General features: G+C 46.3%; 2 protein-coding genes across 6 annotated transcripts in view; one reads left to right on the top strand and one right to left on the bottom strand.

Annotated features, from left to right (window-relative positions):
- The first annotated feature begins 10369 nt into the window (after positions 1-10369).
- On the top strand, positions 10370-88924 carry VSTM4 (V-set and transmembrane domain containing 4). 2 transcript variants are annotated; one of them, XM_043925586.1, is made up of 8 exons: positions 10370-10495; positions 18409-18807; positions 35671-35739; positions 44495-44602; positions 50149-50182; positions 63525-63631; positions 64973-65034; positions 87537-88924. In XM_043925586.1, exons 1-8 carry the CDS (start codon positions 10441-10443, stop codon positions 87660-87662), a joined length of 960 nt encoding a protein of 319 aa, XP_043781521.1. In that variant the 5' UTR covers positions 10370-10440; the 3' UTR covers positions 87663-88924. The 2 variants fall into 2 exon arrangements, with proteins under 2 accessions (XP_043781521.1, XP_043781520.1); XM_043925585.1 differs by having other exon boundaries at positions 63507-63631.
- An 18826-nt stretch (positions 88925-107750) lies between these two features.
- WDFY4 (WDFY family member 4) overlaps positions 107751-125574 on the bottom strand; it is a 255952-nt gene continuing 238128 nt past the window's right edge. For 3 of the 4 annotated variants that reach the window (XM_043926457.1, XM_043926459.1, XM_043926458.1), the window contains exons 55-62: positions 123381-123528; positions 122045-122229; positions 120969-121127; positions 116881-117060; positions 114907-115089; positions 112808-112895; positions 109231-109342; positions 107751-108220 (exon numbers count right to left, since the gene is read on the bottom strand). In XM_043926457.1, coding sequence (XP_043782392.1) covers positions 108154-108220; positions 109231-109342; positions 112808-112895; positions 114907-115089; positions 116881-117060; positions 120969-121127; positions 122045-122229; positions 123381-123528 — 1122 coding nt within the window. In that variant the 3' untranslated portion in view covers positions 107751-108153. The remainder of the gene's footprint in view (positions 108221-109230; positions 109343-112807; positions 112896-114906; positions 115090-116880; positions 117061-120968; positions 121128-122044; positions 122230-123380; positions 123529-125574) is intronic. The other variant, XM_043926460.1, reaches the window with a different exon arrangement.

The following is a 125574-nucleotide window of genomic DNA, read 5'->3' as shown; positions in this document are numbered from 1 at the left end:
ATTGTTCTGAAAGTTACAATCAATTCAATAAAACATGAAACAAAAATGTTATATATAATAGAAAATTCTGTTCTTTTTTTAGAAAAAGAATATATTTACCTTGGAAGCTCAAATAAATTTTAAAAAAGAGGTAATTGAAAGATTGAGACAAAATGGATATCAAAAATTTTGTTTGTATTAAATGCAACTAATTAGGAAATAACATGGAAAATTGTCCATTTACTAGATAAATAGAAATTCATGGAAATACTGCAGGTGCAATGAAATATCAGTGATTATTTCCAGTTGATTATTGTCGGTAAGTTTTAGTTTTCCTGTAACATGCATTATTCTTTGTTTTCTATTTGAGGAAGTATGGATTTTATAATAAAAAGGCAATAAAACATTTAATCAAACATTACCTGAGGTTAGAAGTGACACAAGGGTCCTTCAGCCTCCACATTTGTGGTCTACAGACCACACTTTCAAAAGCCCAGCTCTTGACATCTTAAACTTTGGCTCTTCTGAATTAAATTAGCTTTGATTTTAAGAGCACATTATAATGAACGAGGAGAACGCAGCCAACTCACAAGAGTTAAACTGCAAAGTTCGTTTTGTGGTGTGTCGTCATTTCTGATCAAGGTTGACAGCTGTGAGTGAGAGACGGAGATCTTGCGAGAAAACTGGTGGGAGGTCAACGGAGAGAAAGGTTGAAAGAAAGTGAAACTGGGAAGAGAAGAAGATCATCAAAGTGGGGCTCTGCAGGGAAAGAAGGGGAAGGCATTGCAGCAGGAAGAAGGAAAAATGAGGAAGCTGGAGAATGGGGAGAGAAGGAGGAAGAGAGAGATGGCAGATGCTAAGAAGGATGCATTGACAGGGGAATGTGACATCACCAAGGTGGTCCAGGTATGAGGCTGGTGGGAGAGGATGACGGTCCATTGCAGATGGTGGAATCCTGACTGACCTTTCCATGGGAGTCTCTGAGGTGTTCAGTTATGGATGCTGTCATGGGTTGAATTGTGTCCTTTGCTCCCAAATTTCAACGTCAAAGTCCTAACCTCTAGAACCTCAGAATGTGATCTTACTTGGAGATAAGACCTTTAAAGGAGTAAGTAAAATGAGGTCATTATTAGCACCTAATGGACCTAATCCATTGTGACCTATGTCTTTATAAAAGATTAGGACACAGGTATTCCAGAAGAAAGACCACATGAAGACACAGAGAGAAGACAACCATCTGCAAGCCAATGAGGCAGGCTTCAGAAGACATAACCCTGCAAATGCCTTGATCTTGAACTTGTCCTCCAAAACTGGGAGATGATACATGTCTGCTGTCCAGACCCCCCGGTCTGACTGTCTTGTCAAGGCAGCCCTGACAAATGACTACAGATGCTGAAGAACAAGGGCCAGAGCCCGTCATATAGGTCCGTGTTTCTGGTGGGGAGTCTTCTGGGTCCCAGGTCCTCAGGAGAGTGAGCACACAGTGAGCACTCAATCAGTACTTGTTGATTTATATACCCAGAATGGCATAAAGGCATTTGAAATCAAGAGGTTGACTTTTGGCAAATACAGAGTGGCTTACTGGTCCTGAGCATGCAGAGTGCTTTGGGCTGGGGTTGGAGGGATTCTGGCATGTGAGTATGTGGTGGCCTGGAGTTGGTTAAGAGAATACAGTATGTTCCCTTCCTTTCTATTCTAAGCCTCTACTACTCCCCCTTTCAGGGAGACAGACTGGAAAGCCCCACCTAGAAATGAGCTGGGTCAGGGCTGATGAGGACCAGGACATGCTGAGCTGTTGGGAAGATGGAACAAGCAGTTCATGAAAATGCCATGGTGAAAAGAGCATGTGTGTGTACACACATGTGTGTGCGCGTGGGTATGGATGAGTGTGACGGGGTGTGTATGTATGTGTGCACACGATATGTGCCTCTCTGCCCTGGCTGGGGTGGAGCACAAGGACCTAGAAAGAAGGTCCATGAATGATGCTCTAATGGGTTTGTCGGGGCTTACTGATGCTTTGTTGCTGGACTTCCTGCAGCCCCTCCCAGAGCACACCCAGGAACTGCTGTGCCAGTTACCATCATCTGAGGAGGAGAGAGAGAAAATTATTGACAGCACTATTTTTGCAAACTTGAATACTATTCTTTCAAAGACCAAGAACATTCTTACCGGGCCCACATTGACGTATTTTTTTGCTGCTTACACGACGACTTAAATAACAAATATTCTAGTTTATGGTTCCTTGATACTCTAAAATAAAAACAAATTTATACATTAAATACAAAGCAATAACATCAGCAATGAAACTCAAATTGACAACATTAGTTTTATGTCACTGTTGAGCTTGGTGCTTGCAAAACCAAGTTGCCTCCTAAGTGAGTATGGGATTGAATGCAAGGCAGATTCTTCTGGGGCTGATGGGTCCTAACTGCAGCATAGTAAGATGACACAATCTCCCAGTGTGGACAGTATGTAAAGCTGTATCATCTAAGGTCACACCGGTTGCCAACCTACATGCAAACAAGGGCACAGAAATCACGTGCCACAAAATGTTTATAAAGTGTATAAGCAGAAAACCCATGTGCTTTGAATTTTTGTCCTAATGTTCTAAGAATTCCATTAGGGAGCAGGAGGAGCCCTGGAACCCTGATTGAGAAATGAAACCAAGGAGCACTCATGTGGAATACTCCTCATTTATTCCACAGACACTCACCCACTGCTTCCTCCACAGCCAGGGCCTGGGCTCAAGCAGGAAGGACACAGAGATGATTGATGGCCAGTGTCTGGTCTTGGGGATCAGAGAGTCCAGTAGGCACATGTACGATGCTGTGTGTCGAGGTTTGTATAGCAAAGTGTGGGAGCTCTGAAGAGGGGAACTAACTCAGTCTTCGGGGCTTGGAAGGCTTCCTGGAAGAGGTAGTTACCTCTTCAAGCAGAGTATTAAGAGGATAGAAACCCAGCACCTCCCTGACGAGGCAATTAGTCCAGATATCCCAAACTGAGATAAGACTGGGACTCTGAACTTCTAGAACAAAGGCTATCGTTATAAAGAGGTAAAAGGTTTGTTTTGTCCTCTAGAGCACTGGCTCCTTTCTCCCCACAATCTTCTCTTCAGGCAATTAATGGTTCAGCAATTTCATCATCAGATTCACTGATTAAGACTTGTCTTTCTCTATTTTAATAATAATATCCTTGGAAAGCTCACATACTAATTTAAATCTCTTACATGAATTAATTCATCAGTTAGCTATAGAGGAAGCCCCTGAGGGAATGGAAATGGAGTTAGGGCGTGACCACGGAGAAGAGTTAGGACCAGATCTCAAAACTCACCTGTGGAGGGGTGGGTGGGTACTGGGAAGAGGGAAACATACCCTGAAGATGTCTCATCTCTCATCCATCCGTGTGTGGAGTGTGGTACATGTGTGTGTGCCCTTGGGGGAGTAAGTGGGACGTTTTCTCACTCAAAAAGAGGTTACTCTGGATACTGCACAAAGCACTAGCTTCCTACATCTTGTTCTCATCTGGAAAGGAAGGCTGGGAGGAGCAACCCGGCCTGGCTGTGATGGAGGCTGAGCTATCAGCCAGGCTTCCCTTTTGACCAGCCCTGGCTCTATTTGGGCCAGTGTTCAGGAGGCAGCTGAGCAGTCCTGTCTCTGAATTTCCTGGGCCAGTGGTGCTGAGAGCTGGACTCAGCACTCCTCTGCAGAAGCAGAGAAAAGCCAGACTGGCAGTGAGAGACTCGGCTTGGAGATGCCTAGTCCGAGAGCAGCATACTGACCTGTAGCTGATGGAAGACAATCAACAGCCAGTTTGAACTTGGACATGACTCTGAATCCTGTGCACACTCTTCCTACAAACTCCAGAAGCCTGCGCTTGCCTGAGTCAGTGACCTCCCATCACTCTCTCTTGTTTCTAACGTGGGCATGATTGGCATTTTGTGTGCACTGTTATTTCCCTTGCAGGACTGCCCACTGCAATCTAGGGCATTCACATCAGGGTCTCTGCATGTTAGTTGCTCATCCACCCCTCAAATCATTGTGACAATCAAAACTGTTCCACACATTTCTAAAAATCCCTAGGGGGGTCCACGCTGCCCATTGAAGGCTGTTTCTCTAAGGACAGGCTCTGCCAGCCTTGAGCACTGATCCTCAGTGTTTGATTAAACACAAAGTAAAAAGTACCCACAGCACACAGTGAAGGTGGAGCAAGGGGACCAGGATGGGTTCATCAGGGGGAGCTGATGGAGCACTGAAGCGGGTGGGTGCCGGTATGAAAGCGGCTCCTAGCTCTGGATTGCTGTGGTCCAAGAATGGCTGCTATTTAGAACAAATGTCTGGACACCAACTGGGGAAAAGTAAAGTGAGATGAACTGGCAGATTAGGAATGACATATATACAGCATTTCCTCCTCCAGGGGATCTTCCCAAACCAAGGATTGAACCCAGGCCTCCTGCATTGGCAGGCAGATTCTTTTACCATCTGGGCCACCAGGGAAGCCCATATATATAGATTTCCCTGGTGGCTCAGATGGTAAAGCGTCTGCCTACAACGCAGGAGACCGGGGTTCGATCCCTGGGTCAGGAAGATTCCCTGGAGAAGGAGATGGCAACCCACTCCAGTACCCTTGCCTGGAAAATCCCAGGGACAGAGGAGCCTGGTAGGCTCCAGTCCATGGGGTCGCAAAGAGTCAGACATGACTGAGCAACTTCACACACATACACATGTATAAAACAGAAAATTAATGAAAGCCTACTCTTTAGCACAGAGAATTCCACTCTATGCTCTGTGGTGACAAAGAGGGGATATATGTATACATGTTGCTGACTCACTTTGCTGGACAGTAGAAACTAACATAGTATTGTAAAGCGATTGAACACCAATAAAAAAGGCTGCTATTCACGGACATCTGAGTGTGTGAGAGGAAAGAAGTATCTTCTGCTAGACTCTTCGTTTTTCAATCCCAGGTTAGGGTGAGGGATTTTCTTGGTTCTTTTGTTACTTTTGTTTTGGGATTAGCCATCCTTCTCCTTGCTAGCTGACCTTGGTGACTGAGTCTCCAGTCTCCTGGCTCCCTACCCCCATCTCTATTTCTTAGCTTCCTTTATCTGCTCCCTCATTGTCTGCCTTCTTCTTCCCTCCTCCTCCCTTCTTTCCTACTATTATGGGTTGAACTGAATCTTTCCCAGAATTCACCTGCTGAAGTCCTAAACCTTGGCATCACAGAAAGTGACTGTTTTGGAAATGGGCCCTTTAAGGAAGTAGTTAAATTAAAATAAGGTCATTAGGCTGAGCCCTAATCCCACATAACTGGTGCCCTTATAAGAAGAGAAGATTAGGACCCAGACACACAGGGGAGAAAGAGCAGGTGAAGACACAGGGGGAACATGCCCACACACAAGCCGAAGAGAGAAGCTCCAGAAGAAACCAAACATGCTGAGACCTTGATCTCAGGTTTTTAGCTTCCAGAACGGTTAGAACAATTTATTTCTGTGCTTTAGGTCCCTCAGCTTGTGGCATTTTGTTATGGGAGCCCGAGAAACAGCTTCCTTTCTCCATTTACTAATGCACCCACGCACCCCTGAGATGTTTACTGATGGCCCACCATGCACTGGGCACCATGCAAGACTGTGCTTTCTAGAGCTCAGCACTCAGTCCTTCTCTTGTCTCAGATCCTGTACAATGACATTGGTTTCCAAGGCATCTCGTATTGGCTTGAGGTTGAGTCAATTGTCTTTCCTTTTTCTGTACCCTTGTTGTGAGTCACAGACTCTAAAATTCCACATTTCCCTTGGATTACTGTCAGTAATACTGAGGATATTAGACTCAATGAAGTCTCTGCTTCCAAACCTAGTGGAGCCCTCTCTGTGATGCCTGGAGGACCCTTGTGACAACTCCCCTCCTTCACTGACGTCACCCACCATCGTTGGGATGAAGTACAAACTCCTGGATCTGGCATTCAGTGGCCTCTAGGGCTTTGTTCCTGCCTGTACCTCCGTCCACATCTCACTCCCCAGGTGCAACTGGTCTATTAAGCTCTCAGGAGCCACCTGCAAGACTTGAAATGTCTGTGTCTTTTAATCTGTTATTATTACTTTTAATATCTTTGGCCGGTAACATGTGGGATCTCAGTTCCTTGACCACAGATTGAACCCATGTCCCTTGCAGCAGAAGTGCTGATGTCCCTCCTGTGACCTTCAGTCACTGTGCTTTGGCAATCTGTTCCCTCCTCTGGAACAGTCCCTTACCCTCTGCTGGTGGAACTCTCCCAGGATACTAGAAGGTTCAGTTCAAGGGCTGCTTTCACTGTCGAGGTTTCCAGCAAGACGAGAAAGAGGACGCAGGCATGGCCTCTGTTGTGATCAGTGATACAGATGACCTGTCCAGTTCCTAAACCTGCCTTCATTCCAATTCCTTCTATCTGAAGCCTTCTAGAATCTGCTGCTTCTGCTGCTAAGTTGCTTCAGTTGTGTCCGACTCTGTGTGACCCCATAGACGACAGCCCAGCAGGCTCCTCTGTCCCTGGGATTCTCCAGGCAAGAATACTGGAGTGGGTTGCCATTTCCTTCTCCAGTGCATGCATGCATGCTAAGTCGCTTCAGTCATGTCCGACTCTGTGTGACCCTGTGGACAGCAGCCCACCAGGTTCCTCTGTCCACAGGATACTCTAGGCAAGAAGACTGGAGTGGGTTGCCATTTCCTTCTCCAGTTCTAGAACCTAGGGGTCATTTTTTTTTTTTTTTTCTTCCTGCATCCAACCAGACTGCAGAGCCTGACAATCAAACTAATAATCACTGCTAAGGTCAAGGAATGACCTGAATTTATATTTTACAGCTTGGTTTGGAGAAGCTCTTTCTATCTAGATGTACTGTCAGCCTTATAGCTTCACATCTCCTTACCTTTAGGGAAAAACCAGTGCATTTCCCACCCCTTCTCTGTTTGTGCAGGGGAAAGCTGCTGTAATTTCTGTCCAAATTCCACCATTGCTGGCTCATGACTTCTTCTTCTGATTGGACAGATGCATCCTCTGTAACCACGATCTCTTCTTTCCTATCCTCTCTCTCATCAGTCACAGCTGAAACCTCTTTTGTCCAAAGTCTACTCTTTGTTCACTCCCTATTGGTGATTATTCAAGCATGCAACTAAGTGCTTTTGGCTCCAAAATGCCTGTGAACAGCAAGAAGGAGGAGATCTTAAAAATTACTTGTGTAAATCCAGAGTGAAAAAGCAACACAGAAATCCGCTGAGCATCTTAGATGGGGGTGTTTACTTTCTCTTGATGCTTTTAGTTTAAGAATATACTTGCTATACACAAAGTCAAACTGATTATAAAACCATGCCATCCTCCTTCATCTCAGACCAGGTTTTAGCAGACAACTGAATAATGGAAGAAGAAAAGGAGACCTCCACTTCGTAGCCTGCCACGTAATTTATTTTAAGGGCACTTGGATTTCTAAGATTCTTTCAGTAGTGACTGGTATAGATTCAGGATTAGTTGAGTAGGGCCTCTGTATAGCTTAGAGTCCACTGGGACCTGGATCAACTTCAGAACAGTGTATACTCATCCAGAAACCCCAGACAGAGGGATTTTTAGAAGAGATAACTTCTAAAAATAATTGGATTGCATTATTCTTCTAATTCAGAACACAGTCAGACCTGATGGAGCCAGGAGTTGGACAAGTAAGTTGGTGGAGGGTTTTCAAATTGTCTTAAGGTTGTGAGTGAGTTAGCAGGCAGCATGGCACCCCACTCCAGTACTCTTGCCTGGAAAATCCCATGGACGGAGGAGCCTGGTAGGCTGCAGTCCATGTGGTCGCTAAGAGTCGGACAAGACTGAGCGACTTCACTTTCATTTTTCACTTTCATGCATTGGAGAAGGAAATGGCAACCCACTCCAGTATTCTTGCCTGGAGAGTCCCAGGGACAGGGGAGCCTGGTGGGCTGCTGTCTATGGGGTCACACAGAGTCGGACACGACTGAAGTGACTTAGCAGCAGCAAAGTGAAGGGAAGTATTGGGAAGGCCTTTGCTATTGTATCCAGAATAACTGAAATCCTGAATCTCATCTGGGTCATTGATGGTGTCTGCCCTGGAGACTGGGTGTGTTTCCCTGTTCCTATGTCATGCAGCAAAGGTCGAGATAGTCTGGTAGATTATTTCAGAAGCTGAAAAGGACTGGGAGAGCACATAGCTGAAAAGAGAATATTGTTAGGTGTCACAGAACTATAAGAAAAGCACTTTTCAGCCCCTAAATGTCCAGCACAACATCAATTTTGGCAAAGAGAAAGCGAGGCAAAGGGTGGGCCCTTAAGTCTGATTCTGGATTGAATATCTGCTCACTTCTGCAGGGAAAGATATTTAGAAATGATACTAAAGCAATAATTGGCTCCCCTGAGTGTGTCCCACCTGTGTGAAGGGCTCCTTCTACTTTCCACCCACGGGGAGTGAATCGCAAGCACAAAGGTTGAGGTGGGAGGTCACACAGTCCTGCCGCTTCCTTAGCTTCCTGCCCACGTGTACTCATGCCGACATGCCATTTTACATATGTCACTATCATCCGGACAATGAAGTTCAGAGAGGTTATGTTGCCCAAGGACCCACAAGTGGTACGCAGGGTGGGATGCTGGTCAGCGTTCAGAATCAGCATTCCTCCTCTGGCTTCCTTTCCCCTGTCTCACCAAGCACTGTCCTCCACAGTCAGAATCCAAGTTCTCCATCCAGACACTGTGGCCCAAGAGCCTTGGATAGGAGACCTCTTTGAGCCTAAGCTTACTAACCTATAAAATGGAGCCTGGAACCTCACAGGGGTGGGGTGTGAGGTTTAGTTGCTCTTACATGCAAAGTGGTTTCCAAGCTCTGATCTGGAAGTCTCCCAGAAATGTCTGTATTCCTGGGTTGTAGGGTCCCGTTTGACACTAGTTCTTGCCCTCACTTCCTGTCCTTGGCATCAGACTCAGCAACCTTGCAGCCAGTTCCCCATGGACTCCTCAGTTCTGTCACCTCCTGGTGAGAAGAGGTGGGGCTGCTCCCTCCAGTCAGGCTGCCTGGATGGTCAGCCCAGTCCCTGCAGAACCCTGCTCCTTGTGAGGGTCCTCAGCTACAAGAGTCCTGTGGATTCTTGGCCCTAGGACCCTAGGGAATACCTGGCGTTTGGAGACATCACAAGTACTGTGCCCCTACTGGCCGGGGCTGCAGGGTGGACTTGTCCTCTGGGACATGACATGGGCTAAAAACAGCCAGTGGGCACTGCCACCTCTGTCCCATGCCTCCCCCACCCTCATTCGCTGCTCTTAGAGGGAAGGAGACGGGGGCCATGTTCTCTTCTTCCTTCAGGGACCCCACTCCAAATTAGGGTCTACCTTTTCTGGAACCTCACAAAGCCCTCCTTTGACAGACACATGCAAAACATATCTAACACACATTTTCTTTGCTCCAGAAGTGCTGGACTAACACATCAGTCAGGCTCTGGCCCCAAATTTAGAAGCATGGGGAAGAGATCAGGCACTGACTCAGGGTGAGATGGGCTGAATGGCCTTCTCACCACATCCTGGCTGTGTGACCAGTAACAGCCCTTTCATCTCCCTGCCTCTGCTTCCTTATCTGCAGCAATAATAGTAAAGACAGGTGACATTCACAGGTCCGGGGCCAGGTACACATACAACGCCTTAACTGGAACTGTCTTACTTGATCTTCTTAAGCACCCAGTGGGGGACATGCCCATTTTCTCATTGTACAGATGGAGGAAACTCAGGCACATGGAGGTTGAAGAGCTGTCCCAGGGTCTCACAGTGGCAGGATTTAGTGACATGCTGCAGAGTATCTAGCCAATGTCTGTGGCTGGGGGCACCCTAAGTGGTCATCACAGTTTATAGTGCCCGCACACTCTGAACTTATGTGTATGAACCTTCTCAATTTTCCAAGCATCCCCATGCATGACATCCCCCCACCCTCATTCGAATTCAGCTGCTCCTTGGCTCCCAAAGGTCTCTGTGTAGAGACTGCAGGAGGTTCGTTGGGCAACAGGTTAGCCTTAGGTCCAAGAAATTCCCGCATTTGGTAGTTGCCCCCCATCTTTCACCCAAGCTCCCAGACACCGTCCCCGTAGCAATAACTGGCCTGTGATGCAAACTGACCTCCAATATCATTGCAGCTACGTGTGCCCCGTGCCCGACTCATTGCCTCCCAGAACCTCACTGTTCACATCTGTGAAATGGGAGTGGTGAAATGAGCCGCCTGCAGGCTTTGTTAGAGGATCGCTGGCGGCGGCCTCGCCCTTGCCCTCAGCCCAGAAGCCCTGGCCGGGCGTGGGGGCAGGCGGCCGGAGGGGCGGGGGCGGGAGCCGGAGCCAGGTGGGGGGCGGGCGCGGGGCGGGCTGCGCGGCGGCGGGGTCGAGGGAGGAGTGGGGGGCGGGTGGCGGGCAGGCGGTGGCGCTGCTCCCGCGTCACAGCGCCGGGCGCGGCGGGGAGATGCGGCTCCTGGCGCTGGCGGTGGCCGTGCTGCTGGCGCGGGCTCCGGCCCCGGGTAAGCGCGGCGGGACCGGGTGGCTCGGGGACCCTGGGGTGGGGCTCGGGTGGTGGGTCCCGGGGAGGCCGGGGCTGGGGACTTGGGACTCGGGCCTGGCCGGGAGGCCCTGACGCCTCCGGGCCGCCCCCTCCCGGTCTCCGTCGGCGCCCGCGAGCGGGGGTCTGTCGGTCCAGGCGGCGGAGCCCAGCGGAGCCTCTCGAGGGTCGGGGATGCGGCATCCCTTCCTCCCTTCCCGCTCGGCTGGGACCCCAGCGCTCCGCCGGACCTTCCGCAGCCCAGTTCTCTTCCAGGGGCCAGGCCTCCAAGTGGAAGATGCGAGCAGGACTTTGCGAGTCCTAGTTTTGGTTTGTTTTCTGTTTTCTTCGCAACAGTCAGCGCCAACAGCTGTTGGCAGGTTAGTGTGGGCAGCAACTTCCCTTTAACTCTCTTCGGAGAGTTCTTTGGAGGACCGGTCCGAAGGAGCCGCATCTGCCGCCGGCGGTGGGGTCTGGGGACTTGATCGCGGGCATTTTGCGATGACCCGGCCTGGGGAGCTAGGGGATCCTCGGCTGGATGAAGCCGGGCCGTTTACCCTTTTCCTGAGCACCCGACTTTCGGGGCAGCCTCTACCGGCTCTACTGGCTTTCATTTGGGGTTTCTGCTCCCACTTCTAAGGCGCTGAAGACTTTTCTTTATTGCCCAAGCCTGAAAGGGCAGTGTTGGCTAGAATAATACTAATAATAAATATATTGATGGCACTCACATTTCCTGGGTGCCCGTTGGGTGTTACAGGTATCTCCTTTAATCACACAGTGCTTCAAAGTAATAATGATAAGAGTAAATATATATCCAAGTGCTTTGCAAACATTAATTCAGTTAAACTTGTCTCTGAGGGAAATGCTATTATTATTATCCCTTATTTTATAGATGAGGAAACCGGCCAGTTCCATGAGTTGGCCTGCTTTAAGACACAAGGTTTATACCTGGTTTAGCTGGGATTTGAACGCAAGAATCCTGGGTCTAGACCGCTGTTACTGGCTAGGCTGTGTTGCCAGTGTTTTTTAAGTAAGGGGGCTGATGAACAGAGTTAAGTAATTTCCCAGCATTTGGGTGGGTGGCCCAGCATTTGAGCCAGCATAGATCGATTCTGCTGGGGGAGGGACTTGGTTCCCAGTGGGAAGAAATTTACCCCTTGTCCCCTGGCTACCAGTGCAGTGGGGTTTCCAGTGAACTTGAAATTGGCCCTGTGGGAAATGTTCTTCACAGTTGTTGCTGTCTTGGCTCACAGTTACTGGAGGTTCGACTGAGATAGTTGGGCCAGGGCAGTTCTAGTGGCCAGCAGCCAGAAAGATGCAAGAGGGGGGCACAAGGGTATTTGTTCCCTGGGCTCCACGACCGATTTCCTAGTCTCAGGTGCTGTCAGCAATGGTGTCCCCAGAGAGGGGCTTTTTCCAGAAAACCTCAGGAGCTTTGAGAACTGGAATTAGGGAACCTTTATTTATTTGGCCATGTTGTGCGGCATGTGGGATTTTAGTTCCCCGACCAGGGATCAAACCCACGCCCTCTACATTGGAAGTGCAGAATCTTTTAACTGCCAGACTGCCAAGGAAGTCCTCTGGAATCCGAGAACCTTTAGTCAGCCCTGGCTGTGCCCAAGGCTGTGTGATGATGGCAGCTTCTGCTTGTGCTGCACTCAGGATGCCAGTCCTTCTTTTAAGCTTTTCATCCACAGCCCCTGGTTGCGACACCTCAAGAGAAGGCCTGGCAGATCCACTTTATACCCAAGTCTGGGCTCTTAACTGCTGTACTTTTCTACATCTCCCTTTTGGGGAAAAGTGGGGCCTTAGGGGTTACCTGGTCCAACCTGTCATTTTATAGCAAACTGAAGGGGCAGAATATTTACTCAGAGCTATCCTGTAGTCCAGATTGGTGGTTGAGAACTGTCTCTGATGCCAGATGGCCTTGTTGCTAATTCCAGCTCTGTCATGTTCTGTGTGAGCTTGAACAAGTGGCTTAGCTTCTCTGGGCCTTAATCCTCTTGTCTGTAAAATGGGGGTAAACATACTATGAGGATAAATTAAAAAAACACAACTAAAGTGCTTAGAACAGTACTTGATCTAAAGTTCACATCCAGTAAATGTTAGTGTTCATCATTGGTCAGGGCCTTGTGTTCATCCTGGATGAGAGCTATTTTAAGGTGACCACCTTAATATGAAGGCATTACCCTGTAGGCTGGATCTCTGCTTGGTACTCGGTAAACACTGGCTTCTAGTGCTATGAGTTTTAAAGTAATACAGTTATATTTCTTTCAGAGATTTATTTGTCACAAATTCAGACTATCCTTTTGGTAAGAGTGAGATGACTGCCAACTGGTACACATAATTTGCATTCCTTATCAATGCAGAGGCTCCTGGCTTCCTGAAAGGAGAGAGGAAGTTTCTTCTAGACAGAGAAGTGTGGGGCACAGAGCCATTAGCACTTAGCTAGCCAAGTTGGAACAGAGGGACCCTGGCCTTGCCACGTCTGTGTCCCAGGCGAGGCAGGTACTCTGTTTCTGTTAGAAGTTCTGTACTCCCCCGTACCTGGAAGCTGCTATTTCTCACTTCATATTAAGTGTGGGGAGGAGGTAAGTGGGGTAAAGGAGAGAAGATGGTTGAGTACTAAATGAATAGGTTGTGTACTATTTGGCTATACTGAAGTCCTTTTAGGCTGTTTTCTGAGCTTTAGTTCTTTTCATAACATTATCCAAATGGGAACAAGAGGATTAGACCCCATAAATCTTATCCACAGGAACTTAACATTTATTTACAGGGGGAACCAGCTATGTAATTTGTGGGATTCAGTGCAAAACGGAAATGCAGGGTCCTTCATTTTAAACTTTTTAGGCTTTTAAAAGCAGAGATTAGATAAAAAAAGCAGAGATTAAATCAAATGGAGACCCTCCAAGCTTAAGGCCCTGCATGACTGCTGATCATGCCTGCGAGAAGCCCAGCCTTCTTCTTATAGATCGCTGTGTGTGTCACTTTCTGTTATTTCCACCTGCTCTGTTCTCAGAGCATGCAAACATTTATCAGTATTTTAAAGGTGCTTTTTTCAAGTAGCATTTTTATCTATTTTAAAAAAATATTTGTTTGTGCCAGGTCTTAGTTGTGGCATATGAACTCTTAGTTGCTGCGTGTGGGATCTGATTCCCTGACCAGGGATTGAACCCAGTCCCCCTGCATCGGGAGTGCAGAGTCTTAGCCACTGGGCCACCAGGGAAGTCCCTAAAGGTGCTTTCTTGTTGGAGCCTTATACTCACCATGCAAGGCATCATCTTCCTGCTTTTGAGATGAGGAAACTGAGGCCCTGAGGACCTCACTCCTAGTAGAACCAGGTTTCCAGCCCGGCTTTGTTGGATCCCAACCCCTGGCTCTTTGCCCAGTCCTGCCACACCACGGGCAAGGCCCTGGGCCTTGAGCATCCTGTCACCCAGCCCATGAGTGGAGGGCATACCTGCCTACCAGGTCATGGCACATGTGCTTGTTGAAGAAGTAAGGTTCTCTGCAACAGGAAGCCCGACCGTCTGTTTTGGGTCAGTCTGTTTCTTGCCCATGTTGTCATATTCCTCCTTTAAGAACTGGTCTTGGGGGCCCTGGCTGGGGTGCAGTGGCCCCTCCTGAGGTCTGTCTGCAGACCTAGGTGGCTGCCTGGGCAATGGTGTGGTGCAGTTCACTGGAGGATACTCATCTTCCCATTTCCAGCCTGCACCAGGTTCCTCCTGTCTCAGGGCCTTTGCACAGGTAGAACCATCTTCCACGAAGATCATTGCCTCGCTGCTGCCCTGAATTTGTGTCATGAGCTCCCCCTCAGCCTTCAACTCACCCTCACCTCTCCAGGGTTTCTTTCCTCCCTGACACACGGAGATCAGAATCTCACTCTCAGTTTTGTAAGCCCTGCATCTTTTCTCTGAAGTTCTCCTGTGTCTTTTTACCTGATGACCAGTGCCTTGTCCACTGGACTCTCAGCTCCTTGAGGTTAGGGATGCCTCTTCTCACAGTGCTCGGCACATGGCTGTTCTCAGCAACTATTTGTCAAGTGATTAAGGGAACAAAGCATAAGCTGCAGTGTAAGCTGGAGGAAGCGGAGCACTGAATGTGGAGGTGGCCGGGGTGGGGGTGGGGCTGGGGGGCCAACTCCCAGCTCACGTCCCTGCAGTGCACCCAGAAAGCAAGAAATTTAGTTCTCCAGCACAGAGTGACTTCAGTACTTCCTCCTCTGCCCGGAGAGGGGAAACTCTGCCCGGCCAGGGGCTACTCCCTTACCTTGTGTGGTGTCAGAGGGTCTAGTGACACCTGCCTCTCCTGTCTGCTAGCTGGCTTGGTCCATGTTGCCTGCTTTGCCCCTCTGCCCTGCAGGGTGTGGATGCTCTGTTCAGACTGAGACCCAGAGGGGAAAGGCTTGGACCCCTCCCTAGCACCACACTCTGGTCAGCCTGTCTCTACTGCATAACTCTTGGCCACTCTGCAGTTTCTCTGTTGAGCCATATGGGGCCTGATAATTGCCATGGGCAGAAGCTGGGTGATGCTCTCCTCTAGTATTTAAACATCCAGCTAAGCAACCGTCTGCAAGGCACTGGGTCCTCTACCTGCGTTTTCTCCCTCCCTCAAGCAATGCCACTTCTCACAACTGCCTTTGGGCTGAGTTGGGTTCCTTGGGTTTGAGGTAGTCATTTCCAGTGTAGAGGGGAGGGCATTACCTGGGGCAGTGGCTTTCTGAGAAAGGTCACTGCATGTGTGGGGAGCCACACAGCCTGAGAGCCTGTGTGTTTTAACAAAGCTCAATGCCCCGAGGAGCCTGTGGGCATGATCGTTTCAGTCACACCCCTATACTCTTGTGTTGAAAGTAGGGGTAAATATCTGGGCTGGTGATAAGACTAGGGCTGAAGTGAGCCTTCCTGAGAGGAAGGTTGTATTGCTTCCCTGGGGCCGCCATCACAAAGTGCCACAGACTGGGGGCTTCAACAACAAGAGTTTAGTTTCTCATAGCTCCGGAGGCCAGAAGTCTGCAGCGCTGCTGCCTTCTGAGGCCTCTCTCCTTGGCCTGTAGTCGGCCTCTTCTCCTTGTGTGTTTACATGATCTTTCCTCTGTGTCTGCTCCCTAATCTCTTCTTATAAGGACACCAGTCATGTTGGACTGGAAAAGGAAATGGCAACCCACTCCAGTATTCTTGCCTGGGAAATCCCATGGACAGAGGAACCTGGTGGGTTACAGTCCATGGGCTCGCAAAAGAGTTAGACACGACTTAGTGACTAAACAATGACAACATGTTGGATCGGGGTCCTCCCTAAGGGCCTCATTTTAACTTAGTCATCTCACTAAAGGTTCTCTCTCCAATACAGTCCCATTCGGAGTTCCTGGGGATTAGGTCTCATTTTAACTTAGTCATCTCCCTAAAGATTCTCTCCCCAATACAGTCCCATTTGGAGTTCCTGGGGATTAGGGCTTCAATATAGGAATTTGTGGGGGACACTGTTCAGCCCATAGCAGGGGTCTTTGCACTTCAGTGGGAGTGACATGTTTGGGCCATTTGTAAGAGAGGGGCTAACTGAAGGCAGAGAGGCATTTCCATCTTTAACTGGGAAAGATGGTGCAGTTTGCTCCCTTTCCTGGGAGCCGCTGACTCGGCCTGAGCTGCAGAAGTGGAAGAGTTACTAGTTTGCCTCCGGGATGGAATCTGGCCTCCCATGAGGACCAGAGCCCTTGGCGTGTTCTCCTGGTTTCAGTCACTATAAATAATCCCGCCTTCATGCAGCGTTAATAGGAGGAGACGAGGGTGTGGGGTCCCGGCTGTGCTCTCATCCCATCCACGTTGTTTCAATTTCCTGCTTTCCCCAGCTCTCTTTGCCTCCAGTGGGGAGACCATGGGGGCGGGCAGAGCGGGACTTCAGTTCTGGAAGCCAGCTGCTTCATCTCTGCTGCTCTCCGCTTGGGCAGCTGTTGAAGTGGGGTCAGCCTGGCATTTCTGTTCTCTTCAGGGAGCTCCCAGCATGGGGCCTGAGTGGACTTTGGGGAAAATGCTTTTGGTCTAATATAACGTGGTGTGTGGGCTGGTGGGTGAGCTGCAGGGAAACGGTGAGGGCAGTCCCTCTTTTGTCCTGTGTGAGTGACTTGTGTAGATAGTGAGATTGTTACTAGGGGGCGTGTGCCTTCCTTGGGTACCTGTTGATCTGCATTCCCGAGTGTCTCCCTGGGTGGCTTTGGCTTTGCCACTGTAAACATAGAAGACCTCATTCTTGTTCACAATGAGCTGAGTCCAGCCAAGCATCCATCTTTTCCTTCTGAATTCACTTTCATCTATTTTTTTTTAATGGTAACAAAAGACTATTACAGTGCTGCTAGCCGAATAATGACCCCCAAAGATGTCTGCATCCTGATCCCTGGAACTGTGAATGCAGCTTAAAAGGCACTTTATGGATAGGATTAAGTTAAGGATCTTGGAATATCCTGGAGTGTCCTGGTGGCCTGGCTTTTAAGAGCTGAGAAACAAAAGAAAATTGACTCTCAAGTGATATCTCTTGAGATGTTCAGTTTATTAAATGAATAGTGGAAACTATGTGGAAACCATATGTAAGGAGGAGCCTATTGCCTGAATTTTTACAATGAAGGATACTGTTTGTGTTAAACTCTCCCTGTCACCCCCAGCACACACAGGGCCTCACCTTGTTGACTCACAGCCTCTTCACAGTGGAAGGTCCAAATCTTTACTCTCTTTTTCATCCTTCCTCCTTGCTTACCTATAGCACTGACCAGGGTTCAAAGTCTTGGGCGACTCTGCCATCAAGGCCCTCAAGTCCCCTCATGTGACCAGGAGGTGGTATTTGGGGACCATTCGTAGTTTGGGATGACCTTGGGGACACCTGCTTGTGCAGTAGGGCATAATGCTTCCTGGAGTTACCTGCTGGGCAGCGCAGGGATGATGATGTGGGGCCTGCTGAGAAGACAACCCAGCTTGGACAGTAGGAGGCTCTGGGCATCCTGTCCTTCCTGGACTCTGCCTGCCAGGGGGAGGCTGCACTCGTGAGCTCCTGGGCTGCACGGCTGCAATATGTAATCCCTGCAGACACTGTGTGGTGTATCTACTGGGAGAAGACCTTGGCAAGGGTGGCTGGGTTGGCTGATCTTGAGTGGACAGGGGGTGGCACCCTCAAATGTCAGCTTGGAGTTGAACTGTGGCTGGTGAGACCAAAGGACAAGAATTCGACCTGGGCCTGGTTTCCTGGAGCATATTTCGGGTTGTTGGGTGAATCTGGTAGCCCTCTCTGCTCCTGGGCTCATTGGGTCTTTATTCTTGCAGTTCAGCTGTTAGATCGTGGATCATGGTCCTAAGAGACATGGAGTAAGAAACCGAGGCATCTCTGTCACTCCAGCTCCCTGGTACTAGTTTAACACTCGCCTGACCAGAACTGAAAATCTGCCTTGGTTACACCTGAAATAGCTGAGACAGGGAAGGGGGCCACAGCATTGCCTGCTCAGGGAGGTGATGAAACTGATTGAAGCAGGCCTTGGGGAAGCAGGTAGGAAAGGTGGATTTGATGTAAGCTGGATATTTTTAAGAGCTTCCCCAAATTTAAATCTTTATGTGAAATCTCCTGAATTTTAAATATCAGCAACTAACTAAAAATAAGAAAAGCATCTAGGCCAGGTGATCAGTGACATCCCGCTTGCAGGGGATCATCTCATAGGTTGAGGACGTGGGGGCCCACAGAGACTCACTCCATGCCCCAAGGAGGGCTCCTTCTTAAAGGCAGAGTGAGCATAGAAGGGGTGGAGGTGGCCCGCCTCTCTGGCGGTGCACATCACTCTGACTCCTTGAGAAAAGATGCTGTGTGTGCTCACCTGGGGAATGGCGGTGGCCTTCCTCATTTTCTTCCTTCCTTTTTTCTCTGCAGAGGTCTGTGGAGCCCTCAATGTCACCGTGTCCCCGGGGCCCGTGGTTGACTACCTGGAGGGGGAAAATGCCACTCTTCTCTGCCACGTCTCCCAGAAGAGGCGAAAGGACAGCTTGCTGGCTGTGCGCTGGTTCTTCGCGCGACCAGACTCCCAGGAAGCCCTGATGGTTAAGATGACCAAGCTCCGGGTGGTGCAGTACTACGGGAATTTCAGCCGCAGTGCCTACCGGCAGAGGCTGCGCCTCCTTGAGGAGCGGCGTGGGACACTCTACACGCTCTCTGTCTTGACCCTCCAGCCAGCAGATCAAGGGCATTATGTCTGCAAAGTCCAGGAAATCAGCAAGCACAGGAATAAGTGGACAGCTTGGTCCAATGGTTCCTCAGGGACAGAAATGAGAGGTAAGAATACTTCTTCTCTCTGGGGAGAGGGGAAGGGGGCAAGTCAGAGGGTCTCCCTCCAGCTGGCCAAGCAGTGGCCTCCAGGACTGTCCTACTGAGCTAGAATACATCTTTCTGGACTCTAAGGGCCATGCCTGTATGAACCAGGCCATGAGAATGAGGATAGATCTTTACGTGGATGCTGGGACTGACTTGTGCTATAGAAGTAAAGTCAGGACAGAAGGTGTCTGGCCCCATGCCAGCCAACCTGCCCCTGGGCAAACTTGTTTTGTACCTGAAAGATGGGACTGGCTGTGTACTTCATTTGCCTCTAGCTCAGATCTGCACTGCCTTGATTGCTTTGCCTGGGGATGGGAGTGCCGGATGCCTTTGAGAGGAGGCACGCATTGGGAGGTCTTGATGTGAATTGCCAGGCCTCAGAGCAGGGCAGCCTGGTGGCTCTGATCCATCGCCCAGAGGAACTGATTCAAGCCTCAGGGAACAGCTCACTCAGAAATTCATCCAAAAGTGGGCAAGGGACCAGAGGTGGCCCTCCCTTTCTGGAAACAGATAAGAGGCATGGGCCATGTTCTGGAACATCTTAGCTACCAAATGCTATATTTGAGGTTAGCTTTTTTTTTTTTTTTTGGTGGAGTTCCCATGTGTGGCTTGTAGGATCCTAGTTCCCTGACCAAGGATTGAACCTGGACCCAGGCAGTGAAAGCATCGAGTCCTTACCACTGGATCACCAGGGAGTTCCCCAATGGTTATCATTTTTTACCACTGATGTTCCATTCAAGAGGCCACCTATCGAAATTGTAATAACTTGTTACTGTGTGCTAAAATTACATCTTTGATTACTTTGCACATGAATTTGGCCTGGTAGAAAATCAAGAGAACCACAAAATAAACCTGATGACCCAAAGTGTGGAAAAGAATCTAATTTTATTTTATACATGTCATTTAATATTAAAAGCAATAGTGATGCTGTTAAAGGGATAGAACTCAGTTGTGAGCAGGCATTTTTAATATCCTGTGTCATCCAATGGCTTCCCTGATGACTCAGTGGTGAAGAATCTGCCTGCCAAGCAGGAGACACAGGAGATGCAGGTTCGATCCCTGGGTTGGGAAGATCCCCTGAAGGAGGAAATGGCAACCCACTCCAGTATTCTTGCCTGAAAAATCCCACGGAGAGAGGAGCCTGGTGGGCTACAGTCCATGGGTCGCAAGAGTCAGAACACAACTAAGCATGCATATGTTAAAGTAAATAATTTACATGGATAGTCCAACTTCATCTGTCTTTAGAGTTTGCTTATTTTCACGTTCTTAAGCATGGAATGATGTATTATCTGAAATGTCATGCACTTTTTCTCTTTAAGCAAATTAATTCAAGAAAACAAATGACTATTAATATAAATATGTATTTTGGCACAGAAAATAGAAAAATCAGATGACCACAGGCTGAGGAGAGAATCCACTCTGGATTTCACTTGGCTCTGAAACATGTGATCTTACGTATACCCTTTTAATTTTTATGTCCTGGTGTATTCTTGGAGCCCTGTAGTAAATCTCTGGGCAGTAACGACTCTCTGCCAATTAGAATAGATAAAAAGGTTCCTTGCATTCAAGTGAGTGCTGTCGGCATGTCCACTATTTCATGTGTGTCCCTTCAGTGAATGACGTTGGTTTCCTTCTAGAACATTTATTTGGTTACATGTTACAGAAACTTAAGGTGGTTTGCGCAACTACACTGAAACTAATCTCTTTCCCCCACTTCTCAGTACTTTGATCTGCCCTTCTGAGTGTGAGAGGAGGGGTGGAGTTACAAGGGGGTGTCCAGGGAATTGTCTATAAACTGCAACCGGTCACATTCCTGCTGTGTCCCTAAGATGGTGTCTCTTGACACAGTCCAGCTCCTTAGCAATGTGCCTGCAGAGTACTTTCCCAGTGTCATGCAAGACGAGAAGTCTGAACAAAAATTTAAAACCAGACCAAATAACCAATCTACTCCAACAATTGCAGTTTTATTTGCTTTATTTTGTCTGTGTGTGTTTTTGAGTTTCTCCAAAATCGGATTAAGTCCTTGAGCATGTGTGTTGAGGTGACTAAAAAAATAAGTATCAAATTATTGGAGAAAAAAATCTACGTTAATAAGTAAATTTGTCCTGGAGTTTTTCCTGAGGACATCTCTGAAAGGGTGTAGCTAAAAAATATAGGTTGAATTAATTGGGGGCAAAACATAAGTTGTCATTTTATGTTTTAACTGAACAAGTTATTGAAATATGATGGAGAATTGGGGATTTTGAAGAATGGGAAAGATTATTGGGTTTTGTGTGAAAACCACATATGTATGAGACCATGGACGGGGAGAGCTCCTGATTCTAGAAGATGATAGTTATCATCTTCCAAAGAAGATGATAAATAATGAAGAATGAACACGTGTGACCCTCTAGGTGACTGGAGTCATGCTTGTCTTATTTTAGAGAATCTGTCACATCCCATGAACTTGTCAGTGTCAGTTTACTATGCGGAGGTAGGAGGAAAGGCCAAGAATGTCATGCAGTTTCTTCAGTTGCTTGTTCCATGTGACCATTTCGGTGAGCCAGAAGCCCTGCCTGCAAAAAACCTGGATCCAAGAGCCCTAAGTGACACATGGTGTTGGAACCCTCTGGAGAGGTTTCCAGGAGGGAGGATGTTAGGTTTGATTTCATTTAATTGTTTCATCAATGATTTGGAAAGGGTAGACACATCACCTTAATGAACTTTACATAAAATACAAAACTGGGAACTGTTCTTAACATCAACAAGGAATAAAACATAACAAATGGGAATCCAAAGAGGTGAGTAATACAAGCAGGATGTAACAGAATGAGATTCAGTTTGGCAAATGGCAGAGTGATACACATCTAGGGGAAACAACTCACAGGCAGTGGTGGAGAGTCAATAGGAGGCTCTCCATGCAGGGACTTTGGTGGCATCAGTGGCAAATTAGATGCTCATCTGTAGGGTGACAGGGGGCTTCCCTGGTGGCTCAGTAGATAAAGAATCCACCTCTAATGCAGGAGACCTGAGTTTGATCCCTGGGTTGGGAAGATTCCCTGGAGAAGGAAATGGCTACCCACTCCAGTATTCTTGCCTGGAAAGTCCCATGGATAGAGGAGCCTGATGGGCTACAGTCCTTGGGATCACAAGAGTTGGATACAACTTAGCAACTAAACCACCACTTCAGGGTGATACGGCAAAGCGGACAGCCCATGTTATTTCCATCCATGTATAAACTGGCCTGGTGTCCCTAAGAAGGAAGTTGGTTGTGTTATGTATACTCTTCTGGGGAGACACTAATGTGGACTACACAGTCTATTTGGGGACCCTCACTTGTAGAAAGATAGATTCGATCTAGAAGAGAGTAGCAAACATGATAATAAAATGAGTGGCAGCCTTCCGAGAAGTGAACAGTTTAGCTGAGGAAGCTTTGCTGTACTCAGAGAATTGCACATGGACTAGAGTGCTTGGTGGGTTCATTTATTCCTCTCTCAGTGGGGATTTATTTTATGGAGCATCTGCTCTGTACCTCACTGTGCTGGAAACTTGGGGACACAGGGTGGATCTGTCTATAGGGTGGCAGATACAGAAGCAGATATGATGTCATGGTGTCAGGTGCAGTGATAAAGTGTGCATGGAGCATTGTGTGAAAGCGTAGGAGGCCCCTAAGGATGAGGAGTGGGCAGTGCTTGAGCTGACATTGGCTGTTTATGTGGGTCAGGGAATGAGATGAGGCGGCATCTTGGTGGGTAGGGCATCCCACAGCAGTGAATCAGGACTGCTGGAGTCTGAACTGGGAGGTGGAGGTGGCAGTACCCACTGCCACCATAGGGGAAGCAGGCTGGGCTGGGCGGATGAGACTGTACTGAATGTCAAAGAATTTACACTTGATTTTGTAAGCTAGTGTTCTCAACACCAAAGCCAGATTCTGAAGTATCTACCCTAGAGATTCTAGTCTATTCAGCCTGGGTTGGAATTTGAATATTTAACACCCAGTCTAGGTAATTTTCGGGGCTTGTTAGGTGGCGCTAGTGATAAAGAACCCACCTGTCAATGCAGGAGATGTAAGAGATGCAGGTTTGGTCCCTGGGTCGAGAAGATCCCCTGCAGGAGGGCATGGCATGGAGAATTCCATGGAGGTCTACAGTCCATAGAGTCGCAAAGAGTAGGACACAAATGAATTGACTTAGCAAACTAGGTGATTTTATCATTAGGCATTTTTTGGAGAATCTTTTCTTTAGTCCTTGGCAAGTCCATGAAGCATATAAAGTCTTTTGACAGACCCCTCTAGGGGGACCAGGCTACAGAGTGAAGAGGCCATCTTTTGGGGTTGCATGGGCTTTGTGAAAGTGTTAGTGGCTCAGTCATGTCCAACTCTTTTAGACCCTATGTATTGTAGCCTGCCAGGCTCCTCTGTCCATGGAATTCTCCAGGCAAAATACTGGAATGGGTTGCCATTCCTTTATCCGGGGAATCTTCCTAACCCAGGGATGGAACCCTCGTCTCCTGCATTGCAGGCAGATTCTTTACCATCTGAGCCACCAGGGAAGCCCATTGCACAGGCTTTAAATGATGCCAGATTTGGTAGTAGGAATGGAGAGACATTAGAGGTCAAATAAGATGTCTTTAATAACTGGATGCAGCACGGGAGAAAACTTTGGGATGATACCCAGGAGAGTAACTCAGTGTGCCCAGGGTGGTGCCCATGACTGACAAAGGGAGCTTAAGAGATGGAGCTCATCCGCAGGGAAATTGAGAGTGAGCTGGGTGCAGGCCGTCCCACACTGATGGCCTGTAAGTACGCAGAAATGTGGAGCTGGAGGGCCCATCTGATCTGGCTTGTGAGAACTGAATCTGAGTCAGGCAGGTGAACTCACCAGGGGGTGAGTTGATTTCCAAGGGGCAGGGGCCAAGGTGAGGAGCCCCGGGAAAAACCAGTATTTGGGGCAGCAGATGGAGCTAGCTTGGCTTGGTGTCTGGAATGGGCTCCTCTGGGCCAACCCCATGGCTATCTGGAAAGGGCAAAGTATTTTCAGTAGGAGAGCAGCAGCTTCTTCACAGAGCCCAGACAGTCCCACCGACTGGGAAATTCAGAGATGTTCCAGGCAGGAAGGAGGTGCATTGGCTTGATTCTGGCTGCCAGGTAAGCCCTGTGTCCTCTTTATTGGGAAAATGAGGAAGGGAGACAGACTGACTGATAGCCGTGGGTGGATCGAAGGGGTGGTCCCTCCCTATGGGGTCACTGCAGGGCCCCAGCTGCCCCCCAGGATGGATATGAGATGGGAGAGGTGAGTGGGGGATCTTCACTGCCAGGGTGGGGTGAAGGGCCTCTCTCCAGCCCAGACCACAGGGACCCCTCTTGTGGCATTTGAAGTGCCCCCTCCACCCCACATCTTGCTCTACCCCACCTTCCAATCTGCACTTTGATTTGCCTTCCTAACATCTCTGTTCTCTATGCTTTGGTTCCAATAAATATTTTGATGGTGGGGGAAAAAAAAAAGATCTCTAGGAAACAGCTTCGGACTCATTCATCATGAGCAGGTCAGATGCAGGGGCAGGTCTTATTGCAGGTGAGACAGGAGGACGTGAACTACACAGTCCTGCCCTGGCCGACACCAAGGATGTGGGGAGGTCCAGTCTGGAGTGCCGTGTGCCCAGCACTGAACAGGCAGAGAGAGGCTGGAGTTGATGGAACAGGGAAGTCAGGATGGGAACAGAGGGGGCATGGGCAGTGGTTTGGGGTAATTTCCAACAGGGAGATGAAGCTTTTCAGCAGGGTCTTTTAAGGGGAGCCTTATTGATGGTTGGGAGGTTCAGGGTTTTCTGAGTTGGAGGCTTCATAGATTGATGAATGCAGAGTTTTCCAAATGCTCTTGGTTCCTTTAGGCCAAAAGAAATAAATAATAATTTTGCTTTTTAAGTAGTTGGGGTCCAACAGCCTAAAAAAGGATTTCTGTTCTAAACACAGAGCATAACATATCCCTAGGCATGGAGACAAGCTGTTCTCTTTGGGGTAGATTCCAAGATCACTTACAAGTCGAGGTGAAGATTTGCTATTTTAAGGGGCCACCGTCTGTCCTCTAGGTGCAAAACAATGAATTTTAACTACATGTAATCAATTTTTTCACAAATCGTGATACTTTCTGAAGTTTACTTTACAGTGTCCCTGTGCACACAAATGTATTACAGCATCTGACGCTGCGTTTGTCCTGCGCACTCAGCGCTGACTGGTACTCGTAGTGCCTGAGGCGTGCAGTTTATAAAGGAAGCTCCCTGCCTTCCTTAAGCCTCTCCGCACACCCTTCACCCTGTCTGCCCCGCGTCCCTGCATCCGGGTGCTTGCTGGTTGTACGTTGTGCCTGCTTTCTCTAATCATCCCTTGACTTCCTTTTGCTGCCTATGCTCCCCAAGCTTTGGGGGTGTCTCTGCCTTTGTGCCTTTGCCCTTTGCCATCCTGTTTGATGTCCCAACGACCTTCCACATTTGTCCTCCTTTGTGCACCGATCAGCCTGCTCCCTCTCAGGACATGCAGACCCTGGATAGTTCTAATCACAAGGACAGCCCTGAGTGGGTAGACCAGCTCCCAAGCCTGGAATTTCTTAGGAGAGTTTCCAAGATGAAGCCTGAAGGTCCCTGGGGCTCCTGGTCAACGACGGGCTCTGGCAGAGTCCTGGGTACCACATGTGCCTAATAGTTGTTGACAGGCCAGTCAGGGGCTCTGCGTGAGGGTCCCACATGGGCCCTTCCCACCGGGGAGTGTGGGCCCCAGGGTTCTCCAGAGTGATGCTCTCATTCATTTAGGCCTCTGTTCTTAGGGGTAGAACAGCATCCGTTCCTGTTCTCCAGGCTTTGTACAAGTTATCGTCAATGGCTTTTCAGCCTGGTTCTGCCACCCACAGACTCAGAAGCAGTCTGATATTCTAAGCAGAATTGAATCTCCTTCCTTTCAGATGGAGATGTTTTCATTAACGGTGAAAATGCTAATAATGGAAGCAATTTGCAAGAGCTGTCTCCTGCAATTTAAACAGTATTTCAGTCTAACCCCAAATAACATGTTTTAACAAACCATATTGTTATATGACTTCAGATTATATACGTGAGCTTTAAATGTTACAAGTGGACAAAGAAAATGGAAAACTGTGTTTACCCTAAATGTATTTAGGGGAAAAGATGAAATTATAATTTCTTATCTATTTAACCCTGAAAAATGAGAGAAAATTTAATAATTGGATCTGAAAGTACCACCACAGGGAACCGATATTTCAAGTTTCAGTGGAAGAAATTAAATAATTCCTTTTTCCCCAGAGACACGGAGCAGATAATTAGGAATGAGATTAACTAAACATTTAGTGCTACTGCTTAATTAAGCAAGCTCACATCATGATGTTTAAAGTGTCAACAGGTCCAGATACTCAAAGGGAACAAATTGACAACCAGAGTGTAATTTAAACACAACTTCAAACAGTCCTTCATTGTGTCTATCCTCATTCTAACTGCCATGGTCTTGGAAGAATTCAAGAGATTGGAACAAACTCAGTAGCATGTGTGAAGCCCCAGTTTATGAGCCTGTGATCTCTGTGATTTACCCAAAGAGAGGTACCTGTGGGGAGGTTTGATCCCCACTGTCCTGGGACCCAACCTCACAATCTGGAGGAGAAGAGGTATGTCGATATGGGTATATATTTGATAGACTTTATTGAAATAGCTAATAAAAAGTCTGAAAAGGCCAAAGAGGAGGCTGACACTTGCATGAGAGTAAGGAAAAGACAAGGTTATATACTTGGGGGAACAGGAGAGATTCACCTGGAGGATGTGACATTCCGCTGGGGCCACAGGGTGAGGAGGGTCTGTGACTACGGGCCATGCCACGTCAAGAGATGAAACAGCCAGAGCAAAGGCATGGATGAGGGAGAAGAGGGATTTGCAAATAACAGAATGGAGTTGGATGCATGTTTGTGGTTGGTGAGGGCTGAGGTGGACAGTGATAAGAGGAAAGGTTGCCACAATGGCCCTGGTCAGGGACCTTATCTCAAGGTACCTTGTGAAATTCTTAGATGCACCCACATGCCTGCCACAGTGCATAATATAATGAATTTTGTAGATGAAGGACTGAATGAGTGATCCAAGTCACTTATGGTTTTGAATAAAATGCCATTTTAATTAATACTAACAAGGAGTGGAAGGTGGTAGCAAGAAGATAAGATACAGGGACTTCCTGGTGGTCCAGTGGTTAAGAATCTGCCTGCCAGTTCAGGCGACATGGGTTTAGTCCCTCCTCCGGGAAGATCCACATGCTGAGTGAGGGGGAAACTAAGCCCCTGCACCACAACTAATAATATGAGCCTATGTGCCTTAGGCCTGTGCCCTACAACCAGAGAAGCCACTGCAGTGAGAAGCCCAGACTCCACCACTAGAGAAAGCCCCCACACAGCAACAAAGATCCACCACGGTCAAAAATGAATACTTTTTTTTAAAAAAGAAGATAATATATAGATCTATCCCAGGGTTGTGTCTGGAGAGGGCTGGGTAAAACTTACCAACCTTAAGTTTTAATATTTTCTAAATACACATGCCTTTGTATTCTGTAGCTGATTCCATCTCAGAATGCATAGTTCTTATCCCACTGCCTTGTCACAATAGGAAGTCTATTTAATACAAGTTTTTGTTTGCTCTTTTGCTGTATTTTCTAGAATTTATCTTAGAGAGAATGCAAAGGAAAGAGTGGCTTAAAATAGACAAAGTTGGAGCTTTTCTGTTTCTCATCAGCTGCTCCATCGGCGCAGGTCACCCAAAGGTCCTATGCACATATATGGCTTTGTCCAAGCCCCAAGAGAGACCGCCTTCAGCCTGAGGCTTGGAGGGTCAAGGGAGGAAGGAAGCAATAGGCAAACTTCAGAGAGCAGAAACAGAGGTGGTCTCTGTGTCTCTTTGGGTTTTAGTTGCCTTTCTTGAGAACACCGAGTCAGTTATAAATAGTGAGGACACAGCTACATTTACTTTTTTCCTTGGGAAACCATCTCATCATTGAATAAGAAAGGTCAGTGAAATGACTATATTAATTTTTGAATTTGAGCAAAAGTGTTGACTCCTCTTTATTTTATTTAAGAGTCTTGTGCATATTTCGTATCACTGGAACTCAGAACTCAACCTATGCTCTTCAGTTTAATCCAGGGAAAACAAAAGTAACAGCAAGACCTAAAGAATAAACATATCACACAAGTGTTGTTTACAAAGAACTCCAAAAGAGCCCCTTAATAACATGTCTCAAAAAAAAGAAAAAAAATAACATGTCTCTGTGTGCAGAAATACAAGGGGAAGAATACAGCTATCTCTGGTCCTTGCAGATTTTTCTCTCCTGTTACTTTATGCAGAATGTTGCCTGCTTAAGGTCTGCGGGCTTCCTGCCTCCATCCTATAAGAAACTAAGAACTTTCTGGCCATAAAGTGATCGAGACAGACCCAGAACCAGCAGCTCCAAGGTTAGAGCCCTCCAGAGAAGTCAGCTCCAAAGGCCTGGTGAGCTGGTGCTATCCCCTTGCTTCTGATGTGGATCTTCCATGGGAAGCAAGGTGCTGGGTAGGCCTGGGCTCCCTGCCCTGGGCTCTCTTCTCAGCCTTCTACAATGTAAGTTGGTCCCAGGACCAAGCTTTCTCTGGGATACTTTGACCCCCCAATACAGCATCATAGTCATCCCATTCTTTCATTTGTTCAAAGTAACTGTGACTTGTTATGGACTAAGAAGGATTCTGGGACGTGAAAACAGATGCAGTTCGAGCCTGCACAGAACTTTTCTTCAGCTGGAGGAGGGGATAATGAACCAGACCAATGAGAAAAGTGTAGTGATGCATTATATGGCAATGCATTCAGCAGGGAGAGAGGGTATGAAATATTAGGTAATCACTAGAGGAAGGCCTCTCTGACTCAAATTCTCTCCAGCTTCCAAGTTTGAGTCTGCCTTTTGGGGAGACACATCATCCTTTATAGATGGTCTGCTCTTTTGAAAATAACTTCCTTGAAAGCTGTGTTCTTCACCTTATATTTCCCTGCACTGAGACATGTTATTAAAGGGCTCTTTTGGAGTCCTTTGTAAACAACACTTGTGTGATAGTCTTATTCTTTAGATCGTGCTGTTACTCTTGTTTTCCCTGGATTAAATTAAAGAGCATTGGTTGAGTTTTGAATTTTGGACCTTAACCTGGACTAGGCGGGAGACTGAGGCCTAGGGTCTGGCTCCTCATGACCTGGATCGCCTCTCCCATGTCTCTGGGAACTCATCTCTCTCTGTCCTAGGAGTATGTGAGGCAGGGCTTCTCCATGAGGCTTCCTGGGACCTCGAGCCTCAGAATTTCCACAACTTTGTGCTCCTTAATCATACAGATTCCCAGGTCCTCCCCCCAAATTACTTGAACCAGAAGTTCAGGGGTCATGCCTGGGAATCCTCAAGAGGCCCCAAGAAGCCTAGTTAATTCTCCTGTACACTAACATTTTAAAAACCTTGATTTTCGGGCGCTCAGTGAAGGCAGTAGAAACAGGAAGGTAAAGGCATGTCTCACAAATTTGGGGCCAGTCCTTCCTGCATCTGGGCTGCTGCTCCCCGGCCCCCTCACTGCCCTGTGTGTGCCCTCCCCTCACTTCTCTCTACCAACTCCTGCCTCCCAGAAGGTGTTCTGGGTCAGAAATGTGCTCCTCACTTTGGATGTAGCCCCTGGTTGTTATTTAAGCTCCTTTAATCATAGGATTCTTTGTGAAAGGAGTTGGAGGCACAGGTAAGCAGGTGGGAAAGAATGTTGGGAGAAAGGGGGCTTTCCCAGGGCCTCTAACGATCCTGAGTCATCTGCTCCATGAATGACGGGGTTGGGGGTGGGAGCGTGGGTCAGTCCTTCAAAGCAGGCTCAGATAAAGGTGTGTGTATCCTCGGTGAACGGGAGACCAGGAAGGGGCCAGGAAGTCCCTCAGTTGAAGGCCTTTGTCACCAGGTCTTGGCGTGAACTCAGGGGGACACACTCTGCCACAGCCTGTGAAATCCGCCCCCCCCACCCAAGGGAGTCTGCAGGATGTTCTGTCCGAGTCAGAAATCAAGGGGCTCAGATTTCACACCTCTCTGCGTGGCGGTCTCCCCGCAGGGCCCAGCACAGGATACTTGACTAAGATTCTTTCTCTCCAGTCTGCTTCCTCCAGACACGCGGCTGATAGGATCATCTTGTCTTGGTGCCTCTGGGCTGTGTTCTTCCAGACAGTGTGATCCTGTGACCACTTTCAACCAGAGGGCCAAGGTGTGGTGGCTCTCACAACCCACCCCTCTTAAATTTCATCTGATTCTGCTGTCTCGGGGAGGAGCCCAGAATGGCCTGTCCCTGTTATCAGGCCACCACCTCACCAGAAGGGCAGCCCAGCAAGTGCTGGAGTCCCCAGAAAGTTACAGAGCCATCAAGAGGTCAGCTGATGACTTAGCTTTTGAGTGCTCGTTGCTTTCTCTTTATACTGTGGCCCAGACCCACTGATAAATGGGCACAGGAGTCAGAACTGAAAATGCCCACTTTGTTTCTGATAAAGCTGTATTGAGAAGAGTAGGTTGGTGCTGAGGCCAAACTGGGCTTCCTTTTGCTTCCCTGACCAGTTTTACTATCCTCTTTCCAGGCCCCATACCCTGTGGGAGGAGGTGGTCCTTGTACCACCCTCCCTCACAAGACTTCGGGATGCAGGAAGGATAGAAGAGGCAAGGCTCCCTGGGAGGCAGGGCTGGCATCATTCCCAGCATCTAGAGTAATGAACCTTCTCTAGGAGGGCACGCTGCCCAGCCCCACATTAGCTCTTGGCTGAGAGGCTGAGCTCCGAGCATGGGGCAAGACGGAGGCCACCTCGAGCAGGGCATTGGCCTGAATCTCTGGACTCAGATATGTGTGGCTGGACAATGTATCACATTCACTTTGAGATAGCACAGGATTAGCAGCTGAAATAAGATAGCTACGCTGGACCTTGGGAAGATTTCAAAAGCTCTGGCAGAATTCATGTAAAAATTTTCTTTTTTGTAGGAACAGATAAGATTATGACCAGTGTTGCTGATCTTCATATGCCAAACAAGGTTGCTGTACTTTCCCATAAAATAGCCGCACTGGAGAGAGAAATGAGGAACCTCCACACACTCCTTGCTTAGAGCCCTTTAGCTTTGAATCCCAGCTTGTTGGTTCTTTCAATACCCATCTCTACAGGTCCACTGGGGAGACCTTATTTATTACCTTTGATTCCAAATAAGGCAAAGGGACTGCAGACATTAAGCCACAAGGGCAAGGAACTCTTTCTTATGGACCATTTGGACAACTGAAGAGTCACACTCTGAGGCACAGGGCTGACTGTAAAGGACCATGCTAGAATTAGGTGTGGGAATTAGAGCAGGAAATAAAAGAGACCAAGTTGCTGTCTTGTGGAGCTAGGGAGCTAAGCTCTTATGGAGCTGTCTTATGAATAAAAATGGCTTATTAGATCTCAGGCACTGTTCTGAGTACTTTCCATATATTAACCCTTCTGGCTTCACACTCATCCTCAACTTATCATCCCTGTATAACAAATGGGGAAACTCAGGCATAACAACTGGGGAAGCTAAGTGATTTGCCCAAGGTCACATAACTAGCAAATGGCAACTTAGTATTTCAACCCAGTGCACATCAGTGCATCTCACACTTCAAAGTGCATATGATTCACTCGAGAAATTTGGGTTTAAAAGCAGATTCTGATCCAGTAGATCTGGGTTGGGGCCCCTGCAATCCTGTAGTTCTGACAAGTTATCAGGTAACATTGATGCTGGTGGTCAGTGGACCACACATAGAGTAGTAAGGCTCTGGACCATGATGGGCATCACTAATCTCCTGAAATCTAAGGTCCTCAGAGGTCCATTTTCCTTTTGGTATTGTCTTTATTAAGACTCTGTGGTTATCCTAGCCTAGGCTCAATTGGTTAAAGATGAAAACTCCTTCAAGCTAATTCAGGAGAGAGGTGGGGATGGTTTAAGGATATAGAGCTGATTGAATGCAAGGTTAGAAAATGACACATCAGCCTCTTGGTACCCAGAATGCCATCAAGTTCAAGTTCTCTATCCTCTACCTTCCTTCTGTAGGTTCTGCCCTTGCTCCATTTGCTTTCCTGTTTTCCAAAACGGCTGCCCACCCCAGAGTCCATAGACTTTTTCAAGCCCAGGATCTACAACAACCATATGTACTCTGTTTAAATTCTTGAAGGGGCAATCTGATCAGTTGCTCTGGCAGTGAGTAGATTATACAGCCTGTGGGTGGGGCAAATTAAGCAGGAAGGATGTTAGACGAATTGTCTGACATATCTAGTAATGCATGAAAGACCAAATGTCCACTAAGAGTTCATTCCTGGATGTCCAGGTTGCTTTCTTTCAGGGGCCATCAGAAAGACGTAAATCATTTATTTACTGGACGCCTACCAGCTGCCAGGCAGTGTGCCCCAAGATGGTGGTATGGAGGTATCACCTTTTTGGTTTTCGTTTTTGAGGAATTTAGGATCTACAGGGAGGGGAGTTGTTTCCCATAGGACAAAACCTTCCTTCTGAGAACAATTAGAAAAGATGAAAAAGTAGTCTGCATTTCAGTTTTCTAAATTTATTAGGATTTTTTTCCTAAATTTATTTTTATTTATATTTCATAGCTATATTTGCGTGACATAATTACACAATTACATATGTGCCTGTGTATTTCAGCTTTCCTAATTGTTCTCTGAAGGACACATAGATTGACTGCAGAGAAGAGCAGTGAAGGAGCCTAATTGTGTCAGAGTCATTTATAAGAAATTCAACCGTCCTTATGCAGTGCTTGACTGCAAGGGGGTCCAACCAGTCCATCCTCAAGGAAATCAGTCCTGAATATTCATTGGAAGAACTGATTCTGAAGCTGAAGCTCCAATACTTTGGCCACCTGACGCAAAGAACTGATTCATTGGAAAAGACCCCGATGCTGGGAAAGATTGAAGGCAGGAGGAGATGGGGACAACAGAGATGAGATAGTTGGTTGGCATCACCGACTTGATGGACATGAGTTTGAGTAAGCTCCGGGAGTTCGTGATGGACAGGGAGGCCTGGCGGGCAGCAGTCCATGGGGTTCCAAAGAGTCGGACATGACTGAGCGACTGAACGGAACTATGCAGTGCTTGTTTAGAAAAGTTATTCTGAAATTGACGATCAGGTTGTTTATGAGGCAAACAGCTTTTGGCAGTTTTAACTGTGAGATGAAAATTGGAAGGTCTATGATAATTACTTGAGGCTTTCTATTGGGGATCCTTGAAGTAAGGCAAACCAGAAATAGACCATATCCTATAAAAACTGAAACTCAGCTTCTCTACAGTTCATACTCTCACTGGATTAGGTGAGCATCCTCCTACTCTTAATTTCCTATGAGGAAAATAAAGTTTCATCTAGAGTCTCCATGACTTTCCATATACAATATCTAGCTTTTGAGTTAAAAAATTATCAGTCACATCAAGGGACAAGATCAAAATCAAAAACAGATAATAGGGAACACTCTTGCATTGCTGGTGGGAATGTAAACTAATACAGTCACTATGGAAGATGGTATGGAGATTCCTTAAAAAGCTAGGAATAAAACTACCATATGACCCAGTAATCCCACTCCTAGGCATATACCCTGAGAAAACCAAAATTGAAAAAGACACATGTACCCTGATGCTCATTGCAGTGCTGTTTACAATAGCTAGAACATGGAAGCAACCTAGATGTCCATTGACAGATGAATGGGTAAAGAAACTGTGGTACATATATACAATGAAATACTACTCAGGCATAAAAAGGAACACATTTAAATCAGTTCTAATGAAGTGGATGAACCTAGAGCCTATAATAGAGAGTGAAGTACGTCAGAAAGAGAAATAATAAATATGGTGTACTGACACATATATATATGAAATCTAAAAAGATGGCTCTGATGAATTTATTTTCAGGGCAGCAATGGAGAAACAGACATAGAGAACAGACCTATGGACATGGAGGGGTTATGGAGAGAGTAATGTGGAAATTTACAATGTAAAATAGATAGCCAATGGGAATTTGCTATATGACTCAGGGAACTCAAACAGGGGCTCTGTGATAGGCTGAAGGGTGGGAGGGGGAGGGAGATGCTAGGGAAATTCGAGAGGGAGGGGACATGAGTGTACCTATGGCTGATTCTTGTTGATGTATGACAGAAGACAACAAAACTCTGTAAAGCAATTATCCTTCAGTTAAAAAATTAAAAAAATAAATATGTAAATAAGTAAAAATTTAAACAATCTTAAAGAAAAACAGACAATAGGAATAAGCTTACAGGTGATGCAGATGTGAAAGCTATCAGGCATGAACGTAAAATAATATGATTAATATGGTTGAAAAATTATGTGACATGCTGGAGAAATTCATCAAAGAGCATAGGCTTTATCAAAAAAAGAATTAAGTGAATGACCTATAAATGAAAAAAAAAAATAAATGAAATGTTAAGCTTAGTAGATGGGTTTAAGAGCAGCTTAGACACAGGTGAAGAGAAGATTAGTGATCTGTGTGGTAGATCAATAGGAAGTACCAAGACCTGGAGAAAAATAAAGATGGAAAATTCAGATTTGGAACCCACGGCAATAATAATATAAAAGTTTGAGGGAGGAGCAATAAATAGAGTTAAAATTTTAGACTATCCTTGCCATATTCCTTTCCTTTCATATTAATTCAATTTTTATTCCAACCACCTTTGTCTTTTTATTTGGGTCCTAGATTCTCTTCTCTAGAACTCTTCAATGCAGTAACCAATGACCACATGTAACCGTTTAAACTTAAGTTAATTAAATTGAGGTACAGTTACAAATTCAGCTCCTTAGTCCCATGCAGACACCTCACGCGTTTCACATGGTCAACGAACGTGCAGTGGCAGCTGTGGGTGTGGTGCAGGCACTGAACATTTCCCTCGTCTCAGAAAGTCCTAACACAGTGCTCTCATCCCCTGACATTTACATTTTTCCATTAGGTTAATTTTTAGATTACCCCTCTACATGGAAACGTTCCATGGTTCTAGACTCTTTAGTATTACATTCAAGGTTTGAAAAAGTATTGAAAGTGTTAGTTGCCCAGTCATGTCCAATTCTTTGCAACCACATGGACTATAGCTTGCCAGGCTCCTCTGTCCGTGGAATTCTCCAGGCAAGAATACTGGAGTGGGTAGCCATTCCCTTCTCCAGGGCATCTCCTCGACACAGGGATCCAACCCGGTCTCCTACATTGCAGGCAGATTCTTTACTGTCTGAGCCACCAGGGAAGCCCTGTAACTCCATTGTGTTTCCTGATGATTGAAAGCAGGCACAGTGAATTCAGTGCTTAACTGCTGCTGACTGAAAGCAGACAAAATAATCTCAAAATCAGACGCATGCTGCTGTGTGACTGTCTTACATGGAGAACGGTGCTCAGAGTGCCGACCTGAGTCATCAGAAGACCTCAGGCTTCTCTAGAGATACTCAGCAAGTGCACTACATTTTGGGAAGATGTAGTAAGTATTAATATATGGGGTGAAAAAAAAATATACATGGGGTGAGTAGGTCTTCTACCGAACTGAGTACCAAAAACTTAATTCCCTTCTCTGGTCTCTTACTTATTATATGTAAGTCATTGCACCTTCCCCTGGCATGTGAGTTGTGACAATTAAATGTGGTTTTTGCAAATGTGAAAATTACTTTATAAATGTAAGTGCCATGTACCCCATATGATATAATCTTTTGGACTGAGATGGGCCAGGTTCATAAACTACTTCACTTCATGCTATGCAATTTCGTTTTTTTTTTTTTTTTGTCTTACAGTGATTTCCCTCAAATCTTCTGAAGATTCATCCTTTGAGAAAAAGAAAGAGACCTGGGCATTTTTTGAAGGTAATTCTTACTTATTTCTTTATTATAAGATGCAGCCTCACTTTTAGATGATAGGAAATGAATAGAATAAGAAGAAAGGACCCTGACTTCTTAGTTTTTTCCTAACATCAAATGGTTTTCTTGCTTTAAACATAGTCAGGAGTAGGATGGGAATCCCTGGAGGTGTCAGTCCACAGATTTTGAAAGAACAGAGTTGAAAGCTCCAATCTGCATAATTTGGTGGTGGTTGTTTTTCTTCAAGATTCCTACTCCTAAGTGATATTAAGGAGGGACCTGTAAGTGATATAAAAAGGCAAATTACATCTACTGTGACTAATTTTATCTCAGGTTTCTTAAGAGTTTGGGATTCTGGAAACATTTGTAAACCTTAAGCCAGTGATTTTCAACCCATGTTAGAGTCACCTGGGAGCTTTAAAAACACCGTTGCCTGAACCACATCTCTAAAGATTCTGATTAAGTTGGAACTTGTTAGAAGTTCTTTGTAAGATGCCAGTCTGCAGCCATGGCCCTAGAGAGATGTCTCCCAAAACTGGTTCCAGACCAGCAGCATCAACATCACATCAGCATCAGCACACCTGGGAGGGAGGCTGTTACAAATGCACTGTGTTCTGTGCCACCCATGCTTATGGAATCAGAGTCTCTGGGGGCGTTACCCCCAGAAACCTAGGTTTTCTATACTCAGACTGGAGCTTTAGAGCAGTGTTTCTCAACAGGAGGTAATTTTGTCCCTCTAGGGGACATTTTCCAATGTCTGGGTACAGTTTTGGTTGCCACAATAACATTTTGGTGCTACTGGAATCTATTGGGTCTTACAATGCACAGGTCAGCCCTGACAGCAAAGAATTATCTGGCCCCAAAATTCAAGAGTGCCAAGGTTGAGAAAGTATATGGCCTTAGAGTATGGACAACTCACAGAAATTATTGTATAGTGGTTGAAGAGTATGACCATAAGCATTGAAAGAATGTACTTTGTGAGTTCTCAGGCAGAACCTTTGATGAGTTAAAAAAAAAAAAACACACAGATTAATGTTAAGGTGTGATCAGGAAATTGTGAAGGATTACATCTTGTGAAGGCATTGCATTTTTTGATGATGTATGAACCTTGCGAAAAGGATCTAAGGAGACCTGTGTTCCTTGGGGCTTCACCATCACCTTTTGTTAATTCAGTGGATATGAGAACAAGCTTATGGGAGAGTGCATTTGGATTCAAACCTACCTCTTCCAATAGCTAGTTAATAACAGTGACTTGAGGAACTGTCTCCCTAAGAAAAATGTAACCATAATTATGAACCTGGTTTGCAAGTCATAAAGTGTCACTCAGGTAGGCCATTAGGATTGTTTCATTTTGAAGTCATAAATATTGCATTTCTCAGGTTGCACTTTACTGTAACAGTGATTCTTTGTATTCCCTGCCTTTTCTTCTGCACATTTTGTAGATGGCTTTTTCTGTATTTAATGATCTTCTCCAAGTAAAATAATCCGCAGTTCCCTCCTTTAGCCTTTCATTCAGTGAATGCCTATTTGTTAGCAAAGAGCTGTGTGACTTTCATCCTCACAGAGTGAAGCAGTAGAAAAAGGAATTGATGTGCCCATATTCTGAGGCTGCCTGTAACCCAGGCACTGGGAAGGGGGGACGTCTGGAGTTACCCTGGGGGCTCTCTAAGATAGGTCACTGGCAGAGGTGACAGTAGGAGCCCTGTGTATCATCAGATGCATAAGGATATCTTGGGGGGTGTTGTTAGTAACCCAGACTTTGGGTTGCCCCCCACTCCCACCCCTGCCAAGAATCTGATTATCACATTTAGGAAGAGATCAAAGAATTTGCACTTCATCAGGGCTTGAGGTGTTTTTGGTGCAAGTGATCTGAGGACTGTGAAAATACTATGGCCCCAAACCCAAGACTTTATATATTTGGAGAGACTGTAGCATTTAAAAGTCTGTACACACACACACCTTGCTGCACAATCCGAATCTCTAAAACATTTTGTATAATTAATGATTACTTTTTAGTTCATGTGTAGCTACGGAATACCAGGGTTACTCTCAGTCTAACTCTAACAAAATCTATAACCCATGGTGCACTGTCTTCTCCACACAGAGAACTCGGTTTCTATAGAAAAGCAGGACTGGAATTCTCAGTGTATATCCTGCCTCAGAGCAGCTGTGTCCAAGGCGCTCTTTCCCTGTGATTTCGGCGGCAGCAGCATCTGTGGGTTTTGCTTTTTCAGTCCAGCCACAGTGTTGACGAGGTCAGCGGTACAGTTGAAACTTGCTGGCGTCTGATCCCAGGCCTTTGCCCTTTTGTTTCTGCATGGGAGAGCAGCGGCAGCGCTTGAGGACGGATATCTGTCCTCCTGGGACTCAGCTCAGCCAGGCTGCATGCCTGCACCACAAAAAAAGCATTGTCAGGCCTCTTGGTGAGATGCTGGAGTAAGTTAAAATCCCTCCGGGCTATAGCTCAGGTATTTCTCCCCAAGCAAGATATTATTACTGGCTGGATAAAAACATGAGTAGAAGTACCTGGTTTTCTCCCCAGAACTGTAAAATAGGGATTTGTAGTTGCCCTGGAAATATAGAGGATGAACATTAATTTTCTGGATTCAGTGGCCCGGGGGGAGTTGAGCTTCTTCCCTGTGCTGAGGAATGCTGGGGTCACTGGGTTTCAAAGCAGTGCTGAATACTCCAGCCAGGCTCATGGTTGCCTGGCAACAGGTGCGCAGGTTGCCTTTCATGGGGACTGCTCTGCCTGGCCTGGCCTGGTGTGGCCTGGCTTTCTAAACGGATGGGAGCTGGCATGCAGACACACTTTGCACCACATCTTGGCTTCCCTGCCGCGTGCACATCACTCCCGCCTGCCGGCCCCACCATCTGCTTCAGGGAGGCCTGGGCTAGGGGCAGTGGGGAGACAACTTTCTGCATGGCGGCTTGCAGTTGAATCTAACAAAGACGTTGGTGTCTTTGAAAGTCCAGCAGCAGAAGATGAAACTGCAAGTGATTTCGGAGAACATAGCAAGATTTTTAGAATTATTTTGAGTGTTCAGGTGTATGTGGTATTTGAAAAGCTAAGCCTGGATTTCGTTAAGTGTAGATGTTTTGTTTAGCTTGAACCTGAACGTGAGGATTCAGCCTCCGGACAAGCATTGTTTGGCCTGGCCCGAGTTTTACAACCTCTGAGCTAACATTTATAATGAGAGAGGTGTTTATATAAAAGGAAAAGGTGAAAGACCAGGCAACTTTGGGCCAGTATCCAGCCTGAGAACGGCATCTGGAGCCCTACTGTGGCGCCCGGGGAACACTTTGGCTCTAGCTTGCTGGCAAAAACTATCCTGGAGTCTTAGCCACTTGTGCTGGCATTTCAGATGGCTCAGGGTTTAACCTTTGTTTTCCGAGAAAGACAGGGGAGGTGGTTCTAGTGTTCTGAGTAGTTCCAGCAGGGAGATTGCCTTTATGCAGCAAAGGAAGGCTTGAAAACAGAGGGAAAAACCAGCAACCTGGGGTGCTACCCAATCCAGGGAAACCTCAGGTGTTCTTGAGCTTCTTGTCCTCCTACAAGGTGATATTGTTTAATGTTCCTGTGGCTTTGAGAATACAATAGAGCAGGCATGATCCGTGCTAAGCCTGTGGGGACCCACGTGAGGGTGGCTGGTGCCTGCTGGCCAGTGTCCACAGCCCGGAGGGCCTGTGTGCTTGGCGGTGCAGCTGAGCCTTCCGGACTGGCCAGATGTTTTATGACTCTGTAGCCGTGGCTGCCTGTGGAGAGCCCCTCTGTGCACGTTGAGGAGGCTGTGATCTGAAACTGTCATGTGGGCCTCCTGGAGCCCTTTGCCTCCTGCCTGAGAGTGGGCCACAGATGTCTGCAGTAGGTTTTGGGGGACACTGGTGGGAGAGTCTCCCTGCGACCTCATCCCTCTTTGATTCCTGCAGTCCTGAAACCAGAGATGCCATCTGATAAAGAGGGGAACTCGTGACTCAGGTCGCTCTGCTCCATCGACACAGAAACATAAGGAAGAGAGTTCTTCTCTCCATCCCAATCCTGAAGCCCAATTGCCATTGCCTTTTGCTCCCGGGGCCCGAGTCTCCGGAATCCTTTTGAGACAGATGCTGCACCCACCTGCCCGCGTTCTGTCTGCCTGGCACTTTGACTGCATTTGTTTCCTAGCCTCTAGAGCCAGAAATGGCTCTGTAGTCCTGTTCCCGGAATAGTTTGCTCAACAGTGTGTGAATCCAGGACTGGCCATATGTTATTCGTGTTCTGGCCTGTCCTGTATCCTGTCATGAGTCCCAGGCTGTGACCTCTGCTCTCTCCCTTGGAATTTCATGTTAAATGGAAGCCCAAGCTTGTCCCCCTAACTGCCCACTTGCAGAGTTCTCTACTGAATTAAGCTGCAAAGCCCACACATCTGAGACACAGGCATCTCTTTAGAAAGGCAGTTTTGATCTCACTTACAGGAGACAGTTTTCTCTGTGTCTGTCTCAGTCTCCTCATACCCCACTAGCTCTTTGACTCCAGTTATCTGGCTCTGTCCCCACCATCCTACTAGAGGGGCTTTCCTCCAGGACTTCTCCAATAACTTCCTAGTGGGAAAACCCAAGGGTGGTTTCCAGGAGCACTGGATGCTATTGGGGAAGCTTTCGTACGACATTCCACTCTCTTGGCTTCTACACCTCTCGCTTGCTCCTCCTCCACTCCTGCGCCTGGCTCCCGCTCCATTTGTAGGATACTCTCTCTCTCGCACTCACCTGCCCTTCTTCCTAAATATTAGTGTAAGTGCTCCCTTCCCCAGCAACCTTGTCCTACTGTTCTTTCTGTTGATCGAACCCAGGTCTCCTGTATTGCCAGCAGATTCTTTACCCTCTGAGCCACCAGGAAAGCCCCTTTCTATTGACACTAGCTTATTTTTTAGTCTAGGCTTCGAAGTTGCCTTCTAAGAAGCTAATTCAAGCTAGCTTAGGTGAATATTCTGGCTGAGCCTGAGACCAAGGGAGGCTCTCCAGGGATGGGACTACCTAGGGCCTCCTGGGGACCCTGAGATGTGTGATTCTGTCCCATTTCCCCTTCTTTCTCCTGACCATAACCTTATCTGCTTCTCCAGACTTCCCTGCAAGCCAGCCACTCCAGGAGGCTTACTGCTTGCTCTTTCAGCTTCAGCACTTAACCAGCTGCTTCTCCATGTCCTAATAGCTTTATAAATATGCATTCTTGCCAACTCAGCAATTCCACGTCCAGGAACTTAAATCTTGAGAACACAATGTGAGCGTCATTAAGGTTTAAGGTTATGAATACTCATCTTAGAATCATTTCTTGTAAGGAAGTTAGGAACACTTTGAGTAGCCAATGACAAGATACTAAGTCACTCATGATGATGTATAAACGGCAGAAACTTTTATCATCTTTTTCAAAATTAAAATAACTTTTTGAAGAGACCCTAATGAGAAAATGAGATAAAATAAAAAGCAAGGTATAAAACAGTTATGATCTTAAAACTATATGCATATACATCATAAAGTGTAGCACCTCAGAGTGATGGATGGCTGATGATTTGTTTCTTTCTTTCTTTTTCTGCTTTTATTCTCTCTCTGCATTTTTGCATTTTCTATGTTATTTTAACTACAGCTTACCACAGCGGTCCAGTCTTCTGGAAAGCCCCTCCAAACCTCCCCAAGCTGGATGGGTCCTTCCTCTGTGTGTTTCTGGTACTGGGCACATATTTCTGTGGTTCGGGTACCATGTAGCCCTCTGATTTCTCGACGAGAAGACATTTGGATATTCATGATTATATCTCTTGTACTTAGGAGCAGGCTGAATATCAGTTCAGTTCAGTCACTCAGTCGTATCGACTCTTTGCAACCCCATGGACTGCAGCACACCAGGTCTCCCTGTCCATCACCAATTCCTGGAACTTTCTCAGACCCATGCCATCTAACCATCTCATCCTCTGTTGTCCCCTTCTCCTCCTGCCTTCAATCTTTCCCAGCATCAGGTCTTTCCCAATGAGTCAGTTCTTTGCATCAGGTGGCCAAATTATTGGAGCTTTGGCATCAGTCCTTCCAATGAACATTCAGGACTGATTTCCTTTAGAATTGACTGGTTTGATCTCCTTGCTGTCCAAGGAACTCTCAAGAGTCTTCTCCAATACCACAGTTCAAAAGCATCAATTCTTCAGCACTCAGGTTTCTTTATGGTCCAACTCTCACATCCATACGTGACTACTGGAAAAGCCATAGCTTTGACTATATGGACCTTTTTTGGTAAAGTAATGTCATTGCTTTTTAATATGCTGTCTAGGTTTGTCATGGCTTTTCTTCCAAGGAGCAAGCATCTTTTAATTTCATGGCTACAGTCACCATCTGCCCATCTGCAGTGATTTTGGAACCCAAGAAAGTAAAGTCTATCACCGTTTCCATTGTTTCCCATCTATTTGCCATGAAGTGATGGGACCAGATGCCATGATCTTAGGTTTTTGAATGTTGAGTTTTAAGCCAGCTTTTTCATTCTCCTTTTTTACTTTCATCAAGAGGCTCTTTCTTTCCTCTTCACTTTCTGCCATAAGGGTGGTGTCATTTGCATATCTGAGGTTATTGATATTTCTCCCTGCAATCTTGATTCCAGCTTAATTCTGATCTTGATTCCAGGCTGAATATGTCTGTTGGCTAAAAACATTCAAGTCAGCAGAGAAGCATTTTTAATAAGTTCAAACAGTTACCAAATTCAAATATCTGCAGCTTTTTGCTTTGTGAGCTTTCCTGGTAGTTCAGATGGTAAAGAAGCTGCCTGCAGTGTGGAAGACTGGGGTTCGATCCCTGAGTTGGGAAGATCTCCTGGAGAAGGAAAAGGCAATCTGTTCCAGTATTCTTGCCTGGGAAATCCCATGAACAGGGGAGCCTGGTGGGCTGCACTCCATGGGGTTGCAAAAGTTGGACATGATTTAGCAACTAAACCACCACCACCACCAAACTTACTGGTTGGTTTGGAAAAATTGACATCACAAAATGTGGAGACATGTAATTCATAAACGTGTTATATCTTGCCATTTATTTAGGTCTTCTTTAATTTCTTTCAGCAACTCACTCCAGTATTCCTGCCTGGGAAATCCCATGGACAGAGGGGTCTGTAGAAAAGACCGGACATGAGTCGGACATGACTGAGCGACTAACACTTTCATTTTCACTTTATTTTTGCTTCGTACAAGCTTTAGATAATGCTTCTGGTTTCCCTTTCAATTTCTGGGCAGTTTGGGCATTTTATCAATCAGATTGATGAATAAGTTGATCACTGGAGTTTAAGAAATGACTGTATATACTGTTATGGGCTGAATGTTTGTGTCCCTAAAATCTGTATATTGAAATCCTAACCGTTATGTGATGGTATCAGGAGGTAGGGATTTCGGGGAGAGGGGGCCGCTGGGGGGTGTTGAGGTCGTGAGCATTGAGCCCTCGTGAATGGGATTAGTGTCTTTATTCGAAGGGACCTGTGAGAGCTTACTTGCTCTCTCTCTGTTCTCTTCCACGTGAGGATACCAGGAGAAGACATCTCCAAACCAGGAAGAGAGTCCTTATCAGACGCTGGACCTGCCAGTGCCTTGATCTGGGCTTTCTAGTCGCTGGAACAGTGAGAAATAAATTTTTGTCATCCAATTCACCTGGTCTTTGGTATTTTGTTATAGCAGCCTGGTTTAAGATAGATATGAACATGATTTAATCTTTGGACTGTAAAGCAAACTTATTTTGAGATATTTGTAGATTGACGTATATTTCTAATAAGTGATACAGAAAGATTCCTTGTACCAGTTTCACCCTTTTATCCAGTTTCTCTCAAGGCATCATCTGGAAAAACTGCAGTATAACATTGCAACCAGATATTGACACTGGTACAGCTGAGATACAGAATATTCGCTACGAGTCTCCCTGAGAGCAAGACCCATTTTTTCCCCCACCCGTTCCCTCCTCAACCCCTGGCCAACACTAATCTGTTCTCCACTGCTACCATTTTTGTCACTCCAAAAAAGTTTGTGTAAGTAAAATCACACAGTATGTAATTTGAGGGGATTTTTTTCTCACTTAGTATAGCTCTGTGCTAAGAATTGTTCCCTTTTATCACTGAGAAGAGTTTCATGGTACGGATGGAGCACTGTTTAACCGTTCACCCATAGAAGAACACCTGGGCTGTTTCCAATTTGGGGCTATTATGAATAAAACTGCTACAAACATACACAGCCAGGTTTTTGTGTGAACTTAAGTTTTCATTGCTCTGAACAAGTGCCCCCAGAAAGCGATTGCTGAGTTGCATAGTACTTGTTGGTGTGTCCTTTTAGAAACACCAAACTGTTTTCAGAAGTGGCTGTACCATTTTACATTCTCAACAGCAAGGTCTGAGTGACCCAGTTTATTCATATCCTTGTCCGCGTCTATTATCATCCTAGTTTTATTTTGGTTATTCTGATAGGTATATGGGTTATCTCATTCTTCATATGGATACTTATAGAACACAAGTTTTAAATTTTGATGAAATCCAATTTAATAAGTGTTCCTTGTTTGAGTAATGCTTTGGTGTTAAGTCTAAAAATTCTCTGCTTAGTTCTTGATCTCAAAGATTTTTCTTCTCTTTTTCCAGAAGTTTTCTTGTGTCTACTTTACATTTATGCATGTAGAGTTCATTTTGAGTTGAATTTTGATAATGTGTGAAGTTCTTTTTATTTGGAGCATCTGCTCTGGTGTGGCCTGTCCTGGCAGTGACCCTCGTGTTCCTGCTTTTCAGATCTCTACGTGTATGCTGTGCTAGTGTGCTGTGTGGGGATTCTCAGCGTTCTGCTCTTCACCCTAACCATCATCTGGCAGTCTGTCTTTAGCAAGAGGAAATCCAGAGGTAAGAGAATGGATAAAGTCATGTCTGGAGTGTGAGCAGAAGCAAACCACAGACAGACAGAAGATGGCTGGGCAAAGTATCACTTTGGTTGAAAAACGCATCCTGAGTCAGGGGGTTATTTACCTGTGACTGGCAAGCAAAGTAAGTGGGGGAGGTATGTCTCCCTTAGACTCTGCTAAAATCAACCGTAACCACTGTTGACATCATTGCAGTTCCCCCCTTCTCTTAAAGCCCTTCCTTCTGCGGTTTCTGAGCGCCCTGACCTCTCTCTTCCTCCCAGAAGAGGCTGTGGGGTCAGATGACCCTGGGTTTGATTCTGGTTCTGCTACTTAAGACTGGGTTTTGAGACACATTTCTAATGCACTCTGAACTTCGGCTTTCTTATTTGTTAAATGACATGGGATGGACACCACCTTCTTTAGACTGAATATTGCTGTGTGTTCTTAATTTAATTACAGCATCTGGCACTGTGCCTGGCAGGGATTAGAAAGGCTTCCCTTCCCTTCTCCTGTCCCGTCTGAGTGTTCACTTCCTTCTGCCTCCTTCCTTGTTGATGTCCATGTCCCCTGGATTCTGTCTTCAGCCCCTTCCTGCTTTAATCTTTCTTCCTTAGTGATTGCAGTAATTGCGACTCTGACTCTAAATCTCCCTATGAATACTGCCTGCTTTCTCTCCCTAGCCTCCTCCTCTCACCAAGCCTCCATGACATGTTTCCACCAGCTCCTGTGTGTTTCCTCTGAAATACCCTTCCTGTGCCCTCCCACTTAGGAATTTCTGAAATAGATGGGGACACTGCAGCTCCCAGAGATGACCTGGGTAACAGCGGGACTTTGGAATTAAAATAACTCCAGTTCAGTGACAACTCTTCACTTCCTATCTGATGTCTTACCTACCATGCCTCACCTTCTCCATCTAAATAGTGAGGAGTACAGCAGTATATCAGTCTCATAGCATTGTTGTGAGGATTAAGTTAAAAAAACCACAAATGAAACCCTTAACACATTCTGATTCCCTGTAAGTATCCTGTATTTATGATGACATGTGGGTATAGTTATTAATATATATAATAATGATTACTGTTAGCCTAAGTTCATAAAGCTGGCAAGTATTACATTTGGTGCTCATGGCTTAAGGGGAAAATAAAGGGACACCGAGCAGCATTTCTAGAGGGGATTCTCTGCAGAGGTGTAGGCAGGGCTAAGGGAACCAGGGAGAGACAGAGAGGGAGGCCCTCAGGGACCAACACCCATGGAATGCTGTTTCTACCCTAGACCTTAGGGGACAAGAGAAGGAGAGGTTCTGGAATTTGTGAGAGCTGCAGCTTTCAGAGAGTTGTCACTACTAGGAACCTTAGAAGAAGGATTCAGCCAGGCCAAACCAGGCGGGAGCAGAGAGTGAGCCAGGAGCCTGTACTCCTCAGGCCCTCCCTGCCCTCCTCCTTCACACGTCCCAGGGATGCTTTCCTTTGGTCCTGCCACCCAGACCTGAAGCCAGAGGGAAGTGCCTAGAGGTCAGCCTCCAGGGCCTGAGTAGAGTGGAGAAGAGTGATGATGGCCCGGACGGGAGCACAGAGCCCCGAAGCACCCGAGACAGAGCTAGACGTCTTCCACAGCCCGCGCCCTGCCCACCGTGCTTGGTCTGTCAGTTCTGCGCCCCAGGTGCCCCCCTCCATGGCTGCGCCCACCTTCTCCACGGTGTCCAAGCTTTTCTCCTGTTGCAAACCCTTGATGACTTTGATGAGCTCGTAGCACATGTGCACATGTGCAAATGTATTTGCCTCCCTCCAGGCCGATAGCGTGCAAGGCAGGGACCATTCCTCTGACCCATTCTCCTTGGAATTTGGCAGATGACAGCTGTTCACCAAATGGTGGGCAAGTGGCTTTGTCTCCCAGCTGCTTTGCTCCCAGCTGCTGGAGTTCGGATGCCACATGGGCAGTCCCCAAGCCTGTTTTGCTGTAAAGGCATCTGTTCCTGCGCTCAGGGGCATAATGGAGAAATCTGCCTGGAGCTGCAAGTCCTGGTAGGCTGTGGGCAGGAGCAGGGAAACAGAGCCACATAGGCAGTTCAGTAGAAGTCCTTCTTTTCCAGAGTCAACAAGCCAGACCAGGACACATACTCCAGGCCTCTCAAAGAGCCACTGGGCACCCAGGTCTTTGCTGCCCTCAATCCCCTGGGAGTGGGCCCAGATGGCCTCGTGTGTACCTGCACACAGCGTCTGAAACCCTGTGAGCTGTCAAGGTCTTGGCCTGAGTACCCACTGCAGGCTAGACCCCTTGTTGGTCCCTCCACATTCTCACGAATCCTTACTGCCAGCCCGAACAACAGCCTTTGTTGCTCCCTTTTGACCAAGGACACAGCTGGGGAGCTTGTCCAAGTCCCCAAAGAAGGGAGTGGTAGAACCCAAGCCCAGTCCCATCCTCAGCCTTCGTGTTTCTGTTCAAGAAAACCTCAGCCATCTGGGGACTGACCTTGCCAAGGAATTTTCCTTCAGCCTTCCATGCGGTTGTTGCTGAGGTCCTTCCTAGACAGCAACTCATAGCTCCCGCAGCAACTTGGAGCTTGGCATCGGTCTGGTACGACTGCCACCTGCAGGCTGGCATCCTGTAGCCCAGGCAAGACCATGTCCAGGCTGGGGTTAGCCCTCACCTGGACATGGTAGCCTTAGAGCAGATTGGCCAAACCTTCAGGAACAGACCTCAGAGGCCCTAACACTGCTACAGGGACTGGCAGGATGGGGGCATGGCTACCTCCATCCCTAATTACCCGTGACAGGGACAGGCCCGGAGGGATGATGGCCTTCAGCCTGGATGTGTCATTTGGGAGCCTTAGCCATGCAGTGGGTATTGTGTGGCCTGAGCTGAGGAGGCAGAGGAAGGTGGCCAGAACCTCGGGCTCCCAGGTATCTTCCTGTTAGAAGAGGTAAGAGAAACAGCCCTTCCTTTTAGAGTCCTTAGAGTCCGGAAGATCACAAGTTCCTATTTAAAAGCACCACATCCTGAATTTCTGCTTCTATGCATAGGGGTTGCCTTGTGTGGCACCGAGAGCCTTTGAATCAAGAGCCTTGGGTACTAAGCTATGACCCATGGTGGAGACTGGCTCCAGAACCACCCTTTATGGCTTTTCCTCTCTTCCTGGTCTCACTTCCTCACTTGCCAGTGGGTTTCCCAGGATTCCTTCCCACATAGACTCTGCACTTGAATCCTTGTCTTATAGACAGACTCTGCTTCTGGGGACCCCTAGCTAAGACAGGTGATGCAGTTATGTCATCAGCAATGATTATGCTATGCATGTTTAAGGGAGATTCCAAGCGAGGTCTAGTTATATTTTTCTGTAAAATAGCATGTGTATAAAATTTTGCATGAAGGTTTTAAAAATGTCCTTATTCCACAAGTCTGTAGGTGTTAAACTTTTTTCTGGATTGAGTTCTCAGTAAATACTGCATGATTAGTAAAGATTTAGAAAATAAATATAAAATTAATCAAAACCACATAAATATATTATAAGTTTAGATAAATAATAATCACAAGAAGTAAAATGTTATTGGAAATGGATTTTTATTTTTACTTCATATAGCCTTGTATGGATTTACTTAGTAATAGAATTCAGCATTGTTTCTAGTCCTATATTTTTAATAGATGTTAGCTCTGCAAAATCTCAGTATGAAAAGAGGCAGGAATGGATGAAGTTTCCTTACACTACTCGATACTTTAAACTGCTTTCAAGTTATATGTCAAAAGTCATAATGATCTATCATAGAAAATGATTTTAATTCTCTACCAGCTGACGACTGGATTAGCTCATATTTCAATCCTTGTTGAAAGCAAAATATTGGAAACCTCTGCTCTAGTGAAAAGTTTATGTGCCCAGTCATTAGTCATTCACTTTCTCAGCACTGACACCAATAGTCCAAATCATTTACTGATTCATTGAGGCCATTGATGTGCCCACTGGCTTTTAGCCCCAGGACAGGTCTCTGTAGTACAAGTCAGGATGGGTGAAAGGAATGCCTTGATTTTATGAAGTAGAAAGGCTCATTTAACAGGGAGGGAGGGAAAGGAATACAGCTAGACCTAGGGCAAGTTCCAGGGGAATGAATTCTAAGGAAAGAATAACATGGGAGGTGAGGATCCAGAAAATGATGTCCTTAAAACTGTTCTTTCCAGGGGTATGCAAGCTCCAGACTAAAGACCACTGACCCATATAGTAAGCTTAGGATAGTGCCAGGAAGACATGGCGAGTTCAATAAATATGAACTATGATTTTATTATTATTGCAACTATAAATTATCCAGCAAATAGTAGGTATTTAGTAAACACAATCCAGAAAGAGTTCAGTTACTAACAAGGGGTTGGATCAGATAAACCAAAAAAACTCCCGAAAGCTGAGATTCTGTCATCCTGGTCTGGAGCCTGCATTGGTCACCTCCATCACAGATCACTTCAAGTGTAGGAGCTTGAAACAACTGTTTTATTTGCAGATCAGAAAGGTGAACTGGACTCAGTTGAGCAGTTCTTCTGGCCTCAACTGGATCACTTATGCAGCTTCAGCCTGCTGGTGGGGCATTTGGGGCCTGGCTGCTTTGGGGCCTCAACTGGGATGTCTTATGTCTGTTCCGTGTGGTCTCATCTTCCAGTAGGCTAGCCAGGCTTGTTTGTGTGGTGACAGAACAGTTCCCTGCAATGAGAGAGAGAGAGAGGGCACAAGCCTCAAAGCACAGGGCCTTTTATGCTTCTGCTTGTGATTCTTTGGCTAATGTTTCATTGGCCAAAGCTCATCACATGGCCAAGCTCGGTGTCATTGTAGGAGGGAGTCACGTAAGGATGTGGAGAGATAGAATATATTAATGTGTGATTCACTGGGGCCATTGATGTAACACTCTACTACACAACTCCAGAACCCTGTGGTTGTTTCAGCTTTACTTCTGTTTGAGGTAAGTTCAACAGTGAGCTTAGATTGGACCCTTATTAGGATAACTGCCTAGGTATTCTTATTTTTCCTCTGCAGCTAGAATTTTTTTTTTTCTTTTTCTGAAGGCTACCTACTATGAAGAATGTCATTGCAAAAAAAAAAAAAAAAAGACTGTCTTTCCCAGGGCCTCCTTTCAGTCCTGGAAGAGCTTTGATCATAGAATGAAAACCCACTTTATAGAGAGGAACATCTAAGTGGAAACAAGTTGCCCTGAGAACGCTTTCTCCTAACTAAGGCAGAGCTCTGAGATTGGGTGACTCTGTCATTCCAGGACTCTTCAGGTTAGAATCCAACTCAACCTGGCTTGCCAAAAAAAAAAAAAAAATATTGGGGGCTATGTAACCAGAAAGTCTGAGGTTTACGGCTTCATGCCTGGCTTGATCCAGGTGTTGAACAGTATCAAGTCACCGTGGCGTCCTTGCTATGAGTCTACTGTACTCATCCAAAGATAACCTGGAGAGGTGGTTAGTGCAAACACTGGACAACACCTGGCCACCTACATTTCCTAGTAATTCCTGGGGCATGTATATCTAAGGTAGTATTTATTTACCGTCTTCTATTTCTTTTTCCTTTCACAGTGAGACACTATTTGGTGAAATGCCCTCAGAACAGGTAGGAATATTTTCTTCCTTTTTCCATGTGAAATCTTTGCTATTTTACTTTCTTTTGATATTACGAAGAAATTGGTTAAACTCATATCTTTATCTTAAGGTCAGCATATTAGTTTACAGATTGACCTAAAAACATGTATTCTGCATGCACTTACATGTTCCCAGATTTCATATTCTGGTTCTCACTCCCAGAGGGGCCAGTGAACATGTGACTCATGCTGGCCCAATGTGCATGCTGGAGGAGGCTTGGCACCTGCTCCTGGAGGACTGTTCCCCTGTGTAGGAAGGGACTGGCAGATGGACTGAACCATCTTGATGCCTTCTGACCACAAACACTCCTGATCCCCTTCCACCAATGCCTACTTGTCCTATGCCCTACTCTACAGAATGTGTCCATTAGTGACAGGTGCGCAAAGAGGCTCGCCTTTTAGCTGATGGGACACACCTTGCAGGTAACAATAGTTATAGTAGATATTGCAAACCCAAGAGTATTTAGAAATTTGAGACTTTTTTCACAGACAGGATGGGTAAGATCAATTTCTCCCTGCTCTTCTTCCCTGCCAATAAGCATAACTATCAATTCTGGAAATAATATAAGAGACCAACAAAGGAGGACTCTGAAAGGTAGTAAGAAGAAAATTATGAAAGACAAAGGCAAAGAAAAAAAATCTTAAAAACAACCAAAGAGAAACAATTTATTACCTATGGGGAAACACATATTTGAATGACAGTGCATTTTTTCATCTAAATCCATGGAGGGCCGAAAGAAGCAGCACATTTTTCTATACAAACAGTAACAAGAGAGGTGGTAGTTAATATCAAATAAGATATCATGTAAGACAAGAAATATTGCTAAAGATGAAGAAGGAAGTTTTTTTAATTATAAAAGATCAACTCATCAGGATGATATGACACGTTACATGGGCTTAGCTACAGAGCCTCAACATACGTGAAGCAAAAAACAGAAAATTGAAAGATTTTCAATTATTCTAGAACAACAGCTGGAAGTTTCAATGCTCCACTCTCAGAAATTGATGAGTACCTAGACAGAAAATCAACCAGGACACACAAGATGAAGCAATTTTACCTGACAAGTAAGAATAATTTGCTCAGTGACTGCACAATATATTCTTCTCAAGTGTATTAGGAACATTCTCCAGGATAGACCATATACTAGGTCATAAAACATATCTTTATAAAATTAGGTATTTTATTTATGTAAGAAATCATACCAAGTCTGTCCTCTGACCACAACAGAATTAAATAGAAATCAGTGACAGAAAGAAATCTGGGAAATTTCTCAATGTTTTGAAAGTTTAAACAACATACTTTTAAATACTGTATGGGTCAAAGAATTCAAAAGAGAAATTAGGAAATGTTTTGAATTAAATAAAAATGAAAACACAGCATATCAAAACTTATAGGATGCAGCTAAAATAATGCTTACATAAAAATTTATGGCCTTTAAATGCCTAGATCAGACAAGAAGAAAGGTCTAAAATCAATACGTTAAGCTTTCACCATAAGAAACTAGAAAAAGAAGTGTGAGTGAAATCAGAAGTAAGAAGAAAGACCATAGTAGAGATTAGTACAGAAATCAATAGCATGGAAAACACACGTGCACGCGCGTGCTTGCACGCACGCGCGCGCGCGCACGCACACACACACACACACACACACACACACACACACACACACAAAGAGAAGTATCAGTGAAATCAAAAGTTGGTTCTTTGTAAAGACCAGTTGACCTGACAAACCTTAAGTTAGATTGTCCATGAAAATAAAAAAGAGAGAAAGAAAAAAAACCAATTACCAAAATTAGGAAGGAAAAAAGGAATTCCTACAAACCCTATAAAAATTAAAAGGTTATAATCCTCATAATCCCAATGTATTCTAACAAATTAGACAACATAGATGAAATGGAAAAATTCCTAGGAAAACAAAAATTTTCCAAAACTGATTTAAAAATAAAGCTATAATCTGGATAAGCTGTAGTAAGTCAAGAAATTAAATTGTTAGCAAAACACTAAAAAACTAGTAAATATAATATTAATAAAAAGGAGTAGATTCACAGATATAGAGAACAAACTGGTGGTAATCAGTGTGGAGAGGGGAAGGAGGAGGGACAGGATAGGGGTAAAGGATTAGAAGGTACAAACTGTTACGTATAAAATAACTATACTACGAGGATATATGGTACAACACAGGGGGTATAACCAATATTCTTTTCCAATATTTTATAATAAGTATTAATGGAATATAACCTTAAAAAATGTGTATTACTATGTCGTATGTCTGAAACTTGGTATTGTATAGCAACTGTACATCAATTTTAAAAATGAGCAAAAAGATTTGAATAGATAGTTCCCTAAAGAAGATATATAAATGGCTAACAAGTTCATGAAAATGTGTTCCATATCATTAGTATTAAAGAAGTGTCATTAAAACCATAATGTCATGCCACTAAACACCCACTACAATGGCTGTGATAAAAATGACAATGTCAAGTGTTGGCCAGGATGTGGTGAAACTGTATCTTGCTGGTGAGCATGTAAAATGGTGTAGCCACTTTGGAAAGACAATTTGGTGATTTCTTAAAATAGTAGACATAGACTCAGCCATATTCACTGTTATTTATTTGGCAAGAGGAAACTTTTGTAGGGTGACAGAGATGTTCTAAACCTGTATTGTGGCAAAGGTTATACAATTTTATAAATCTACTAAAACTATTGGATTGTATGCTTATTATCAATGAATTTTATGGGGAGTAAATTATGCCTCAGGAAAAAAAATTTTTTTTTTAAAGCATATGCCCTGAAAAGGCTCCAAGTATTGGCATTTCAGACACTGAAAGAGGTTATGGCTCAGGGGACATCATAGGCTGTGGAGAGGTCAGCCTGCCAGTGTTTCTCAGAATTTGCATCTAGCATCTAGCCTTAAATCCTTAGCAAGCAGTGTGGGAGTCTGGGCCCTGCTTCCTTCCCTTCCCTCGTTTTCCCCCTCAATTGCATCTATTCCGCGCTGGTGCTGATGCTGTAAATACAGTGAGGATGTCACCCCAGCCTGGTGGGCATTAGAGTTTGGTCTCCCCTCAGTCCTGCAAAGCCTGCCAGAGGTCAGAGATGAGCACACAGTCCCGCTTAAGTGCTGCCACCTTGACCCGCTGGCTGTCAGTGAGACTGGTTGGGTGCCTGAGCTAAGTTCGTCCCACGACCTGTCTCCTATTGGGCCAGCCCACAGATCTGCCTCAGGAGAACCTGCCTCTCCTCACTGTACCCCAGGACCCTGCCCACTGAAACCTGGGTGCCCTCCTGACCTGCACTCATCTTTCTGTTAAGAACCTCATGCTGATTTGACTCAGTGCAGGCTGATATCTGCCACCGGGCCTCTCTTGGGAACTGGTCAGTCCTTGCCATTTTGACTGGCCTTGACCTGAATTGTGCACTGCCTCTGTAGCCCAGGCCTTTCTTTTTCCTGTCCCTGTTGTGCCAGGGAGCTCCCACCTCTGGGCTGCATCGTCAGTGCTATGGCAGTGGGCAGCTGGGCCCCTCAAGCCATGATTGGGATGAATGTCTGTCTGTGTCCTCTGACCACTTCCTCCTAAGGGAGAATGGGCAGAGCGCACAGGACCAGGGCAAGTTGCCAGGAATGAAAACCCTCGGGCAGGGGAGGGCCCCTCAGGAAGACGCCACATTCTGGCCCTGAGGCTGTGGTCACTGAGAGAGGGGCCTTGCCAAGCGACTGGGGCAGAACTTGGGGACTCTAGGGAATTCCTTGACTTTTTGAGACAAGTTCAAACAGGAGGAAAACAAATCTTATCTTCATGTGTGCCGGCCCTGAAGTCGGAAACTGCTGTCTCCTGGGAGGGTGGCCTTGACCTGCAGAGCCGGAGGACCGCTCCTTTCCCATGGCGGATCGCCCTCTCCGGGAGCAGATACTTGGACCTTAGCGAGCATCTCAGGGCTCTGCAAGATTTTAACTATCCAGAGAGCAGCTTAACTGGTCACTGTGAAACTGTACCCCAAAGTTCCGGAAAATCAGATTGTAAATGAAAGGCCGCCAGTTTCATAGATTCGTAATGTGTTCCCACACCAAGACTCCTCCTCAGTGCACTCAGGTGCCTTTCTTCAAGTTCAGTAAAGTTGTCAAGAGGGTGGACGAGGGCACAAAAAGGCAGTTCCCGGCCAGTGCATTTCCTGACCTTTTGCTCAAACTCATCTTATGCCCTTGAGATAATAAAGTATCTCCAAGTGGGAGAAATTAAGATGGGCATTATGTTATCTGTGCCGATAGCAGTTACAGCTGAAGTCTTCCAAGCTTTCTTCATGTTTTCGGTGCATACACTTTCTCAAGGATAGACAGTCAGGTCAACAGACTCTTTACATGTTGGATAAATTACAGGCACAGCTTTACTGTGTTTTGTGAGCTTAGTTTAAAGCATTTTGCAGTCTTTTCTGAAACATCAGAGATTTATAAACATTTTAAAACATACCTCACAATCGAAGTATGGGATTTAGTAAGTGATTTGTTTAGGATCTTGGAGAGAAGGCAAAGATGTGATTTCAAAGAGAATATAAAGATATGTGCTCCAAACTGAGGTGCGTGACTACCTGCTTCTTATGCATTGAAGCAAGTTGAAGCATAGTGAATAGGAGCAGTGTTACAAAACATTTATTCCTTCTGTGAAGGGCAGTCTGCTGTGATGGTTAAAGAACTGTGGCCAGGCTGCCTCAGTTCACATGCCAGCTCTGCCATAGATTGCTGTGTGCCTTTAGCTAATTTTTCAACCTCTCTGATAAAATGAGAGCAATCATAGCTCTAGCATGTAAGGAGTTGGGAGGATTTCATGAGTTAGTCTGTATGAAGTGCTTCCAACAGGTAAATGGTGAGCCCTATGCAAATAGTTCTGTTATTATTCAGTCAATACTTGTGAGTGTTTCTTCTGTAGGCTTGTAAGACCCACTGAGTGAGGATGAAATAACACCAGCCCACACCTTGAGGTCTGGGAGACCCAGAGAAATAACACGGTGGCAGAAGCCGTGGCCCACAGAACTGTCACAGGCACCCAGAGGAGGCACTCCTAACCCTGTCTCAGGGGTCTCCTGGGGCTGAAATCTGGGCTGAGTCTTGAAGGTTGAGTTAGAGCATTCCAGGGGAAGTGAGATGGGGGACAGCAGCACATAGAAGTGGGGCGAGAAGAGCACAGCTGGGGAAGGGATTTCGTCCGTGGGGTGAGGAATCTTGGAGATTCAGGGCAGAACAGCAGGGAGGTGAGGCTGGAGATGGTGGCAGGGCAGATTCCGGAGGATGGCAGTCATCATATTAAAAGTAATAACAAAGCCTCATTTATTAAATGCCAGGCACAGTGCTAAGCACGGGACACTCACCGTCTTATTCTGGCCTCATAACAACCCTATGAGTGACTGCTGTGATTATCCCCATCCTGCAGATGAGAAACCAGTACAAAAAGAGTGTGGATGTTGGGGAGGTCTCCTGACCAGTGAAAGCAGGAACAGTAGGGCTACCAGCCCAGGCCACCTGGCTCTGGGACTCACACGCTAGCTCAGGCGTGCTGGGGAGCTTGGGTCTGACCGTGAGAGCTTGGATATTGGCAGTCACACAAATGGACAAGAAGTAGATACTGCAGAAAAGTCAGGGCAATGGAAGGAGAAGCGGAAAGGACTTGGCTGGAGATGACTGCAGCTGCTCTGCCTCTTCCTGACTTTGAAAAGTCCAGTGAGCTCTGGTCATAGGCATCAATTTGTAGGTGTCTTCCCCTGTGACCACATTCAGCTGAGCAAGTCAGTGGGTGAGGGCTGGGACGACAGGCTCCCGTGTGTGTCTCCTGGTCTTGCTCCTGCATCCCTGAGGACATCACTATGCTGTCTTATCCGCGCCCACCCTGGGGTTCAGGCAGAGGCATGCAAGGGGAAGACGACCAAGGTGATGGGATCTGGTTATTCCTAGAATAACATGAACAGCCTCCACCTGGTTTTGGCATCAGTTGGAACCATGCCACCAGCCACTTGGTGACGTGGGACCAGTCTCTGTGGGACTATCCAGCTTCTGTGGGACTAGTTCACTCTCCACCAAATGGGCACCAACTTGGCTTTGTCCCTGCAGCTCAGGGTTGTCATGCGGATTCAGTGAGATAATACCGGCTATGGACTAATTCCTCATAATTACTCACCAAGTGCCCGTGTACCTCTGTGGCGGAACACTTGATGGGGTTTATTTCTAATCCTCATAAAAAGCCTGCTAGGTACAAATTAATCTCCCCAGACTAAGAGCATGAATAAAACTGCCAACTGTTAAATGAATAGCTAGCCCTGTATACTATTTACGGACCTTTTGATTCCAAGCGACAGAAAAGACAGCTCAGATGGTCTTACCCAGGAGAAGACTTGGCTGGTTCCTGACCGGGGATGCTACAGGGTGTGGGCCTCCATCCAGGGGACACTGGGTCCTTGGGGCAGTGACTTCTGTTCCCAGCCTTTCTCTGGGCAGTGCTGCCTCAAGGTTTTGATGTGTCTTCCAGCCAGTTCTACTCCTCTTAGGAAAGGAAAGGTGGCAGCAGGAGCCTTCACCCCTGGTCTCATGAAGGACTCATCTTGCTTCCACAGGAAGCAAGCACAATTACACTCACTGTTATGGGACCAACCTGAACCATGCTCTATGGCCAGAGGGTAAGATTGTGCTGAGCAGGGGTTGGGGGTCAGTGACACCCAAACGTGTCCCTTCAGCCCCAGAAGGTAGGGAGTGGATGCTGGTCAGATAACCCTAGGGATCTCTTTTTGCCGTTATTCTTATGACCCAAGGCCAACACTGCATGGAACCGCTGAATATTAAGGAAGCACCTCCCCGTCTTACCAGTTGGTATTCAGAGATTTTAAACTTAAAAACTAAACCTAAGCCTGTGTGCAGACTTGGTGAGAACTGGCAGGGACTGCAAAGGACGCGCTCTCATGACAAGACCCAGCAGAACCTCTGAGGTGATGTAAACCATTTACGATGAAAGGCCATGGGGAGGCTGTGGACAGGAAGGTGCCTTGGCAATTACCTCACAAAGGAGCAGCTCTTATCCTGATGCTCTTTGCAAAATGCATGCAAGAAGGTCGTATGCAGAAAGTAATGCATCAGGATCCCCAGGGGTCTGCAGGTCCTTTGTAGCTGCTCCCACCCTGGTGCAGATTTCTGAGAACTCTGCCATGTCCAGCCAGCTCCCTATTCAAGCAGAGCAGATTCCATAATAATGATGATACCAATGCTGGTAAGATAGTCATAGGTGACACCCATTTAGTGCTTCTACTTACCAGATGTAGTTCTGTGTGCTTGACATAATTTAACATATTTATGAGAAAAAGTCTTTTCAAGGGAAGCACCATTCTTCCACCTTGAAAGTGAAGTTCTACAGGCTGTACACAGCTCCTGGCATGGACTATGGATGACCTTGTGTGGTAGTGGAAGCCTATGGAGCGCTTTCAGAGGCCTCAAGCCAGATGTCAGGAAATTCACCCTATTTACGCTAGTCCTTGGCCTTTATCAATGGCAGTTGACCTTGGTGAGGGGCGACCTGTAATTGCAAATGACAGTGAGTTGCTAACATAGTTGTCATGACCTGTAGCACCCTACAGACCCTAGCACTCAGTCCGACCTCTTCTTATCAGGACAGAGCTCTGAGCAGCTATAACAGTCCTGCATTTAGTTTAGACTGAAAATGCAGTGAAATGCTGATAACGTCTTCTGCTAACTTCTCTTTAGGAAGCTGGTTTAAGCCCAGAGCAGCCATTGTGGGTCTGGCTCTGTTGACCTTCTTCCTACCCTAGTTTTCTTGTTCTCTGTTGTCTGGGCTGGGCCCAGAGTCCTTGCTTCAGGGCCTGGCAGCAGATGGAACTGGTTCAGATCCCAAAGCGCCTGCCTTGACCCCTCTGAGGCTTCATTTTCCCATCTAGGAGGCTCAGAGATTATGGCTATCAGGTGCTTTTCACAGTGCCTTGAGTAGGGTAGACTGATAGAGCTCTTATTAACTTGAGCTTCTGCAAAACATGATTGGTCACAATTGGTTCAATGCCTGGTAGAGTCCAGTTTGCCTGCTCTACCTGATGGCCTAGGGCGCCGCCCACCACTCGGGTGCAGCCTCTCCCTACGCCCTGCTCGCCTGCTCTGTCCTGCCTGGTACTTGTATATCTGTGGCTACGTCAGTGGCTCTGGAAGGGCACCCTGTGCTCTCTCAGGAAGAAAGATTTTCTGATCAAGATTGAAGTTGAAGTTTGTGTTTCCCCTCAGGGCTAAGACGTGGCACCATAAGATAACCAAGTGGTAAAATTGTTCTCCCTAGGTGGCACCATGAAATGTCCCCATTCTTCACCTGCATCCACACACTGGAGGGTAGGATCCATGCTGTTTAGCTCATGTCCCATCTCATTTAGGCTGAGCTGTCTCATCTGACCCTAATGATAACTCTGTGAGATAGATGGCAGGGGTTGTTGTTGCTATTTAGTTGCTGAGTCGTGCCTGACTCTTTGCTATCCTGTAGCCTGCCAGGCTTCTCTGTCCATGGAATTTCCCAGGAAGGAAGACTGAAATGGATTGCCGTTTCTTTCTCCAGGGGATCTTCCCGACCCAGGGATCGAACCCGTGTGTCCTGCATCTCCTGCATTGGCAGGCAGGTTCTTACTACTGAGCAGCCTAGGAAGCTGAATAGCAAGGGTACATCTCCCCACTTTGCAGGTTGGGAGATGTGGCCCAGGGAAGTGAGGGACTTGCCCTGTATCACCTCCCTGCTCCAAGTGGAAGCAGATTCAGTGCACTTCTGCCTGCACCAGAGCCTGTTCGCGGGATCCAGCCTCCGTGGAGCAGAGGTGCCCAGCCTTCGTGGGATGGGGACTCCCGTGAGGGACAGCTGGGCCGGAACTTTGTGTGTGTCACAACAAGGGGCCCACACATGGGCCTCCTGCCCCACCCTGGTTGGAGCCAGAAGAACTGCCCTGTTTCCCACAAATAGCACTTCTGTTCAATCCGGCCTATTTTCTATCTTCCTCGGTTTGATTGGCTCCAGCAATGCTCGCTTCCTTGTGTCAGACACAAAATGTAGCCCTGTTGCAACCCAAGATGTAGAGTAACTTTTCTTTTAAGTGAATCATAAAATGCACTTTCTTCGTCAAAATTTCCTACCAGGCCTGCTGGCTCAACAGGAGATGTACGATGCTGAGAGAACAGTTGTCTGTCATATGCCATTGTGGTGACTCATTGTATCTGAGGGCTCATGACTGAGGTATGAAGCAGAACTAAGTTTAGTGCAGTTTTACTGTTTTCAGGGGGAATGGTGATGACAAAGCAGAGATCTTTTTCAGCTTACAGAAAGCCCTAGACTTAATGGCTTAGACTTACATATCTCAAAATTTTCATTTTATTTTAAGGAGCAAGAGGATTAAAACCAAGAAAATAGCAGAGCAAGTTGTTGTTAGGCAGTGATCAAAAAGAAAATATCAAATGATTTTAACAAAAATAAATGACCATGCGTTTAACAAAAAGTGAAAATTCAAAATAGGAGAAATGTTTGTGATAAGCATGTCAGATTGATGTAAAAAGTGCAAGCAAATATATAAGAAAGACTCATGGTCCTAATAAGTAATAGTAGAAGGTGTCCATACATCATTCATAAATGAGAAAACACAATTAGACAAACACAGGAAAGGTTACTCCTAGCCAGCAGAGAAATGCAAATAAAAGGAGATAGCACATTTTTCTTTATTAAATGAGAGAAATTTTTTTAACTGATAAATCTGATGTTAAAAAGGATGAAAACATAAATATGCTTATCCATTGACCAAGTGGCTATAAAATAGTACTAACTTGTCAGAAATCATTTTGACAGTGGGTATTGAATAGCCTTTAAAATGATCCTTTTTTCCTGAACTAGTATTTCTAGGTCTAAGAATTAAAAAATGAAAGTCTAAGAATGGAAAACCATTATGCACAAATACACTTATAGCAATGTTATTTATTTATCAAAAATTGGGAAACAGATGTTTAGATGCTGGGGAAAGGCTAAGTAAACTGCAGCATGTCTTGTCATTAGAACAGTAGGAGGATATAACAATTTGGAAAATGTAGATTAAGTAAAAAGTAGGATGCAAAATTGTAATGCAATTTTATTTTTTAAAAAACAATATATAAGAGCCAGGGAAGAGTTGAAATTTAAGTCCACGCAAAAGCCTGCCCATGGATGTAGCTAGCAGCTGTTTATTCATAATCTCCAAAACTTGGGAGCAACAAAGATGTCTTTCAGTAGATAAATGAATAAATAAACTCTGGTACATTCAAACAATGGAATATTATTTGACATTAAAGAGAAATGAGCTATCAAGCTATGAAAAGACATGGAGAAAACTTAAATGCATATTTCTAAGTGAGTGAAGACAATCTGAAAAGGTTCAGACAATGTATGGTGTTCTGGAAAAGGCAAAGCTATGGAGATAGATAGTAAATAGTGGTTGCCAGAGATGGGGGAGAGGGATGACTAGGTGGAGCACAGAGGAATTTGGGGGCATGGAAACTATTCTGTACCTTACTCTAGTAATGGATGCATTATAAATTTGTCCAAACCCATAGAATGTACACCACCAAGAGTGAACCCTAATTAAACAGTGACCTTTGGGTGATAATGATGTATCAAAGTAGTTTCATTAATTATCACAAATATATATACCATTCTGGTGGAAGAAGTTCATAATGTGGCTGGGCAGTGGTCTGTCTGAAATCTCCGTACCTTTTGCTCTGTTTTGCTCAAAAAAATAAGGTCAAAAAAAGAAATAAAACACAGAAGAGGAAAAAGACTGGAAATATTTACGAAGGTTACAATAGACTTATTATTTTTGTTTTCATGTCTGTAATTACCATTTTAAAACATGAACATGCCTTAATTTATAATGGAAAGAAAAGAAAAAACATTTCAAGAGTTTAAGATGCTAGGAAATGAAGCTGTACATGTGGTTGTGTATTTAAACAATCCTGAGGGTTTCTGACCCCTTTTCCATCGTAGTGGCCAGAGTTTTGTAAACACACATTCCTTTTGGCTATTTGTGAGTTTACACAGTTGACCTTATACTTAAAGCCATGGTCAGCTAGAGTTTCTGTTCCCAATAAAAATAAGCTATCTTTGGGGACTCTTGGTGTGAACTATATTCTTAGAAATTTCCCCGCTAGTCACTGTATGAGTCTGTGTTGTTTTAAAACTCAAGAACTGTATTAGAATAGTCTATTTTCTTTTATTAAATGTATAATATTTAGATAGATAGATATTTGTGTTTAATTTACTGTTTTTCAAAGATTATACAATCACATGTGTGCGTGCTAAGTCGCTTCAGTTGTGTCCGACTCTTTGCAACCCTATGAACTGTAGCTCACCTGGCTCCTCTGTCCATGGGATTCTCCAGGCAAGAATACTGGAGTGGATGGCCATGCCTTCCTCCAGGGGCTCTTCCCAACCCAGGGATCAAACCCGCGTTGCTTATGTCTCCTGCATTGTCAGGGGGGTTCTTTACCACTAGTGCCACCTGGGAAGCCCCTATACAATCACATGGTTTAGTAATTTAAATTTAAAAGTGAAATAATTAATTGAAAAAATGTATGTACAGTGATAATTCTCTCTGTCCAGTCTTCTATCTCATTAGTTCCTCAGCACCCACATTCTAAGGAATACTTTTTAAACTCTTTAATGGATATTTCCAAAGTGAATATTTCCGAAGTTTCTCTATGCTTGTGTACATAAATACTAAGATATATCATTTTCTCCTTTTTTTATACAAAAAATGACACATTTTACACATTGTCCAACACCTAGCCTTTTCACTTAATAATGGGTCTTTCCTTATCCTGGTATAAATAGCTTCCTCATTCCAGTTTCAAAGGACGGCCTTTGTATGCACTTATGGATTCACCATGATTTCCTTAACCAGTCCCATGCTGATGGACAGTTAGGCTGTTTCTAATCTATTGCTGTTGCCAATAGCACTATAATGACTTATATGTACCTATTGTACCCATGCAACAATATCCACACAATAAATTCTCAGAAGTGAAACTGCCAGGTCATAGAATATAAACCTCTGTAATTCTGATAGGCCTGTGATCCTGATTGCTGAATTATTCTGCATCAGGAAGGGTTTCCACTTGTACCCCCAATACTTCTGAGTGCCTGACTCCTCACACCCTTGCCAAAAGAGTGCTTTGCCTTAAGTTTGACTGTTGCCATTCTGATGTGTGCAGAAAGAGAGTGCAGTACATTTTTATTTGGATTCCTCTTTCTTGAGAAAGTTTTAGCATGTTTTCCTAGCTATGAGCCTTTCCTCTTGGGTGAAAACTTTACCACCTTCGTTCATTTTGGTTATTGGGTCATATTTTAATGGATTTCTAGAAGTCCTGTGTATCATGGAGATAGCCTCTCTTGGTAACTGTACTTACCTGGCCGATTATGTGTCTGAGGACAAGAGAGGTACTCTCCTCTGGGTTGCTGGAGCCAATAGGATGCATTTGAAAGAAGACTGATGGCCATTCAAGGAAGTGTGTGAACTCTACACGCAGGTGGCATTGACAACAGGTTTCACATCAGGCCAGTCTGGGTTTGCAGTTTACAGTGTTGCTTAGGGCAAGTCACTTGGCATCCTTGAGTCTTAGTATTCTTACCGGTAATATAAGGTTTACCCATTACTTCGGGCTATAATGGATAACACATAGAATATGATACTATAGTGATTGCATAAGTAACTACCCAGATAACTGAAAACACTCACCACACTCCTGAGGATCATTTCAGCCTCTACCTCATAGGTGAACGTACAGCAGGAGGATAGGGTTAGACCAATCATGGTGGCCTCTGGGGGCTCCCAGCTGCAGTTCCCCAGGGTCCTTTCTCCCTTGCACAGGGGCTGCTCTGTCTCTATTGTGAACTGCAAAGACACATGCAAGGAACACTGGTGTTAGGGGAGCTCAAGAAGTTTTTAGTGATATCTTAATACGCTACTGGTGATATAGCCAAGCCAGACTGAGTGTAAACCACTAATCTGTACATCGCCAAACAATGTAAGCAAGCTGGCCCTGGGTCTCTCCAGAGATTTTGGAATGTTACACAGCAGAGTATATATTCCTAACCAGCTCATCTCATCATCCTTAGCCAAGGGTCAGTACCAGACATCCCTGGGGATAAGCACAGAGCCATCTCATTTCAGCTCTAAAAAACTCCTACCTTACATAGGTTCATCTGGGTTCTCAGAGACTGTTGCTCCCTTTCCTTGGAACAAACCTGCCTTTGCCTTCACCAGGACCTGTTTCTTCTGCAGCTCAGGGGAGACTGTCACCAGCGTGACCAGCTTGGCACCTCTGCAGCCCAAGAAGGGCAAGAGGAGGAAGGAGAAAGTTGATGTTCCTCCTGCAGTTCCTGCCAAAGGTAGGAAACTAGCCAGTGGGCACCCCCGTGGAGAGCAGAGCACCTGGGGTCTGATGTGAGTTTAGGACAGGAGAGAGCCAGATGGAGGATGTGACATTCCTGATTACATGGTCTGCAAAACTCCACCTAGATTCTGATCATATCTGAGCCCTGTCCCTGAGGTGGGCTGAAGGGGGCGTGGGGCCATTGGCCACACACCTCTACAGACTATTCTAAAGTGTATTTCCCTCTGAACTACTATCATAATCTGCGCAAAGCAGGATGGAGCAAAAGGGTGTCTGTTTATTTAAGGGAAAAAGTTTCTCTGATTTTTCTAAGGATAAAAAACAGGTGTGTAACTTAGTTTGGATTTGTTCTAGGATAAAATGAGGGTTATTCCTTGATTCCAAGGAATTATGACAGAGAAACCTAAATGAGGAAGATGGGCATTTCCTGAGGCAAGAACTAGAGGTGTCTTTAAATAGTTCCTAAAATAACTGTGGCTAACTTAGGAGGTCATACCTCAAAGGTTTCGATATATAGTTGGGAATACAGGGTTTCCCCGATGAATAATTTAATAACAAGACAAGATCCATTATATTCCTCAATTGGGAGTTTCTAGGATGTCCCCTAAGCACCCTTTGAGCCCTGTGGTAGAAGGCAGTGGTGCTGAGTCTGAACATGTATCAGGTGGACGGAAGAGGCTGGGAGTCATGGGTGTCCTGGGAGGCATGACATGTGTGGATCTGGGGAGGGAAGGGGGTGGTCCCTGCTCTGGGTTGGGCAGTGTACTGTTGTAGCGTCTGATTCAATCAGAGTAGACAGTGCCTTGTCTAACGAAAGACGAAAATGAGACTCAGAGAACCACGTGCTAAGTCCTGACTCTGGGTTCAAGCCCCAAATCATTTAATACTAGTTAGTTACATGACATTGCAGGAGGAGCCTCAGTTTCCTCCTCCGTTAAATGGGGACAATAAGGCCCTCCCTAATGACCTCACAGGGTGGCTGTGAGGGTCAGAGGTCACCACCATCAGGGTTAGTGTGCAACTAGGAGGAAGCCCCAGGGAAAGTTCCAGCCTCAGCCTTAACCAAGTGTACCTGGTTCTCACCTGCACTGACCTCTTTGTAGCTGGTGGTGTTTTGTCGACCTTGTTGAGGAGAGAGGGTGACATGTCCAAAGGCTAGGAGAGGATCACCATTCCCCGAAGGGCACCAGTCCAACTGTTACCTGGATCAGAAACTGAAGTTCTTCCACGAAGGCAGGAAGGGGCCCATAAGACTCTGTCTGTGGTGCTCATGGTAATGTGGACTTTAAGGGTCCTGGAAGGAATTGCAAACTAAACCATTGACATGTTTCTACAGCTCCCATCGCCACCACGTTCCATAAACCGAAGCTGTTAAAGCCACAAAGGAAAGTCACCCTGGTGAGTAACCACATTCTCTGTGCTGTACCCTCAAGCCCTAAACACACTCTGGTCCAAGGAGTACCTTTATTGACACAAAACATGCTCCAAGTTCTTGGTGCTTCGTCCAAGCAAAGCCGTTCTCTCTTCTTGGGTCAGCTTTCGAGCCAGTTTTTCTCCATACCTAGTTCCCAGAGTGGCTTTTTAAAAATCCACATAGGATTGCTTTTTATCATCCATGCTCCTTTTTGAAAAGAAGGAAAAAAAATCACACTCTGGAATGTTTAAAATATAAAGTGGACCAGCTTGTATACATTTGTCTTGATAACCACTCTGAAGAGACTGCAAAAGAACCTTCCAGAATATATATTGTACTTTTTATTTTGAAATACTTTTTAGATTTACAAAAGCATTAGAAAGATGATACAGAAAGTTCCTGTCTACTCTGCGCCCAGCTTTTCCTAAGGTTAACATCTCACAAAGCTGTGGTATATTTGTCAAAACTAAGAATTTAGCTTCAGCATATTACCATTAGCTGCACTCCAGATTCGGGTCAGATTTCAGCAGTTTTTCCATGAATGTTCTTTTTCTGGTGCAGGATCCCATCCAGGCTAGCACATGGATTTCATGGTCCTGTCTCCTTAACCTCTTCCAATCAGTGCCTCAGTTCTATGGCCTCGACACTTTTAAAGAGTAGTAGCTACATTTTTTAGAATGTCCCTTGCTTTGGGTTTCTCTGAGGTTTTTCAATGATTAGAAATGAGGTTATGGATTTGAGGGAAGAACAACACAGAAGAGATATGCCTTTCTCATTGCGTCCCATGGAGGGGACCTGCTGTGACATTCACCTTGACCGCTTAGTGAGGGTGAGTCTGCCAGACTTCTTCATATAAAATCACTACTTTTTCCTCTCCACCCTCTATTTGTTAGAATTCAATCACTAAGTCCAGGTCACACTCAAGGAGAGTGGAGTGAAGCTGCACCTCCTGCAGGGAGGGGTATCAAAGACTTTGTGGACACATGAAAACCACCACAGTAATAGATATTTTAGGGGAGATACATCAGCCTATGCAAATAGTGTGTTTTTCCTTGAACTTTCATCTACTTATTTTAGTGTTCATCGGTGGGTTTTGCTTCTAGCACTTATTACTACGGTGAATTAATGGTGATTTTCTGTTTTCCTCAACCCGTCTCTGTTTACTACTTAAAATTCTTCTATAAGCAAGAGCTGGCTCCCTTCTCTCATTGATTTATTCACTAATTTCTTTACATCAGTGTGCATACATGGAGATCTAATTTCTTTTAAATGTGTGCTTGTATTGTTATTCATTTTGTTGCTAATTTTGTTCAGCAGTTGTATATTTGTGTGAGAAAGAGAGAGAGAGAAACAGAAAAAGAGAGGGAGAGAGAGGCAGAGAAACTGGCAAGCCTATTCTAAAATGTGTATGTATTGCAAAGGAAAAGAATAGAAAAGTGGAGAGTTTTTATATGCCAGTTCACAAAATTTACATTAAAACCACAGTAATTAAGCCATGTAGTAAGTAATTGGGCTTCCCTGGTGGCTGAGACAGTAAAGAATTTGCCTGCAATACAGGAGACCCAGGTTCAATCCCTGGGTTGGGAAGATGCCCTGGGGGAAGACATGGCAGCCCATTCCAGTATTCTCTCCTAGAGAATTCCATGGACAGAGGAAGCTGGCGGGCTACAGTCCATGGGGTCACAAAGGGCTGGACACGACTGAGCGGCTAACACTTTTACTTCGCTTTCAAGTAATGGTATTAGCACAAGAATAGACATATAAACCAAAAGAACATAATAAAGAGCCCCAAACATATCTGCATATGTATTGTTACTTAATTTTATGACAAAAGTGACATTACAGTGCAGTGAAGAAGGGATTATCTTTTCCGTATATGGTGATTATCTTTTCCATATATGGTACCGTATATATGTGGTACTTCACACCACACAAAAAATTAATTAGTATGAAAGGTAAAAATAAAGCTTTCTAAGCATAGTGTATCTACACAAGATCAGGGCAAGCAAAGATTTTCAAATCTGTAATGTTGTGAGCTTGATGGTTGCAGTCAGAACCTGTGTCCTTCTGAATCCAGAGCATGAGGTTTTAACCAGCTTATTCAAAGCTTTGTCTCAGAGGGAAACCTGGATCTCTATGCATGACTGACATCTTCTGGCTCAGCCTTACTCATGACCTATTCTGTGCCCAGGTTACCTGCTGTTCCTCTGGGCAGGATGGCTCCTCTTTTCCAAGAGAGAACCTCCTTTCCCCTGCAATGAATTGTGGGTTCTGTTTTCATGCAGTGTGATTTCATCTGGTTCATGTCATCAAAAATTCCTTACCATTTCTGCTCTATTGACTATACCAGTTTTGTCCTCAAATACAGCAGCAAAGGTTTTGCTAATTTCAATAGATCTATGGTCATTCAGTGGACTTTGGGAAACTCAGTTGAACGCAGAGGCTGAAATGATCAACTTTTCTTAGAGCATCCTGCATCCTACCCATGAGAATCAGACCCCCCCGATAGTCTGAGCTCAGTCTCCCAGCTGGGCATACCACTGCACATTTGTGTAGGTGTGGGTGCATCTTTTCCTGATCTTTTATTCCTAATCCTGGTATTTATCAGCAACCTCAAGACTGATTATACTTTTGTAAATTTTCCCCATTTTACATTCTAAGTTGCTCAGGGCCTGTTGTTTCTAATCTAATCTCTTATCCCTTGTAAAAACAGAAACTGCTCTTTATTGACGTGCCATTGATACATCCCAGGGATATATAAGAAAAAGTGCTTTTTTGCATGTCATCATATTTAATTCTCACAGTAAGTTCCCCCATTCCTAGACTTGCCTGTGAGGATACTCAAACACTCTACTTAAGGAAAGTGGGTTCTTACAACCCACAGGGGGTAGCGTTGCATCTCTCATGAAGAAACGGCTGCTCCCCCAGAGGATGGAGCAATGTCAGCAGCCTTGAATGGGCAACTCTCGAGTTCACAGCGACACAGCGCTGCCTCCTTCAGCAGTTTGGGGCCACTTATAAATGAAGTAGATTCAGTAGCATTTAAAAAAATAACTGGTCCCAATCACACGTTTTTTTGTTGTGGACTTTTTTGGGGGGGTGGTTAAAACCCCCTTCACACCTAAATTGGCCCCACATGAGTTTTTTTTTTCATTTTTCATCAAATTTTATTTTTTTAATTAATTTATTTTAATTGGAGAATAATTACTTTGCAATATTGTGATGTTTTTACCATACATCAACATGAATTGGCCACAGGTATACATGTGTCCCCTGCATCTTGAACCCCCCTCCTACCTCCTTCCCGATGTTATGGACTTTTTGTTTGTTTGTTTGAGCTAGTGTGCTCCTCTGGGACAGAGATCCAACAGAGGAAATTCTTGATTTGCACAGAAAGTAAGTCAGGGCATTTATATATGCAGTTCAAAATGGATTCTTTGTTTTATGGAAATATTCACAATGCAGTTATTAAATACCAATTTTCCTGTCCTTTGATAATTTAAAATATGAAAAGACTTAAAATGTTTTAAACCAAATTTTCCAGAAATGAGTCAATTTGAAAACCAGTTTGCATCTACAACAATACACAATAAAGGAAAGACCTGACTCTGAGTGTACCTCTGCCTGATCAGCAGTTTAGAGTCAAAAATACCAGGCCTAGCATCTACAGGTTTTGGTTAATATTAAGATTTATTTTCCCAGTAGGCCAGCATTGACCTCAGTCTCAATTTGGTCGATATTTATCTCTCAGATCAATAAGTCTTGATGGCAGCTGAAACTACAGTCAATAGCTACCTGTTGACTCACACAGGCCTTGGTGGGTAATTTAGAAAATAATTTAGCAACATCTTTTCTTTGGGATCTGGTACCAGTTTAGGTGTTTAATTCTATAATTGCTGCTTTTTGCCACAAGTCCATAATATAGTGCTTCCTGGAGTGGTCACAGGCCACAGAGTTCTCCAGCCCCCCAGCCCCTCTTTCCAGAGTGATGTTGACACATGCTCATCCCAAGAAAGCAACCTGCCCATTCCCTCCACTGACTCATTGGCAAGAAGGAAGAACCTCCATTTATTGAGCATTTACTACGTGTCAGCTCCTCTGTTAGGTGCTTTGCAGGCTCCATCTCCCTCATCTCAACCACACACGCCGACTCCCAGCAGACCCTCGGACTCCAGGCAAAAATGACAGGTCTGGGTCCTTGCATTTTCACCCTCAAAGCATAACATCTTTTCTTATGTTTCCAAGATAACATGGCATTTTGCAAGAAGTATATATACCAGAGACTAATAGTGGTTTGAAAGAAAAAAATGATAGGACTCAAGAAGAAAAAAGAGGTGAGAAAGGCATTTTAGATGTTTTTATAATCGAAGTGTCAAAACTGCCTTCCCCCATTTTAACAAAACAACCAAACACAACAACCTGTTCTCAAAATTAGCTTATGAAGCCATGCCTTATCATCAAGGGTCTTTCTGATGGACAGTGTGTTCCCTTTGTCTAACAACCTGGCATGCTGACAATGAATCATTATTCCAAAATATCAGTGTTTCTTCATCCTTAGGGGGCCAGGATGCACTTTCTCAAAACTCAAAATGTGTAGTTTTTCTTCCAGTTGGCGGTGGGGGAATGGGCACTAGGTCAAAGACTCCCGGAGGCCTTCAGGGGACCCCTGTTTCCTCCCCGTGGTTTTGGGGTCCCTGAACCCACTGAGATAATTCACACACTTCCAGAAAAGGCTGATGTTGCTTCCTTGTCTCAGAAGGAACAGAATATGTTTCTTTTTCTTGCCCTAGGTCCATTATTGATTCAGAGACCTCGTGGGGGAAGAGAAAACAGTTTCTGTGATGGGGAGGCGAGACCCCAGCAGTAACAGGGACTGTGAGCCGGAGGGTCGGGTTGGCAGCATCCCCAGACCGACTCACAGAGGATGCAGGCCCGTGGGCTCCTTCTGCCGCAGGGTCACGCCTCCTCACTGAGGCTGCCTCAGTGTATTACCTCTGTTTCCTGTCTCTCTAGAACCAAGTCACTCGCCTGTAGCGCTCTGTAGCTAGAAAGATCAGACCACCCTTGTTCTCTAAGGAGAAGCTATCCCTTGCGAGCAAAAGACTGAAGACATGGGGAAACCAGTAACATCAGGGGCTTAATTACAACAAGTTTCCCAGTGGGTCTCTTGTGTCCTGTCTCCCTCTCGGATCCATCTCCCGCACTACTGCCTAGGGATCTTTCTCAAACACAACTCCAGTCATGTCATTTCCCTGCTTAAAATACTCTCGTGGCTCCCCCTTGCCTCCAGGATGAAGCACGGCTTCCTGCGAGCGGCAGCTGTCATCACTGATCTCCCGCTCCACCCCTCCACCCCACTAGCCTGTGTGGTCCAGGTCCCCTTCCTGCTGGCTCCATGGGCTCTGTCCTGCACCGGCTGCCTGGCTCATCCTCCCACAGGGCTGCCTCTTACCTCCAGGATGTAGCTCACACACCACTTTCTTTTGTGAGGCCTGCTGCTCCTTCAGCCCCATTTCTTCACACATCTGGACTCTTGTAGGCATCAGTGCTACCCTGTGTATGTCAGGGACTCCCCATCGCCAACTCTCACGGCACATTTTAGTTAATCTGTTATATCTGACCCCTCAAGGTGTTGATGCCCTTGTCCCTGGAAGTAAACATGGCCATCACCTGCCATGTACCATCACCAAGTACCTGCCATCACCCCAGCTGACTGCTTTCCCTCTTTGCTGTCACCTGCCCCCAGATGGTTAGGCTGGCTTCTGCTTCTCCACCTCTTCAGAGTGTTACCTTCCTCTGGGGTCCTCTTCTCCTTGAACGCATTGCCTGGGAGGCTCAACACTCTCATAGGTGCAATAGCCACCTGTGCAGCACATTGGTTTCCTAATCTCAGTCTTCAAGCCGGTTCCACACTGGTTCTTCTGACTGCTTATGAAACATTCCCCAGGGGGCTCCACATGTACTCCACACTTAGACACACAGAATTCATCACCTTTCCCCGGTCCTGCCCCGCCTAGGATATCCCTGCTGAACTCTAGGTGCCTTCTCCCTCATCCGCATGTTCATTGATGACCAAAGGCTGTCTGTTACTTCTCAGGCACCTGGCTTGTCCTTTCCTCCTCCCAGCCACAGCTGGCCCCCATGCCCACCACCTCCCCATCCATCTGACTTCAGGACTGCCCCCACCCCCCTGCCCCCCGAAGTTTCCTACAGCACCTGACCTCATCTGTATCTTAGCATTTCTCATGCCTGACTCAACTTTCTCCCTCACTAGAACCACATCGTGCCTTTTTACAAAGTGACCTTTACGTTTCTCTTACTGTGAAGGCTGTACGTGGTAGACACCTTAGATACTGAAAATATTTTTTAAAAGTTTTTAAAAATTGTGTTAAAATACACATAAAATTGAGCATCTTAGCCATTCTTAAGTATACAGTTCAGTGGTGCTAAGTATATTCACATTGTTGTACAAACAATTTCCAGAACTCTTTTCATCTTGCAAATGTCTGTACTCATTAAATAACTCCCCACTCTCCCCTCCCCCAGCCCCTGAAAGCTACCCTTCTACTTTGTCTATAAATTTGACCACTCTGGGTGCCTCATATCAATAGAATCATTTGGTATTTATCTTTTTGTGATTGGCTTCTTTTACTTAGCATAACATTGTCAAGGATCATCTATGTTGCAATGTGTCAAAATTTCCTTCGTTTTTAAAGTTGAATAATATTTTGATTTATGTATATATATTACATTTTGTTTATCCATTCATCTGTCGACGGACTCTTGGGATGCTGCCACATGCTGCTATGAACATGGATGTGCATTCTCACTGAGAGTGCACGAGGGTTTTGTTTTCTCTGCATCCTTGCCAACACTTGTTGTTTTCTGTCTTTGTTTTTTTTTTTGTAGCCTTCCTAATGGGTGTGAGGTGGTATCTCATTGTGGTTTTGAGTTACATTTTCATAATGATTAGTGATGCTGAGCATCTTTTTCATGTGCTTTGGCCATTTGTATATCTTCTTTGTAGAAATGTCTGTTCAAGTCTTTCCCCATTTTTATTTTTATTTTTTCATTTATTTTTATTAGTTGGAGGCTAATTACTTTACAATATTGTAATGGTTTTTGCCATACATTGACATGAATCAGCCATGGATTTACATGTGTTCCCCATCCTGAACCTCCCTCCCCCCTCCCTCCCCATCCCATCCCTCTGGGTCTTCCCAGTGCACCAGCCCTGAGCACTTGTCTCATGCATCCAACCTGGGCTGGTGATCTGTTTCACCCTTGATAGTATACTTGTTTCAATGCTATTCTCTCAGAACATCCCACCCTCACCTTCTCCCACAGAGTCCCAAAGTCTGTTCTGTACATCTGTGTCTCTTTTTCTGTCTTGCATATAGGGTTATCATTACCATCTTTTAAAATTCCATATACATGCTTTAGTATGCTGTATTGGTGTTTATCTTTCTGGCTTACTTCACTCTGTATAATGGGCTCCAGTTTCATCCATCTCATTAGAACTGATTCAAATGAATTCTTTTTAATGGCTGAGTAATATTCCATTGTGTATATGTACCATAGCTTCCTTATCCATTCATCTGCTGATGGGCATCTAGGTTGCTTCCATGTCCTGGCAATTATAAACGGTGCTGTCATGAATATTGGGATACATGTGTCTCTTTCAGATCTGGTTTCCTCAGCGTGTATGCCCAGGAGTGGGATTGCTGGGTCATATGGCAGTTCTATTTCCAGTTTTTTAAGGAATCTCCACACTGTTCTCCATAGTGGCTGTACTAGTTTGCATTCCCACCAACAGTATAAGAGGGTTCCCTTTTCTCCACACGCTCTCCAACATTTATTGCTCGTAGACTTTTGGATAGCAGCCATCCTGACTGGCGTGTAATGGTACCTCATTGTGGTTTTGATTTGCATTTCTCTGATAATGAGTGATGTTGAGCATCTTTTCATGTGTTTGTTAGCCATCTGTATATCTTCTTTAGTTCTTTGGCCCATTTTTTGATTGTGTCATTTATTTTTCTGGAATTGAGCTGCAGGAGTTGCTTGTATATTTTTGAGATTAATCCTTTACAGAATAGAAAGCCCAGAGATAAATCCACGTAACTATGGACACCTTATCTTTGACAAAGGAGGAAAGGATATACAATGGAAAAAAGACAACCTCTTTAACAAGTGGTGCTGGGAAAACTGGTCAACCACTTGTAAAAGAATGAAACTAGAACACTAACACCATACACAAAAATAAACTCAAAATGGATTAAAGATCTAAATGTAAGACCAGAAACTATGAAACTCCTAGAGGAGAACATAGGCAAAACACTCTCCGACATAAATCACAGCAAGATCCTCTATGACCCACCTCCCAGAATATTGGAAATAAAAGCAAAAATAAACAAATGGGACCTAATTAAACTTAAAAGCTTTTGCACAACAAAGGAAACTATAAGCAAGGTGAAAAGACAGCCTTCAGAGTGGGAGAAAATGGGCAGAATGGGCAAATGAAGCAACAGACAAAGGATTAATCTTTCCCCATTTTTAAATCAGATTTTTTGTGTGTGTTTGTAGATGTTCTTTATATATTCTGGATATTAACTCCTTTCAGATATATAATAAGCACATATTTTCATCCATTCTGTAGGTTGCCTTTGCACTCTGTTGACTATGTCCTTTAATGCCCAGAAGTTTTAAATTTTGATTATCATTAGTTTTAAAGTCATAGACAACCTGTCCATCACTGTGTCCTCAGTGGGGACCTGGGATCTGCAGACTGTATGTGGAGTGAATGAATCGAGGACGAAGATCTGAGATTGCAGCTCTAAGTCCTCACTGCTCAATGTGAGGTCCAGGGACCAGCAACCTGGGCATCACCTGGGAGCTTGTTGGGAAAATAGCAGCTCAGGCCCCACCCTAGATCTACTGAATTAGAATCTGCAGTTCAACAGGGTCCCAGATGAATCCGATGCACCTTGAAGTTTAGGAAGTACAGTTCTGAGTAACTTAAACAGTAGCCAGCTCTGGTTGGGTTATTGCTGGCAAGACAGAGTCATCGCTGGCCACCTTCAGAAATAGTTATACTAACATTTTAGTAAGACAGGTCAGCCCACTTGGGAGAATGGTGAATTTTCTCATTATCAACAGAGATAATTAAACATGAGAATCTGCTTCTAAAGGGTATTGTGACTCTTCCTCATTCCTGAAAACCTTTCCTGGATAGCTCATCCCTGTCTCAGCTTGGCGTAGCCCTGTCCTATGGTCTTCTAGGACCTCTCAGTCACAGGTAGAGAATTCTGACGTGTAGGAATGTGTAGCCAAGACCCATTTGCCTGGGATTCCCTTGAGTTTATAAAGTCTGCAGTAAACCTGCCTCCTCTCATGGAATCTGAAAGATCAGAGCACTTAAAACAGCCAGAGGATGAGGTTCATTCTATCATTGTTGAAGGGAACCTGTCTTAGGAGAGGGCCTTCCTTCCACCCAGTGTCAGCCCAGGACCGAGATGCCAGCTCTGTTCAGTGTTTCCCTGGTTTCTGGAAAGAACCCCCCTTTCTTCCAGCTTAGTTTTCACTATCCAGAATGTACTTCTAAGACCAAAAAGAGTTTTTCTCTGATCAGTAGCAGAAAAGGGCTTTGAGGCCCATTAGACCCCAGTGATGGAATTCTGAGAAGATTTTAATAATAACCCAAACTCCAGCAAAATTATTTCCAGAGGACATGCATTTCAGGTTTCTTGAAGGATGTTTATAATAAGCTGGAGAATTTCTCTTGTTGTCGTTAAATGTGCTAGCACTGGTTTCAGTTGAATTCTACATGAAAAGGATATATTAACCTGAATAATATATGTTCATAATCTCGATTTAAAATTAAAAAGAAGGAAAAAACCCACAACCACATGAACAATATATTGCCCCAAGTAAAAGCCTTGGGAAAAAAACAAAAACTATGCTTGTACCACGCTAGTCCCATTTTTAGAGAGATAAAATTTCTATGCCCCCCTCGGTACACATGCACATCCCATTATTGTCACAGGGAGTTATGTATGTCGACTGGAGGGAAGAAGAGATGCGGGGCTTCGAAATGGATGAGAGTGGGGAAAACAGAAGTCGTTTCATTTCATGCGCTTCCTTCAGTCAGAGAGGGAGGGGTGAGCAGCTGGGTCTTTCATGAATGAGATGTGATCACCAAGAAGACAAGGTCAGGCGTCCCAGAAGTGGCAGTGGGAACATCCCGTATTAGGGACTCAGCCCTGATGCAGGGTTGTCCCTTCACTGTAGGCCAGGAGCTCGGTTCTGATGTCCCTCCGCTGCCTCGCGCTGTCTCCAAACAGCTGCTGGGCTGGAGGCTTCTCAACTGTATCACAGGCCAATGGAGGTTGGTCAAGACTCTGATGTTCTTAACGAGGGCCCAAGTGAAGCCATTACTTTCAGGAATCTTTTAAGACTGGTAGCACCCTAGGCACTCACTGGGGACCCTCTTTTGGGAGACGATGGGAATCCTCTAGAAGTGATACAGAGGGAGTCTTCCCCGTTCTGTTCTCGAAGGATAGTGCAGCTGTGTGCTTCCAGGAGGCAGGTGGCTTTGGGACTGACCACTTCGGAACTGTGTTTCTCCCATTTGCTGCATCACAGATTCGTTGGAATTGTTTTGCTGTCTTTCATTCAGTGTTGACAAGGCGTGTGCGAGTTGCTCTAGGGGTTGCAGCGTTTGACCCCTGACAAAGGTGAATAGGCGTCATAGAGGTGAGCTGGAGCCCTGGACAGCCCAGGCTGAAAGCAGGCCTGGAAGTCCAGCAGGGCCAGTCCACTGAGTGACTCCACCTGGTCACACAGACCCACCCGGCCTTTGGGGGTCCTGAGCCCACTCTGGGGCAGGCCCGTCCCTGTGTGTCTACAGGGAATGTCCCTGTGAGAGGCAGCTTGCTTTCCATCTCAGCTCAGCTAATTTGCTGCCTTTATTGGGCACTTCATTGTTGGGATCATTGCAGTGCCAGGAAATTTTTTTTTTAACTTTTTCATTCTGTTTTATTTTTGTAATCTCATGGAGCAATATCATTTGTGCTCATATTTGATTTTTTTTTTTTAAAAAGCCTATTTCATTGAAAACTTCAGTTTTGAATGCAGAGCACTTCAGAGTTGTTATTAGAAGACTTTTTCCATCTCAAATAGAGAGTACTAGAAATGAAGTACCATTTTGGGGGGAAAAAAAGAGAGGAATAAAGCATCAGCAACCTGTAATATCTGTAACATCAAGCTAGGCATCCAGAATGTCAGGAAGAAAATTTCTATGTGAAGCTCAAGAAAATTTCATGACAAACTAATGGTGTATATAGGGGATTTTGTTTCCCTAGCCACATTCAATGCTTATTTATTATTATAATTTCCTAAAGCTGAATTTATAAATTCTAATAAGCACATGTGTGGCAATAAGACACAGCCCTATGAATTAAGATTATAGAGTATGCATAGAAAGATGATGAATGCAAACTATGAATTCAGTCATAGGTGCCCATTGCCCATGTTACATGTAAATCCAACAAATAAGCTAGCATACCTACTACTGTTTTATATTTGTGCTTCATGCTTGCTTTGTGCGTTGTACACTGTGTCTGTGACATAATGCTGGTGTTGGTAATGGTATTGGTGCTGGTGGTGATGATGGCAGTGATAATGATGGTTTTGATAGCCGTGACACACACACCTCACTTTGGTGGCATGTGCCCTTTCAGGTACTACCCCAGTGCTTACCAGTACAAACATCGAGTAGCTCCTGTGTGCCAGGTAGCACGTGGGTCGGGTATCTTCCTAGGAGCTAAGTTGTCGTGGCATGCTCCAGCCCACTCCTGTCTACTAGAGAGAGGAAATCTCTCTGGCATCTTGAAATCAGCCACTGTGGGAAGATTTACATATGTAAGTTCGCAAATGCTACAAATGAATTTTCTTCTTGGAGGGTCAGTTGCTCAGCAGTTTCCCTGCATACACTGGGTGCAGCAGTGGATACATTTGATAGAGCCTCTGCTCCCACTGAGCTGAGTGATGGGGTCAGAGGCTGGTTCTTGTGCTGGCTCTGGCGCTTGCTAGCTATTGGCCCCAAGCTTGCCATTTCTTGTGAAAGGACAGTAAGATGGACTTTATGCAAAGAGCTATTGGTGCACTAAGTAAACACAAGGTGCTATCATTGCATTCCAACGTGAGAAGCCAGGTGATCACCAAACGTACACTGCTTTTTAGTGCCAAGGCGTGATACGCGCTCAGCAGAGCAAGAGAGCAGGGTAGGGAGCCAAGCGGGGACGTGTTTGATGGGGCGGGGGCTGCCTTGGAGCGAAGACCTGATAAGAAGGAGGCAAGCTGCACTGCCATGTGGGAAAAGAACATTCCAAGCAGCGAGCATAGCCCAGGCAAAGGCCCCACACAGGAAGTGCTGTCCAGGTATGTCCAACAAACACAAGGAGACCTGCATGGCTGGAACACTGGTCAGCATGGGGGAGATATGATGTGAGCTGGGGACAGAGGAGTCCCAGGGTAAGATTCAGAAGGATGAGGATCTTGATAAGGACACTGGATTTTATTCCAAGTGTAAAGAGAAACAACAGGGAATTTCGTGCAGAGCGGTGAATGGCATGATTCAATTGATATTTTTAGAACTATCTGTCCCACTATTAAAAAATTACCTGATTTTTTCTGGCACTTGTCTGAGGTCCAGTGGCATCCAGCAGCATCTGGTACATGATGTTCTCCAAATAATCTCTGACTGTCTTCTTTTCTCTGCTTCTAAATATTTCAAAGGGACCGATTGTTAAAGCAACACTTGTTCATTTCTATGATAAAAATTATAGTCATAAGAATAATTGAGCACTTGTGTAGCATTTGCTGTTTAGCTGCCAGGTAATTTTCTAAGTACATTACATTTACTAATGCATTTAATCCTCAAACTAACCCTGTGGGATAGGTACTAGTATGGGTCCCACTTTACAGACAAAGAAACACAGGTACAGAGAGGTTAAGTAACTTACCCAAGGTCACACAGACAGTAAATAAGTCAGTCTGCAAGAGTCCATGCTCTTAAGTACCACCAGGCAGACCCTTGCTCGAACTGATGAATCTAAGTGTTAAAGATTGAGGTTGATTAGAAGATTGAGATTCAAGAGTGAAGATTTTTAAAGTGGACTTCTACATGGAAGTAGGTAACCAAACACTCTCTTATTCAAAGCATAAGCATTCTCTTGAATAATACTGCCAGGAAAAGTACATTTGGAAGACAGCTGGGAAAACATACATCTGCGGTCCATGGGGAAGAGAAAATGAATGACTGTATTAGATCATGGAGCTCTCACTATGACACTGTGAGGAGTGTCATGTATCAGGACCCTCCCCAAGAGCGTTGTCCATAATTACATTTTCGCTTCCAAAACACATGTTGGTGAAATCTAGAGATATCCATCTGTCTGATGACTCGTAAGCCTCGGGCCTTTCAGGGTAGAGCTTCGGCACCGTCTAAAGCCAGTCACTTCTGCCTATCCTCAGAGCAATTAGCCAGGGGCATGTGACTTTCCATCACATCAGATTCATTCAGGGAATGCACTTTGCTAAACATCCTTTGAATTCTCTAGACTTAGGAGCATGATGTGAATTTGCTCTGCTCATGGTTTCCGAATGACTTCATCCAACGCAAGGTGCCAACACACCTGGATAAGACCTTGAAACCTTTATCTCCATCCAAGGCTTCTCTGCTGAGTTACAGAGGCTTTCTAATCCTTCCAAAGTCCTAGATAACACTGGGTATTGACCATCAGTCACTGGGTAACCATGGGGAGGGGAAGCCAGGTGTGAGGTAGGACTCTGCACGGCTTATAGATGGCTGGAACAAAGGAAGTGGTCCTCAGAGAGTCCTCTGTCTCCATGCACAGTAGTGGAGAGTCCTGTTCTCTAGGTTCAGATTGTCAAGGTGCACCTAGGTCTGCAGTCACAGCTGTCTGCTGGGCTTGGGAGTGCAACTGGATCCCAGCCCCAGCTAAGGAGGATTCTGGTACGAGTTACGCTGCTACAGCCAGAGGTCCCAGTGTTCCACTGACCTCAGCTCTGAGGAGATGGTGAATTTAGCCCTGGCATGTGGCTCTAGATGCAAGGTACCTCGGAAAACTCCCCTGGATTTTTCAATCCTATCCTTAGTCCTTCCTTGGCTGCATATTTCTACCTGTTCAGTGGGCAGCTGTAATCAAGAGTCTGTTGCCACCCCACATGCTGCCTGGTCAAAGCAGAGCCTGTACCTTTTTCATCTTCTTTCCATGCTGGTCAGAGGCACACTTGCTCCTTTCTTGGGGGCTAAGAGTCCTTTGGGTATAAAACTGTGGAGCGAGACAAGGGGTGGCCTGAAGGGATTCCAACAAAATTCCCCTCCTCATTCATTGTCCTGCAATTGGTGTCAGCCCCATATGTCTGCCCTCAGAGTCTCTGTCCCCCGACACCAAGCCAGGCCTATGATGAGCATGGGGTAGAGGTGGGCAGCTCTCCTTACCCCGTTTCTCCTTTGTCCGGAGCTCATCTGCCCACTGAACAGTGCAGGCCTGTTCTGAAAACACGCTCTCCAGAGATTCATACCAGTAAAGCTTCCCTGTTGTCTTTGGAAGGTCACTCTTTTCCCCTTTGGGATTTCAAGGTCTGTTGTCTGCCTGGCTGGCTCACCTGGGTGCAGTGTGTCCACATCAGAGTCTTAGTCGCTGCTGCTGACCCTGCTCTTGTAAGTTCAGGGGGCTGCTCCTGAGCAGAGGGTGGATTCCAGGCAGGACTGGAATCAGAGCCTGTCTGAGTCCAGGCTCTGCCTAGCAATGGCTGCAGGCTGGTGCCATGAACCTGCCTTTTAAAGCCTGTTTGCGCCTCTGTGAAGCAGCCATGACCACTGGCCCCACCTCACAGGACTGATATGTGAGGAGTGAGTGAGTTAATGAAGATTAGTTAACAGTTCCTGAGTTCTGTATCAGAAGGACCACTTCTCAAACCCCGCCGTTTGTCGCCTCTCAAATCACTTCTGGATCGCATCCTTTGTACCATCATTTAATGTCTCTGTCTTGGAAATGTGTTTATTTTGTTCATTTTGAGCCTTTATTTTCATTTAATGTGCACACCAGGGAACTCTACTTTTTCCTTCTATAAAATGTTTAACTATAAATAAATAGGCCATTTGACAGACCTGTGGAACTCAAAATTAAGTCAAGTTCATTTCCAAGGCAAGTTGATTCTTACAGGACATTTAAAGAGTTGGAACCTACAAGTTTCCACTAAAGGCTTTTCATCAAATAGAGCTTCTCTGAATATACAGTACCTCCCCCCCACTGAATGGCCATTGTTGCACTTGTATGGATGTTAGGAGGGGAGTGTTTATTTTACCAGGTACTCCTCTGTTGAATAAAAAATGAGCACTTAGCTCAAAAGGGGAAGAGGAAGTCTGCCCTCGATAATATGGATAATATGTAATTCTCTCTTGGGTAAATAGATTCCTGATCGTGCAACTCGGTAGAACTGCAATCACATTTTTAAACTCTAAGGTGACGTTAGCATAAACATCCCATGTCCCAGTTATTGATCTGTTACTGCAATAATGGTATTACCCAATTGAACTTCTGACATTGGAGAACTTTCAGTGGCTGCAATTGCATTTTTCTTTTATTCCTTCAACTTAATTCAACTTGCACATCCATCTGTGATCTCTGTGAAAAGGTGTTGTTTTGCAGGAATCTTCATAGAATGTTAAACCTCTCTCTCTCCTGGTAGGAAAGTTATTTCTTGGCTTGATTCCCAAAAAACATACCTACAAAATGAAGCACTCGGAAACTTCCAATGAGGAGCTTGAAGTGAGGTGTGTTTCCAAGAGGTACACAACTTCTGAATTCTTTGAGGCTGACTTTTCTGGTGTTAGCTTTAGCCAGTAAATCCTTCCCCATTGAAATATCACTCTGAAACTGAGGGTAAGTGGGGCTTAAATGAGAAGTGGGAGATCCAGCCTGGAGGCTGTCATCTGCTGTAGCAGAGTCTCACCACTGGCAGAAAGGAAAGATAGGGGATGAGAGATATGGCATTTCAAACTCTGATACTTGCAGACTCACTTTGTTACATGTGGAGTCCAGAAGATTCTATTACTGTATTCGAAAACTGGTCTGTGCGATCATCTTTTCCAACTTCTTCTGAGGGGATGTCGTGCAGTATAGGAATTTAATCGGGCACAGCATCAGTGAGAATTTGAGTGTAAGTCTGGAATTGCTGAGTCCCCTGGGCACAGTGAGAAGGTAATTACTGGACCAGTAGCACCTACTTGAATGGCTAAAATAAAAAGTAAATAAAAATAAAAGTAAAAAAATAAAATAATAAAAAATTAAAAATTAAAAGTAAAAAATAAAAAATAAAATGGACAACACCAAGTGCCATCATATATGCAGAGCAATGAAAACTCTCAGTATTGCTGGAGGAAGGGAAGAATGGTGTGGACACTCTGGATGGATAATTTGGCAGTTTCTTTCAAAGTTAAACATACTTTCCATACAACCCAGCAACCTCATTCTTGGGTGTTACCCTAGAGTAACAAAAATCTCCCACACAAACCTGCAATGAATATTTACAGCAACTCAGTTCATAATCACCGAAAACTTAGAATGAGCCAAATGTCGTTCAGCAGGTGAATGGCTAAGCAAAACGAGGCATGTGACACACGGTGGAATACTTAGTAATCCAAAGGAGCAGACTGTTGATACATGCAGCAACCTGGATGACACGTGAGGGAATTATTCTGAGAGAAAAATGCTGACCCCACACGGTTACATACCATGTGATGCCTTTCACATGACATTCTCTAAGAGAGAAAGCCTCAGTGACAGAACACAGGTCAGGGTTGCCTGAGGGTCTTGTTAGAGGGAGGACATGACTGCAGAGATAGCATGAGGGCGTGTGATGGGACTGTCCTGAGTCCTGTGGGGGCAATGTGCCCAGAAATCTGTTCTTGTGTTTGGATGCATACAGTGATCCATTAGAAAGTCACTTTTACTACATGTCTTTTAAGAAAATTAAATTAAGAATTGAAACAAAATTCTTGGTGTCCCTGGAAGACATAGTAGGAGGTGAGAATAGATCTTTTTTTTTTTTTTCATTTATTTTTATTAGTTGGAGGCTAATTATTTTACAATATTGTAGTGTTTTTTGCCATACATTGACATGAATCAGCCATGGATTTACATGTGTTCCCCATCTTGAATCCCCCTCCCACCTCCCTCCCTATCCCATCCCTCTGGGTCAGAGAATAGATCTTTAATCTTGGCTCAGGGGGTGCACCACGCCTGGGTGAACCTGTGGGGTAGAGAGGTAGGAGATGTCACCTGCAATGGAGAACATAGCTCAGGGGCATGGTTAGAAAGATTTAAATATCCATGCAAATAAATAAATTAATAAAAATGTATTATAAAATCTCTTCATTCTTTGGCCGGTGAGCAGTTTGCCCCTGCTCCCATGCTCTGCAGGCAGCTACTGGGTGACGGCGTCAGGGCCACTCTCCTCACCTCCTCCCCACGAACACTTTCACTGAACTGAGAAAATTTCCTTTTATTCTTGCCTTCCTTGGATGCGCTGACAAGTGTCTACATCTGAGCCTCCATCCCCTCTTGCTCGTAGAATTCCACTCCAGACCAGGGGAGTGGATTCTTCATGACTGAGAGGAAATGGATGAAAAGTGAGATTAAAGACACATAAAACAAGGGGGTTTAGAGCCTACAAGACACCACGCACTTGACACAAACACCAGGCCTCTATTGGAGGAATAGAAAGAGAAATGGGCCGAGAGTCTTTTCAGGCCTGGTGAAAGGGAAAAGAAAGTAAAACCAAACAGTCCTGGGGAAGAGGACTGTTGCTTCTCACATGTTTAGAAAGCTCTGAGGCTTCTTCTAAAAGCCCCTACCAGGACTTCCAGCTGTTGGTCCCCTGCCCCCTCCTGTTTCCCGGAAACAGCAACAGCAGACCTACGTGTCAAGTTCATGTCCGAGGCCTGGAAGTCCTGCCTTCTGCACTTTGCTTGGTGTTTTCAAGTGCAGGCAAGACCTGCTGTCGAAGTGTTTGTGAACAGCCAGTTCAAGAGTATTTAAGTTTGTTTTCGAGTGCTGATGTCCCGTGTACCTCCTGCACCACTAGGAATAGGACAGGGGCTTGAAGAGGGCCATTTGAGGGCCAGAAGCTGTCAGAGAACTAGCTGAAGTGTGTCTTGATTCTCTTTCAGAGACCCATTCACTGCACTCCAGGTCTTGAATTGCCATACACATTAGGAGTAATTCTTTATCTTAAATCTAAACACGTTCGTGTTGGCAAGACATCACCTGAAATACAGGTGGGGCCCTATAGCAGGTCGCTCACCCTGGCTTTGCGCCATTGCAGTTGTTCCCTTTGACCTTGACATTCTGCTCCTGGCTCCCAGTTTGACTCCCAGTTCTGTAGTCTTCCCTGTTGTTATGGTTTTAGTCACTAAGTCAAGTCTGACTCTCTGTGACCCCATGGACTGTAGCCCACCAGGCTTCTCCGTTCTTGGGATTCTCCAGGCAAGGATACTGGAGTGGGTTGCCATTTCCTTCTCCAGGGGATCTTTCCAACCCAGGAATCAAACCTGCATCTCCTGCACTGGCAGGCATATTCCTTACCACTGAGCCAACAGGGAAGCTGAGTCTTACCTACTCTCACTGATATGCCAATATTGTTCTCTAAGCTACTTCTTAATGCACCTAAGCCTTCCCCTAAAGCATCAGTGCAGAGAAAGGTAGCTGAGTGGAAACTGGTGAGAAGTCTACATTTTCCCCTTTTTAGTGGTGGTAAGAAATTTATTTCTAGTTAAACAAGCTGGGAAACGTAATTAAGCACATGGTTGATGGGATAGCCAAGGATGCATGCCAGAAAAACAATAGGTTCTTTAAAGGTGCCAAGGACTAATATGCATCTCCTGTTGGAAACTGTATACACTTCACAATTCAGAGCCTCTTGTGTGCTGCCTTGTACCTTCAATCAAATTATTATATTCCAGAAATATGCATAAGGGAAATGATTCTACACATTTTATGGTGGGTTGCTGCTTGTAGCAGTAATTGAAGTACCTTTCCACTTATGAAAGTACTAATTTTATTTGTTTTTATTGCTTTTCTAGATGCAATTATTTATTTAGTGTGCTTTGGCTTTATTAAATTATGTTTACTATAGGAACATCATAAAAATGTATGAAAACAACACATCAGCCAAGCCAGCCTGGTGACCTGTATTGAGAAAGCTAGTGTTATTTTTCATATCCAAACATAATGGAATAACTTAAGAATAAACAGATAATCTATGCTAGAAAACAATGCAGTTTCAGAGTAATGTAATAAAACACCTGGACAATACGATTTCATAAATCTTGGTTCTAAAATTTACATGAGTTGGGTTTTGTGTGCTTATTTGAGGACACATGACATTTCTAAATGGAATCATTATAACGTGAAATGTAATTAAACGGAAAGGCAAGACGTAAATGGTATTTTTGTTGGCTGGTGAGATGTGGATGACTAAGAAGAACTGTGAAGATTTTTGGTATAAAAAGATAAGCAGGAGGCTCTGACCCATGTACCTGTCCTTAACACTGAAGTTTAAAGAGAGCCGGGTGACTATGAAGGTGGCTTGGTGGTGTCCCTCACCAGCAGGTACTGGCTGTAAGTCATTCTTCACATTCCCCTCCCTGCACCTTAGTATGATGCTTCATCTCAAAATAAAAGAGGATTTTTGCTTTTGGCACACATTTTAAGGAACTTAATGGGAACGTATATGATTTATTTGTCCTGAATTTTTGTGAGTTAATCAAGGTATAGCACTGAAAATAAAAAAAAAAAAATCTACGACAACACAACCAAAACCAAAACCAAAACCAGAGCTGCTTAAATAAAAGTGAGGTGTCTTTTACAACTATAAATCAGTGACTAACTTTTATTTTTCTAATTGTGAATTAAAATTAATTAATCTGCTGTTTAAATAATGTACCATCTACAAGATTCAACAAATATGTACCATAAAGGGTGAGTCTCTCTCCAACCACATAGTTTACTTCCCCAGAGGGAACCTTGAAGACCAAGTTCTTGATTTCCAGGTGAGTTCTAAGGGTTTTCTGAGCACATAAAATATATGCATGTGTATTTACTCCCATACACACACAGTTACACAAATGATAGTAAAATATGCAGTACCCATATGGCTTCATCATTCTTTTTAAAGACTGTGCCGAATATTTCATTAAGAATGCATCGGACTCCTATTGATGTCCACTGAAGTGTTTCCAGTGTTTTGCTTGTACCAATAACATTTCCACCAACAGTATACAAGAGGACTTGTTTCTTGCTGTTTCTTTTCGAAAACTTGTAGTTTGTCAGCTTGAAAGACAAGAACTGATGTCTAAGTGATTTTAAATCATTCTTGTCTTATTTTGAGAGAGGTGAAGTCTCATTTAATACGTGTGAGAACTTTTGTATTTCCCTTCCTGTGAAGTCTCTGATCCTGTCTCTTGTTCTTTGCTTAATTTTCTAGTGGACTGTTGGCCATTATTGTTATTCAATTGTGAGACCCTTTGATCTGAGTTGTGAATATTTTGCTCATTTTTTTCAACTGTCCTTTGACTTTATTTAGAGGATATTCTGCAATATATTGCATGAAAATCTACATGTCATTTTTCTATTGCTCCTGGGTTTTGTAAGACTTTAAAACACATATTTTAAATTGGTGAGATTTTAAAAAATAATTTTTAAATAATTTAAATAATTGTTTAAATAATTGCTGAGATTATTTTTTAAAAATTTTCCCACACAGTCTTCTAGCACTTTTGAGTTTATTTTCCATGTTAAAATTTAAAATTAATGTGGCATTTATCTAATGTAAAGAATGATGTGAACAATATGATTTTTTTCAATTGGCTACCCAAGTATCCCAACACCATTTATTGAAAAATAATATTTGGGTTAATTTATGCATGTTTTCATCAATCCCATTGATGTCTATTCATTTTTTGGTATCACAGAGCTTTAATTATAGTAGCTGTATATTTTTAATGTCACTGGAGTTGGATCACAAATTATTCTTTATTTTAATAATTTTCCTTAATTATGGTAAGAAAAAAATCTATGACTGTATTATATTATCAAGAATTATTTTTTAACAAAAATTTTAAATGCCTTTCTAGTATCTATAGCGATAACCATATGGTTTTTCTCCGTATTACTGTTGTGAATTATATTAATAGATTTCTCTAGTACTGAACCATTTATTCCATTCATTTGTTTATTCCATTTATTCTATTCCTAGAATAAGATCAATTTGAGCATGATTATCTTTCAGTGTGCTTTTTTGTGCTGAGTCAATCTGATTTATGCTAACTTACACACTAATAAATGAAATTGGTCTAAAGTATGTGAAGTTTTTTCCTTTTTTGTAATGCTCCGAATCAGTTTAATTATATTCAGATTATCTGTTCCTCAAAGGAATTTCTTTTAGAAATTCTCTTATCAAACTGCCTGTGCGAGGTGCTTTTGACAGTATTTTCTCTCTTCTTCCTTTCTTCTTCTGTTCCTTTCTTTTCTTTCTTTCCTTTGATGGAATTAGTATAGTCACATGCTACTGTTTATAATTTATATTTTTCTAGAATATTACTCACTTTATCTTGTATTTCAAGGTTTTTGCATTTCCCATTCCATTCATTTATGCTTTTTCCCTTCCTATCTTGATTAAGTTTTTGTTTGTTTCATTGGTGTTTTTTAAGCATAAACTTTTGGATATTTTTATTTATTCTCTGATTTTTCTATCTTCTGACTTATATGTCCAGTGTTAATTTTTTTTTTTTTTTGGTTCTTCCTTCTGCTTTTGTTTATTTTGTTTTTTTTTCCTAGCTTCTTAAATTGGATGTTTGATCCATTTCATCCATATTGTTTAATATAAATATTTAACGTTATGACTTTTCTCCAAGTACTACATTCTTAGGTTCTGGTGTGTAATATTTTCTTTGCCATTATTTTCATCATATGCTGAAATTTTAGTTTTATATAGATTGAGTCACTTAAAATTTCTAGGTGATAGCATTCTAGTTTTGTTGTTAATTTCTAGGACTTTTTGTTTCTGTCTCTGTTTTATTCTTTCCAGCAGAGACTGTTAGTTACATTATTTTTACTTTGGAATTAAAGTTTGCTTTGTGGCCTCATGTTTAATCATTTTTGATAAGTGTTCTGTGACAACTTAAATCATGTGGTGTTTCTCTGCAGGACATAGTGTTCTATGTAAGATGACAGGATGTAGCTTTAGGTTATTTAAGTTTTACATATGCCTTAAATTTTTTTTTCATTTATTTCCCTTTGAATCCCCAAAGTGCTATGAAAATACATGCCTGATGAATGGATGTGTGGTGCTGAACTCCCTGTGGTCGGCTCCTATTGTGTTGTTTTTTGTCTTACAGCCAAAGATTGCCGAGGAGAACTTGACCTACGCTGAGCTGGAGCTGATCAAGCCCCACCAGGCAGCCAAGGGCATCCCCACCAGCACAGTCTATGCGCAGATCCTCTTCGAGGAGAACAAGCTGTAACCCTGCGTCTTATTTAATATCTGCCACTCCAGTTATTTATGAAATTTTGGATACAAAGTCCTTATTTTTGTATTTTCACTCGTGCCTTCTGTGTGGTGGGAGCCCCTTTCTGACGGCCTTTCAGGTGCCTTCAGAGAGGTATGACGCTCCTTTCTGCAAAGAGCAGGGGCCGCAGCCCTTTGGATAAATCTCCCAGGACAAGATTTTCTGGGTCTGAGCCCTGAAGGGTGAGGACTCTGATTCTGAGACCATTCAAGAGGATTTTCTGCTGAGCCAAACCCCTGTATGTTTTTTTTTTCTCTTCTTTATCTTTTTTTTTTTAATCTGAATTTTAATCTTCTACCCTTCCTGTATCTGTGATATCAAGCTCATAGTATATAGCTAGAGGAAATACCATTATGGGCCCAAGTGTGAGATGGTAGAGATGTACTAATTGGTTTTCAAAGGATCAGATAACATTGCCAGGGCACCCAGAGCAGCATAAAGTGCTTATTGTAAGCAGTCATTCAAGATAGCATCTCTTGTTTTAAATAGATGCACTGACCCTGGTGACTCAAGGGCAGAGAGACAGATTGTGGAGCGGTCTGAGGTCTAAGCCGACAGTGAACTGTCTGGATACCCCTGTGCCCATTTCCCCACCCGTTATTGTTCACAGCCACAGGACAAGTAGAACATTGTTCATTCTGAAGTGCTTCCACCTCTTTGGCAGGGGGGGCTTATCCCTGTATAGAGACTATTCTCCAAGAAGTTCTTACTTACCCTTTTCCAAAAGGAGCAAGGTGGTGTGCTTTTGATTGACAGAATAGAGGAAGGGGGCCTCTTGGAAGTGTGCCAAGGTTACTAACTCTAATTGAACATCCATTTGTGTAAGAGCAAAGTCTTTTGACTGCTTCCCCAATGGTAGGAGAGTAGGAAGTATAAGCCAAGCTGGAAAAACGTGTCCTGGATACCCCCCTCACCCTCCCCCCTCACCAGCCCATTACAAAGTGCCTTGCTGACTCAACTTTGCATGTTAATTCGAATGGACTTGAGTGGGAGGGAGGCAGGGATGCCTGGCAAATAGATCTATGAGACAGTTGCTCTGTGGACCTATATGACATCCATGACCTCACCATTCTGGAACAGGCCAAGCTATCAGCTGTGTTGTTAAGGACACTTGATGTGTGAGTGTGCTATGGGTGGGTTTTTACTGCACACTACAGAAATTGTTTGGCTTTGTAATGGACCATGTATATATGTTAAATTATATATTTTAAACACAATCTGAATGTGAGTTGTGCCCCTCTGTACAGCCATGTGAACTTGGTTGAGGTTCTTATCCCCTACTGGTCTCAGACTCTCTATTTATACAAAGGTGAGTTCGTAGAATTCTTATAATGGGATAATGACTTGGAAGATTCTGGATGCTAGAAATTGCTACACAAGTACACTATGTTAACATGCATGCTAAAACTAGTCCATATTTTTAAAATGAAATGCCTTTACTGTTTAAAGCTCTCATTGTGTTAACTTTAAAAAGTAAATATTTGTCCATGAACTTAGCTCTATGGTTACTTTCCCAAAGACCCGTCATAGCTTATGAGTGCCTCTCGTGGTTTACTGGAAAGGGTCCAAGTCAGGAGCAGGTAATGATTTTCCAGAAGCGAAAATATCCTGACTTTACAAAAAGGAAGTCATTCTCCGCTGCCTGTGCTTGCGTCTCATGCTCTCCTTCTCGCCAAGTTTCCAAGGTAGTGAGTAAGCTTTGCGATTTCTGACGAACTCACTAGAACCTTCCAGACAGGAGGACATCTTTTAGAACAGGAGAATATATGGTTAGTGCATCTTTCATATCATCATTATCCTGGGCATCCTATCATGTTTTATCATGGCACTCTTTGGTAGGGCATAGTTACATGGTGTTGTGGGGAAGGAAAGTAATTTCCTGATTTGCACAAGGAGCTATTAATATACAGATGGGTGGGGCCCTGGGAGTACCAGGTGGGAGTGGAGAGTGGGGCGTCTGAAGAGGTGATGGAGAGAAGGCGATGGAGAAGGAAGCCTCTGGGCCTCTGCAGAACTGAATCAAACTTCAGTCACCTGCAGACCCACCGTGTTAAATTCAGTGGGGGCTCTGTGTCATCACATATGGAAATGAATACATTCCACTGAGAAGAGCACAGGTTTTGAAGAGTCTCTGTAGGTTAAAATCCAACAAGTCATTGTTATATATTCAATTCAGACTCTTGCTCCAAAACTCTGGTCATATTTGCATAAATCCATGCCGAGGTGTGTGAGGAGGGGATCCACTGACATGGGGTTTAAGAGGAGGCTTCAGGACCAATACCTCCTACTGAACATGCTTCCTAAGGGAATCATGGAAGCTCTTGGCAACATCTGAGCACAGCTTGCTCCACTATTATCTAGGAGCAAGCTGTCCAAACTCTGCTCAGAACTGGGAGCAATGGATGATTTGTACCTAGTACTTCTTTGGGATGATAAACCTTGATGTTATTTTCAGAATAAACTTAAAAATAAGTCTCCTTATTTGTTTTCTATCAAATACACCACTATGTCTATATTGTCATTTCTAAAGATAAGGAATATATATCATTCAAATGGAAATGAGGAAAAGTTCTTCACTTTCTTTTTGCTGTAAAGCATCTGTGGGAACAACTGTAGATAGTTTTCAACATGGACAACGGCTTATACATTTAAATGAAGGACAAAGAACCCATTGCTCAGAATGGAATGCAGTGGCTCTTGCAGGCAGAGTGCACAGACTCTCAGATTTGGTGGGGATTTGGTTTTGGTCATGCATGGCGGAATCATCACAGGAAGCAAGGATGGGGAAGGGGTATCCCCAAATGAGACTGCTTTGCCAAGTCACAGCCCTGGACCCTGAACTAAAGCAGTTGTGATGGGAAGACAGGGCTGGGATTCCTTTTAGATCACATTTTCATTAAATCATCATGTCTCTGTTAACTCACAGGGCAGAGAAGGAAAAAGCTAAGCCTAACCCTCCCTCTCATATTCATTGGTGTGAAAATGACACTGGGCACTATATATTTTTTAGTACATAGTCATCAACCCACACATGGATGAGCCCAAAGACTCACTCAGGATAAAAACACTAAACCAGTTGATGCTTTTAGGGACTGCTCGTGGCTTAGTTCATCCCTCAGTTTCTGACATGCATAACTACAACCTAGGCTGGGCCAAGAATGGGACTCATGCTCCAGGCCACAAAAAATGGGCCAAAGCATGCATGAGGCCTGGTCTGGGCTGATCAGAATTCTTAGGAGAAAGAAAGCATCTTAGAAAGCAGCTAAGCCAGGAGGCCACCTGTCAGAACCACCTACAGCAACATCTGCCAAGGGATGAAGCCTTGGTGAACAAAAAGATGCTGAGAAAGCAGTGGGGAAGACAGGGTCCTGGGAGCACAGACAGAATCCCAGCCTACAGCCACTAAGATCCCCCAGGCTCTTCTTTTTCCTTTAGATCTTCTTTTGATTCAATAAACTAGCCCCTTCTCCTGCCATCTAACTCCTGGTTTTGCTCAAGCTGGTCAGGTTGCAGTCAAGAGAATTCCAACTAAAACAGTATGCATCAAAGCTGCTTCCCAAACCAGGAAGCAAAAGAATTACGCTGAGGGCACCACCCAAGGAGCCCACTTCCATCATATCCAGCATCCAGAATTTTAACCATGAGCTTGTGCCACAGTCTGCTTCTTACTCAGTAGGCCCCTCACAGGCCACTCACAGGACCCTCAGATGGAGAGGGACCAGCTGGCTTCAGGCCTGACGTGCTCCTAAGGGAGGGACTCTTGGGTTTAGAGTAGGGACTCTGGCAGTACTGAGCCACTCTTGCGGAAGCCGCTCTGGTAGAATTAGCACATGTGAGCACCCTGTCACATGGATGTTGGAGGGAGCCTTTTTGTGCTGGCTGGCTCTGAAGTTTAGGCTGGCTTCCACATGGAATATGCTGTCTTTCCAGTATCCCTGACCCAGCACACCCTGACCCAGTATCCTTGGTCAGGAGGGAGCCTGTTATAAGATAAGACAGCCACGTGGTAGGGATGTTGATGTTCCCCCTCACCCAGCATAACCCCCGCAGCCCACCCCAAACATCAGACAGAAGCTATTCACTGGGTTGGGAAACAAAGAATTTCATGTTTTAGAGGAAGGATCTGCCTTCAGCCTGGATGTGTTAAGCTCTGGGGAGTGTCCAGATGGATTGGATAGATTGGTGTTCCCTAAACTTTAACATGCGCATGCATCACCTGGATCATGGTAAACAGTGGCGCGTGTTGTGTTCAGGAAGCCTGGGAGGGGCCTGGGTGTCTGTGTTCCTAACAAGCTCCCAGGGGATGCCCATGCTTCTGGTTCCTGGGACTGTTGGGAAATGCAGATCTGGAACCCCTGGGGAGATGATGGGAGTGGCCTCAGAATAGAAGTCACAGCTGAAGCCCTAACAGTGAGCTAACTCCCCCAAGAGAGGCATTGCAGCCAGGCTTGAGCTATGGGTGCTCCTCTGCCTGCAGGTCTGGTCCAGAAAGCAGGCGAGATGCCTGAAGGGTACCAGAGCAGAGCAAACTTCCAGAGGAGTTAGAGGGGAGCCGGGGAAAGCTGGGTCTGGGAGTTTCTGGAAGGAGAATGGGCTCAGCAGTATGTACTCTGTAGTGGTCAAGTAGAATAGAGGTTAAACCTCTGCTCATTCTGAATTAATTGCTCATTTCACATTTTTGTTTTGGGGCTTCCCTGGTGGCTCAGGCAGTAAAGAATCAGTCTGCAATGTGGGAGACATGGGTTCAATCCCTGGGTTGGGAAGATCTCCTGGAGAAGGAAATGGCAACCCATTCCAGTCTTCTTGCCTGGGAAATCTCATGGATAGAGGAGCCTGGCAGGCCCCGGTCCATGGGGCCAAAAAGAATCAGACATGACTGAGCAACTAACACTACACACTTTACATTTTTTTTAAAGTTTATTAAAAGATTTATTTTGCTGGGATAAACAATTCCCCGAATGCACAAGCCTAACAGACTTTGGCACTGAGTGTGTCTGCCCTGCTCAGCTGATTTTCTCCAAAACCATCAGTTACATTCAACAGGGTGGAAGATTTGGAGCAGACTCTTAATTAATGCACAGGGTGGGGTTGGAGGGCAGCCACAGCAGCTTTCTGCTCCTTCTGTGGTCATTGATAAAAGATGACTTGGTGCCTGCTTTCTAGTAAGCACAGCTCCACTAGTTTCACACCGACTGAGTGTCTGATTGTTAAATGTTAATGTACTACATCCTATAGTTTAAATAGAATTAGAGATGTTTGCAGCTTTGGTTAAATGCACCTTGTTCTTCCACATTAAACTTTATTACAAATGTCCTCCATCAGCAAATAGGAGAAAAACTCATTAGGAGCTGGTCTGTGTGGGGGCCATGGTTGCTATTGAAAGAGCTGGCATCCTATTTCCATTTATTAAGGCTTTTTAACTGATGGGGTGTTGGGTGTGATTGTTCCTTGTTTACAGGTACGATTAGAATCTCAAAAGTTTATGCAGAAGTTTGCACTGTGTGTCTGGGAGACTGATGCTGTCTTTGATTTTACTAAAGGGGTCCACGATCCTCTTTTAGAGACTCTGTACCAGGATCCTAGCTGCCAGATCTCCCAGAGCAACCTGATGAAGCTGGTCACTTTGCAGCTGGGGAAACTAAAGAGATAGGAAGGGGCCTGCTAGTTGGTGGGCAGAACCAGTTGGAAAAGAGCTCTTGACTCTCAACCCGGTGACTCCATGCAGCCCAATTCAAAGCCCCACACCCATGGGCTCTGGCTTCAAGAAGCCTACCTGGTCCCACTCTGGCCTGAGGGGCTGGTCTTGGCTTTGCTGAAGATAAGGGCTGCCCAGCCTCGCCTTGCAGGATCTCCCCTGTCCCTGTCCTTCCTCAGTCCCTCCTGTGAATTCCTGGTTCTCAGGGATCCCAGGGTCTAGGAGGCTCATGGCTGCACGTGGCCCAGAGAGTGGCCCACTCGGAGTCATTTAAGATGTCTCTCTCTGCTCCGCTTCTCATCCTCCTGCCTCTTCCAGATTCTGTTTCTGGTTCTTCGGGGAGTCTCCTTCACTAAGCATCCCTTTCTTGTTTTGTACCTCCAGCTGTCCCCTCAGTCTCCAGAGTGACACACATATCTCAAGCTGGGTGGACCACCCCCCAAGCTATCTCTCCTGCTGCTTTCCCCCACCCCACCCCCATCCCCCCAGTCAGGAGTCTCTGCTTCCCGCACTGCCCCTCTGGTCTCTCAGCCTCTGCCCACTGTCTTCAGCCCCATCCCTGACCTCAGCTCTGCTCCAGGCCTTTGGGGATCATGGCTAAGCGTGGGTTCTATCATTCTCCACACCGTGTGACACAGGTGCCCTTTCCCTGACCTGTCCAGTTGCACACCCTAGGCCACCCCGTAATCACCTCTCCTTCACTCCACTCCAGGGGTGGCTTTCTCCAAGTTGCCATCTTCTCTCTGTACTTGCACACCTGTGTCTTTGACTGCTCTCGAGCTGCAGCCTGAGGACTCCGCATCCACGTCTCCAACTGGACTCCTCTCCTGACTCCATGTTTACCCACCAGCTGTCCCCTTGAGCATCTCTCATACCTCTCAGAAGCCACTGTCCCATCCTGACCACAATCATGGATGCCCTATTCCATCATGCTGTCCAGCAGTTGAGATAATTTATTTTATCATCAGAAACTGGGATGATGAATGCCCAAGGGATAGCATGCATACATGCTAAGTCATGTCTGACTCTTTGCAACCCCATGGACTGTAGCCTGCCAGGCTCCTTTGTCCATGGAATTTCTTAGGCAAGAATACTGAGTGTCTGAGTGGCTTGTCATTCCCTCCAGGGGATCTTTCCAACCCAGAAATCAAACCCACGTTTCCTGCATTGCAGGCAGATTCTTTACCGCTTGAGCCATCGGAGCAGCCCCCAAGGGATGGTAGAGAGAGAGCAAAAAAGATACTCTGCAAGAAGTTCTGCACCTTCAAGTCTGTAATTCTGGAATTCTTCCCCACTTTCATCTCTGATGAAGGGGGCTTGGAGCCTGGTTACTTTTGTCTCTGGCTTGTTCTCTTGATTTTGACAGTTTGGGAATTCATGCACATTACTTGTCCACATGGTTTATGGATATGTGAATAAAGAGACATTTTCTAGTTTATGGGTGGCTTCAGCACTGACAGCATATGAGTGGCAAGAAGGGATGTCAGGAGGGATTCATCCAGGGTTCCGGACTTTCTGAGTAAACAGACGTGGGGGGTGGGGGGAGGTGGTGGCAGTCTCCTTTCCCCCTCCCTGGCCACACCCAAGCTTCTCCACCTCTGAGGTCAGCCCTGGTAGTCTGCTGCCAGCGCCACCTGGTGGCCTCCTCTGAGAACTTGCAGAAATGCTGCCTCGGCTTACCCTTCTTGCCAGGGACCTCCCTGCCCGGTCCTTCATTCTGCCGCCTCTGCCTCTCCTTCACATGCTCACACATGCCATTCCCATCCAAACTTGGCCCAGATGTCGCCCTTCCTCCTTTTCATCTTCTCTGTTTCTCTCCCTGCCCCTTCATTCCATTTACAAGAGATCATTTGCATGGTGTGCCACAAGGAGGCTATATGAACCGAGCAAGTACATCCAAGCCATCTCTCTAGCTTGGGTGCCAGAGTCAGGGTCAGAGCCTCCAGATGAGTTCCGTGTCTGGCCTTCTCTCTCCTCACACACAGTTTGCTTTCTTTTGCTGGTGTCCTGGCTTTTCTCACTCAGCAGTGTCAGTGTAGGGTTTACAGTCAGAAGATCGGATCCAAAGCCCGAGCCTGATTTTTAATTGCCGTGTGTCTTTGAGAAACCGTTTGAGCTCTCTGACCTTCAGTGTCCTCATGAGGAAAATAGCCAGAGGTAACAGGATTTAAAGAGACATCTGTGTGGCTTCTCCGTGTGGAATAAGTTCCCTGGGAAAAGGGCAGGGCTGGCCTTGCCACCACCAACCCTCAGTGTGGGCCCTGGATGAAAGCAGGGGAGGGACAGGCCAGCGGGGAGGGTATGGAGACGTGACTGCACCCCAGGGAGGAGCCGCCCCAGAGGCCCAGGACTGGCAGTGCTCAAGCTGGGAGGTCCAGCCCCCAGGACTGGTTCTCCCATCAGCTTGTTCTCAGCTTAGTTGGGAATAAAAACATCTGCTAATATTTATCCGACCCATGTGAACACTAGACCTGGTGCAGAGAAAGCTTTCCAGAACCTTCCCTGAGCCCTGCAATCAATCTCCAGCTCCTGGTTGTGCTTCCTTAGACTGCATTCCCTTCTAAGCAAAGTCACTAAATAATGCCACTAAGGGTAGGTCCCTGTCTGTTTTGTCAGCACACTGTCCCTGTGGCCTGTCACAGAGCCTGGTACCCACCTGCTTCTCATTGCTTAGAAAGGAAACAAACAGTGAAGGACTGGGGAGGTGTTTTGAAAACAAAAACAACAAAACAAACAAACATAAAACACAACCCACGTGGAAGGGATTTTTTTTTTCCTATAGATTTTGTTCCTCCCTGGAGGCATCCAAATCCTGCGCCTCAAACCACATCATCCAGAGCTTCCACAACTCAGCAAAAAGGCACTGCTATATTTATCCCATTGGCAGCCCCCTCTGCTAGTTTCCATCAAGGAACAGCCTGAAATAACACACTTGTCTGGGGCCGGGGGAAGGAGGGGTGACAAGGCCACAAGGGCCAGCCACTCTGGCTGTGGTCTGGCCCAGCCTGGGGAGGAAGGAGGCTTGATGGGAATACTGGGACATCTACCACCTCGGGGACCTGCAGGGCTGCCTCTTCTGTAGGACAAGAAAGAGCTGGTATATTTTCCCAGAGAAGTTCTGGGAGCAGGATGCACCCGTCTCAGAACCCGCAGCAGCATCTGAAACCCCGTCCATCGGAAGACCACAGCTGAGGACTTGGCCTGGGGGAAACGTCCTTGACTTCCTAGGAAGACACGTGGCCTCCACGTCAGGCTAATGTATATAGAGGCTCCAACAATATTTTACTTCCTCAGATGAAATCCCAACTCTGGAGCAAGGTAGTGAGTGTAGCTTATGTTTGTAAGTTGCTTCCACTTTCCAAAGGGTGTTTCTGGTATATTGTATTTCTTCCCCCAAACTCAACACATACGTTTTTTAGTATTTTCTTTGAGGAAGGCCCAGGAGTTGGTCTAATTTCCAGCCACTCTAGACCTTTCCTGCTACTTAGCAGAAACAGGGGTGTCTCCTGCTGCCTCTCCGTACCCAATGCCCATTCATCCTTTTCCTGTTCCTTGTCGCTGTTAAGTTGCCTCTCATACCCCAATGATGCCACGTCACTGCCTGCCCTGCCGTTTGTCACATCCAGCCTGGCTCAATTCTCCTCTGAGTAATTCAGTGGGATTCTGCAGCTCACAAAAATCTTGCAACAGAGAAAAACAGAACTTTTACTGAATCCAAGTAAGACAAATGTCAAATGAATCAGGGTCATCACCCCACTTATCAGAAGTTTTGCTTTCTGCAGTTTCAGTTATCTGTGGTCAAAGTGGTCCAAAAATATTAAGTGGAAAATTCCAGAAGCAAATATTTTGTAAGTTTTAAATTGAATGCTGTCCTGAGTGGGAATAGTGTGATGAAATCCCATACCATCCTGCTCCGTCCCACTCAGCGTGTGAATCATCCTTTAGTCCAGAGTATGCCGCCTGTTAGTCACTTAGTAGCCATTTTGGTTATCAGATGAACAGTTGCAGTATCTGTTCCGTGGTACTTGTGTTCAAGTCACCCTTGTTTTACTTAATATGGTCTCAGAGTGCCAAAGTTGTGATGCTGGCGATTGAGACACTCCAGGATTACGTGACTGGCTTACTTCACTCGTCATGAAGTCCTAAATTTTCATTCATATCATAGCACATATCAGAATATTTTTCCTTTTTAAGGCTGAATAATAGTTTGTTGTATGTATAGATGTTTGTTTACCCACTCATCCACTTGGATTATCTCTACCTTTGGACTACTGTGAATAATGATGCTATGAATTTTGGATATAAAAGCACAGACCATGCTTTCAAAGGATGCATTTTTTTTTAAGAGGCTGTTCACCATTGCTCAGGACAGGGACTTATACAGTGTTGACTTATTGCTATTTATCACCTCTCTGGAGAAGTAGGCCCCTGCTACTGAGATGAAGATGCCATTGGAACTCAAGTTTCTCTTTGAGAAACATGGAAAAATTGTGATATATTAAATCAACAATAGGGGTATAATTTAGTTCTAAACTAGATATCTAATTTGTAGTTAAGAACATTCTATTTATTTACCTTAACAATTGTGAAAGGGGGTGAAGCATCTTGAATGAGAATTGGAGAAAAATTGTAATTTTTTTTTTAAAATAGTGGAATGTTCTAGTAGTCATGTTTTCAGAGTATAGTTTGATATCTGTAATGGTTCTACTTAGGTAAACGATGTGACCAGTGAGGACGGACAGACTCAGGGGCCTCGTGAAGATCTCAGGCCAGTGGCGTGCTCACCACAAGCCAGCACCCACAGAGTCTCTATTCTAGAAACCTTTGATCTAAATCCATTTATCCAACTAGTCCAGCTGGGGCCACTCTTGTTTCTGTTCCTTGGGAAGAACTCTAAACGCATGAACACCGACAGGCTGGGGGAGCAGCAGGACATTATAGAAAGAGCTGGAATTGTCTGAGCCCTTGTGGGTGAAGTGTAGAAGGGTTAGACACACTGGGTGACATTCTTAAAATTCTTGAGTCTTGGGACTTCCCTAGCAGTCCAATGGTTAAGACTTTGCTTTCCAATGCAGGGTGTGTAGGTTTAATCCTTGGTCAGGGAGCTAAGATTCCACATGCATTGAGCTCCAAAAACCAAAACATAAAACAGAAACAATACTATAACAAATTCAATAAAGACTTTTTAAATATTTAAAAAACTTATTTGGCTGCACACGATCTTAGTTGCAGCATGTGGGATCTTTAGTTGTAGCATGTGGAATCTAGCTCCTTGACCAGGGATTGAACCCAGGCTCCCTGCATTGCAAGGGAAGATTCTTAGCCACTGGACCACCAGGGAAGTCCCCCAATGAAGAGTTTAAAGTAAATGGTCTACATTAAAAAAAAAAAAAAATCTCGGGTCTTGAAGCATTTTCCAGCCACTTTCTTGCTGCTTTATTACTTAACCTCTCAAAGTTTCAGGTTTCTCACCTATGAAATGGAGCTGTTTCCCCCCTGGGATGGTTAGGAGGCTTAAAGAAGCCAGGACAGGGAAGGGCTAGCAGCCTCCCAGGGCAAGCTCTGTGCCCAGTAATTGAGGGACATTGCCAACCTCCTACCCAGCTTACCGCCGTGCCCCTTCACTCCAGACAGCCTCAAATCCTCCTCTGTGATGTTCTGACACTAATGGCATCCTTTAGGCCGTTTTGTCAGGATGAGACAAAATCACACCGAAAGCATCCGTGGAGAGACTGGTACACAGTAGGTGCTGAGTTGACAGGGACGGCTCTCCGGAAGCTGGTAGTGATGCTGGGTGATGGAGGCTTTCCTCGCGCTCCTTCTGTCTTCGCAGCTACCTCGGGCTTCTGGCGGGGGCTGCGGGTGGGAGTCCCCCAGTGGCCTCTGCTGAAGCGATACTAATTGTGCCAGGGAGAACGGCTCACTAGAGTGGAAAATAGTCCTCATATATCTAGCTGAAGACGATAATGACCTTTTAAATAACAGAAGCAATTTTATTTCAATACCTCAATTACTCTGAACTCTCAAATGTCAAAGTGCTCGGCACTTTCAAAATAGCTTAATATAGACATTTATAGCACTTAGACACAGCTAGTTTCTTATCTAACCTAATTATGTGTTGTACAGGAAATGGCCGAGCTCACCATCTCTATTATTTTTTACAGTGATCCCCGCGCACGGCCCTGGGCTCAGCCTGGAGTCTTGCAACTGGAATTTCTCCCTGGCCGAGGATGCGCTGTTCTGGGAGAAGGCGGGACTGGGTTTCTGCCAAGGGGCCTGACCTCACCCAAGTTGGGAGAGGAGATTTGATGTGGGCTTCCCAGTTGGTTAATAGGCATAGCCATGTGCCTGGACTCAGGGGATAGCTTCCATGAATGTGAGATCCCTGGGCCACTGGGACTGGAAAGAATGGCTGGAAGTGGGTCACTGGGAGCTAGGGGTAGGCATTCTGCCTCCTAGGGCAAAGGCAGGAGGTACCTTCCCAGGATGTGGGTGGTGTGAGGTGAGGCCAGCGTCATCTGACCCAGGCCTGACCAGACTGGTACCTTCTCTTGCCATTTTTCAGAAGGCTGTTACCTTCTCCACCCTAGAGAGCCCAAAAGCCCCTGACCACCCTGAGTGGCAAGCTCTTAAGATCCTCCCTTCATTTCTACTCTGACTCTGTCCCTGATATTCCTCATCACTGCTCCAAATCACAGTCACCTCCCTGCTGTGTCTCTGAGCAGCACACTTCTGCACCTGTTCATCCCCATGCTGGAATGTTCTCTCCCAGACACCCAGTGCTCACTCTCCTGCTGCTTCAGCTTCCAGATGCCATCTTATTGGGAAGTCCATCTTGGCCCCAATGCTCACGTTTCCCCTCCTGTACTTCCTTGCCCCTTCCTCATTTTTTTTTTCTTTCTTCTTAAAGAGGTACCTTATTGAATTAGTGTTTCTCTTACATAACTATTGGTTGTGTCTCAAAGTAGAATGCAAGTGCCCTGCAGGCTGGGGTTTTTAGGAGTCGCTGCTCCATCTCAGTACTTTGACACACAGTAATTGATTCGTGACTAGTGTGCAGTGGGCAGTGAACGAGTGGTCGGATGGAAGGCCAGGAGGGCAGGCCAGCAGGTAGGAAGGTCCAGATAGGGCAGCTCCTGGCTCTAGCCTGCTTGACAAGCAGGCTCTGAGGTCAGCCTCACCACTTTTCAATTATGCCAGCAACTTGGCTCAGAGAATGCATCCATTGTACATGATGTGTTTTACTGTAACTGTTTTTAATTGAAGCATAGTTGATTCACAATGTTGCATCACCTACTGCTGTACATTTAACCCTCTGCCAGGACTGGGTGTAACCGGTGACATCTTATGGATTTGGAAACTGAGGCTCAGAGAGTCGTGCAAGGCTCCTTGAGCCTCTCAGCTGGGCTTGGGCAGAGCGGGGATGTGGGCCACAATCTGTCTTCCTTCAAAGCCACGTCTTGACCACAGTTCAGTGTTTCCAGATGATGGCGGCTGCGGTGAGGCTACCAGTCTGGGGAAAGGCCAGCTGTGTGTAGCCGTTGACCAGGTCTCCTGTGTCTGCCCAGCCCCCGTTCCAAGAGGGGGCCCCATGCTGGGGGCCAGTGGGCAGCCCCTGCTCCCATCGCATCGCCCACTCTTTCTCTTTGCCTCTCTCATTCCTTTTTAGCCTCTGTTTCCCCATCTCCAACCCTCACTCTTTTTGTTCTCGGCCAGGGGTCTACTGGCGCCCAGGCAGAGGCAGCCTCAGCACAACACAGCAGGTGGCCCTCCAGCCCAAGCTTCGCTCCTGTCTTCCCAGTCTCAGTGATGCTCAACGCTCCGTTTATTATGTCCTTGGCAAGACACTGAGAGAAAATGTTTGTAGAACTTTAAAGGGTTCCTTTCCATCCTTTCCATTCATCATTCATTCATTTATCCATTCACTCATTCATTCCCACCTTTATGGAGCACCCATGTGGGACCAGTGCTCCTGATGCCCTGGGCAGCATGAAAAAAGTGAAATGTTAGTCACTTAGTCATGTCTGAATCTTTGAGGCCCCATGGACTGTAGACCACCAGAGTCCTCTGTCCATGGAATTCTCCAGGCAAGAATATTGGAGTGGGTAGCCATTCCCTTCTCCAGGGGATCTTCTTGACCCAGGGATCAAACTTGGGTTTCCTGCATTGCAGGCAGATTCTTTATTATCTGAGCCACCAGGGAAGCCCTACTCTGGGCATTATAGACATAAAGAAATAGGACATTATCTCCAACCTTGAGGAACTCACAGATGCTTAGAGGATTGGCTGAAAAATGGGGAATTTCAACCCAGAGTGTTGGGCTGGGAAAGAGGCAGTGTGGCGTAAAAGGGACCAAGGGGGCATCCCACTGTTAGGCCAGTTGGTGCTTTGGGGTCCCTGCTCCCCTGCAGCAGGCCGTGGGCTTTGTACTAGCTATCAGGGGAGGCAATCAGGGACCCCTATCTTGGTGAGGGGACCGCCCAGGGGGAGGCAGACAGCAAATAGAAAAGTGCTTCCTTTTTCCCAGATGATCTGACTGAGGGACGCAGGAGCACAGAGGAGAGACAGCCACAGTTCATTCTGGAAGGACAAGGAGGGGCAGGGCAGGCCTTATTCTAGAGCCAAGGAATGGAGGCTGAAGATAACTGAAGGGCTCAGTGAGGTTGGAGGTTTCCTGACAAGGCTCTCCTGCAGCAGGGGGGAAGAGTGTGGAGCTAGACTCATCCTCGGCTGGGACAGGGCACTCAAACTGAGCTCCCCAAGCCTCAGTTTCACAGACGGTGAGATGTGAGCATTACATGCAGACAGGGTCTGGATCCTTTACCCTTCAGCTCCCAGGTCTCTGCAGGACGTTCCTCACTCCCCTGCCCCGTGCCCGCTGACGTCCCATCTCACAGGACAGCGCTCCTTCACAGCCTTCCTCACCAGCCGTGATCTTCTCATTTTTCCTCTGTCTTCCTCCCTGAGTGGATTGTAAGCTCCCTGAGGGTAAGGACCTCATCCGTCTCGTTCACCATTGTATCCTGGCACTGAGGAGAGCAGGAGCTTGATAAATAATTATGAATAAATATGATTGAATTGGGCTTCCCAGGTGATGATAGTGGTAAAGAACCCACCTGCCAATGCAGCAGACATGAGAGAAGTGGGTTTGATTCCTGGTTTGGGAAGATCCCCTGGAGAAGAGAATGGCAACCCACTCCAATATTCTTGCCTGGAGAATCCATCCCATGGACAGAGGAGCCTGGTGGGCTACAGTCCATGGGGTTGCAATGAGTCGAACATGACAAGCAACTGAGCACAAATGCACGCATGACTGAATTGGAGGGTGGCCGGCAGAGGGTGTTGCCCTCAGCGACATTCTTAGTGACCCTAAGGCACTGGGCTCAGTGGGATGGTGTGGGTGCTCTTTTGCCTTGATGTAGCAAGATGGAATGTCTGTACATTTCCCAAGCCATGCATCCATCCCCAAGTGCTGGCCCAGTTGTCGTAAATTAAAACAGGTTCTGGGGCCAGTCTAATAATGTGAATGCCAGAAACAACTTGCAGAAACAAAGCAATGGGAAGAGGAGGGGGTCTGTTGCAAACTGGAAATGCTAAACCAGCCTCTTCAAGGCATTTAAATTCAAAATAACGATTAGCACTTCATGGCCCAAACCGAAGCTACCTACAGGCTCTACCTGGTCCCCCAAACCACCAGTTTGTAACCTTGCTGCGGTCTCAAGGCCTCGAGATTACCAGTATGGAGACTGAGGGGCTGGGCGCCCCTTCCCCTAGGCTGATGGGAGTGTCACTGTTGGGTTTGCTGAGGACTAAACGGGCCGGGGACACAACTGGCCGATGCCCTGGTCACTACAGGCTTCTGAAGAGCTGAGGCCTCTCATGCCAGTGGAGGTTCTGCTCCCGCTGTACCATGGACGACAAGGTCCCTGGGCTTCTCCAGCTTCTGGTTCAAGAGGGGTGGGAGTGCCCTGCTTTCAGGGGCTGTGCTCCTTACTGCACAGGAGCATGTCATCCACTGGGGACCCCTTTTGTTTTGTAGGAAGTTGTTGTCTGGAAGGTGTTGCATGCCCTTAAGGTCTGATCCGTAAGGACTCCCCCTGCTCCGGCTTCACTGTGAGTATCACCTCTAGCCCCATGAGGGCGCCCCCCCTCCACTGGCCCTGCTGCCTAAGCCTCTGCAAATGTTCTCAGCCTTCCTGAGCACCAGACACTCTTGGGGCATGACCCACTTCCCAGTCATTGCGGAGTTCTGTACCTCTAGTGATGCTCTCCTGATAAATGGTGGGAAATGGTCTTGGACAAGGGGTGTGTCTCTGTCTATCAGCTTGTGGGGCAGAGACCACAGCCAGGGAAACACAGTGTTCCCTGAGATTTCAGAGATTTGGAGGAAGGAGACAATTGGGAGACTCCTTCTATTTACTAAGAAGCCATGAAGGTGCTGCACGTGGCAGCCCATCAGACAGCAATGGAAGCAAGCATTCAGACTCAGGTCTGAATGCGTGTGCGCATGCCCACACTCACTATACACACAACCCATCCCACCTGGGCATCTGTTATCTACCCAGGAACTTACTAAAGCAAAACCGATTTTGGTTTAAGAGATTTGATTTCATGCTAAACAAATTTCATCAGGATTTTCATATGAAGTGTTTGTTCCTCCCCAAATGTGCCCTGCTTGGCTGCATGTTAATGTGGTCAAATCCAATCTCCGAGTTCTCTGCAGGCCCTGGAACTGGGTTCTCGGGACTCGGCTCCTGGCTGCTGCCTGAGACCGGGGGAGGCAGTTGCTGTCACACGTGACTTCCAAGGCCCTGGGTTGCTCTTAGAGCTCAGGGAACAAAGGAATGAAAGCAGAGGGCCAGCAAGGGGCGCGAGGCTCTGTCACCAGGAGTGAGAGCCAGGGAGATGCAGAGGCCCTGGAAGCTTGATTGGTGGCACGAAGAGCCCCATGTGGACCCTCCACATGCTTCCACTGTTGAATGTCAGTCTGCTCAGAAGAAGCGATTCACCTGTCACATACTGAGGACCTGTTGGGTGCATCAGGCCCTTGGGCAGGGTACCATCTTTTGTGGCCTCTAAGGGATCCAGGGAGCAGGTTGCCTAGACTTAGCAAATACAAATACGAGATGCCCAGTTAATACTTCTTTAAGTATGTATGTCCATGTGGGCCTATACCTGTCCAGATGGCCAGATGGGTGCATCCTGAGCCTCCCTGGGACCCCAGGAGGTAGAACATCTTCCTGAGTGTGGACTCAGGTGCACACCCTGATCTGGTGTTTTCGCAGCCCCACAGAGAATCCTCCTTTCCTCTGTGCAATTAGAGGAATGTCTGTTGCACTGGCTCCTCTTTCCCACCTCTCAGAGGAGGTGGAGACTTACCATGAGGGATGGGTGGGAGAGCAGCCTTTATCTGCTGGTAACAGAGCTGCGATTTTCCCAGCGCGGGAGCAGGGGCTGCTACATGGCTGGTGGAGGTGGGCTGGGTGCTGGCCTCTCAGTGATTAAGAAGTTGTCACGGGAGGAGCTCAGCTGGGTGAAAGCTGCGCATGAGTGCTGTCCCAGGCTGACCTGGTGAAGGTGGGTAGGATGTGGGGGTACCCTGACCCCAGAGGCCCCTCACAAGCTACCAATTCTAACACTGCAGGGTGGGGAGCAGCGGGCAAATACCTCCAGAGTCAGCCTGTCTCTGTCTTCTCCAGAATGTCTCCAAGTGGTGACTCCAGAGCCCACATTAGCATCATTCAAGAGATTAAAAAAACAAAAAACAAAAACAGACAGACTGTGGCTTCTGCTCTAGCTGAGACCCAGCACCTGGGAGTCAGACTTGCCTTCCAGGATATTCCTGTAGCAATGCCATCCCTGTGTGAGCACACTGGCTCCAGCCTGATAAACCTCTGGGTGTGAGAGGGACTTGCTTCCTGTTGTGCTTTCTTTGTGCCTCTTTCCAGTCTGGGCAGAGGGCTTCCTGGACGGGGGCGGAATGGCTCTCTACCAGGGCCCCAGCACAAGGCCTGGCTCAGCAAGAGAAGATACCAGTGAGTGAATGAACAAGTGATGCATTGAAAGATGACATCATGTCAAGGACGAGAGGTCTGTTGTCTGCTTCATTCCACCATCGGATAAACAGATGTGATTTCAGTCTCAGGACCAGTCACCATGTGGGCACTGGAGTCTCATATTCCAGATACAGAAACTGAGGCCAAAGCTGGCAGGCAGTAGGGACCCTGGGAATGCGGCTCGGGCTCCCTGGTCCCTGGGCGCTTCTCTCAGCTGTGATCATCACTGTGTATGCCTGGTCCCAGATTCCGGTCTCTGGATGCTGAGCTGTGGCTGCATAGCTTGGCACAGCTCTTGCTCCTAGGCCCCTCATCTCTGCTGGATTTGGGGTATCAGCAGGGCTGCATCCATGTGGTCCTTATTTATACTTTGGCCCAATCTGCCAGTGTTCCTGGCCTCTGCCCTGGCTGTTGGGGGTCCTAGTGCTCCCCCCTGCTTTCTCCCCCTTCCTTAGGCCTCTGTCCTGGACTTCCCTCCACCATTGACAATTGTCAGGGACCCCAGGCTGGCTGCTTCTGAAATGCTGAGACCAGCTGGAGTCTCCTCCCACCCAGGTTGCCAACGACCTTCCGACTCTGGATCCCCACTCTTCCTGGGGCTTTCCTCCCTGCCCCACCCCACGTGAAGATGCAGGGAGAAGGTGACTGTCCACAAGCCAAAGAGAGAGGACTCAGAAGAAGTCAATCCTGAGGACACGCTCCTCCAGACTTCTGGCCTCCAAAACTGTGAGAAAACTTTCTGTGGTTTACGCCCCCAGCCTGCAGGGCTAGCAAGTCCTTCTGGCAGTCCTAGCAAGTGAGCCCAGCCAGACTGACATGCCCTAGAACCGAGAGATCTCTCTATAGCCTTGCCACCTCATGTCACATTTGTTTGCACAAGCATCTTAGCTCCAAGACCCCAGCAAAATGATCCACCCCCATCCTTCCATTTTTTTCCTGTGACCTGGGGAACCAAAATGCAGAGCTCAGGAAATGCTTGTTGAATGAATGAGCCCCAGACAGCTTTTGGGCCAGCAGACCTCTCAGTCTGGGGTAAATAACAGGAGCTGTGTTTTGAAACATGACAACAGCCCTTGATATTTATGACCTTGCTTGTTGGCCTTCCCGGGGAGGGTACTCTCTGCACTTCAATTTATGGTCTTCCGTTGCAGGTCCAGACTGACTAAGGCATTGCAAATGGGCTGTCTACTAATAGCATATGCAGACAGTATGGGTGGAGGCATGATCCTTGGCTCCGGGATCAGACACATGCCCTCCTTACCCAGAGAGGGGTGTTCTGGACCTGAGCTGAGTCTCTTCCTCCACCTTTCCGTTTGCAAAGAACTCGAAGTTGACAGGTAGATCGCTATTTCCTAATCATCCTTCACTCACTCACTATTTTTGACACAGTTCATACCACCATTAGTTTCTTAATATTTATCTTTACATGGACTCGCTGCTCCCTGGAGGCCAGATGACCTGGACCACGAGAAACTGAGTTCTTTTTCTTGTTAGCCCCAGGCCTGAGCTAAATTGGGATGGGCCACCCACCAGGGCATCTGCAGGGCTTAGAGAAATATGGGAAGAATTGGTATTCTCTAGAAGGGAAATTGTGGGGAGGAGGGAGTTAAAGCTGAGGAGTGTTGCCACCCCAAATCCCTGGGTGCTCACCTTAGCTGGATTTCATTGAAGAGGCAGGTGAATTTCCTTTCAAGGCCTCTGGAAGGCTGGAGGTGGGGAGATGTAAGAATGAGGGTGCTGCCTTCATGGTCTAATGCCTGAATCTTAAGGTGCTGGAATTTTTCAGAGGGGCTCAATACTTGCCCCCTGCCGTGTATTTTCAGATGGAGAAAAAAGTCACATGGCAGCCCAGATTCTCCCAGGATAAGCTGCAGCTTAAAACCAGTATGTGAACTGGGGCCCTTGACCTTGTAAAGACAGGTCCCCAGAAAAGCCTGCTAAGCCCGAGCCCAGCCAAGACCCACTGTGGCGTGCAGAGTAGGGGCAGGCACCCCAGGCAGGGTGCGTCCTCCCAGCTGACTTGCCTATACTTGTGGTGGGCAGCCATCGTGTCTATGTTCTGAGCCCAGTCATGGAAGCTGGGCCTCCTGAATGTGATCTCCTGCTCCCCAAGGTCCCCTGTACAGAGAGCAAGACCACAAGATTCCTCTGATCCCACTGAGGGAAATGGAGGGCTGAAAAACACTCCAGAAGTGGGTTGTGCATCCCTGAGGCCTTTCTGCCTTTCTAAGTGTGGAGCCACAAATACCTCAGTGGGAAAGGCTGGCAATTTTAAATTCAAGAGCCCTCTTCTATTTGGAAAATAGTTGTTTTAATAAAATAACAATACCATATTTCCCACTAGTTTCCAGGAAGCAGCCCAATGTTTTTTCAGTTCAATAAGCCCTTTGAAAGGTGAGCTGTGTAATTGCGAGTGCTGGTTGGCACCCGTGAGCCACAGTCTCCAGCATGCTGCTTACGGGTCCCGATGCACATGTGTATCTGTTTTATTGATTCACATCCGTGTGTGATCCAAGGCCAAAGTTCAGGGTATGGAGCTCCAGCGGCCTGTGGCCTCCTCTTTGGGGACCTGTTGGAAGGGGGGTCCTGCGGGTTTCTTTTGCATCCCAGGTGCTGCGTCTGAGCCCTCCGCTTGGTCCTGCTGCCCGTTGGGTCACATGGCTGCCATGCCAGAGCCTCCACCGGCTCCTGCCTCCTACCCCTCTGCGGACCAGCAGAATATTCTTCCCTTCTCATCACCAACCAGGAGTTTGGTCTGGTTTCTTGGGAAGAGAACAAATAAAGAGGAATATTAGAGCAAACTTGTGCACCCTGCTTATCCCAGACTGCATGCAGGACATTACGACATGGGGGAGGGGGTTCAGGCCAGGACCCCAGGAGAGCCTGCACCTGGCCTCCACCTGAAGCAGGGGAGAGTCTTGTGACTCAGGGAGAGCTCTGACCTAGGAGAGTTATGGCTTTGGAAGCACTGAGGGGACGCTCCCAGATGCTGGGGCTCTGGGGAACAGGGCAAGACCCTGACATTTTCCCTTCAGCATCTTTGGGAGTATCTCCTATCCTTTGAGCTATGCAGCCAGGCCAGTAGGCAGAAGGTAGGGCAAGTTCTCCAGCAAAGGACAGAGGGCTCAGGGCCTTCTGTCCATTCCCATACGCCCCACCCTAAGCCACCCTGCCTCAGTCTGGCCTTCCCACCACGGCAGAACTTGGGTGCCCCACTCCAGGGCAGGAGGGGAGAAGGACAGGGCTCCTGAAGATCTGGTCCCCTGAGACTAACACGCCTAGTGTTTAGAACAGGCTAATGATTCTAAGTTCCACCATCGAGTAATTGTAAAGAATAAAACAATGCTGCAAGGGTAGTATCTGACACCCGTCCATTCCACGTTGGCTTCGAGCCCTTGAAAGGCATTTTCTATAATGTAGGAAAACCATCATACCAAACGTTACAATCATCAAGGGGCCTCAGGAAAAAAGTCCCTCTTTAGGATAAAATTACAAGTCAATATACTTTTACTTTCTGGATTTCTCTGTGAATTCATAGACATTCAAGAGAGTGAGAGGGAGAAAGAAAGAGCAAGAATATGTGTGTTAAGAACCATTTCCTAGGCCCTACATGGCCGTCTTGCTACTGTACATGCTGGGGCCCCCCGGGTTCCTGGGTCCTTGTCGTGAGTCCACCTCCTAGGGCCGAGTGTCCTGAGTACAACAGCCAGGGCTTCCTAGGGGCAGCATAGCGCCCTCTGCTGGAGGCTTGGAGCAGCCAGCTTGTTGTTACCTGGACACGGCCAGAGCTGTCACTGCAGAGTTGGCCTTGCTGGGTTTCCCTGTCAAAGCCACGCTGACATCCAGTTCTCTGCAAAGGGCAAGATTCTTCTCCCATCGGTGAACTATGAGGAACGTGCAAGGGGATAGTTAGAAAACCCGAGCGGTTTAACACACATGCATGTGTACATCCACACACAGGGCTGCAAACACATACAAATATATTTATATTTGTGGTCAGCAACTTGTTAAATTGAGGGGGAAAATATATTTAATCTTGGCCTGTGCTGTTGCAAAAAGGGCCGTCCCAATTTAATTTGCAGGCTGTGATAGTTACATGTGCTGACGTGCTGCGGTATCCATTGTGTACCAAATTGGATTTGTGTATTATTGCTTTCTAAATTGCATGCCTAGTTCAGCAAAATTGTTCATCAGTGTTTACTGGCTTTATGCTTAATAAGATACCCCACAATACCTTGCTGCCAGGATGTAACGCAGCCTGTAATTGCCTAGTAAAAATAAATTACATAAAGTCGGCATTATCAACTTACCTAAATCCGCTCATGCCATGACCAATAATTAAATGCTGAGAATGTTTGTTTTCAAAAAATAGAACTCAATGATTGCTACTTCACTCATTTTAATGACTGTATATTGGGACAGACGGTGACTCCTTTGTGGAGGGTGAGGTGGAGAGACATCAGTTGGGTCCACCACTACGAGGTCACTTGGTTGCAGTCAGGGCAGTAGCGACGCAGCTGTCCCAGCTGACCCAGGGTGACAGACAGCTCTGTGCCCCAGGAAATGCACATGTGTTTTGTGTTTGTGCATAAGTTCCCAAACCAAGCTTTTCCCAAGGACTTTTTGTGTACCGGATTGAGCCCAAACCTACGGAGTGATTCCTAAAGTAAATTGGACTCCACTGGGTTGGTCTTGGCTGCAAATGACAAATAAATGAATTCCAGGCAGAAATTAGATGACATCTGCACACAAATGCAGCAACCCTCATATCCTCAGTACCCTCAAAGAACTCTTTTCTTGCCTCTCAAGGTATTCAAGGAATGCAATAATATACACACCAAGAGACATGCGTCTCTTGTGTCAAGCCGAGGACTAGTCCCCTTCCAACAAAACAGTTATAAGCAATATTATGAGGACAGCGAGCCCTCCAGTGGCTTAGGTTTGTAAACCTGCACATGGATTTGCTAACTCTAAGCAGCGGCCTCACCTGATTTTTATGACTATGTCTGTGCCCTTGTGTCATTTTATCCAAATCCTCCTTTGAACTGTAACCACAAGCAGAGCAATTAATTCTACTTGGCAGTGGTGACCTCAGGCTGGTTAGGACAAATAGCAGAGGAAGGAAATGGGTGTGAGGCTCCTGTCTGCCTGACACCATCAGGTAGGTCCCCTCGTGTAATCGGCCAGTGTGTTAGGGGAAAGTCTCCTAGTAATCTGAGAAAATGATAATCATGACCCACGTTTTGTCGAGGAGATCTTTGTCTATGGTATTACTTTTCTGTCATCTGCTTCCTACAAGTTAGGAGGTACAGGAAGCACCTCTGTTGACAGAGAGGGAAACTGAGGACCGAAGAGGTTGCAGAAGACAGAGCTGGGTCTAGAACTTTTGTTTCCTGATTTTCATCTTGCTTCTCATCTCACTAGACCCCCTTCCCAATGAGCACAACCTTGTCGATCCTGAGTAGAAACCGAAAATCCACTAGCACTTCCAGAACCAATGGAATGGCTCTGAGATGCCCTTTGTCCATCTGTCCCTTCATCCATCTACCTACCCACTCAGCTAACATTCTGGCTCGGGCACCCACTTATCAACCATGGGCTGAACTAATGCCTTTAGCTTATCAGAGCTCAGTAGCTTCAGAAGTGGTCAGCTGAGTCCAAGACCGAGGTGGCGTGCTCTCACACTGGTGTGCCACAAAACACTTCATGAGCAGGGGGAGAATAAGAATTCATGGGCAGGGGAGAGACTCTGGCCCCTGTCCTCCAAAGAAGAACTGTGAGCTCCTAAGAATGCACAGGACTCTTTTTACACTGTGGTGGGCTGATTCACTGTGGTCCCAAAGGACCCTAGAGATCTTAGGACCAGTGAACTGAATCCCCAGTGGCTGTAGATTCTTGTAAGGTCACCATTCTAGGTCAGTCTAGGTTGTTGACAAGGGCATCGTCTGATGGCATTATGTTGAAGGAAGGGATTCCCATGTAGATTCTAGGACCTAGCAGGGGCTCAGCCAATGTCCATGTCTGCTTGTGTGGATGAAGAGTCCATGAATCAGTGACTAAATGAATCAAGGAAGTGTGGAGCACATATTAGAAATGAACTAAAAATGGCTACTCCCTGTAGAAGACAAGCCTTCACAATCTGGAACATTCTCTCTAGTGGTTGATCATGGGTCCCGGGATGCAGAACGAACCAGAAGAACCCATGATGACAAGAGTGAGGCCATGCAGGACCCCCAGGAGTGAGGTTTGTGTTTGCGCTCATCCTGGATGGTCTGGCCCTGGCCAAGAAGCGTGCTCTGGCAGTGGGCGTGTCTAGTCTGGGGGCAGAAATGAGAACTATAGTAGCAATGGCTTCGGGTCACTTCAGGCAAGTTGCTGAACTGCTCCGTGCCTCAGTTCTCTTCTCACCCAGGTATCACCGCAGTATCTTCCTCATGGGGTTGCCGTGAGAAATAAGAGAACACGCGGGAAGAGTGAATGGTGGAAACTGCTCCCGGTCGGCTCTGCCCCTCACGGCTCTGTGACGGTGGCCCTGGTGGTGCTGATGCCAGAGGCCATGGTGACAGAAGTGAGAACAGATCATCTTACTCCAGGCCCAAAGGCTACCCCCCAAAGAGGGCTCTGCTGCGGAGTGGCGGTTCTTTTACTCTGCTGATACCAGCAGTCACCTGGGGACTTGTTAGATACGGGAACTCTATCCTTCTCCAATCTTTTCCTTGAGGTTAGGACCCACCTCTAAATGTTTCATGAGCCTCCTGGGCCATGCTGGTGCAGACCACCCTCAGACCTACTTTGAGGAACTTGCCGTGGTGAGTGGGGGATGTTGAGTCAGGGACAACAGGGCAGAATGGGGCCGATGGAACCATTTCCTCTCCCCGGAGACGCAGCTAAGCCACCCCTGCTCCTGTCTGCAGCCTGGCAGTTCAGGTCAGTGGCCAGTTGGATGGACCCAGGTCCTGAGCTGGGGAGTTTGGCATTTAAGAGTCACCCAGGAAGATGGATAGCATCAAGCCAAGCTCAGCTGGGTGTGGCCCCCCCCCAGAGCTCGGGAACCCCTGACAACCACCACCAGCACTGTTCACATGCCCGAGGAGCCTCCCAGAGCCAGCCGGTCCCTGAAGGGTGAGGCTGGGCCTCAGTGGGGCTTCCAAACATGGATTCATACTCCACCAGCAGCTCACAGAAAACTGTGCTCCTGACCTGAGATCTGTCAATACCCCAAGAAACTCACTGTCTTCCCTGATCTCTGCAGCCTGGCTGGAGCTGCAGCCCTCAACAGAGGAGAGAAGAGGGGAGGGAGGGCTGAGCGAGGCAAGGGTGCTCCCGGGAACCAGGAGCATAGCAGTTACCTCTGGGGCTTGGAGATGATGGAGCCCAAGGTTCCTCTGGCGCTGCCTGCCCGGGAACAGACATCTTCACATCTTCAGTCTTCCAGATCTGTCCAGAATAGAGAACATGCCATGGGCTGGGGCAACGAACCTGTCTGCAGGCTCGGGGCCCGTCCTTTCCTCCACACCTGGGGGACCCTGAGGGAAGGGGCGCATGGCCCCCTTTCACTTCTGATGTTGACATATTCTCAGGATAAAAGCCTGTTTAGGCTTCAGTTTGCCTGCAGGGAAGTTTGGCAGCTGTAGAAGGATGTAGACGGGATGAGTTCCCTCCCCAACCCTGGGTCATAGGGCACTTAGCCTGACCCCGTATCTGCAGGGACGAGACTCAGCAGTCAGCTCAATGTCATTTTACTTAGCTAGTGCCCACTTGTCTGTCTACCACCATTCCCAGAGGCCTCCCTTTATCACTAAGCAGCACGGCTTCCCGTCCCCTATGTACGGTGCCAGGTCTGTCGTGAGTGCCCTCAGGCTGACCACACATGGCATCTCACTTGCTAAGCCTGAACTTTCTTTCCCCGCAGGACAATGAGCAGCCTCCACTTGCGGGCTTCTGTGAGCGCCGCACCGGGTCTAGCCCAGCGCTGGGCCTTCCCGGGAGCTCAGTTAGTGCGCTGAGTGGACAAGGGCAGGGCACCTGGCAGACTCACGCTCCTGCTCTGGGGGCCCATGAAGGAAATGCAGCTGCCCCCAGCCACCCCGGGCTCCTCTGACTGATGCACAGGATAGACCACGACCCACCCAGCCCTGACCCTCATGATCTCCTCGTGTTTTAGCCAGCCCAAGACGCCCTTCCCTCTGTAGAGACCCTGTGCTCCTCTAGTCCACAGATGAGGCCCTGCAAGGGGACTTCCCAGAGGGCTCTCCTCAGCGTCGTCTCTCCTGTCCACGCACCCTGACCCCTCAGCCTGCATGGCCTTCTCTGTATGCCCTGACGTCTCCTCATCCTCAGGGCTTGGCTGAAATGCCACCTCCTCTGCTGGAAATAAATCCACTCTCCACTTGGCCCCCACCCTGTTATTCATTCTGCTTCCTGAAGCATCACCTCTGTGATGATTCTCAGACTTTGGGAATGGAGGCTCCTGGAGGATAGGGCTTCGTTGCAGCCATGCTGGCTGGCCCACACGGAGCTTTCACAAATGCATGTAGAATTCGAAGAGCATTTTCTAGAATACCTCGAGGCATGCAACTGACACTTCCTTTCAAAAATTGTGGAATTCAAATGACAGTTTCTTGAGTAAAGCTCTTAACTCTTCCTCATCTTATTCATTCCCCCCTCCTTGCTGTCAGTCTCAGAAAAATCACCTGTGTTTTGCTCTTCCCACATTATTCCTCCCTCCTCAATGTTTCTCCTTTATTGTCTTCTTGGTTTCTTGATGGTTTCTCTTCCCAAGGCCTTCCTCAGAGCATACATGGCACTCTGATTGTCCCAGTCATAGCATGAAACACATATGTACATTTTCTGTTCATCTTTTTTTTCTAGAATATGACATCTGGAGGACAAGGACCTGTTTATCATTAATCTTTGGATCCCTTATGTATGAGGTGCTTGGTACATAGCCAGAGTTCAATGAATGTTAGGCGGATGGATAGCTGGAGGGACAAATAAGTGGGCTGATGAGTAGATGGAAGGATGAATGCAATAATGAAAGGGTGGATGGATGAATGGAATAGTAAATGGATAGAAGTAGATAGAGAGATAAGTAGCTGGATGGGTAGATGGATTAATGGATGGATGAATAGACCAGTGGGTGAATGGATGAAAGGATGGCCTATATGTCTCTTGTCAGTACTGAATTATATTCTGATGCATTTGACCATTCAGCTTTCATAACTTGTGACAATAAGTATTTTTTAATTGTTGAAGTATATGTGTGTATAAAATTTTATGTATTATATTAATATTAAAAAAAACCCTTGCCTTTGCCCTCACATGCTGTGGGGACCTGGTCTGGAATGTTTAAATGCGGTCTGCAGATTTGACTCTTAGAGGAAGTGGACAGAATGGAGATGAACACATTTCTTGTAGCATGCCTTCATTCCACCCAAGGAATACCTACCCGGACCATGCCATCCTGACTTCCGGTGATGATGACATGGCTTGTGTCCCACGCTGGCCCCTCCACCACGTAGCAGCAGGTTATGGCTCCTTCTGGGCCCCAGGCCGTGGTAATGCTGGCCAGTGGTTGTCCGTTGACATCCCACAGGGACAAGTGGGCTCCCGCACAGGAGACGATGGTGCCCTGCAGCAGTGAGAGCGGGCTTCACTTCAGGTTGGGATCACTGCCTGTCCGTCTGTCTGGTCACTCAGCTTGCACACCCAAGCACCCTCCACCTGCCGTCCTCTGAAGACTAACCAAGGCACTCCCAGACCTCCTAAGACATCCACTTCTTCCCAGGTGACTCACAGGCCTGCTGTGTTTTCACACAACGGTGCCTTCCTGGTTCTCTTCACACTGAAATCAGGCATTTGGATACTGCTGTCCCCAGCACAAGCTGACTGGCTCAGCCTTTGGACTCCTCCCACAGCACTCTCCCTGGCAACATACTGACTGGCATAGAAGACCTAGCCAGGGTACCATCCCAGGCCCAGACATGGGGTCTACACCTGGCTGGCCAGCCCTGTCCCTGTGAAGCAGCTTTGGATGACCCCTGGTGGAGGGCAGGGAACAGGGGCTTGAATGACTGCATGTAGTTCATAAAATAGGGCAAGGTCCCCTTGGGGGGAATTTCTGAGGAGAAATTTGCCCATTGCATCTCCTGAAATGTGTATGTCTGGAGTGTTCATTCCTTAACTGCTTGTCTATCTCGTGTCCAGTAGAGTTGTGGTCACTGTCACCAATGACCCACCAAGGACCCCAAGAGCCATCTGGGGCTAAGGCTTTGAACCTTGCCCTGACCACAGAAGGGATGTTGGGAGCTCCAGGCCCCTCTACAGTGCCCTGGGCTGAGCTCCATCACGTCCCTTCCTGAATCGTTTGGTGGAGTCTGCCTGAGGCCAGGGACCCTGTCTGATACATCTCTGCTCAGCACCCAGCCAGCACTTCATGAACTCAGTCAGCTCCAGGACACGGTGGGTCAAACAAGTTGTTATCCTGATATCAGTCTTCTCTAAGGGCTGGGGACATAATTCCTTATGAATTTATTTTCTTCCATATCAGAACATGGTGCTTTCCCTATTATATCCACCCATTCATCCATTCAGCCAACATCCATCCATCTACCTACCCACCCTCCATCTATCCACACATTCATCCCTCCATCTGCCCAACCACCTATCCATCCATCCTCTTTTTGCCCATCTAATATTCTTCCTGGATTGAAGCCCATTTGGAGCACCACTTTCAGCCACAGTTAGCACCAGAAGTCTCCTCCATCCATGACCTCTTTCTCCTCCTATGATACAACTGCTCAGTCTATGCATGCTCCAGGCCCCTCAGGTTTTCTATCAGCAGATGCAGAGCCTCAGAAAACCCCATATTCTATGATGGGGATTCCAGTGTAAAGCTCCACACTGGTATACATACATGCATATATGTATATACACAGTATATATATTATTCTATCTCTCATACACAAACACATACACACACACATGGTGCACTTCCTGACAGGTGCCAGGAATGGAGGGACAGCCAGAGGTGTTTCCTGACTTGGAGACCAGAGGTGTTTGCCAAGCTCACACTGATTTGCAGTCAACTGGCTGGATCAGTCAATCAAACCCAGAAGATCCCTCACCAAATTCAGCTTGCTTCCCCAACTCCCCGATGCTCATGTCAGAACAGACACCTCCCACCAGCCCACCTCCTTGAGGGGAAAAAAATAAAGAAGCAAAAAATAAAATCGAGACCAAAATTGAGATTGTTGATGGCACCACTCTGCCTGTGTAGAGAATGTCCCACATATTTGGGGCCTCCATACACTCTGGGGTGGTCTTTGCGCCCGGGTTTTTTCTCAGGGGACTGTCCACCATGTCACTGTGAAGAATCATTAGACATGTTGAGGACACAGACATTGAGAAAGAAGAGCCTCACCGAGACGTCACTGATGGCAACAGCAGATACGCCCTCCCTGTGGGCAGGCAGGCGGGCGACATGGGTGAGGTGGTCCAGGTCCCACAGGATGCACATGCAGTCTTGCGAGCCACTCACCAGGACGTTGAAGGTGACTGATGCCGCCAGGCATGTGACAGCCTGTGTGTGTCCGTACAAGGCCTGGGGACAAGGGATGAGAGTGCAGGTTATGAGAGGGGCCCTTAATCCAGTTACTCGGGGAGATACCCCACTCTCCCCTTTTACCTTTGGGCCCCAGATGAGAGAACAGAGATTCAGAGTGATCCAGTGACTCCAACGTGTGTCAGGTGTGTGTCTGTGTGCACGTGCGCATGTGTATTCACGGGTCTGTGGCTGGCTTCTCAGAACCATCCCTTTCCAGGGTTGAAATCCAGATGGGGAGAGTCAGTGGTCCTTTTTATTATACTCAAGTGGAGACCCCAGTAACATCCTCATGCTCTCTGCCCTCCCATGTTATCTTGCAGTCTGAAGCAGCGCACACCACTATTAAGATGCAAGGGTGCTGGTTTGTCATGTGTGGTATCCCAACCAATGGTACAAATATCATCTGGGAACTTGTCAGAAACGTACATTCTTGGGCCCCTCCCAGGTCTGCTGAATCAGAAACTCTGGGAATGGGGCCCCAAAAGCTGGGTTTTCACAAGCTGTCCAGAGAATTTCATGCATGCTCAAATGTGAGCATCATACTAGGGGAACCTCAGAAACACATGTGCCCCCTGGAAACTAAACTGGGAAGAAGGCAGGGAGGTCAGGTCATAGTTTAGAGGATTTGACTTTTCAAGTCCAAAGGATCCACGTTCATATCCAGTCTGGCTGCCCAGCAGCCGGGAACTCGGGGCCTCAGTCTTGGCTCTCAGGTTGGCCTAGGAGGGTCTGGCTTGGCTGATGGATGGTTATGTGTCCCGACCTGGCCAGAGGCCTTGCTCCCCATGGACATGTTCCTGGGGGACTAGGGATGCCTCCCAGGCACACTGGGATCCCTGGCCTGCTGCTGCTGGTGGCAGTGTGGTTTCCATTACAACTGTCCCAGCAGCTGCCAGGTAAGCCTGGTATGAGAGCTGGCACGCACACATGTGCCTGCTGTCCTCTGAAATCAGCCTGAGAAGTGCAGAGGTGGTTCTCTGAAACCTGACTACTCCCCGCATCTAGTGGCAAACGTCCACCCTCAGGACTGTCCACCACTCACTCATTTGAGTCAATGAGGTTGAGCACCATTTTTCAAAGTTTTCACCTGGCCTGGTCACAATAATTAAAAGTTTAGCTGCAGATTCCCATTTGTGCTCCATGGATCCTAACATGGCACCAACCTGATGGATGTGACCCATGGAAGAAGGCTGGGGTCACTTTAGGGGCTACTTAGGGAAGTGAAAACTGTCTAAAAGAAGAGAGGAAAGCAGAGGCCTTGACAGGCACTTTCTGGTAGTCTTCCCAGAATGACCTCTGTCTACTGGCTAAGTTCTGACTGCCGGGGACAGGACAACTCCAGAGCATGCAGGCTGGGGACCCAAGTGTGAGGACTGGGGATGCAGAGACATCGGCTATGAGTCCAGTGCCTGTGTGAGCTGTCTGTTACTGGAGCGGGGCCTCTGCTTTCTTGGGGAAAGTGTTGGGGGAAGCGCTGGAGAGGGAGGGACCACTGTGTGCGTGGGCACTGCCCACCTCTGTAAGCCTCTCACCAGCCTGGACACTAAAGCACCTGGAGGCAGTCAGCACTGCTCCCTATTTGGGGAAGGCCTGGGAAAAAATGAAGGAGGACAGCAGTTTTAAATGTTCTCCATTGCTCTTCTGTTCTCAGAATAATACCTCTCATCATGGCCAATGGAAATAGCTCCACTGTATCACCTTATACCTAACTAAAGGAGCAAAAAATAAAAAAATACAAACCTCTGAAAATAATTCCCTATTCTGGATATGTCATGGTGAAATGGGCACTCCTGATTGTGGTGGCACTGTAAAACCACAGAGCCATTATAGAAAGCATTATGTCACTGTTCTGTAATTCAGCTTCTTGAAATTTGCTATAAGGAAATGATTAATCAGAAGCAAACAGCAATCTAAGATGTCTTCTGCAGCACTATTTAAAATAGTTAAAATTGGAAGCAATGTAATTGTCTAGTTTTAGAAGAAATGGTTTATTAAACTGTGGTACATTGACATAAAACAATTGAAGTATAATTTTGTGGAGATGGAATAATATGGAACAATTGAAAAGTAAATTATAGAACCTGTAGAAAAGAGGAAACAATTTGACAGGCTGGGTGAAAATGGAATCAACATATCTATACAATGATCAGAAGGATATAAATATGTATATCTGGGGATCGGAGCACGCAAGGATGAAATTTTCTATATGGGTTATAGATAATCATCTGACTTTGAAATATGTCTTTCATGTTGTAATATTTAGAAATAAAACACTTGAAAAAACTGTTAATGAAGCTATTTAATGATGATGTCTCTGTCTACAAGTCTATAAGTCAGGGAGGGACCCCTTTCTCTGAGCAGGTTCCAGTCTGGGGAACCCCCAAGGCTGTGTCAGCCTCTTTAGGTAAATGATAAAGTACTTTATTTCACTTAGGAAATAAGAGCATGTAGGATTCCCTTACCTTTTTGTCTTGATTTATAGCTAGGAGAGGATGATAAATCACATTTTATGCTGTCGATACTGGGGCTTTTACACTGCATCTTCACCACTAACCAGGACCTTGGAAGGGAAATGGAGGGGGGTCACTTCCCTGGCTCCCCAAGGTGTCTTTGGGATTGGGGTGGATCCTCTCATCCCTGGAGCCATGCCTGGGAGAGGCGGATTCTCCACACCCATAATGGCTGCACAGTCTCTCCACGCAGGTCAGGAAAGTGAAGATGTGGAAAGACAGAGGGCTCTAAGCTTGGCTTGGGAGGACTTCTCTGGAGAGTCTAGGGGGAGGCAGCCCATACTTCACCTGCACAACTGCCTCTCGGTAGGTGCCACGGGCTCTGCAGGATTAACCAGCTCCCTCAGCCCTGACCCACGCATTCCCTCACCTCACGTTTGTTGAATGTCCACTGCTGTGTACCACGCATGTGCTGGGGGTGGTGCCAGGGAATAAGGGCAGGCTCTGGGGAGACTCCATTGACTAGGAAAGCATCCAGAGAAACCCAGCATCAATTCGAGTGTAACATGTCCAGTTTAGGAAATCTAGTCAGTGGCAAGCCTTGTATGGTTAACTTTTTTTTTCTTTTTTTGTCACTTTGGGGCTGTATGGATCACTAAAACACAGATGGAAACATGAATTGCATTTGGAGATGGAAGTGTCTCCTAGAAATATTCTCCAGCAACTTCAAGTGTATGCAGGGGAAAGCACAAGGCTTAGAGTTAGATTTAAATGCAAATCTGACCTTTCTGAGCCTCACGTTTCTCATCTGAAAGTGGGACTAACAGTACCTGCTTTCCGAGATTACAGTTAACATGCAGAACCTTAGGTAAGCAGTCAGTTTCACTCTGTTTATTATTCCAAGCAGCTGTGGTTTGCGAGGTAAGACCAGACGAGTTTTCTGCCTCCTGGTCTCTTCCTTCTGTGTCTGCCACAATCACCCCTATTCTGAGACAGTCTTTTATTTTCTGACTCTATGCTCTTGGACAAGGCACTTAACTTCTTCGATTTGATTTTTCCCCAGTGAAGTGGGGATGATAATGATTCCTATGACAGGGTAAAATGAAGAGGTAAAATGAGGCTGTTCACATAAAAGTGCCTGTGAAAAATGCTAAAAAATGTCTCCTAGTGCAAAAAGCTCCCAATTTCACCGGCCCTGATGTGTAAGCAGCGTCTCTCACTGAGGTGCAGGTGTCCGTGGAAGCACCAGCCCTGTGTGCTTGTCAAGTCCACCCAAAGACATGAAACCGCACCCTTGAATGACAGGGACCCATGTGCCCTCAATGCTCCACTGCGCTATCAGCTCCCGAGAGGGGCAGAGCTCTCGGCGCTTGGGAGCTGGAGCATGCAAAGGCACTGTGCCTGCCGGAGGGACTCCACCTGCCCTGAGCCAACACCCCCGTGGAGGCTCTGTACCTGCTTGAGGCGCAGGCCTGTGGCCCGGCCTTTGGTCATGCTGAGCTCCCAAACACACACCACGGCGCTGGTCCCGGAGGTGATGATGGTCGTGGGGGACGGGCACACGGCACACAGACAGCGGCCCCAGGCGGCCAAGTTCTCGAACGTCACCAAGATCTGTGGGAGGGGAGGCAAGGGAGATGAACACTGGCGCCAGGGCCCACACGGGCAGGGAGCTGGAACAGGGCGACAGGGGCATGCGGGCAGATCTGGCTGCTTCCACTGGCCTGCTTGTGTGCCACGGGAACCGAGGGACAGGTCATTTGTTCAAGAAAAGCCCTGGGGACAGCTGCCCACGTATGTCTCCAGAGAGCGCCTACACCCAAGGAACAGGTGGGAAGAGGCAAGTAAGCAGGAGAGTTTGGGGATACAGCAGAAATGCCCTGTGAGCTTGGGAAAGGCAGAGCCCACTTTCAGGAAGTGGGGACATCTGGGATCAGTTTCGCTGGCTGCCTCCTGCAGGAGGTGGGGGAAGGCTAGGGAGGGGAGAGAAAGCTTGGTGAGCAGGGAATTCATGCCATGTGCTAGGGTGGGAGAGGAGCAAGGGTAGAAAACAGGGCCAGAGGCCACATCAAGAAGGTAAAGAGGAGTGGATGGCCTCGCACAGGCGTGGAGGACCAGTAACCCAGTGGCTTGCTTCTGGTGGCCTGTAGAATGTTCAATTTGTGCCATCTGAGTCTAAGTCAGAGCAGGGGCCAGAGGAGCCCCTAAGACTTTCTTTCCACCCAAACTGAATGACAATCTGGGCCTTCTCACTGCAGTCAAGTGACCAGCCAGCAGTGGAGAACACTGCAGAGGTGACAGCATGTCTACTTACAAGCTCAACTTCTGGTAACATGCGGGAAGGCTTAGCCCACTGGGCTCTTGGCACAGTTGCTCAAACCCTCTCATCCCCAGGCTGGGGGCACAGGGTGGAGGAAGTGGGGGTGTGGGCAGCTGTGGCTGCTTTGGGCTCGCCGGTCTCCTGACCACCTCTGCCCCAACCAATAGCAGGCTGAGGCCCTGGGGCCACCCTGCACCCTGACACCACTCGCCTTGTCAGAGCCGTAGTTGCCCAGGCAGCAGCTGAAGTCGTCAAAGCCCCAGCTGAAGGTCCTGCTCCAGTGTGGAGGCAGCAGCATCTTGTTTGTCTCCACGGCCAGGATGGTCTTCTCCGTAGGAACGATGTGGCCGATGGCTCCTTTTGGGGATTCCGAGCCTAGAGAGAAGAGGTACATATCTGCTCCCCAGTCAGTAGGGAGGAATTTATTTGCCAAAGGACAACACCTGCTTTAGCTGGGCCCAGAGATGAGCCATGCACAGCCCACCCAGACTTGGCAAACACCCACCCAGGCCGGAGCCACTCCTTGTCCTGGTACCTCCATCCTGGGCCTCCCTCTAGGGGCCAGGTTACACTCTGGCCCCAAGCTGGGTCCCTGGGCCCTGGGTCTCTCCCCAGACTTAACACATACATGAAGTGTGTGGCCATGCAGGTCTTTAGTGTCTCTTATGGGTTGATACCAGGGGAAGAGGAACCGAGGCTGTCAGGGCAGATGGCTCAAAGCCAGAGGAGCCGGGGGGCCAGGGGCTCTGTCCTTCCTGCACCTTCCAGGCATCAAGTCTAGCAGGGCTGGAGGTGCCAAGGACACTGTTGTTGGATTCAAGAGAAGAAACCCTGACAAACCTGACCTTATACTCCTTGGGACCAGAAAGCTGTTCCAGGTAGACATCCCCAATGCACTGAGGCCCCAGGATGGACTTCATACACACCCAGTCCCTCTAGGAAGCAGGGCTGGGACCTGCACTGGGGCCATCTGCCTCATGCGCATGCCCTTAGCTAGTGGCTGCAGGCCCACCTGCGTGGTCAGGAGCAACAGCGACCGGGACCCAGAGAAGGGGCTGCAATCTTGAGCTATTTCTTCTAATAGTTTCCCTTTTTCTTTATAAATTCTCTGCAGGCCCATCCATCTGGGCATCAACACAGAATTCTTTAATAGCAGCCATCTGAGTATTCCAAAGAGCAAACCCCTTTAGCAGCCTTTCTTACTTTCACTTTTCTGGAGGTGAGGAGGGGTCTGTGTGTGTGTGTGTGTGTGTGTGTGTGTGTGTGTGTATTGATAGATGTGTGTGCACATGAAAGAGAGAGGAGTGTTTGTCTCAACAGACATTCGACAGGTGGGTCTTCAGAAGTCAGGGTATATAACAGAGGTGGCCCCAGATACTTCCAGAGCAGAGGCCTCCCCAGACTCCTGATATGACTGGAGACACAGTTGGGCAGTCAGACCCCAAACCTTTGCCCCAGTCTGCACCCCTGAACCTCCAGAGGAACACCAGTCACTGGAGGGACAACTGCGGGACAGGACACCACACAAAGTAGGACCAGGTGCTCACCTTTGACTGTGACCTGGGAGGGCCTCAGCGACTGCAGGCTGTAGAAAAAGGGCTGCGGGTGCCCAGGCAGGCTGGCTGGTGTGGAGACGTCCTTCCCAGGGGAAGGCTTCCCTGCAGCAGTCCTGGCTGGATGGGGTTTAGTAAAAAGCTGCAGAGGCAAGCAGACAGACACGCACCGTGTCAGTTGTTAGGACAGATGGACAGAAGGGGAGTCATCCTTGGGCAAGTCCCAGCTATACCTCTGCCCTGGGCGCTGCTGGGGCTGAGCTTGCTCCTGACTGAGGTGAGCTGAAACAGAATCATCTGGTTCAACCTTTGGATGTTGCAGGGGAGTGGCCTGGGGCTCAGTCAAGGGCAGCTACTTTCTCAAGGCCATGGTGCGGGGCTGGTGGAGAACTCTCTTGGAAGCCAAATCTGTCTTCTTCTCCAAGCTGCTTGAGCAAATGATGAGCCCCCTGAGGAGCCTCTGGTCCCTGGGAGAGCTACCTTTCATGCTACAGCGTCAGAATGACACTTTTTCCTCCCTAGATCACGTCTCTCTTCATTTGTTTGAGCTATTTCTCATATTTTCTCTTTTTCTTTATAAATTCTCTGCAGGCCCATCCATCTGGGCATCAACACAGAATTCTTTAATAGCAACCATTCAAGTATTCTAAAGAACACAAGCAAACCCCATTAGCGGCCTTTCTTATTTTCATTTTTCTTAGATCTCTCAAATTGTCCTTAATGCCAAACTTTTTGCATGATTGGACACAGTCTGAAGTGCAAAGCCAGGCTGCCTGGCAGAATCCTTGGTGCTGGGCTAGAGAATGCAGTTGAGGCCTGCTCCAGCTCTCCACCCTCCCTCCCCGACTGGGCTCGTGCTAGGCTGGTTTCTTTAGCCAGCAGCACAGTGTTCTGCTTCCAGATGGAAATATCCCTGGGCGCCATGACAGGGGGTGGAACTGGCCTTGGCTGAGACTGAGGTGGAGCTCAGCAGGCAGCCCCGGGACCTCAGAGCAGCCTTGGTTACACCCCTTGACCAGATGCTAGACTATCTAGAAGTCGAGTGGGTGATCAATACAAACAGAAATCAGAATGATGACTTTTAAATGAGCATTAAAGAATGTTCTTCACGCACATCAGACTAACGAAAGCTCCACAGGCTGGACCCTTGTAACGGCTTTCGCAGGCACAGCCCCTTGTTGGAACAGTGAATGGTCCCAAAGCATTTAATCTTGTCTTCAAGCTGGGACCACCTGGGGAATTCTAATTCTGATAATTATTTTAGAAATATTTTTTAGAAGCTCATATTGGGTTGGTCAAAAAGATTGTTCGAGTTTTTCCGTAAGACATTATGGAATATAATATCTCCTTACTTAAAATCAGAATTTAAAGAGTGTACATTCCATGATCCTACTGATATTAACATATTTTTGCTTGTGGACTACTACTTCAAATTATTTATTTCTAGTATAATATTTTTAAAATTAAAGAAATGAAACTGTTTAGCTACTCTAGCTTTTTTTCCTGAAATTCTCTCCTTTCTACAAAGCCTTCCTTGGCCAAACCCATATTTGCATATACGTTCCATTCTCCAAGTCACCCTCAGGCCTTTCCACATTCCCCTTACCTAGGAGCTGAGTGAACCTGAGCAAGTCACAGTAAGGCCAGACAGAAGAGATGTTATTAGATGAGCCCATCCAAGCCTCATGGTTACAGATGGGGAAGGTTGTTGCCCAGGATGGTCTCGAGTTGGGTGGGCCTATGTATTCATTTTCTGGTGTGGTTCCTGACTGCTTAGTCCGTGGGGCCATGCTTCTCCCTCCAAATGATTGCGCTTGGGGGAAAAAATCTCTACATCAAATGGAAGCTTGAACATGAACGGGGCTGCTGCTGCTGCTGCTGCTAAGTCGATTCAGTCGTGTCTGACTCTGTGCGACCCCATAGACGGCAGCCCACCAGGCTCCCCCATCCCTGGGATTCTCCAGGCAAGGACACTGGAGTGGGTTGCCATTGCCTTCTCCATGAATGGGGCTGGGATCAGCCAAATAGGCCTCAAGATGTCATTGTGAACGCACAGTCTCACATCTCTATGGGACTGCCCTGATGCAGATAGAGCTGGTGGAGCAAAAGGCCCAGGGACCCTGAGGGCAGAGCTTGGATGCTCTCACAGTGGGGCCAATATAGTGTAGTTTTTGGAGCCGGCCAGATG

This window comes from Cervus elaphus, chromosome 15, assembly GCF_910594005.1.
Source record: "Cervus elaphus chromosome 15, mCerEla1.1, whole genome shotgun sequence".
Taxonomy (NCBI): domain Eukaryota; kingdom Metazoa; phylum Chordata; class Mammalia; order Artiodactyla; family Cervidae; genus Cervus; species Cervus elaphus.
This window is presented reverse-complemented; position numbering and strand designations above follow the sequence as displayed.

Bases quoted from the DNA above. Each gene is read 5' to 3' on its own strand.
- VSTM4 (XM_043925585.1), top strand. From the start codon at position 10,441: ATGCGGCTCCTGGCGCTGGCGGTGGCCGTGCTGCTGGCGCGGGCTCCG. The intron at 35,740-44,494 runs GTAATTCTTACT...CCTGCTTTTCAG, and splicing joins GACCTGGGCATTTTTTGAAG to ATCTCTACGTGTATGCTGTG. The intron at 50,183-63,506 runs GTAGGAATATTT...TGCCTTCACCAG, and splicing joins GTGAAATGCCCTCAGAACAG to GACCTGTTTCTTCTGCAGCT.